General features: G+C 38.2%; 4 protein-coding genes and 1 long non-coding RNA gene across 10 annotated transcripts; 1 reads left to right on the plus strand and 4 right to left on the minus strand.

The window, feature by feature from the left end:
* Positions 1-3395: 3395 nt before the first annotated feature.
* tmem245 (transmembrane protein 245) lies at positions 3396-34459 on the minus strand. 2 transcript variants are annotated; one of them, XM_036558048.1, is made up of 18 exons: positions 33812-34459; positions 27174-27291; positions 25658-25753; positions 25101-25223; positions 24744-24935; positions 23155-23324; positions 20375-20398; positions 16424-16528; positions 15981-16063; positions 14847-14937; positions 14318-14416; positions 12686-12817; positions 12444-12566; positions 11671-11816; positions 9594-9694; positions 7562-7736; positions 6184-6378; positions 3396-5018 (listed from the first exon to the last, which is right to left on the minus strand). In XM_036558048.1, exons 1-18 carry the CDS (start codon positions 34355-34357, stop codon positions 4973-4975), a joined length of 2565 nt encoding a protein of 854 aa, XP_036413941.1. In that variant the 5' UTR covers positions 34358-34459; the 3' UTR covers positions 3396-4972. The 2 variants fall into 2 exon arrangements, with proteins under 2 accessions (XP_036413941.1, XP_036413942.1); XM_036558049.1 differs by lacking the exon at positions 20375-20398.
* A 5616-nt stretch (positions 34460-40075) lies between these two features.
* LOC118798623 (DOMON domain-containing protein FRRS1L) lies at positions 40076-52391 on the minus strand (the record flags this gene model as incomplete). Its single annotated transcript, XM_036558050.1, has 5 exons — positions 40076-41071; positions 43662-43908; positions 47063-47201; positions 47766-47850; positions 52202-52391. Coding segments are annotated over 5 exons (834 nt in total), but the record flags the coding sequence as incomplete, so codon positions are not given.
* Positions 52392-74303: 21912 nt separating this feature from the next.
* Positions 74304-75894, minus strand: LOC118798729. The gene is made up of 3 exons (XR_005006075.1): positions 75612-75894; positions 75284-75415; positions 74304-74782 (listed from the first exon to the last, which is right to left on the minus strand). It is a non-coding gene; the product is annotated as an uncharacterized LOC118798729 (long non-coding RNA).
* An 11812-nt stretch (positions 75895-87706) lies between these two features.
* alg2 (ALG2 alpha-1,3/1,6-mannosyltransferase) lies at positions 87707-97012 on the minus strand. 5 transcript variants are annotated; one of them, XR_005006074.1, is made up of 5 exons: positions 96916-97012; positions 95760-96072; positions 93116-94302; positions 91601-91680; positions 87707-91150 (listed from the first exon to the last, which is right to left on the minus strand). XR_005006074.1 is itself a non-coding variant. In XM_036558252.1 (3 exons), exons 2-3 carry the CDS (start codon positions 96066-96068, stop codon positions 93400-93402), a joined length of 1074 nt encoding a protein of 357 aa, XP_036414145.1. In that variant the 5' UTR covers positions 96069-96072; positions 96916-97012; the 3' UTR covers positions 92786-93399. The 5 variants fall into 5 exon arrangements, 3 of the variants coding, with proteins under 3 accessions (XP_036414145.1, XP_036414143.1, XP_036414144.1); XR_005006073.1 differs by lacking the exon at positions 91601-91680; XM_036558252.1 differs by lacking the exons at positions 87707-91150; positions 91601-91680 and having other exon boundaries at positions 92786-94302; positions 95898-96072.
* A 250-nt stretch (positions 97013-97262) lies between these two features.
* Positions 97263-103601, plus strand: sec61b (SEC61 translocon subunit beta). The gene is made up of 4 exons (XM_036558689.1): positions 97263-97411; positions 97967-98064; positions 98746-98850; positions 103202-103601. The coding sequence occupies exons 1-4, from the start codon at positions 97409-97411 to the stop codon at positions 103287-103289; spliced, it is 294 nt and encodes a 97-aa protein (XP_036414582.1). The 5' UTR covers positions 97263-97408; the 3' UTR covers positions 103290-103601.
* Positions 103602-144179: the final 40578 nt, after the last annotated feature.

Genomic DNA, 144179 nt, shown 5'->3' on the forward strand with positions numbered 1-144179 from the left:
GATTTTGAATAAGGTCTGATGTTTATTTAGTGAGCTTTTAGCCAAGATCTGGGCACGGGCTTCAGTGTTTCCCCATAGACCACTGTAGTCGTGTCCTCATTTTGTAATCGGCGCCACGCTCTTATGCCCATATTAGGAACTCCGGGTCTAAGCTCCATTTCTCTATGGCCAGAATGAATAGGGTTTTCGAAAAATTGCCTCTATCGCACCCTGTGTTAAATAAAAATGATCAGAACCCGATACGTTTTGTCCTATGAACATTCTTCTCTCGAATACCACTGGATCCTCTGAATTACGGGGTCGTTTAAGAGTTGAAATATGAATATCGCTACATGTAAGATACTGCGCAGAGTTCACGTCTTTAGATTGGCAGCCTCCTTAAGCAGGTTTTGGCAGCGTACATTTCCATTTCCATGTACAGACTGAGAGCAGATGAAAAGAAGTCAGAACAAAATCAGCAGGTTTTCCTGCAGTTCTCTGTTCATCTGATGTTCACTGAAACACGATAGATCTTTCCTTTTAGCTTGATTTGAAAAGAGCTACAAAAGTACCTGCGCTCAGGCTAATCCAGTACAGACTCAGTTTAATATCACTGCTCACCCCTGATAAACTGATTTAGGCTATCAGAATATCCTAATTATTATTTTAACGCTTTATGTTCGACTTTTCCCGTTTCACCTTAAATGGTGCAGCAGTCACGTTCTGAACTGAGGCGCCATTTAAGGTGAAACGGGAAAATTCGAACAAGCAGCCGGCGAAAAAGAAGCTGACTTCATGGAGGGTTGAAAGGCATGATATGGGGAGGTTTCACTATTTACGCTTAACAGCTGAGTAACATTAACTTATTTTTGCTGGTTCACCGAATTAACAGGTCAGTATTTTGTCTTGTTTGCTAACGTTTGTGATAGCTAGACACAGCTGCTGCACCATTTAAGGTGGAACGGGAACATTCAAACAAAAAGCTAAATTCAGCCTCGTAGTTTTAACACGGGTAGTATTTTTGATAAGGAGTTTTAGCCTATCAAAATATCCTACCCAAAGGTTTTATTTACGAGTATACCTGCAATTATGCGCTACGGTACCCTATTCCTTCTGACCATGGAGAAATGGAGCTTAGACCCGGACTTCCTAATATGGGCATGACGAGGACTACAGAATGACGCACGACTACAGTGGTCCATTACTGCAGTGCAAAGGCAGAGACCCTCCTCAGGTCTGATATGATTGGCTTACAACTTACAAAGTCTGTTATGATTGGCTTCGAACTTATGAGGTCTGATATGATTGGCCTACAACTCATGAGGTAAGATATGATTGGGAAGGGGTGGGGGCTAAGTAACATTTTGAGAGAGCTAAAGCCCCCCTGGCCTAGCGGCGCCAACGTTCAGGAATTCACCTTGCGCCTTTGGTCGTCTCGCGCAGAACTATAACATGTGGTGGTTCCGGTTACTCATAATGGCTGCCCTGCCTTTGCAGAGAAGTTTTATTTTTGTTTTCATAGACTTAAGTAATTCATAACATCTTCTAAACCATATCAGTGTGTGCATGAAACAAATTAATATCTGGATGCCTTTTGAGCAGGTTAAGAGACATTTATGGAGACGAGATTAATGACCACAGAGAATGTGTAGAGAATTGCCACTCAGGAATGTCTTCTGGGTTGTCAAACACTACAGGGAGCTCCCTACCGAGTCCAAAATGAACGGGTTAATATGGAGCATTTCAGCAAAAATGCTCCACATTAACCCATTCATAAAAAACAAATTAAATTATTTTACATTTTAAATTTAATGGTTACATATCATTATATTATAGATAAAATTAAATGTTTAAGCATCATAAATGCTTAAACATTTTACATAGAAAAATGCATTAATATCCTGAACACTGAACAGCGCAAAACATTTTAACATCGCTGTTATATTTTTGAGTACTTTTGAACTCATTACAGGACTTCACTCGCCAACCAATCAGCACTCAGTAGCAGTAATGCTAGTTGTTTTCTGTATAAAATAGTAAATATACATGTAAGTTTTTAAAAACATACTTTCCAATAATAAAAGAAGGTCCAGGACGAATAGAAACTATTTTAAATAGATCCCCTCACCCTGATTCATTTAGGACTCGTTTGCAGGCGCCTTCTGATGTTCTGCAATCATATTTTAGACATAATAGGAGAAATAGGAAATGGCCAGACACATAAACCGGCCCTGGTGACAGTCTAAGCCCAGTGTTTGCTAGCAGCATTAGCCTAGCATCTTCCTTTGTAAACGAAAGCACACAAGCTATCAAACATATCTTCGACCGCATCTGGGGTAAGTGATAAATCATGTTAATTTGATTTTTTGAAAAACTGTTTCTTTAACCCCAGTGTGCTGGGGTGATCTCTAGAAAATGTTATTCATATTTACCACTGAGGAAAAATGGCTTAGACCCAGATATCATATAAATGCTAATGGAAAACTACAAAATGACAAGATGTTCTATGCATACATTTATAGATATTTATAAGTGAACTCAGATGGTTACATAAGCCTTGACAGATTGTTGTGTCTGCCTGAGTAAATACACAAAGAAGAACAAAGTTTTATCTCAATGGTTTAATAGTTTTATTACTGAAGTAGAAAACACTTAACATACAGTTAGAGATAACTATACATTTCAAAATGAAAACCTATAAACTTACACAAAATGGTGATACTGTTCAGTAATTAATCACCAACTATCCTAGTCATGTTTGTTAAATACAAACTACTGTGTCTTTCATTCGGGGTAAACCGTGTCCTCAAAGTGCATCTATCACCTCCTGAGTGAGTGAAAAGAAGCATAAACAAAGTTACCTACAGTCAACATATTGCCCTGCAGTGCTACATGTCCAGTGCATTAAATTCAAGCTTCTTACACTAAAATTCCATCTTAGGTGTCAGCTAGCATAATGCTTTCTCTGCAATTTGGTCTTTCTCCATCCACAGTTTCCTTCATAATCCTCCAAAATAAATTAGTTAAAAAAAATAATAATAATAAAAATCACTGTCCAAGTCTCCTCAAACCAGATTTCAGGTTCATGTCTCAGGTTCAGTCAGAAATAAGCTCAGCTCAACACACCATCAGCAATGTTGGTTCCATATGAGTCATTAAAGTACTTCAGATGGCTAGGAGCATGGCCTTTGCTAAAGTAAAGCACTGCACATCAGTCAAAATGAGTGTTTGCTCAGCAGTGGCTTAAAGGGACACTCCGGCCAAATGAAAAGTGTAACAGTTGCTACATCTGTTTAACACCTTGACAGATCCTACAGTAGTCTCGAGAGGAACATTTTCCAGTTTAAAAACCAAGAATACCTTCTTCTGATGATGTATCCTGAAGGTGGGGGGCAGGGGGTGAACTGTTATTGAAATTTAGCTGTCAAATGCAGGGATGTTACAGCTAGGATGCTGAATATCTTCCAGTCAACATTACAGTGGACAGAACAGATTACTCAAATGCAGAAATAACTTGTCGGATGAGGAGGTGGACACTGAAGTTAGCAAGGTATCTGGCTATCTAGATATCTTACCTCAGTTTGGTTCCTTTTCTCTGGATGAAATAGTAAAAACTTGTCTTTGGTGTCCATTCTGTGCTGATTCTAGATAGAATCACTGAGATTTTGTTTGAGGACTGACGTAATGCTAGCTTAGTTGTATTTGTTAGATCAGCTTTGATCAGCTAGGCCAGCAATCAGGACTGGTTGACACCACAGGGATTGCCAATGTATAATGTATTTGTGTAATGCATGCTGGGTATTGTAGTGAGATAACATGGATGGATGAAAACATGAACATCTTGTCAAACCTATGAGGCTGAGGGATACAATGCTGTGCTACAGAATAACCCAAGAAATAACGTATTCAACTCTGGATAAAGGCCGGAATGCCCCTTTAAGTAATAAAGCACAACAAGCATGAGCTGAAAGAAAACAAAGTGCTGGTGAATGTGCTAGAAGTATCTTCCTGTATTCCACACACACACTAAACTCAGTGACAAACTCATCAGTGCTGGGGTGTTAAATGTAGTCTTATGAAGGATTGAGGTAAGATGAGAATAAGGCAAAATTGTGCGTTTTCACACAAACAAAAAAAAACCAAAATGTGCAAGTAAGCGTAAGTAATGCCTGTGTCGTCAGCCGTGTAGTTAGTTAGAACTGTTTTTTTAATAACAGCAGGAACAACAAACCATCCTAATATTTGCATGAAAATACAAAAAAAACGTTCTCTGACATTATGTTCAAATATTAGGTTTGTGAATAAAAATGATCTGAGCCTTAAAAAGGCAGGTATTTCATATATGGCAAACAATAGAATGTTTAACTTTTTAACTGGAAAATCTAGAAGTTTTGAACACGCGCACGCACACGCTCAAACACCTTTAGAGTCATTGGCGCTGTACATGTCCACACAGTAGGATAATTCTGTATTATCACGATATGTTAACTATTTTGTGAGCACTAACGGACGGAAACAACCGTACAAATAAACTAACCATCAAAACGGATTCTGAGCAAATGTTATTTGAGCTTTACAGTGCAGTCTTGTGTGTGATAATTTAGTAGAGTTAACATTAGTGTGCTACTTCACGTAGCATTGGAGTGCAAGCCAAAGCACCACAGTGCTAACTGAATTTGGCGTTTAGGTGCTAGCTGTCTAAATAATACCGCACTTATTCAGCCCTAGCTCTGAGCCTTAAGGGAGCTCAGTATAGCTCAAAAGGAGATGTAGCATCAGGGCACTGCACTCTCATCATCGCCGACAGGGGTAATTCGTTGTTTAAGGGTACTGCAGTATTTTGTTCTTGAGCTTGAACAGGCCTCCAGTGCAGTTTTATAGGCGGAGATTCTGTGCCCTTGCGAGGCTGTGCGGGAGACCCCAGAGGGGAGCTCGTCTGAGGAGTGAGGGCCGAACAGCAGCAGAGCACACATGAAAGAACTCAGGCTTTCTTTCACTCTGTCCCTCTTTTCAGCAGCAAAGGAGAATCAAAGAAGGGCCTGAAAGAGACAGGAAACCTCAGAAAACAATCTGTCAAAGCATCTAATCCTGCTACAACAGATGTTTGTGCTGAAGAAGAGCAAGACCAATAATAAATAAGCCTTCATTCAGAAACAGCTCAGTAAGCTTTACATTATATTCTTTAAGATTTTCTTTTGAAGCTGCAGATTTTGAACCATTTCTATTGGTTTTTCCTACAGCATAAGTCAGTCATATTTTAATACAGCATAACTGGCTGTCTTGTTCCAAGGCAGAGATGCCTTTTGGATGATATTTACAACAGATTGGCTGTTTCGTTTTAAGTAAATAACTGAAAGGACTATTTGGCTTTAGTTTATACTTTCCAGCTGGTACAGATTTGTGTGGGTTTTAGAGAGTAACTTAGAGTAATGGGATTACTTTTTTCCAGGAAGTAATAAGTAAAGTAATCCTATTGCAGTTACAACCCCAGTAGATTCATAGCATAGATTTTTTTTTATTTTATAAAATTACACTATATGTTTAATTGCAAAATTAACATTTTAAAAGAATAACTGAATTTTATTTTGAAGAAGCTCAAATGTTCAGTGTTGGCATTTCACTAAACAGTGTGTTCTGTTTATATTTTTTTTATGTAAGAATTGCATTCCTGTAAATGTTAACACTACAAACTTCGACCACTGAAAAAAATATATGTTCTCTCATTGGCTGAAGAAGTGGGGCGTTAGGCAGCTTTCTGTTGGGCCACATCAATTGTCCCTGTGGGCCAACTTTGGGCAGCTATTCTACATAAGCCTTGGTACAAGTTGCAACAATTACTTAGCTAGCTAATGTTAAAACAGTTGAAGATAGTAAACTTTCAGTTTAACCTGTCAATTAAATGTTTACTCCTAAAAACTTCAAGTATAACAAAAAAAACTTTTTCAGATGCATATAAAATAAATAATTGAAGGTAAAAACTCTAAATATATGTATTTTGACAAAACTGAGTTGCATCCTACCACTTCTCGACTGGCTAGATTTTGATTTTGACATTGATCAAATGCTGTGCAAAGCTTGTCCAACCTTGCAATCATAGCTACAAAAAATCATGTTTGTGGGCAGAGCATGGACAGATCAAAAGTAGGGTGCTTCGATTGATTGCAAGTGAGAATGCGTTTCTCTGTGTGCATGTGTGTACATTACCGGCCCAGGTGTTGAGGGAAGGTACTCTGTACTGGTGTGGGCTGGCTGCTGCTGGGGCTCATCAGCATGGCGCTGTAGATGTTAGATGCTACCACTAGAATGCAGAGCAGGATCGGGCCTATGATGGCCCCCTCCAAGCCAAGATAGTACGCTCCACCAGCCACAGCCAGGCCAGTCAGATAAGGGTGACCACCCCTGCACAGCCAAACAAATATATATTTACAAAAGTCATACTGGACTGTGCATGTAGGCTACATCCAACAGTCAGAGCTTAAACAGCACAACACAATTCATCATTTAGCCACAACTCTGTCATTAGAGCAGATGGATCGATCAAAGACAAAAACAAAAACAAACACCCACACAAACAGCTTGATTGTCTGAATATCTGTCCCTGCAGGGTAGGAGCGTCCTTGTGCTGTTTCTTCAAGCACAGAATGCATTACCTGCTCTCTCCTTAATTAATCTCATTAAACATTCTCACATTAGCCGGGACACAGACAGCCAATCAGTCAGAAAAGGACACAACATTCATTCTCATATGAAACGGCCAACATTAATAATGCTGTCTTGAGAAAACCTTGCATTTCCAGAAACAGTAAAGAAAAGAAAAAAAGTTCTTAACTTTAAGTAAAAATTTTGGTTAAGCTTAGAGATAATGGAAGCTTACAATCGTATGCAAAACTTTGGGTGCCCCTGGTCAAATTGCATTTGTTTTGAAGAATTACACATCCTCTACAGAGAATACACTTTAGAACATTTTAACACATAATTACTGTTTATTTGATGAACTTGTTTTCTTTACTTCAATTAGAGGGTGATGCAAATTTGTGGTTGCTTGAAGTTATTTGTTTATTTCTAACAATGGTTCCTGGTATTTCATTTTATTTTAACCATGATTAAGGCCTCTGTGCCAAAATACATTGGTTTGAAATAAAGTTTGGAGTTCTCTAGTTAACAAGTTACTTTTTCTATTGGCTTTCGTTGTATGAGGATCTTGCTTGGTTCTAATAAAAACATACAGCCACACCGGCCCTTTGTGGATAAGACTGATGACCCCTTCTACACAAGTGCAGTGAAAATGAATAAAATGCAGATATTATAGCGCAGTAACCCAGAGTTGCCTAAATATTCTGCTCTTCTAGAGTACCCATAGGGTGTTAAAAATTAATAAACAAGTATTTTAGATGAGAAACTAACAAAGCCAACAGCAAACTGCAAAGCTACAGTTTCCCTCAAAACAAGATGTAACATAGTAGTACGAGAGCTAGATGTTAGCGTCCTCATGGAGGACGTGAAATATCCAGCCACTGTCAAGGAAACTGTTTTTCTTACAGCAGTGACGACAGATGAAACCCACTCCTTCCCTCGCTCATACCCTGATATATCAGTGTAGATAGCAGTGTCGACAAAGTATGTTGGCAGTAGGTGGCAGAAGAGCAGCAATACAGCTTTGACCCCCTCGCCCTGCGCAAGCCACAGGTCCAGCACCGCCGGCAGCGCCGCCCAGTACGTCCCCAAGAACGGTACAGCGCCCAGAATTGCCGCCAATGCTGTACAAACACAGAGAGTTTGGGATTTCAGAGCATTTCAGTTTTATGTATATGCAAGCAAGTCAGGATTTATTCTGTTATATTATTATTACCTTTCTACTGTGCAGTGTTGCTTGCACAAATATGATCTGTAACATGTCTGAAGTATGCAAAACAACAACTAGAAATGGCTACTAAGGAAATTTTGGAAAATGGAAAATGGAACTCTTTGGCCACAACAAAAGTAGGTTGGGTAAATGAAAAGGAACAGCATTCGATGAAAAGAACACCATGCCAACTGTTAAGCAAGGAGGTGGATATATCAGCAAATTCTAGAAGCAAATGTGACACAGTCAGTCAAGAAACTGATGCTGAAAAGAAGCTGGATTCTAGAACATATCAATTAGAAAAAATTGGTGATTTTTATCGTGGACATTTTATTTACTTCAAGTAATGCTTATAATATGCATGGTCAGTCCGACAGACTGCAATACAAGAAGTATTTGGGGCTTATGGCATCCGTTGTTTTGTTGCACCAAACAATAAGAAATCGCTTGTCTCACAGATGGACAAGATCTGTGAAGTCATGGATAATTTTGCAGTTGGTGGCATACCCATATAAAGAGCTCTAAGCAGGTTTAAGCTGGTTATCTTTATGGGAAAAAGTAATGGTCTTGTGAAAATCGCCGCTATTGTGCCCTGTGATAAACAAAAATGCTTGCATAAATACCTACACTTTTCCACCATATGCCACTAGATCAGGGGTGTCCTATCCTGGTCCTGGAGATCTACCACCCTACACAGTTCAGATCCAACACCTGGCTGTTCAGGTGTCCTTGAAGAGCTTCATTACCTTATTAAGGTGCATTAGATTAGGGTTGCAGCTGAACTCTGCAGGGTGCTAGATCTCCAGGACCAGGACTGGGCACCACTGCCCTAGAGCCTTGGAATTCTGAGGTCTTTAAAGAGTCAAAATACAAAAGTTGCTACAAACATGCTACAAGCAAGCTAACACATCTGTGCATAGAGATGATGTTGAATGTAATTAAGTGTAATATTAAACTTCAGCACTCTTGTATAACAGCAGAAGTGTTTGGCGGTTTTTGGTTATGATCTTACATCAACCTGACTTTAATTGTGAGGGAAGGAAAACTGTCAATATTGAACTGGCTGAGCATTAAAAGTCTGCATGATATGTTCTGCAAATTTTAATGCATTTAATGTAAGTTCTTTTTGCTCACTTTAACATACAGGTAGAAAATAAAAAAAAAAAACTTAATAAAAATAAATAAAATATCAAATATTTTTATTTAGCAATGAAACAGTAAAATGTGGAGAAGTGGGTTTTTGTAGAGGAAGTGTTAACTTTTTTTCACTTAGAAAAGCAACAAATGTAATTTGATTTGGGTACCCAAACCTTTCTGTGATTACTGATTGCCATTTTTATTTAGTACTGTACTTGTATAATGAGCTGTATTGGCAATATCAAACCAAAAAACGTGTACGTAAATAAATATAACAAAAAGCCCTGAACTGAAATTTATGATAGATGAAGGGACTGTGTGTGTGTGTGTGTGTGTGTGTGTGTGAGAAACAGAGAGAGAAAAAAGAGATTTGCAGGGCTGAGGTGTGGGGGAGGAAAGACACAGAAAGAGAGATGAGAGAGCAAGATAGGGACAGGCAAGAGACTCACACACACATACACGAGTGAGAATGTGTGTGTGTGTGTGGGTGAGTTTGTGTGTGTGCGTGCTGGCAGATGGTTACCGTATGCCAGAATAAACCGAGGCTATGTGTCACTGATAAACAAACAAAAACATGCACATCTTTATGCATCTATAAATAGCCAGCTACTCCAAGTGTCTGTGTGTGTCTTACCTGAGGGGATGAAGACGATGTTGATGCCGAAGATGGTGTGTGTGAGCCAGGTGTAGAGGCCGTAAAAACCTGCCATCTTAAGAGATGCATCAAACACACCCCTGAGAGAGAAATGGAAAGAGATTATTTCAGCATCGTGCTCCGTCACTAAGGCGTACAATGAGAGTGGACATGCAAATAGATCCACTAGAATACCTGGGCCACTCCTGCTGACCTCTCTCACACACACTTCCTTAACCAAACACTGGAACAGAGTAAATCATGCTGAACTGCTCTCCCCATTTCCTTTCAGCAATGACAAAACTCCGTCACAGCTGCATCCTCCAACTCTTTCCTAATGGAAAAGTGTCTGTCTGTGTATGTGTGTGTGCGTAAGTTAGAATTTGGCAGGAAGAAGGGAAGTGGGAGTGCTGAGGGTGCTGCAACACCCCTTACTTTCAGGATTGTTTAATTACAACTGCTAAAAACTAAAAAAACTAATGGAACAACTTTGAAAGTCTCACACAGAAGAATGCTAACTTTTGTTACACCAGCTAACAAATGCTCACGTTGTCTAGCACTGCACAGTCAATGGGGCGAGTGAGCTCTGAAATCGTACATCATTATGTAGACGGCATCATGACTATATCAGGAACTCTGGGTCTAAGCATGTTTATGGGGAAAAGATGCTGTTTTTTAAAAATCACTGCTACAATGTCCTGTGGTAAACAAAAAAGTCCCAAATCAGATAGATACACATTTTCCCTCCCAGAGTGTCACTGGATCTTCTGAATTGCAAGGTTGTTTAGCTGTTGTAATATATAATGCTACATACATGCTAAACACAAGCTAACACTTCTGCACACTGAAATGACATCACATGAAGTCTACTATTAAAATGTATCACTATTGTATACCTACGCCAGCTACTCAAACTGTAGGCTACTGCAGCCTGAGCAGCTTAACAATGACACTGGGCAAAGCATGAGGTGTTTTGGAGAAGATACCAGTGTTACAATGTCAATTCAGAGCACACCAGTGTTAGCTTGCATGTGGCAATTCATATTTTAGCTCCTTAATGACAGAAAATCTGGTGACATTCTGAGAAAAAAATATCAGCCTAGACTCGGAGTTCCTAATATCCAAAATATTACAGGACCAGCAGTGCTTAACTGGTTTCTACCAATTAAGTCTCAACAACATTCCTTGCACCATCAGCCTCAGCACAGCGAGAGAGAGCAGAGTGAGCATTAGTGTTTGCTGTTTTGATGACTTGGGTAAAGAGGTGTTGTTGCCTCGCTCTGTATTACAACAATTGCATAATCAATATCAATTATCTACTATTCATGATTTTTCAACATGTTCTTTTTGTTATAAATTATACAATCAGTTAAACTGGGAATAGCATTTATTACTGTGTCATTCATAAATATGCTGCTTAAAATTGCTGCTTCAAACTGCTTCCAAGACCACAGCATTAATACTTTGTGCATTAGAAAAATGCATGAAAAAACTGAAGCTACTGTAACACTGTCTGGTCTTAAAGAGATCATAGTACTCTTCTGCCCTGTAGAGGTGACTTTAGTTACTGCACCTACAAGTACAGTAGAATTCCAAAACAGACAAAAATGTTTGTTTACAGCAAATGTTTCTACTCCAATGTTCACAAATAAACCAATTACAGCTTTTAAGGGTGGGTTCCAACAATTTTTTTAGAATTTATTTCTTTCAAAAAAAAAAGCCATTCATGGTAGAGAGGTACATGCAGGGTGTGGTAAGGCAAAATAGTACCCAAAGAAGATTTCCCACTATTTTGCTATTCTCTAAATTACATATAAAACTCACAAGATATGTGTAGGTTGGTAAGCTTCTCTACAATGCACCATTCCACTTTAAAAAAGGCCTGAATAAGCTTGTTTACACCTCTACAACTTAATTAAGCAGACATTTTGAAAAATGTGGAATTATCCTTTAAATCTGGGTGCTTATGTTGAAAAATGCTATTGTTAAAATTCAGTGGGCCAAGCACTTTGCGGCTATAACTGTGCCTTAGCTTGTGTGTGTGTGTGTTTGTGTTTGAGTGTATGCATATGAGAACCTGATGGCCTCCTCCACAGACTGGCCAATGATGTTGGATGAGGGTCCAGGCTGAGACAGCGGCGTGAGGCTAATCACCCATTTAACAGGCTTATAGTATTCCCCACTGGAGCTCAACAAGTAGAACAGGGTGGTCAAGAAAATCACCTATACACACATACACACATATATATTAATGTATATTCAATGTGAAAATCTGGATAAGAAGGGTTCCAAAACACATTATAGACCACTTTTAAGAAGTTTATTTTTTTTCATGATATACATTGTTTGGAGTGGGCTTACACAAACAAACATGATCAACGCTATATTATGATTAATAACACCTTTATTAAAGAAAGAAAAGTATTTATACATAAGTGTAGATGTGTGTATATATAGTTATTTAATATAGTCATGTAAATACCGCCGCTACATCCGTTCCAAAATGTCTTTATTAATTTACCTCTTAACTTTTAATGTATGACTTTATTTGACTTATTGATAAAGGCAAATGTATTTTTGTTTAAGAATCTAAAATGCCAATTTAGCACGATGCAGAGCGAATAATTATTAATAATGTGACTTCAGCTGATAGAAGGCACTGGAAATGTGCAGGTGTGTTTCATGTATTCATTTCATTCTAAACGAAGGCTTATAAAAATCACTTTGGCTGTGAATAATGAAAAACACGTTTCTGTAAATCAGAGGAACATTGTGAAAAAGTTAAACTAGATGCCAATAAATGTATAATATATATATGTGTGTGTGTGTGTGAATGTATGTGTTTGTTACCAGTGACAGAGCAAAGTTGAGCAGCGCTGTTCCGCTATGGAAGAGTACAGTGAGTAGTGTAGTTGTCGTGGAGATCAACAAACCCACGTTGCGGCTCATCACCACCCACAGAGACTCCACAATCTACACACACACACAGTGTCCTCATTATTTTGACACATTAACATGCATACACACATACCCACATGTGGCTGCATAAATAAATACACATAAATACATACACACCTTACTCTCTCACTCACCGAGAGCAGTGTTTCAATATTTTCCTGCACGAAGGAGGCGATGTCCTGCCAGTCCAGAATGTCACCCAGCCAGCTGTTGTGTCTATGCAGGTGGAGCTTCTGGCCACGGTGGCGTCCAGTGTATGTTACATTCTACAACACAGCAAAGCCAGAACTTTTGGGGGCTGAAGACACCAATAAATCCAGTCTTGAAAGTGAAATGTTTTGCAATTTTTTTGGTCTACAAGTCGTAAGCCGTGCAACCACACATGGCGTTGGATGTTGTTTTGTGCTCTATAATGCGCCACAGATTTGGGAGACGGGTCTGGACTGCATGCAGGCCAGTCTATTGTAACATGAGCATCTGTTCTAACATGAGCAGAATGTGGCATGCTGTTGAAATAAGCATGGACGTCTCTGAAAAAGATGTTGTGTAAAGTTGCCCATGCCATGGGCACAAATACAGCCCTATACCCTAGACAGATTCTGACATTTGAACACGCTGGTCCTTTTCTTCTATGGCCTGGAGAACACAAGGTTCATTATTCCCAAAAACAATCTGTAACGTAGACTCTTCTTATCACAACACCCACTTCCATTGTGCATCAGTCCATTTCAGATGAGCTCAAGCTCAAGTTGTTGGTGGCGTTTCTAGATGTAGTTGACATGGCTTCTACAGTGCAGACTGCAGTACAGTGTACGATGTGATGGACGGTGTTTATTGACAACGATCTGTCAAAATATTCTCGATTGTATGTAGCGATATCTATCACAGAAGTATGCTAGCGTTTAATGCAATGCCATCTTCTGTCACAGGCATTCAGTTTCGGGTTTCTGCCTTAAAAGATCACCGAAATCTGGGCTGAAAACGTTGCTATTTGAGCAGCCTTTCAGCTCAGTTTAAAACACTCTACTGCACTTCTATCCTGTAACAGCACTCTATTATCCTATGTTAATTTTTAATAAATTTTTTAATTTAACACTCATTTCTTCTCTTTTAAATCTATTGTTTACAATCATTTCGATCATGATTTCTATTTCTATTCAACAGCATGAATCCATGGAGCCAGGCTGTGTTGTGTCAACAGTCCAGGCTGGTGGAGGTGGTGTAATGGTGTGAGGAGTGTTTTATTGGCACACTTTGGGCCAATTAATACCAATTGATCATCGCTTGAATGCCACAGCCTATCTTGGTATTGCTGTTGACCATGTGCATCCCTTCATGGCCACAATTTACTCATTTTCTAGTGGCCCTACCCAATATTGTGTGTGTGTGTGTGTGTGTGTACTCATCATTGGTTAATATCTGACCACAGGACTGCTTTTCACCAGATATTATTTGAGTGATGGATCATTCTCAGCATGGCAGTAACACTGACATGGTAGTGTGTGTGGTGTTGGTGCAAGTGTGCAAAAATCCCAGCGACACATCAACTTCACTGCTAGTCTGGCAACAAAACTTGCCAGCCTACCCAAATAATATTTGGTCCGTGATAATCCTATGGTGTTTCTTGTCCTTTGAAGGATGGGATAGAGTAGGGGGTTAATTGTGCACCAGATGGGCTAGTCAGTAAACCTACAAAATGCACCTATGTAGTAGGTATACCTAATACAATGACCAATGAGTGTGGGTACAAGGTAAATGCACCTTACCTTGACAAACCAGGAGTGGTAAAGCCTGTCCCACAGTTCCAGAACCTGCTTCTCTATCACTGCAGTGTTGTTCACCTTATCACCAAGCATCTTGTGGAGCTACACACACAAACACACATTGCTCTGTTCATGTGCAGATTCAGAGATATACAGCTAACACTTAAATTACATAAATACTTTGCGTGTAATCAAACATCATCTACTTTCATCTCAACAACCTCTCATCGAACTACACACTTTCTTGATTTTTTGTTGAAAATAACTAAATAAAGAAAATAAAAAATAACACACCTCCTTAAACTTAAATAGGGCATTTTTATGGAAAGTATTTATGCACAAATTCTATTTTTTAAAATGTGGGGAAAAATAAAACAAAGTATAAAATGTGCCTTCACTTTTGCACACACTACTTCATGTTAAATTCAACAAATAACTCAGTGGGATAGGACCATCTGCTGACCTACAACCTGCCCAATCTGTCTTAAATCACTGATTCTGAACTACTACTCCTGAACCCATACTCTTGTACCTTTTGAGTTATCCATTCTCTCCCATGCTGGTAAACATTTGTGGCAGCAGAGTTGAGAGCCTTCTGAATTACACGAGCCTCTGGAAGCCAGCTGCAACACACACAGGAAAAGCGCTGGTAATACACATATTATAACACTGAAAAATTCTCATCTTTCATCAGAGATAAACAAATACTTTAGTAATTGCATTTTGTCACTATACCATGTACTTTATTCATGTATTATTGTATTTGTACACTTAAATAATAAGTGAAATGACAGCATATATATGCAAAAAGCACACAAGTGGTATGAGACAGTTTGGCCAGGCTTGGCTGTCGCTATACAAGCCTATGCCTGGTTGTTATGCTCAGAATGCAGCTTGCACTTGCATTGTGTTATAAATTCCGTTGTGACACATTTTAGAATGCAACAACATGCGAAAAAGTATCACCATAGCTCGACACATTTCATTCACATACTTCTGTGAAGTATGTTTCTTTATTGTTCACTTTATTGTTAACTTTGGCTCTAAAGTTTTGCTTCTTTTGCTTAAACATCCTTCTTATAAGACATAAATATTGCTGTTTTAATGTCCCTTGGCTAAAATATTCTCTGTTTTGATTGCTGAAAACATGGTTTACAAAACCATTTTTTGCTTTAAATTAGCATACATAATATTCATGTTCTCAAACATATATTTGTACTGAACATCTTGTAAAGCTAGTTTACTTTTGAATAATGAAATGTTTTCAAATGTACTCCTCCATTTGCTTTTTCCTTTGTGCTAATGTTTAGTCTGTTAAGCCGAAAGTTTGACACACATGGCAAAAGTAACTAAGGGAGGCAGGGCTTTTGCAAACGGTCAACTGAGTTATATTTTGACAGTATAGTTTCTCTGCACTGTTTCCAGCCCTGTCTTTTAAACATTCCATACATTTTCAGGACAAAAATGTCTTGACTTTGTAGGAAAACTACAGAAAAGAGAGGTAAATGTACCAACAAAATGATCCTTACTTTGTAAAGTGCTTTTTACAAAAGCTTCATTTTTTTAAACTAAAAATTTTTTGGGTACTGAGACTAAGGCAGTTATATATACTGATATATAACAACAAATGTGGTTTTGTGTGTTTGTGCGTGTGCATATTTCTTACTTGGCCCACTCAGGGTGGTTGGCCACAGTCTCGTTGATCAGGTTGCTGGTGACCTCTATGATATGGGCACTCTCATGATGGACCTGAAAAATTACCACCAACACACGCTGCATAAAGAACAGAATGGGCCACAGGAACACACAGCCCCCCATGACAGTCCACTAGTTTACTGACGTTTCAAAACAAAATTGCAAAAGCAGTTCAATATATTACCAATAGGCTCTATGAACCATTTACAACCGGTTTTCCTTTTATAGAAAAGAATTTTATATACAGCCATGTAAATCAGAAACTGCTTGAATATGAACACTGAAATTTCCACATTTCCACCAAGACAAATGGTCTTTTAGTGCTCATTGTTCTATATATAACCATAGGCTTTACTAAAGAGCTCTTAAAGGGCCATTTTCAAGGTGTATTTGTAGGTTTGGAATACACTGTACCATAGCAGTGAGCAGGAGGGCCATGAGCAGAGTCCCTGTAACCAGTAAGAAAATGATAAAGATGCTGATGAGTTTATCCAGAGATTTCTCCAACCACACAATCAGCTGGGGAGAGAGAGAAGGAGACAGAGAGAGAAAGAGATTAGCTTCCAGCATGGATGCCACATCATCACGAGGGTACAAACACACAGAGAAACCTGCTGTCCTCTTAGTCGGCCCTGAGGAACAAATAAGCTAGCTGTCTTGGGTCCTGGATCTACAACAACCCTCCAAAAACAATAAAGTACTTTGTAAACCCCAAACTTTCAGTTGGAGATAAGCTTCCCTTACTCATGGTATTTTCCTGCACTTTAGCAATTCCTTTGCCAGCAAATTCCATTTTTACACTTGCCCCAAAAGTAGTGTAGGGTATTACTTCTTGCTGGAAAACCTCAAATGGGAGGGGCATAACTCCAAATGGGTGGGCCATAGCTCCAAATGGGAAGGCATAAATCAGATGGTTTTGCTATTGGTTGTTGAGATGTTCTGCGATGCTGGGTCCCATGTTCCTGCTGGCTGGTTGGAGAACAGAATTATGTTGCTGACAATTTTTTTTTGTTTTTTGATCTTGGATGCATTAAATACATGGACAGATCGCAATGTCCATTTTATTTTTTAAATAGCCTAAATAACAGATTAGTTAATTGGGCTGGATCCAGATCTGATTGATAGTGTAGTCTAATGTAATTTTTTCCTCTTAAGATTTCTTGTAAACTTCCTAAACGTCAAGTGAATACTGATTTGAGTGAATATTCAATTTACATCCTTATTCTACCAGCTGCCAGGTCTGCACAGATTCGTTTTTTTCATAAATATGAAAAAGTTAATTATTTATAGATCGTGGTCTGAGCTCCGTGAATGCAATGCCAATCAGTGTCAGTGATGCCAATATTTGCTTCTATTCTCATGCATTAATCAAAAACAAGTAACTGTTTGCATATTATTTAATTAATCATTTAGCCTCAATCAACAAAGGGCTCAAGAGAACAATTTTGGCTTCATTGTGCCACCTTACCTCTTACCACACATGCTTTCATTTTCTTGGTTGCAAGGTCACATTAAAAATAGAAAAGACTGAATAGAACCTGTTTTTACATCAAAAAAATACTGCAATTACAAGCATGAAGACATTTTATATTTGTTGTATATGAAATTATTTGTATTAAAAGGCCAACGTTTCATAGCAAGTCAAGCACAAAACGCTGTAAAGCTTACAAGACCTGCTAAAGTATGTTAAGCCTGTCTGCATACAATTCTCTTTTTACCAGTAACAAAGCACTGAACAGAATGGCAACCCCTCTGGAGTTAAGACAGACCCAATAATAGTTAAGTCCTTCCTATCTGAAGTTGGTCCAGCCTGCAGGGATACATACTTGCAAACACAGACGATCATTCAAGACATTTTTGGTGTCCCAAGTTTCCTTCTTGGAAAATGAACAAAATATACCCCATTGCTAAAAACATTATAAGCAGTCACCATAAAATCTGACTTTGGTCAATTTCTAATAACAGTATGTTGTACAAACCATATAAGTATATTTGAAATTACCTGAAAACATTACTCAGTTTGAGGAGAGTGTATGTGTTTTAGACATGCAGTTTGCACAGTCTTATTAGAAGTGTATAAGCATTACCTGTTAGCTACATTATCCGCTTAACTCCAGCGAAAAAAATGAAGAAGCAAACCTTGGACACCAAATGTGTTAAGCCTTTTTGGCCTTTATTGATCTACTGTAGAATACATCAGTTGGCATGAGTCTGCTAACCCTGTGGGTTTGTAATGCCTGTGTGTTGTAGCTTATTCGGCATCAGGACCAGGTTTCTCTGTGCACCCCGCAGCTCCAGGCCCGACGGACCAGTCTAATCCTGTTCCTGTGTTCCATTTGGCCACACGACTAGTTAGCACACAGTTAGCATCATGTGCTAAGGTGGTGTGGTCGAAGCTGGATTAGTAGACGTTAGTGTTTCATAGTGTGTTTCTGCTGATGAAACACATGCTAGAGCTCTGTCGCTTCCTGCTGAAGCACAAGAGTTTGTAAATATGCTTGCAAATAATGATGATTATGAGAAGCCATGGACATGCACTAAAAAGCTCAACATGACCTTGAGCACCATCTGTTCCCCTGACTGTGTTTCTATATCTGACACAACACTCTGGGGAATGTCATGCGTGACAGAAAGGCCATTCTTGTGACATTTATAAACAGATGATGTTTAGTTTAGGCAAGAACCTGTACATTTTAATCATTTTTTGGAACTGTGGACAAATATATGATCAAAGTGGTACCATCCTTTGGTGCTGAAATAAATAGCAATAAATAAATAAATAAATAAATAAATATAAATACTGGTGGGTTGCTTTGACCCTTATAAGTTATTTCTGGCATAAAGCAAGGTGTAATTTTACATTATTCTTTTCTCAATGAAGGAAGCAGGAAAATACATTAGTGTTTGTTTATTATGATCTGAATGAATAAATATTGTGTACAGTCCTGTTTTCTTTACATTCTTTACATTACATGTAATTATATTTAAATAATCATGTTATAGAAATTGAATATATAGCAACTCCAGACTTAAGGTTAAACCATTTCTTCTATGTACTAGGGCCTGGCTGACATGATTTATTTATTTTTTTTTTGTGGCCAATACTGATTATAGGGACAAAAATGACCAATACTATCATCTAATATCACACATAGTTAAATTATAGATTTAATATTACTCTCAAATAGTATTAGTTTAACAGTGCCTTACTGAGTGGTAGGATTGCCAGTTCTCAAAAAACAAAAACAACAGAAACTCTTTCATTTTTCAACTTTTCAACTTTTTCATTAGTCCTTGTCTTAAAAATGACATTATGACATGGTGTTCTTGATGATAAAGGTTAAGTTTCGATACATTGTATATGTTTGTTATTGTAACCAACATGTTTTGTGTTCAAAGTTAACAGGTTCAGCCTCCATTGCTGTCATATAATTCAACAGGGAGTGTCTCATATTGGGCTCTCCAGCAGCACAACTGGGAGGCTGCAAGTTCAAATCCCAGCAAAGCCACGACCAAAACAATCAGTAAATTTTTTAGTGTTATTTTTGCCGATATCAACCATGATATAGTGGCTTGTCAGTATAATGGCTGAGCGATGTATCTGCCAGGCTCTAACCATAGTGACAAATTTTAAAGGAACTTTGTCCCTGAGGTTGACTCTCACTGACTATAAAGATACTCTGGCATTAGCTAATAAAAATAGCTTGATGTTACTATCAGTATTACATGCATGTCTTTAGATACTGTTGGAATCATTTAATCTTGGTTACTGAGTTCTTCAAACAGTTGTATTACCTGCATCAGCACAGACCAGATCTATTCTTCAAAATCATATGACAGAACCAAGCTTCTCTTTTTTGAGTATCCCATCCAGAATTTTAGCAACTAACTCCCATAATCCCAGCTGTCACCCCTCCTCCCCTCACAATGACACACTCAAAACCTTAGAGACCCCTTCACCCCTCCCATCTCTGTCTACTTTGCTCTCCATGCATCATCTCACACACTCTGAAGCCAACCAGCCCCACGCATATCTACAGCTGTGGAAGAGTCCGGACCCTCACAGGTTTGCTTTGCGGTAGTTTTAATGCCCAATGGTTGCGCACTAACCTGACAGAGGAGGCATTCGCTCCCTTCCACAGCGCAAAAAGCACTACACACAAAAACAGAAGGGGCAGCCGTAAGCCTGCGAGCTCAGCTGAGAACAGAAAGATGGAAGGATGACAGTGGATGGCAGAAAAATAAAAATAAAACATCAGGTCAAGCTTCTATTAAGTGCGCACACTAACACGCTCACATTCGCTTCCTTTCTGTTAGCTTTCTTTCCTTGTCTCTCTCCCACACTTGCTAGCGCAGATCATTTACCTGCTTGTTAAGCCAATGCCAGAGCTTTGAGGAGGGAGACAGAGAGACAAACTGTTATTAGAAACAACCAATCAGAGTGCAGGAAAGCAGAAAATATCAACATGGATTCCAGGCAACAAGAAAACAGGACAGGATTGGACAGGGGAAATCATGAAAACAGTTTTCGTTGGACAACAAGGTAGGGTCAAGGTGTGATTGGATGGGGTCAGTGAAGTGCTCTTAGACTGTGCTGAAAGTACAAACCTCAGTTCCGAAAAAGTTAGGACTGTATGTGAAGCGCAAATCAAAACAGACAGAACTGATTTATAAATCTACTTTGACCTGTATTTGAATGAAAAACAGTACAAAGACAAGATATATAATGTTCTATCAACTTTATTGTTTTTTTTGTAAACATATGCTTATTCTGAAATTGATGTCTGCAACATGTTCCAAAAAAGTTGGAACAGGTGCAATTTATGACTAGGAACATTGTGAAATGTTCAGAAAACATCTTAAAATAGGTGATATATTCATGCTTGGATATAAAAGGAGCATCCAGGAAATGCCCAGTCCTTTATGAGCAAGGATGGGTCACGGCTTGCCACTTTACCAAAAATGCATCAGCAAAAATCAGACAGCGTAAAAAGGTGCACAATAACATCAAAGGTACAGAGAATCTGCAAAAATCTATGTGTGTAAAGGACAAGGCTGAAAAGTGCAATTAAATGCTTATGACCTTCAGTTCCTCAGACAGCACTGCATTAAAATCTAGCATGCTTCTGTAATGGATATTAACGCCCAACCGATAAATAGTCATGCCAGTATTAATGGCTGATATGAGCTAATTGCAGATAAATCAGTATCAGTGTTTACAGGGACCGATAAATGACAAATAAAAAAGAAACTTGGGAAGTGAAATCAGGACAGGGATGTGAAACTAGGCACCACACCAATGTTATAACAGTTTGTCCTATTCATCGAGTGGTCCTATGTATCATTACTATAGTGTAGTAACTTAATGTAACTTTTTATTGTGTTTTTAATTTTTATTCAGTACAGACTCAGCTTATTATTACTTACTTCCCGATAAGGAGATTTAGGCTATCAAATTATCCTACCTATAGATTTCAGTGCTGGTAGCATTTTCTGATCGGGTAACTTAGGCCATCAAAATTTCCTACCTACAGTTTTATATAGCGCACTACCTAAAAATATATGGTATGGTAGTACATTTCGATAAGGTAGCACAATTCGTCGGAACACCGGTAGTGTCAGGCAAACATCACAATTTGCCTATGTTTAACATTACGGGAGTTGAGTGGTGTAGGCCAAGATGTTCACAAACTTGCCTGTCCCAAATTTTTTGCAATTGAGTTTGAAGGTGAAACTTTCTCTAATTTACCTCCTTGCATTACCGTTTGTTTTAAGGAAAAAGAAACCAAAAAGGTATGGAGCAAAAACGTATTCTTTCGATTACCTACCTATAAAAATAATGTGCATGTACAGTACTGTGCAAGTCAGAGACCACCCTTCGTTTATTTACTTTCCAGTCAAAACTGCTATTAACTTATTCATTTTTCACCATTAGGAAAAATGGAAACGCATATTTAACATTAAATTACCTTTAATGTTGCGCCTAAATATTAAATATAATTTTCAGTATTTAATGTATCCACCCTTTCCCTTTGTTACAGCTTCCATTCTTTTCATGAGACTGTCACTTTTTAAAGAAATCTGCAGGGATATTTTTCCACACCTCCAAAGTTCAGTCTTAGATGGTGGTTGTTTTTGCTGCTTCTTAAGTAAATACATTCAATGATGGATCAGGAGATTCTACAGCACGAAATGTGCTCACTGCCACTTACCTTTATTCTAACAGTCAAACTAGAAGCAAACATTTGGCACCACAGAGCCCAACGTTTCTTCGAATTATCTTCACATTTTAACTGGAAATTAGATCTAACTAAAGGGTGGTCTTTGACTTCTGCACAGTACTGTAGGAATATACATGTTCATGGTGAAGGTCATGTCTGCCTTTGAAAGGTTACAATGTCCGTTCAGGACAAGGTAACTTAATGGTACAGGGTACACAGGGTTACATACTGGGCTACATAAATACAAGAAGATTGACTGTAACTGCTCTTTTTAACTCAATTTAAACAATACAAATCTTTGAATAAGTCCTCATATAGAGAAGATTTAAAAAGGGATTGCTGCCCTTTTTTTGACAATCATTTCCTCTTTTTGTAAGTCACAAAAAGTAGAAACAGAGCTCACAGCACGCACTGTAAGATCTTTTTAAAACATCAGGATCAGGAGATTCTACAGCACGTAATGTACTCACTGCCACTTACCTTTATTCTAACAGTCAAACTAGAAGCAAACATTTGGCATACAGACAAAAACAGACAAAACTGCAGTCATGCAACCGTAATCATGTCTGCAATCATGTCTGGATTTCGGCGACTACAGAATTAAACAGAACTAAATCCTCTTATCTGAACATCTTAAAATCCACCATACAAAGAGAAAATCTGTGCAATTAATTGATTGCATATGCCATCATGGTTCAATAAATTCCTCTAATCCTTGGATCGCCTTTTAGTCATTTATGGCTGGCTCGTGCTTTAGCTTTTACTTTCAAGGTTCAAGAGAACAAGCGGCAAAACTGATAAAATGCTGGGCTTGATAACCATCACCCCCGGAAACTTTGTGGTGAGAATTTGCATAGAGCAGCAAAGTTTCTTCAGCACATTCTGATGATAGTGCTCTGTGGGTGGATTGAGTAGAGACATTACCTTGGTATCGACCCTCAGCAGAAACTGTGCAAGCCCTTTGATTGGACCAGGCAGCAGAGCGTCCTGTCTGTCTCGAACAAACTTCTCCAACACCGCCCACCACGCCGCCAGGGTCCGCTCTGCAAAATCTTTCACTCCAAAACGCACCACCAGCTTCTTGATCACCCACACTTTAAAAACAAACCACATACATGTACACTGTTAAGACTTACTGAAAGTGACCACTACTTGCAAATTCACATTTACAGCCCAAATGATACAGCCAAGTAAATGAAAGTGGTGCAATGAAAACAAAGCCAAAATTTACTGGTATTTTATTATTTGTCTTTTTTGTACTATTGCATAGATTATATTAATTTATAGAGTTCTATAAATAACTAGAGTTTTTGTATGTTAATAACATATTATTGTAATAAATTATTAATTATTATTAACAATTTTTTTTACGCTGTTAACACATTTTTCTATTTTGATGCTTCTCATCTTCTGTAGTACTGAAGACTGAAGCCCAGCTGCCCGTGTGCTGTGGGTTGCTGTAATGCAGCCCTCTCATTTAAATACAGCTTTTAAAGCAATACCTTTAGCACCTCAGACAGACCAAGCTGGGCAGTGCTTACTGCAGTAAACTAACAAAAGCAAACAGTAAAGCTCCAGTTCCCCTTGGGAGTTTCCATTCTAGCAAGAGTCTATGAGCTGTAAGGACGAGAACGAGAGTGAGAGGCTCCAATCATGGAGCAGTTGGAGCCAATGACTGTATACATGATATGTATGAAATCTACATTCATTGGTTTGAACATGCAGCCACTGGTACTCTCACTAGATGATGTAAATTGATGATAAGGTTTGGAAACTAACTTCACTGTATGGAAATCATGTGATTTACATGTTCAGGTTCATGTGAATTCAGCATTCAAACAAGGAAAACAATAATAATAAATACATTCTGATAAAATAAGAAAAATGCATTACTTTTAGAACAGAAATCTTTACAGGCAGATTTAAGCAAACAAGGCAAATGCAATTAATTATGATTAACTACACACATTTTGTAATTATGATTATTTTCTTACTTCCACATTTTATTGTAGTTGTTTGACACGCTATTTGATTGTGTCAGTTGTGGCCAACGCAAGCCATCAGAAAATGTAAATAGCATTTTTTAAAACTACAATTTGTAATTTGCACCACAACTGGGCCTAATTTATCATAAAAATAAGGAAACAGTATAACATTTCAGTCATTTTGTTTAACATTTACTCTGTCATTGTCATATAACATATATCATCTTCCATATCCATTTTTTATCCGACTTTTTGCACAGGCCAATTTAATATTTTTACATTTAACACTTTTTCCAACATGTTACAGTAACTGTGCATTAAAACATGCAAAAGCATGTCCTTCGTATAAAATGCACTTATTTTCATTTCAAAATGAACGTCATGGCACCCAAACTTTTGCTTATGCCTGTGTTTGTGTACACACACACACGACATTTTTGTGAAAATTTTCCATGGTTGAAATTCTGCCATGTCCCTACATAAAATCCAAACAATTTTCTGCACCAAAACACACAGAACACACATTACCCGCAAAAGGGATGGGCAACAGCTGGAGGATCCAGAGGTTGAGCCAGACCTGCACCAGCACTATAGCCCAAACCAGCAGCACAAAGTAGATATCACTGGCCTTCTCTTTGTGTGGGAATCCCTGGAACTCTTGGCGCACGCGCAGAGGGGTAGCAGAAACTCCAATGACCCTTCTGGAAGAGTCCACTGGCTCTGTGCAGAGGGACGTATCAACAAACTTAGTACCATGACTCCATACACTGTCACAATGGTTTGTTTATGCAGGCTGGGGATTTCCAGACATGTTTTATTTGTGCACATGGTAGATTGTTTGTGTGTGTGTGTGTGTGTGTGTGTGTGTATGTGCTTCTCCTTTACCTTTAGATGGTGTTTTCCTACCACTCTCTTCTTCTGACTCAGCAGCAGTGGTGTAGTTGCTGCAGGAGATGGCCATGTAGATAGTATTAGCAGCAAAAGAAAGGACTTGTCCTGATAGTTCACCTACAAATGGACAGAGAGAATACAGAAGAGAAAAGAAGCACATTTAGAGGGGGTGGTCATCAGATACCAATAGCAGGACATGAACTGAACTAACTATTGGGTAGGGCTGGCAATACGTCCAAAAAATCTTTTATTATATTATATTATATAAAATCAATAATTATTGACAATTATGACATTTATTTCCTAACGATTGGCTTTAAGTCTGAGCAGTATTTTGAACCCTGAGAAACAAAATATTTATTATAATATGCAATATTTTATAAAGCTATACTGTTCTATGATTATACTGTTCTAATTCTGGTATTTCTGGCAGAGGCTTGAACTTTGAGCAGTATAATCATTTTGAAAGCAAATTGTTGAGTTTCGCCATCATAACTGTAATCTTTTTTTATCACCTAGGCCTATCGTAGGGGGATGCAGATTCTTCTCACCTTTCCCTGATACAGAGGCTTTCTCCTGAGAACCCACTATTAGCAGAGACACCACCACTACAAACACAGGCACTCGCCAGGCCCCCGTCAGAGACACTGCACAGAACAGGGGGAAAGCACAGCACTAATACATTAAACACAAAGCCACTTGTTACCATATTTGTATATACAAAACTCTGTTAGTGTACATGTAGTACTGTACACAACACTGATTTTTAAATCTACCACTCCTGTAAACTATCAGCCATTTTAGTTGTGTTCTGAGAGCAAGAGTGGGTGTCTGGATTTAGGAGGAAGAGGTTTATGGGTAGAATAAGTTGGCATCTGTGTGTATGAGACAGCTGGTTGGGGAGTGGGCAGATACGCTAGCCATGAGAGAGCAGCTGTGTTAAATTATCAGCTGTGGTGATGAACTAGGGTCTGTTGGTGGGACAAAGGTCAGCACTAAGACATTTTTGGCCAAAGTCTGTGCTGACACAAGATCCGCTGTTTCAAAAGCTCAGATCTCAAAACACCAGCAAAAGACCCTTAGGAACAGTAACTAAATATACTAAAGGCCAGTCAGAACTAATTATGGCTGCAACATGAGTAGTCTGGATAGGATAAAGTGACTTTTAACAACAGCTACAATTCTAATGCCCAATACAAGGCTTTAACCTGTCCATAGTTAGAATAAATAAACTGGAACAGTAGACATTTTGTTTTACAGCTCTAAAAGAAAATCTTAAAATCCCACATTCTAAAATTTTCTTGTATTTCATTTTTACACACCGAGTTCTGCTTATAACACTTGGGTGGCTTTATGTACCATAAACAGTTATGACTCATTTTCACATGACCATTTTCCAAACTCTCTTTATCCCTTAGAATCAAACAGGCAGCTTTTGTCACTGTGCTTTTAAGACTGATGGATGTAAATTATCTCTGTTCCGATTGGCTGCTCTATATGGTGCTATATTCAAAAAGCATTCTGGGCCGAAACACTTCAGCATGAATGGCCAGAGCTAAAGCTGATGACATCCCAAAAACAATGAATTCAAAGTGGGCTGTTTTTGCAGCTTAGTTTTTCATTCAAAAAATATCTTGCATTAATCCTAAATCTAGGCTTTTAACGTTACAAAGTCAAGACCATTTTGTTGGTCCAGAAACTGTTGGTTTCCACGGTTTTCTCTGGTTTTCCTACAAAGTCAAGACAAATGTAGGAATGTGGAAAGGCAATAATTAGTGAAGGGAAAACAGAGCTCTTAAAACCACAATAACGTTATAAGGTTAATCCATACTGTGTCCATAAGAGATCTGGGTCTTCCAAGCAAAAGACAAGCAAACAATTTCAGCTCAACAAAATAAGCACAAGAACAACAATTTTAACCAAAACATTCTGCACAGATTTTGAAATCTGAATCCATGACGCAGCATCTGAACACACTGCTGGAGTTAAGCCTAATGCTAAAGTGTATCTGTAGTTATCAAGACCACTGTTCATTTTCATACCGAAGTGCAACTGTGAATGTCTTACCCAGGTAGAATATGAGGACTGTCCAAACAGGCACTGACATGGCACGCAGGTAGCCCTCCATGCCGGGGGTCCACTTAAACGCCACAGCCAACACATAGCCCACAACTAACGTGCCAACCTGGTGGAGAGAAAAGGTCAGTGACTGTGAATGCTTGTTAATGATCAGATATTGCAGAGATTGCAAAGCTAATCTAATATATAGTAATCATGAACTGAGTCACTGACCATGTGACATCAAAGAAATATAAATAAATAGTAATATTATAAATATCTTAGCAAAATAACCCCAATGTAATCATGTAGCCAGGACATGTTTAGCAACAAGTTTGCTCCTTTACTTTTTAGTGGAGCTACAAGGCTAACGTAGCTAAAAAGTAAAATGGACAAACATATGTTGTATCATCAAAAACAGCAGCAGCCATACTGAAACCAGTTTTTGTCTTCACTGTTGTCCATAACAGCATATCACAGTGTCCGAAATTACATAAGCAAGGCTGTCTGAGAATACTTGTTAGCTACATCAGCTTTGTAGCTCCAGTTCACCTGTGGTACATATGGCCACTGGAACAGAGGCGAGTCGGCACGATCATTTACTGAAATTTATTAAATGTCAGTTGCAGTTTTTCTTACCGCTACCTATCTAAGCTAGGACTTGATCATCTTTACAGATTTTAGCTAGCAAAATTAGCTATCTGTGCTCAAGGCCAGAGAATCATGCATGGTCAAAACAAACAACACTGACACAGTTCGTCAAAAGAACGGACATATTATTTTGACATTATAGATAAGAGACAGAGACTCAGTTGTTGTTGTCAGTCATAGAAAGAGAAAATGACTTGATTGTCCACTAGCATGCTTTAGCTAAGTCAAGGTAAGCCTTTTTTGAAGAGCCTAAATCATGGAAAACTAACTTTTCTTCACTTTTTTGGAATAAAAGATTTTAATATAGAATATAAAGACTGTTAAAGTTTCCCTCATTCATTCATTTCATTCCCTCCCCAGTCTACACTGTAAAATCAGCCAATTTTGAATTCATTGTTTTTGTGACATCACAACAAAAACAAATGACCTATTCAGCCTACAGCAGTTCAGCTCCACCCTTTCATGCTTAAGTTATAACAAGTGTTTCAGCCCAGACTGCTTTTTGAATGAGCCAATCAGAACCGAGACCATCTACATATGTCAGTCTTAAAGGTACAGTAACAAAAACTGCCTGCTTATTTTGAAGGGATAAAGTGAGGTTGGAAAATGGTCATGCCAAACTGAACTGACTGTTTTGCTACATAAACCCACACAACTGTCAAAAGTGGACTTCAGGGGGAAAATAAATGAAAGAAAAATGTTGTCAATTGTGCTAAAATTGTGTAAATGTGATTTTTTGCCTAATTTTTTTTTTCATATGCTTTCTGTCAACTAACATAATAGTTTCACAACAAAATAACACCCTATTCTTTAAGAGTGTGTGTATATAAGGGGTTCTTGACTCATGGAGGGTCAGGATCCAGCACAGTTTGGTGTGTTACCTTATTTAATGACTGACAGGTTTATTGGGGTGTTTGAGTAGGGGGATTGCCAAACTGTGCTGGAAACATGCCCTCCATGACCAGAGTTGAATGCCCCATGTAGTTGAATACCCCATTTATATTCCCCACGTAAATACAGTGCAAGACATTACCATGTTATGGTTTTCAGCAGGGGAAATGATAAGGCAGGGTGTCAGGTTTCTATGAGATCATTCTGCTCAACCCTCAGCTGCATGTTATCACATGTTCATCTGTTGGTTAAGATGCTGTTCAAATGAACTTTCGAGCTTCTGAAAAATGTGACCTAGAATTTATTTCTCTTTCTCTTCTCGCAGACGGTCAGCCTGTTTGTCTGCTGCCTGGCCTTGGCCCTCGTTGGACAGTTAGTCACTGACAAACCAGGGCAGCAGACAAACAGGCTAAACCGACCGTCTGCGAGCTGCCTTGAGACGCCACATAGGTTCCACCCAATTGAAACTGTGTCTGTTCCCTGAATAAAACAAAGCATCAAAAATCCTCGAAAAGTTTGCTCTAGTAACTTGAGTAATATCAGACCAATTAAACCAGTTTGCAGTGACCACACCTTTGGTCTAAAACTAGGACTGCTTAACATAAGATCTCTTACATCTAAAGCCGTCGTTGTAAATGAAATTATTACAGATCGGGATTTTGATGCTTCTGCCTCACAGAAACGTGGATTAGACCCAATGAATACTTTAGTCTAAATGAAGCTACCCCCACAGGCTACAGTTATGCGCGTATTCCTCGTTTGAGCGGCCAGGGTGGAGGTATAGCAACCATCCATACTAAAGCTTTAGGCGTGAGCCAGAAAGTAGGATACAAATTCTCTTCTTTTGAAGTTCTTTTTCTTAATATAAGTGATAGAGGAACAAATAAGAATTCCTTTTCATTGATTACAATCTATAAACCGCCAGGGCCGTATTCTCAGTTCTTACAGGAATTCTCAGACTTTAATAACGTTTTCAAATAAAGTAATAATTGTCTGAGACTTTAATATCCACTTTGACAAACCTCAAGATGCACTAAGTAAGGCATTTATATCTACCTTAGACTCTGTAGGTTTCACTCAAAATATAAAGGGGCCGACTCATTATTCCAGCCACACTTTAGACTTAATTCTGACCTTTGGTCTAAACATAGATAACTTCATTACCTAATCTCATATGAAATTCACTTTAGTGGTAATGTACGTTCATTACCATGCCATCGTGTTAAGTGGACTATAACTTCCTCTACAGCTGGTAGCTTTATCAGAAACCTTCCACAATTATCAGCTTCTGTCAGCTGTCCATCTAATCCTACCAAATTCAATATTATGACCAAATGCTTAGAGGATACTTTTCAATCTACTCTAGATAATGTGGCTTCATTAAAAAGTAAAACAATAAAGCAGTAAAAGCTTGCCCCCTGGTATAATGATCATACTCAAGCTTTAAAAGAGACTGTCAGACAACCAGAGCGAAAATGGTGTCTGACTAAACTAGAAGTATTCCAGTCTGCCTGGAGGGAGAGATTTATAGACTGTAGAAGAGCACTTACTGCAGCACGCTCAACCTATCTCTTCTCTTTCATAGAAAACAATAAGAATAATCCTAGATTATTATTTAGCACAATTTCTAAAATAACTAAGAACCAGTTACCGAACCCCAAATGCCATTAGCCTATAGCAGCTATGGTTTTATGAATTTCTTTAGTGATAAAATTGAAAAAATTAGGCAGAAAATTCAGAATGCACAGTTAAACTCTACAAACTTGCTGCCTTATAATGCCAGTCTAGATCTTGAGAATATTGTAACAGAGAAGCTGAAATCGTTTACCTTACTTCAACAAAACAAACTAGTTAAAATTGTTTCCTCCGCAAAATCTTCTACTTGTATGTTAGATCCAATTCCTACAGGTTTTTCCTTAAAGAAATAACCAAGCCTATTCTGTCAATAATAAACTCCTCTCTTAGCCTTAGCTATATCCCAAAAACTCTTAAACTAGCAGTAATTAGACCTCTGATTAAGAAAGCTAACCTAGATCCCTGCGAACTATCAAATTATAGACCTATCTCAAATCTTCCCTTTATATCAAAGATCTTGGAAAAAGTTGTGGCAAAACAATTAAGTTCCTATTTGCATAGGAATCATATACATTAAAAAATTCAGTCTGGTTTTAGGCCACATCATAGTGCAGAGACAGCACTAGTGAAAATTGTAAACAATCTTTTATTATTCCCAGTAACTTCCTTCTACTTAACTCAGATAAAACAGAGGTTCTGCCTCTTGGTCCAAAAGCTGCTAGAAACAAACTATCTAATTTAACAGTTAAACTTAATAGTTTCTCAGTTGTGTCAGGTTCATCTGCAAAAAATCTTGGTGTCACAATGGATCCTGATCTGTCCTTCGACACACATATAACAAATATTACTAGAATAGTCTTCCTGCATCTCTGCAATATTGCTAAATTAAGAAATGCATTATCTCCACAGGATGCAGAAAAGCTAGTTCATGCATTTATTACCTCAAGGCTAGATTACTGTAATGCCCTGCTGTCTGGATGTTCCAGCAAAAGCCTTAAGAAGCTTCAGTTAGTCCAGAACACTGCAGCCAGAGTCCTCACAAGAACCAGAAAGTTTGACCTTATCAGCCCAGTTTTATCAAATCTACACTGGGAGCCAGTTAAATTGTGCATCGATTACAAAATTCTTTTACTGACATATAGAGCTCTAAACTGACTCGTCCCTCAGTACCTGAGTGAACTTCTCTCATACTATGAACCATCACACCTACTTAGATCACAAGGTGCTGGCTTACCATTAGTACCTAGAATTAATAAAGTTACATCAGGGGGGAGAGCCTTCTCATACAAAGCCCCCCAACTTTGGAACAATCTTCCATTCAGTGTTTGGGACTAGGCTAAAACGTACTTAGTCAAGCCTTTGGTAATTAGTTTACCCTGTTAGATAAAAGGTGCAGATCTGGGGGTTCATGGACATTATAGTAATTATGGTAAACTGAAAGTGTTGGTGGGCGGCACGGTGGCGCAGTGGGTAGCGCTGTCGCCTCACAGCAAGAAGGGCCTGGGTTTGATTCGGCCGGGCGACCAGGGTCCTTTCTGTGTGGAGTTTGCCTGTTCTCCCCGTGTCTGCGTGGGTTTCCTCCGGGTACTCCGGTTTCCTCCCACAGTCCAAAAACATGCAGTCAGGCTGATTGGACATGCTGAATTGCCCCTAGGTGTGAGTGTGTGTGTGAATGTGTATGTCTGTCTGTCTGCCCTGCGATGGACTGGCGACCTGTCCAGGGTGTATCCTGCCTTCCGCCCAATGACAGCTGGGATAGGCTCCAGCACCCCACCGCGACCCAGAAGGATAAGCGGTTTAGATGATGGATGGATGAAAGTGTTGGTGCTGTCATCCTGATGCCCTCACGCGTTCACTCAAGTTTGCTGACGGTGGAGCAGACGGGCACTGACATCTCAGGGAGCCTCATGTCTCTGTTACCTTTCTGGTTTCTCCCTTTTAGTTAGGCTGTAATAACTAGACCTGCCGGAGTCTGTGCTGCACTCTGTTAATACTGTAATCTGTGATCAGTCATTCTTTACAGAACTAACTCTCTGTGTGTTTTCCTTTCCTTTGCCGAGTTGAACAGCTGCCCATCCTGTGCGGTCTGATGCTGTTGCTTCTTCTGCCTTGATAGGGTGCCCACTGCTTGCCAGCCTTCTGGACTGGTTTGACCGACATTGAGCTTCATGCTGTACAACACTGTGCAAACCTCACCCTCATGAACTGACCCTCCTGACGATGCTGCTGCATAAACTAAAACTAATCTAATTAACCATTGCTCCGCCTGTTTTCCCCGTTTTGTATTATAATATTTTATACTAATGCTGTTTCTTCCTCTTGCTCTTACAGAGTTTTTCCTTGCCACTGTCGCCATTGTCTTGTTCATGGGGGCTTGGACCCGGATTTTTCTGTAAAGCTGCTTTGTGACAACATGTGTTGTAAAAAGCACTATATAAATAAACTTTGACTTGACTTCTGTTTTTATATATTGACAACAACAAAACGTGTTATCATTTATGCAGTATAGGAGTAGTACATTCATGACAACAACTGTGCCTTTTTGTTTACCAAGTGATGACATAAAAAGCCCTAAACAAATGGCTGATTTAGAGGCCACTGTGATATTCAAAAACTCATAATGTATGTAACTTGAAACTGCAGCATACAAAACATTCTTATCCAGCCCAGTGCTGCCCCCAAGACAACATGCCTTTAGTGGACACTTTGTATCCAATCAGATCTTCACCCTCTACACTTTCCTGCCATAATAAATAAAAAATACTGCTACATTCCTCTTATCAACAGTATGACACAACATTAATGTTAAAATACAAATGTATGGATATAAATATCTTATATCTATATATAATATTTATATAACTTGAGTTCAAAGGAGTCACATATATGTGCATCTGTACAAAGTGGAGTCTGTCCTGTATACACACACAAGCCTGTTTTTCAGTCTTTCTGTCTTGTATTTATACTGACATCTGTGTAAGCGCAAGGAAAGCACGGAACTGTGCAGCAGGCCTGTTACAGTTATTACATAATCACCTGACTGCAATTATTTGAGTTCATTGCAGTTATTTAAGCTAATGATATGTTTACGTCGTAACAAACGGAATGTGAATTGGGTGCTTTTTGCATTTGAGGCAAATACATATAAAATAGCACAGAAAACGTTTATGGACACACATCATGGGTCTTCCAAAAACGATAAACGTTCTAACGTCTGACTTGGTGCTATAACACCTTTAGAGGGCAGTGGTGAGTAATGTTTTTTTATTTGAGGTGGAGCTGTGTCTGTCCCTTGGGGTTACTAAGGATCGTGCTTAAAGTGAATGGATTTTGAGGAATGGGGTTTACTGCCAAAAGTACTCTCGTGAATTGTGCATTTTTCACGTGCGCTGTAGATAAACTTACTGGGCCTGCTCTTAAACCGAGGCTAAATTATACCATACAACACCAAACTTAAAATGTCTGCGTTTTCCCGGAGACCCTGGGTCCACCAAATATAAACACATCTCCACCCCGACACGCCCACTCACCCACAGTAAGTTGAAGTAGTCGAGCGCGCAGCATATGACTGCGCACATATGTCCGAGCACCACCTGCATGCCGATGACGCTCCAGAACAGGTAGAGCAGGTAGAGCAGCGGAGCTCCGGCTCCGATGGCCAGCAGCACGTGCAGCCGCTCGAGCACGAGCGCACCCAGAGCCTCCACGCCGTAGTTGACACAGCACGCGGGCACGAGTAGCGTGCCAAGCACGATCGGCGTGCCGCTCTCGCGCAGACCGCGCAGCCACGAGCGGCCCAGGCGCGCCAGCGAGTGCTTGAACGGGTGCAGGAAGGTACCGCAGAGCACGGCCCATAGCAGTGGCCTCAAGAAGGCCTCGAGGATGAAGTAGACGAGCACGGCGGCGCCGCAGCAGATCGCCACGAAGATCATGGCGCCCGTGTTGTAGAAGGCCTGCTTAATGTTGCGGTCGAACTTGAGCGAAGACGGCTGACTCACCGAGCCCACCGCGTGCTGTAGCGGCGGCGCGCGCCCAGCCAGATCCCCGTCCACTCCCGGGGTCTCCGCGTCTGCCATGTTCGCTGGTTACCGCTCCCCTCACTCACTCACTCACTCTCCACCTCTCTCCCTCTGTTTCACCCTCTCTCACTCTGCCGGACTGACCACTGTGTACGGAACAACCACCACATAAGATAGAAAATGACGTAGTTGGCGTCAAGCACGCTGGGAAGTGTAGTCCGTCGGGATATTAGCTGTTAGTGGAACAATACAAATAGCGCTCTAAATGTTAGCAGGAGAGTCGGACAGCTAATGGTAGAACATAAACGACTTAATGTTCGACATAAAATGCACTATTTGAGTGTAGAAGCCATTAACTTAGATGCACTACATAGTGAGTAGGGAGCCATTTGAGATTCAGCCTTACTTATATAGGTGTCCAATACCGCATACTACCACACTAGCAAGTAAAAACAGTTACACCACCAATGGTAGTACATTAATTAGTATAGTACATATGTATGTGTAGTATATTGGCCACTAGCTTTATTAGGTACACCTACTTTGTATTTACAGTTATTGTCAATTTTTCATATAGGTGCACTTTGGACGTCGTTCTTCAATTACAGATTGTAAGTCGTCTGTTTCTTTGCATAAATGTAGTGCAACCGTATATTGTAGAATATGTATGTCAGTGTCACTGCTGTGCTGAGAATGCTAAGACCCTAATCACTGATTAACGGGGTAAAAAAGCTAGCAAATTAAGCAGAGGAGCAGGTGGACTACAGTCTATAACTTTAGAACTACAAAATGCACCTATATGGTAAGTGGACCTGAAAATGGACAATGGGTGTACATACAAGGCAGGTGTTCAATACGTAAAGAATATGCCCCCTCGACCACCTTAGAAACCATTTACCTTAACCGCAAGAATTATGCGCCTGAATCGTGTAGTATGGCATCCTGGTACTTTTCATCTATTATTTATTACAGTCTCGTACACATAAGGGCTGAATTATACGACTGAATAGTGTCCAGTGGCACATTTTGGCTTTTAACCAAATAGGGCATCTGAATACTTTTTGGCCACTAGCTGATGCATATTATAGTTTTAGGCACACTTTCGGGAGTATTTTTGTCATACTATTTACTACATTTTTGTAGACTTTAATTTTTTCCAACCTCATTGCTTAGAGGAGTTCTTTGTTACTTTTCATTTAAGAGTTATATATGTTAATGAGTTCTGTCCTGAATGGCTTCTCAATATTGTTTAATTTGAAAAGCAGTCCAGGCTGAAACACTGTATAACTTAAGCATGGATGGGCAGTGTAATACTGCTGTAGGCTGAATGGCTAAATATAGGTAAATTTGTTGATTTTCGTGACATTTACAAAAACAATGAATTTTGGAATTTATGGAATTTATGGTGTGTGACCAGTACATATAGAAACTTTAACAATGTTTAAATACTATATCAAAGCCTATTCTATCAAACAAATGAGGAAAATTCTGGGTGCAATATGTTGAATGACTAGATGGCTGGTGATTACTGTGCAATTTTGGTATAACGTCAGATGCCACTGTGGTCACTTGCAGGGCCCACACCATGTTCTGCAGTGCTGGCATGGTAATGTGACCATAGTGTCAGACATTGTTGTGTCTAAAGGTTTTCATCATCACAATACCGATTTAATGATGTTCCTCTTAAGTGTGAGACAGCTATTATTTTAACCAGTTGGTGAAAGCTGACCCTGTATGATATCAGGTCTAACCATCAAACTTCACTACCAAATCTGCAGAAGTACTAAGCGGCGTATGATTCAGACCAACACTAATGACATTAACATAAACAAGATTTAAAATCTGCTGTATTTGTATGCTTAACCACACAATGTGAACAAGTAACAAGTTGGTATATGAGTATGCGCTTGTCTATGTTAAAGGGGAATTCCAGCAATTTTTCAAAACCACTGCATAACTCTGTCATTAACAAAGATATTCAGAGTAGCAGTAATGTTAATGTCCTACTGTAGAAAAAAGAAATATATAGGTAAGTTTTCTTTGCTTTTTTTAGTGAAATACATCCTTCTACTTTCTAAATTAAAGGAAAGTCCTGGGCAAGTGATTAGAAACTATTTTAACCTGTTTTTGATGTAACGGGGGAAACAGGAAGTGGCCAGACTCCTCAAAAACGGGCTCTAGTATGGCTAGCTGACAAGAAACAGTGTTCGTATAAACCATCTCATAACTCAAATGGCTTAGAGTCCCTAACTACACAGGACATTATTGCATGTTGCCCAGTACATGCAGTACAACCACTACCACCTTTAAAAACAAGAATGCATGTTAATATAGCCACATATTTGTTAATAATAAATCAGCCTGTGGGCCATAACCCCACAAACAAAGAGTCAGAGTGTGCTACATTGCTGAATAATGAGATCTCGGCCTTCAGGTACAGATCAAATTCAGGTACAGTCAGTCTTTAGAGTTCCACCCTTAATCACCTGGAGACATAATAACAATGTTATAAAGACAAAAACATTACTTTAGACATGCACTGCTCATGAAAATTTGGGAACACGTGGTCATCTTCTGAAATGTTCTGAGTAACAATGGTTTTAGGTATTCTTTTCCAATTAAGTAAGATTAAGTAAGATCAGAGATCATACTTCATTTATTTAATTTCCTCAGAAGTTATTCATTTTTCAGCATGCAGAAAACCTTTAACAGAAAATGACACAGAAGTATTTCAGTATCTACTGTGCCCACACTTTGCCTTTATTACAGCTTCCATTCTTTTCAGGAGACTTGCTTTCAGTTTTTCAAAGATATCTGCAGGATTACCGTTTCAGGGATGTTATTCACACCTCTAAAGTTCAGTCTTAGAAGTTGGTTGCAGTTTCTGCTTCTCACTATTGAAGTCATTATAATTACTCGTCAGTCCCCATAAAACCTTATTCCATGTCTCAGACGTACAGTTTTCGTGTTATAGTGCTTCTTTTTTGATTGTTTCCTTTTATGAGTAACTCTCAGGCTTCGGCTTTTGTGTGATGTTTTGTTAAATACAACTGCATGCAAAAGCTTGAACACCCTGGTCAAATTATGTTTTATTGATTTTCTACAGTAAAATAACTTGACACATCCTCTACAGTGCACAATCTCTATTTATTTGCTGAGTTTAACATATTTGAAAAAAAGCATAAAATATAAAATGCCTTCAGCAAATAAACAGTAATTTTGCATTAAAATGTGCAGAAGTGTGTTCTCTGTAGAGGATGTATACTTATTTTCACTTAGAAAATCAACAAAATGTAATTTTTCCACATGTAACAACTTTTGCACGTGTATTTCTTGCTTTTTCCTTACACTGAAAAATGAATAACCTGCACATAATGGTCATTTTGCCTGGAAATTCTATAAAAGAAAGTTTGGTCTGTGGCTTTTACACAGTACTGTACAGCACAGCTTTCTATCTAATATATTAATATATTGTAAACTGACAAAGAAAACACGCTTATTTGTATTAAAGACATTTTGAAAAGCTAGCTGTCCCCAAACTTTTTTTTAACAGGCAGTAAATATTCCCAAGTGGGGTTTGTGCTCTAAATATAAAACAATACTGTGAATGTCCATATGGCACTAAAGTAAAACGACAGGTGTCAGAGTCTTCTGGTGTGACGTCCAGAGCTTCTTCATCTGTTTCTGAATCGTTCCTGGTCGAGTGGTCAAAGTGCTGAGATGGACTGGCTCAGAAATTGCTGGTTTGCTGGCATGCTTTAGCTGGCTCACGTTTCTAATACTTATCTTGCAATATGTGGTTGCACAGATGAGTGTGTACAAGGGCCTGAAGTTATCTGCATGCTACGCTTCACTCACAAGCCTCACTTCACAGTCATGTAAAATTGTTTATAGCTGACCAAAGCTAACTGTATTCAGTTCAATACACTATTCAGGGCTTTCTCTTTTATGGAGCAGAACATAAACACTATGGGCCAGTTTTGTGGACAAGGATTAAGTCTAGTCTTGGACTAAGTGGCAAAGCCAATGATGTTTCGTCAAATCCCATGTAGTCTGGGCACAGGCTTAATCTAGGACTGAGAAACGGGCCCTATATGTCTAAAAGTATCCAGACACCTGACATTTCTTCCAAAATCAAGGGTACTAATAGGGAGTTCGCCCCTCCTCGCTTGCAGTAACAGCTTCTACTCTTCTAAGAAGGCTTTATACCAGACTGGAATGTTGCTTTAGCAATTTGATTCCATTCAGCCACAAGAGCATTAGTGAGGCCAGGCCAATTAGGTCTGGATCACAAACAGCTTTCCAGTTCAGTCTAAAGGTGTTCAATGGAGTTTCATAACCCCAAAGAACGTAATTCCATGGCTTCCACCAGTAACAGCTTAACAGCAGGAAGATTTATACCACTTTAGCTGACACTCAATATTGCACTTAGTGACCTCAGGTGGGTGCATTTTTAACCCTTGGAAGTTAGGAGATTACAATTACATTCAATTTGCTTTCAGCATCGACAGCTTTGAGTCTCGCTTCTGACATTTTTGCGGCAGGGGGCGGGGGGGGTTGTTAAGGCAAAAAAAAGGCAAAAAAAAAGGACTGTAAAAGTTACTTTTCCACAAAAGATGACTGTGTTAATTACAATAACTTTACATCAAACTGAAATAAAATATCTCCTCCTTTACATACAAACAAACGTAGTAACCAACAAGTTTAAAATCTGCACTTTCAACTGAATGAGGTATGAGTGAGAAATACTTAAAGGGGAATTACATTTTTTCCAAAGAACTTTGCATAATTCAGTGGTTGAGATGTAAACAAAGTCTTTGAGAGTAGTTTGATGGGAAATGGTGGCTTGTAGAGTAATTTTCTCTAGAACTGAGTATTTAACATCAAACCACTCAAAATTTTTTTGTTTGTTCTTAACGACTTACTTAAGCAGAATTTGGAAAAATCAAACTGCACCATGCTTTTATTATTGCAGGTAATAACTGTGACTTTTGTCAGCAATGGAAGGAATGATTTGGCAAAAAAAATCACAAATTTACACAACCTGCTCAAACTACATCCAGGTCTTCACTAGGGTCACAAAGACTTGTTGATATGGTTTAGGGCACAGCTTGACTTACTAAAAATGAACAAAACTTCACAGTGTAGTAGGGCCGATTTTAAATTTACATTTCCAATATCATGTCCAACCTAGAGCGAGTTAACGGCTGAACCTGAAGAACAAGCAATTCATTTAGTGTCATACCAATATAAGCAGATAGCAAAAGAAAAATAAAGTCTGAAAGTGAAAAAAGAAATCTGGATGAATGAAAAATGAAGGATAAAGTAGTCATACACAATACAAGACACATAAGTATAACTTTGCCTTCACCCACAAGAAAAGACATCATGCCATCTGCTCGTCCTGAAAACAAACTGGCATGTTAAAATGTTAAACCGGTTAAAAGATGCCGGTAAATTGCACCAATAGGTTTTAGCCACTGCTACAACATTTACAGGCCAGATTTAAGCTGATTAATCAATTATTAGTTAATTCACATTTTTGCAGCCTTACTGTGTAGTTAAACGTAGCTAGATCACAGGTGTTTGAATTTTGACTCCTCTTTGTGTGCACACAGGCATATAGATGCTATATGTTCACTATTTCTGTTTTTTTTAATAACTGTTATTTAATTTTCTCAATAATGTTTATAAACAGAAACAACAGAAACCACAAATTTAAAACTGCATACGCGACCCTAATAAAGAGCTTGAGAGAAGTTTTGGGGATGTATTTGTGAAGAAGATTCAAGTGACTAATGACTTCTAGAGTTTGTTAGCAACATTAGCCTTGTAGCCTCAGTGCTAAACCAAGCACAACTTAGACAATAAACAAGTCTTGGCTGATCGACTACATCTGGGCTAAGTGGAAAATTGTGAAAATGTGATTTTTAGCCAAACCATTCATTTAAAGGAGCCAAATCCACCAATTACACATGGTATCTGGACACTTTTGGACGTATAGTGTATGTTTGGTTCCTCTTCAACAGTTGTGGATTAAGATTATTACTGCAGCTCCCTCTAGTGGCAGAAAAAGTGCAGTACCACTTAGTATAGGATGCTAAACGTACAGCTATGAACACACCGACACCTTGCCTGGCTACATGCAATGGCACTTGATTTGACATGCCATATCAACAAGAATACATAACACAGAGACCATACAGGAGATGCACCTGACAAGAAAAGAAAAGCTGACAAGACCAGGGACATTGCGCGTACATCTCGCAAACAGATAAGGCTGATGTCACCTCTATGGCATCCTGAATTTGTCTTATAGTAATACACACTGGATTAATAAATATGGCTAATAGTAATGTAGCCCTCTTCCTAATCTGTACTTTCCTGCAGAAATCTAGCTTGCTGGAGATGGTTCTATGCTAATCATTTCTGTACATAGCTTGCTGTTGCTAGTTTTGTGATTTTTCTCAGATGCTGTTTTATTGCTGCCGGTCTGTAACACTTTTGGATGGCCATAACACCTGCTTGTTGCAGACTCCAGGGTGAGTTTAGCTGCTTGCCCTGGTGCCCATAGTGCCTCACTGGCAGGTTGTCATGGTTATGGGGTGCCCATGAGCAGGTAGAAGGTGAGGGCCACAATGAGGAGGAGGCAGAAAGGGGAGGAGAAAGTCTGGTAGGCGGCGGCAGGCATGAAAATGTCCTCGTATTTGTAAATGCTGATCATGTGATCAGACACTGGCGGAGTGTCAATGTCGTGCCTTGTGATGGAACCTGGGAAAAGAAAATAGAGTAAATAGAGCTGTGTTTATGCTATACACCAAAGCAGTAAACCAGGAAAATGTACTGCACAGAGCAGGTCGTATATAGGTTGCATATATTAACATGTCATTTGCTAGACACCCATCAGCTAGTCCATCTTGAATGCTGTGCTAATTGTTAGCTGAGCACCAATAACAATTTTCCCTTCCAATACCAATATCTCATCCCTTACCAAGCACCAGTACTGATACTAACTCCTGATTATATATACACAATTCCACATATCAAATATTTTGTGTTGTTCTGTGTCACAATTAAAACATAAATGAATAGCATTTTTAGATGCTTAAGAAAACTTATTTTGTTTATTAACTATGCATAATTAGTATTTACTATTACATAATTGGAAATAAAAGAACCATACTTAAGTAAATATGAAATATTTTTATTGTACAAATAGTTAAAAACTAAACAATATATAGATTACCCTGTGATGCATTCGTGTAAGCGTGCCGTGACATCTATTTGTCTCACTGTCCCCACCCAGTATACTTGCATCTATATCTATGAGCCTCAGACTCAGCTGAAGTTTCTTCAATATCACAGTCATTCAGGCTAACAGTACCAGCTGTTGCTTGATGGCAGGCCACGAGACCACTTCACTGTCTAACAGAGGCACGCCAGAGACGGGCTAGTGAACACACTAGCCTGGTTAGTGGGCTGCTATGTTAAAGTATTAACCAAAACTAAAGGCTATCATCACCCCAAGAGACAGGCCGCTTCTTCCATACTTCTTGCTAATGCCTGCCTTCTCGGTAACAACCTGGACTGACATTAACTCAGACTGTAACTACACAGCGGGAGATAAGTGAGCACTGAAAGAAGGGCTCCTCTTAGCAACTGGCTGAGGATCTGAAAATGCTAACTGATGCTTACAAAGCATGCAAAGGCTGTAAAAAAATTCAAGGTGCTTCCTGGTCACAATTCCCACTGTCTGAATTTCACTAAGTGCAATTACATTAAGGGCAATTGCTAAGGGCAAGTGCGACACAGTCAGTCATGAAACTGAAACTGGAAAGAGACTGGCTTCTACAACAGGACAATAATCCATAACATACCCCCAAATTAGGGCTGGGCGATAAAACGATAATGATAATTATCGCAATATAACTTTACCTCGATAGAACGATATGACATGTTCGATAAATGTTCAATATAATACACCATTCTCACACTTCCACGTTCTTGCGAAAGCCTTGTTGGCGTTTTCTACTGCAAGGAAAGTGACACTACTCTGCTGTCGCCAGGAGAGGACGCATTTCCGAGTTTTTCTACATGAGTAGAGAGGGAGGGGGCCACGAGTAAGATGAGTCTTTAGCAACGGCTGAAACACGGAGTTATACATGCCCTGTTTGAGTGGAGCGACCGGCAATCTGTTCTCCTGCGACCGAGTGTGACTGACGAGGTCAGTGGTGTAACTATACTGTCCTACAGCGAACTCACCTCTTTCCTAACATCCTAACCAGCTTTAGCAGCGTTAAATCAAAATCACAATCCTCACAACTAAAGTCCTGTTACAGAGCTCGGACAGTCATATTTAAGTATTAGTGCATTCCCAAGCAACGAAAGTGAAAGAAAGAAGTGGGTTCATGTAAATTACAGCCCTGATGTAAACGAAAGTAAACTGAGGAAGCTGTGAGGCATTGGAGAGCGGGAGAGCGCTAACTTTCCAGGGTAGCTGTTTTTTAGCAGCTGGCTAACTTGAAGCAGCGCTCCGTCACTCCACAACACGGAGAATTGATGATACTGTAGATCAAACACGACACAAAAGCACCGCTTTCAGTTTAAACGTACCTAAAAAGAGGACTCTGTTTGTCTGGTGTTAGATATTTTGCGGTTCACCACTTAAACTACTATGATAGTATAGAGAAATCCAGTCCTCACCAGCTGGTGTCTGAATACTGTGATGTCATTTGTAATGGGGTAGCCGAGCGCTCGTCACCAGCTAAAAATAATCTGTTTTCTTTCTTAAATTATGACTATTACAAAATAGCCATGCTTTTCCGGCTGGTGAAAACAGCTTACCAGACACTTTCTCCCACTCTCCCATGACAAATTTGTGAAATGTTCCACTGTTTGGCGAGCGTTTGTCGTGTTCCGACCATAAAGGATAGTTTAAAACAGCAATTAACCACCCAGGAGCAAAAATCAGCCTTCAAACTTGAAAGAAATAATGATTTGACATTTATCGCGGTATGTATCGATATCAAACGATATGAATTTTGTTTATCATGATGACATTTTTGGCCATATCGCCCAGCTCTACCCCAAATCTACCATGAACAACTTCAAGAAACTATCTGAAGATTTTGGACTGGCCCTGACATTCCACTGACTTGAACATCTTCAAAAATCTGTGGATCATGTTGTGCATGCAAGACAGTCTAAGCATACTGCAGAGCTAGCATTCTGTCACAAAAAGTATTATATTTTCAAAATATTTTGCTGCAGAGGTTTTCACTTCAAAAATCAACAATTATGTCATTTGGTCAGGGGTGCACACTTTTGCATATAACTGGATGTGTACAACACCTAGACATACCCTGTATGGCAGGTCCCCAGGCGAACAGGTAGTACCAGCTGAGATGCAGGTCCACCAGCGTTTCCTCTCGGGGGACATGCAGAGGGCGTTTGAAGCGGCAGGTGACCCGGCTGTTCTCAAAAATTCCTTCCTCGTCCCTTGCAGGGTTACGCTTTATCTCTTTAGCCCACTGACCCACGTTGTAGAAATGATGGATCCTCACCCGCCCATTATCGTCATGGACACAGCCCATGACATCATCACCTCCCTGGAACAATGAGGATCAGATCATGTGACATCTCTATAATGTGTGCCTGTATTTGTGTGCCCATATTTGAATGTGCAAATGTGCTCTCTTTTACTCTCCCTTAGGGCTGCAAATAATGGATATTTCTATAATCAGTTAATCCACTGACTATTATTTCTTTAACTATCTATTCAAACTATTATACCTACTGTGGTTTCCTCTCACAATGCCCCATCACAGCACCACTATTATTCAATGTTCTGCCGTAGGCTCTGTTTTAAGTAGCCTAATATATACTGCTCAATCAATCAATCATACCTAATAAGTACTGTATAGCCTAATACATACTCCTGTACTTATTGTGTCCAAAAGTAGTAAGTAGTATGTACTATGTGACCAGCATAAATTTCTCCCGTGCACCAAAGATACTCGGATGTTATACAGTTGTATGTATAGTCACAAGTATAAATACCCCAAATTACATTTTGTTGATTTTCTACAAATATGTAAACACATCCGTCCAATATGTTAACCTTTTTTTGTACCAGAACTGTCCCTGTCATTCTCATTCATATACTACCAGTGACTATGGCTGGGTGATATGGCCAAAACACGGTATCACAATAAAAAAATTCATATCAGTCTACAGCGATGCATATCGCAATAAATGTCAAATCATTATTTCGTTCAAGTTTGAAAGCCGATTTTTGCTCCTGATTGGTTAATTGCTGTTTTAAACTATCCTTTATTGTCAGAACATGACAAACACTTCCACAGTGGAACATTTCACTAATTTGTCATGGGATTAGGGGTGCAACAAACGACTAATTAGATAGTTGAATAATTTATCAATTACTGAAACGAATAATCGATTAATCAGATTATGAATCACTACATTACCAAATACCTTTTATGTAGCTATTAGGTTTTAAATTTAGCTTGAGGTTGTTTTACGCATTTACTAACAATGAAGACAGTATGGATGACTAATATTTAAGAATTGCTAATACAAAAGATAAAAAAATAAAACTCCAATGTATTTTTTCCGTCAAAAGTTATAACCAAGGATGTGCAAAGTAGCAGCAACAAAATATAACAAAACTATTATAATAAAAAAAATCAAAATCAGATAAAATCGATCTAAATTTAAATGTTAAATTTAGACAGTGCAGTCTGTGCTCTGTGCATTCTACTGTCTGTCTACACTTCGCTGCAACTAAATTCTACAGTCATAGGTCTTTACTGGAACGCAGGAGAGTCTCGCTCTCCTCTGAGAGCAGATACTCCCCGCTGCAGAGAAGACGCGCTCTGATGGAGCGGATGGGAAAGTGGCGAATGTCTGTGGCAAACTTCGCTATAACCAGTTAAATAAACGTTTTGTGAAAACATTTCATTTCAACGGTAACCCTTTGTCCAGCTACCTAAACTATTAGCAAGTGGTGGCCAGCGTTCGCGAAGAACAGAAAACTGTTTGCAAACGCTCTCCTATGTTGGTCGAATCTGAACGCACCGGTGGCCTCGGCGTTAAGAAGACGATGCTGTGTTTAAAAGTGTAAGCGTTATCTGGAAAGTGAACAGGGTCGCTGTGAATAATAATAATAGTTACTTGGTTCTCTGTTCCAACTAAATTAACCATTCCAGAAAAAATGCATTTCGAAAATGAAAATGTTACAGCTCGGTTCACAACATGAAGTAGGGCGGCTTTTAGCGTTAACATTAGCTAACTAGCTCGCTAGCACAACTATCGCCGCGTCCCAAATCACACAATTCTGTACTTCACATACGACACTAACGAGTGCACCTCTAATGGTATTTGCGCTATTTTTATACACTAATTAGGTTGCTAGTATGCGATTTGGGACGGGGCGTATCTTACCGAGATGAATCTTCTTCATCCAGTGAACCGACAAGTTTCCTCTTCAGATGCTCCTATATGGAGGATGTGCTCCCGTGCCAGCTAAGGTCGGCTTTACAAATAGCACAACTGACAATCTTTTTTTCTGAGTTTAGCTCCACACTTTTGAGGATTGTGTTCTTGAGGCTGCCATCGCGCTGTCGTTCAGTCTCCAGTGAGCGGTAATGTCAAAACGTTTCTAGTGAGCGTGAGAAAGACGCGTAATGACGTCACCAACTAATCGACTACTAAATTAGTTGCCAACTAATTTGGTCGTTGATTTTAGTCGACTAAGTCGAATAATCGTTGCACCCCTACATGGGATAGTGGGAGAAAGTTTCTTGTTAGCTGTTTTTACCAGCTGGGAAAGCACGGCCGGAATTTTTGTAATATTCATAATTTAAGAAAGAAAATAAATTATTTTTAGCTGTCTGATGATAAAAGTGCTAAACTGTTTAGTTTCTTAACAACATCAGCTTAGTACGAACAGCAAGCATTAGCTGGCTCGGTACATCAATAATGGATCACACTGCCTTACTGCCATCACTCCTACCACATCCATGTCAGAGCATATCACAGTATTCAAACACCAGCCAGCAGACATCTGGATTTTTCTATTCTATCATAGTGGTTTGCTAAACCACAACCTAGCTAATTAGTTAGTTATATTACTTGCTGTTGTTGTTTGCTCTAGCAGTATGTCATGATGTTTGTTCGTACAATGTTTGCAAAGGGTTTTATGGCCATGGAGATCTAAAAAAAACAAGTTTGCTAGCCCAGATTTGTTTGCCTTGGCAATACACATCCATGAATTTAGGGGAGAGCTTCTGATGAAGCACTGCACCGAAACCTTGGTAAAGTTTCAGTAGTTACATGATTGTTTGGGAGTGACAAAACGGAATGTTCAATCATTTGTTTCATTAAAATAAACATAGTTAAAGTAGAGTGTCATTCAAGGCAAAAGAATTTAGTCTAAAGTCAGTTAAAAGCATGAAATGTATATTCAATAAAATGATCCACGTTTTTGCTGTAGACATTGAGACCCTTGGAGTCAGTAAGTTTCTCTGTAATGCACCATATTACATTAAACCATTCTGAATGACTTTGTTTACATCACCATGGGTGAATTATGTGAACTAATTGAAAAATTAGTGGAATTCTCCTTTTATACTGATGTAATATTACTGATAACCACTCATGCTTGCATCAGTCAGCAAACCAAAAATACCTCATATGAATTCTTTCCTCTTACATTTTAATTTGCTCTTCTTATTTATTTACCATTTTCTTGTCGGAAGAAAAGCCCACAGCAACCCAGCCATCTGTGTCTGCGCTCATCTCAAACTCCACATCTGTGCCAATGCGCCTGTAACTCAGGAAGTAGTCACATGTTTCGGCATCACAGCCAGGCTTTCCATACCTACACACACAAACACATATAAACAGACAGGTAGACAGAGAAAAACAGATGAAGCATAAGCACAGGAGCTTCAACCGTACAAATGTATTAATAGTTTAAGTACAGTGTTCCATTGAATACTTTTCGCATAGGTGATCTGGCATCACACACACTTGATTAAACAGGAATACGCTCACCTACGGTGCGCCAAATTGGTAAACAGTGCATTACTGCAAGTCAAGCAGTACTGTAGCACCTGATATTATTTTTATTATTATAACATTATGCCATAAAGTGCAATTTCCCCCTTACCTCAAATGTTGAACAGCTAAAATATGTGTAGTAGTGGAAGCTTATGATCACCAATTAGCATTGAGTACACTACATGCATTAATCATGACACACAAACCTCAAACCATGTTAAGTTATGTAAACTCAGAGATACTTACTTATAAGCTTCTTGACTCTATATGACATACTTCAATAAAAACGGAAACTTCAGATGCCAAATACATCTTGGCTGATCAACATTTAGGGGAAATTTCATAAATCAGATTTTTTGCTGAACTCTTGCTTTCAGCTCACCTGATACAGCCTTTGGTTATTCCACAGTCACTGACTTTGATGCGAGCAAATGGGTCAACAGGAGGTGCAGTTGGAAAGGGATAACCTGAATGACACACATCAAACAACACACTTCATGTTAAAAGTGAATAAATTATTATAAGAAACCAGGAACAAACAAAGAATAGATTCTTATTCATTTTTAAAACTGGAATATATAGCAATATGTTGTTGACACAGTGCAAAAGTAGCATTGGCACACCTTTATCATAATTTGTTTCTTAATTATTTAATTTGTTAATGTATTCTGGAAATCAGTGTTCATAACCTGCCACACAAGCCTAGCTGACCATCAGTGTGCACAGAAGACTTCAAGCTGTCATCAAAAAGACAGGATATGAAACAAAAGACTGACCTAATTTAACACTGACATTTTCTTGTTTTACTTAGAAACCCAATTCCAAAAATGTGGGGAAAGTATGTGAAATGCTAATAATTAATTAATTGATAATTATATTCATTTTTCCTTACCTGTATTGAATTGAAAACACTATAAAATCACAATATTTGATATTTTACCTTATGAATGTTATTGTTTTTTGGTAAATATATGCTCATTTTAATTTTGATGCCTGCAACACATTCCAAAAAGTTAAGACAGGAGCATGTTTGCCACTGTGTTATATCACCGTTCCTTTTAACAATACCTAATTGTTTAGGGACTAAAGACACCAATTTATACTGCTCTGTTACACAATTCTTTAGTTGCACAAGCACTTGGGGCCTTCAGTGTCGTATTTTGTGCTTTACAATGCACCACATATTTTCAATTGGAGACAGGCAGACCAATCTAGCACCCACACTCTCTGATTACGCAGCCGTGCTGTTGTAAGACATGCAGAAGGTTTCTTGATGTTGTCATGCTAAAATAAGCATGGACATCCCTAAATGACCCTGGCTGTTGAACCTTACGCTGGTAACAATTTGGATGGTGCTTTCTTTCTTTGGCCCAGAGAACACAACATCCATTATTTCCATAAACAATCTGAGAGGTTAACTCATCAGGCTACAACACACATTTCCACTGTGCATGAGACCATTTCAGGAGAGCTTTAGCCCAAAGAAGTCAGCAGTGTTTCTGGATTCTGTTGACATATTGCTTTCACTGTGCAGAGTGCAGTCTTAAATTGCATTTGTGGATACAGCGACAGATGTTAATTGACGGTGGTGATCTCAAGTGTGATCTTCATCACAGAAGCATGCCTATTTCTAATGCAGTACCGTCTGAGAGACCGAATGTCATTGGCATTCAGTTGTGGTTTTTGGCCTTTTACTTTCTGCACAGAGGTTTCTCTGAACTCCCTGAATCTTTTGATGATTATTCAGTGATTATGCACTATAAAGTGTGAAATACATAAAATCTTTGCTGATAAATGTTATTTTTGAACTTAATTTATATTTTTATAATTTACATTTTTTGCTCATGCATTTTCACAAAGTGGTGAGCCTCAACCCACCCTTGTTCATAATGGTTTACGCCATTCCTGGATGCTCCTTTTATATCCAAGCATGACTGCATCATCTGTTTCAGGTGTTTTTTAAAATTCCTTTTTTGGAACGTGTTGCAGGCATCAATTTTAGAAGTAATGTTTATTTACAACAAACAATGAAGTTGATAGGATACAATTTGACACATCTTGTCTTTGCATTGTTTTCATTCAAATACGAGTCAGAGTGTACTTATAATTCACTGCTTTCTGTTTTTATTTGCATTTTGCCTAATGTCCCAACTTTTCTGGAACGGGGTTTGTAAAAGCAGAAAAAGTACATAAGCTTAATCTGTACCAAAGGAACTGAGGAAAATTAAACAGTCAAAGTATTACATTTTTTCAGGGCCAGAAAGTGAAACATTCTTGATGGGCCAAATAAATCACTCAAGATAAACCTCATTTAACATGCATCTCACTTGCAAGCTTGAAGGCAAAAACTTAATACAAGCCCAATTTCAATAATGTTGGGACACAAATACAAATAAAAACAGAAAGCAGTGATTTGTAAACTGTCTTTTACAGATATATAGCTGAAACAGCACAAAGAAGAGATATTTTACTATTTTACCTTTTCACCCCTATCATTTTCAACCCTATTTTACCTTATCAATGACTACATGGAATTTAGAGATTTTACCATCTATAGTCCATAACATTATTGAAAGATACAGAGAATACAGAGAAATCTCTGTGCATAAAGCACAAGGCCAAAAACCAATTCTGAATGCCTGTGATCTTCAATCGTTCAGAAGGCACTGCATTAAAAATCGCCATGCTTCTATAACAAATATGACCACATGGGTCAAGACTGTAAGGCAGAAGCCATACATCGACAACATCCAGACTACCGACTTCTGTGGGCTAAAGCTCATCTGACATGGACTGACACGAAGTGGAAATGTGTTCTGTGGTCTGACAAATTCACCTTTGAAATGTTGTTGTGTTCTCCTGGCTAAAGAGGAAAAACACCATCACAGTGAACATTGTAAAAAAGAAAGGTGACATGCTTGTAAATATCCCCCTGTCTCTACTTTTCTGGAACACGTCTGGAGCAGATCTAGAATAAGTGTACACATACAATACAGTTAAATGGTTGAAACATTGAATATCTTGTCTTTGTACTGTTTACAATTGAATAGAGGTCTAAAAAGATTTGCAAACTATTGCTGTCTGTTTTTACTTATATTTTTCCTACTGTCCCAACCTTTTTGGGATTTGGTTTGTAAAACAAATAAGGACTGTAAATTGTAGTGCCTTATTAACCTCTTAAGCCTTTATTTTTTACCAGTTGCTGGACATCTTTCTTAGGCCCAATGAAGGGGCTAAGAAAGATGTCCAGCAACTGGTAAAATATTTGGAGCAAATAAAAAAGACAGCTGCAAAGCATTAGCATTAGCAACCAAGACTCAAATTATGTACAAAAATTTGTCCAATAGTTTATTTTCCCTACGGGGACTGTATCAAACTGTGACTGCTATATAGTATGATACAGAATTTAAAAAGCTCAATTCAAATATTTACTTACAAACTGCTCTGTACACCTTAGGTGGAAAGCACCAGGAGTAGCACTAAACATTTGTTGTGTTTTTTAGTGTTAACTTGTGATAGAGTAGAAAACGTTTAAGAAAAGAATCAGAAATAAGTGTTTTTATTTTTTAGGAATATGTGTGTTTATTTGCTAAATGCTAATGGAGACAGAATACCTTTAAACACCATAAAGCAAGAGTTTACAGGTAGTCATTTAGGCCTGGGAAAAGACCCATGAGCAGATCTGGGCAGAATACTTTAAGAAAGCAGTGATGGTTGAGTACTGAATACACTGTCCTAAATGTATTCAATAATGTATCCCATTACAATACTTAGAAAGTATTGTATTACTATTTATCCTAAATACAATTAGAATACATTTAGAATACATATTGATAAGGCACTCTTGGGAAAAATCTGCTGTTGTCATTTTTATTTCTTCACAGAGTTCTTCTGTTAATATGTGTCATGAAACAAATCACTTATTTAACCCTTTAAATGGCCATGTCCATGTAGTTAATGAACAATAAGCCTTAGTATGTAATAAGCATGTGATTTTAAGGGGTTAAATGAGCAAAATTCTCAACATTATTTTGGCTCTCATTGCCTTCTTCAGTCCCCTGCTGCTCCCACAATCCCACTGCCATCTCATAGACTAAGCAAACAATTTGCCATATTCCAACAACAAAATCTTGCATAAATAACTCGTTTATCATACTGATATATTACTCTATTTCAGTGTTTGTAAAGAAGACATGTTTTGAGTTCTTTATCATTGACATTTAAAATAATTAATAAACAAACTTTGGAGGTGTTTCTTTTAAAGAAGGTATATATATATTTTCATTTAGTAAGTATTCAAAAAGTACTTACAAAATTAAAAGGTAACTGTATTCTGAATACTGTCTTTACAAAATGTAACTTGGACCGAATACAGATACTGAATTTCTGTACTCTGAATATGTATTCCCAATACTTGTATTGCATTACACCCCAACCGTGTCCACCAGAAGTCCACCGTAAAACAGAGAATGGCCTGTTCCACTGAGAGAGGGGAGGGGGCGGGGTTAGCCGCGGGGTGCTGACCAAGGTGCTGAATGAACGAGGCACTTCAAAAACGGGCCGATTGTCCTACTATAAACCTACCAGGATCTGTCTGTCCACAAAATACATAGAAAAATACTCTGAACATTAATTAGGTTAAGCTATCCATTAACAACAGACCTAATATAAGCACTCTGGCCTCATTCCTCCTCTTAAGATGATACGAATGTGAAAAGCAGCTTCAGCTGGAGCTTCAACAGTATCTAGCAGCTCAAAAGCTTTCGTTTCGTTCCTAGCATCAAGTTTGCTAAGTAGGCGGTGCCAGAACCCTCTTACCTTCATCCGAAAGGTATCTGGACTCGAGGAATTCCGAGGCGAAAGTGCTATATGAGTCTTTATGGTGGTCTTTGTGTCCCGGCTCTCCGTGCTCTCCATGGCCGCCTCTCAGAGCGTTATCGTCGGTAGGACTGGCTACGGCCGCAAGCCACAGAGTGGGCTCCAACAGCAGAGAGAGCTGCAGGAGAAAACATCACCACAGGCGTCTGAACAGATTTATCTCACCAACGAAGCGAAAGGGACGCGCGTTCTGGGTCGCATTGGGTCCAAAGACGTAGCATTAGACCACACAGCGCATAATAAGCCAAGTTTATGAAAAGCAATCGGATTAATAATGATGTTATTAGATGTACAGCTTCGATGAGATTGCGCCAATGAGGAGGATTTGAGGCGGGGGCTCCGTAACGAATAAGGCTAAACCAATCGAGGGATCAGAGAGGGATTTGTAACATAGCTGTTGTTGTTTAGGCAAAGCTAAATAATCTCCGTGAGAAATTTCACGACATATATCTTGGAACAAAGATTTAACGTCGGCTAATTATCCGATACTGCATTTCTATTTATTGTTACTTTGTTAATCCTTAATTTTTAATCTTGTCCACCCCCCTTTCGTTGCACCTTTTTCTCTCCTTCCCCCCATATCAACACCGAGACTGACACGTTGGGGCCCAATACGAGAGCACTACGTGAAAACGTAATGGAGTCAGTTTTTAACGTTGCCTTCAGAGGCTTGTTTACTAGCATCAGAACCGTATTGCAAATGGATAAACTGTACAATCTATGCACACCTAAAAATGTGGTTCTTCAAACGTTATTTAGTAACGGCAGTGGTTCTATTTAGAACCATGAATGCTATATAGAACCATTTCAGTTGTAAGACTTGATTAATATTCATTTTATTTTCATTTCACCATCAAAGCCCCATTTAAGTATGAAATGGTCCTATATAAAACTCCTGGTTCTAAATAGAACCAAGAAATCCTTGAACAACCATCTTTTTTAAGTGTGTAGTTAGATATAATCAAGTGTTACAAGAGAATCTTACCAAAGAAAAATAACAAACACTTAACTGCTTACTTTGTGTACTAAAATAAAGTACAAATAAATATTGCTTGAATTAGATGGTTAAGTCCATGTTGAATTGTTCAGTTTCCTCATTTGATATAACACATATCGCACATTAGATCAATGTTTCTCAATCCTGGTCCTGGCTGAGCTCTTTCTATTCGGGTCACAAGGTGACTTTCAAGGTCTTCATGATTGTGAACTAGGTGTCAGTGTGCATTGCAGGGATGTTCCACAGCTACGGAACCTCTGGGTTGTTAGCTCATTGTGACTAACATTTGATCACTGTCACACAATTATTATTCATATCAGAAAGCAATGAAATCAACATAAACCATTACATGTTGTTTGAAAGCAATGTTGAAAATCATGCATTATATTGTTGTACTCCCAGGCTTAGGGAATTCATCCTTCTCTGAGTGGCGCTAAATAATATAAAATTATCAGTGCAGATTGGATTTACATTGCTGGTTTTCTCACTTCTTGACTCAGAAGACACTCGTAGGTTTCCTTCTGGTGGTTTTGGATAGTAAATAGTTTGTGCTCCCTGGTTCTTATCACCACTACTGTAAAAAAATCCAAGTCTGTAAGCAGACATTTTAAAAAATCAGTGAATTTACCCTTTAATCATTGATAATTTTGCATACATCCAGTGTTTACTTCTGCATGAGAGTGAAGTTCTGTGGACAGATGTGTTCATTAATTAAGTCAAGACCAGATCAAGGAAGAGAAGAGAGCTGGTTATGGCTGTCTTAACTCTCCACTTTTCTCGTGCCTCTGATTATTCTAATTTTGATAATCTGGTTAGTCTTGACATCGGAGAGATCCAAAATAGAGATATTCTGTGACACCCCATAACTCTAGCCCTACAATATTAGAATAAATGACCACTGCACACTTCCCTATACTTGTTTAAATTTTTCTATTGCTATCGGTGGTACATTATGGTGATACATCTGTGGAATACAGTAAGTATATCATGAGGTTTATTCTTAGAATGTTTTATATAGTCATGGGTCTGTTGGCATGACAGAAAAGTGCAGAATTGCCACTAATTACTTTCCATTTGAAAAGAGATGGAAAGTAATTACAACTACTCTCTTTACCATACCTCAGTAGATTTTTCCCTGTAACAGTAATTTTAGAGAACAAATAAGTCAAAAATAGCTTTTACTGAAGATTATTTCTAATATAAAGAAAGTATTCAACTTTTAGTTTAATTTTGATAAGTGTTATAGTGTGAAAAATGTCTCTTCCACCACTCCAACCTGAGGAAGCAATTAGCGGGCTGTCTGGCTATTCTTAGCTAAATAGCTGCTTCTCTTTTAATTTTTCTTCTTTTTGCTCATTTTAGAATAACAAGAATGACTCAATAATGACTCAACCAAAATGTTCTTTATTTACTCTAAAGCCGCTTACTTTTTAGTTAGCTAATGTTGCTAATTTAAGCTGATGTTCAAGGTAAACTAATGGGTTAGCTTAGCCAATAAACATAGTAAAACTACGAGGAGAGTACCTATGTTCTCAGGGTTCTACATTCTCAGGCTTCTATGTTCCCAAAGTTCTGTGTTCCCTGGGCCCTATGTTCAGCTTTTTATATGATACATTTTACCTCAGAATTATACATTAAGGAAACCTATGAAAAGGTTTCCAAGCACATGGCTAACATCATGGGATCATCAAAAGTCATAAAGGGAACAAAAAGGAGCAGATTTGTCCAATTTTCCAATGAGGCACTTTGCCTCAGCTAGGCTAGCTTCAGTGTGCTAATTAGCTAGGTAAGCAAACTTTGTAATCCAGTCCATTTTTTCGAGAAATGAGTATAGAATACATAATTGTTTGATTAATTAATTGTATCTATATTCTTAGTTGTGCAGCCTTTAGCTTGCTAACAAGCAAGTTAGCAGAATAAAGTAACAAACTCGAGATGCTAAGGGATTCCCAAAGGGGTAAATGGTGTAAAGAAGTTGAGGAGGTTAAGTTAAAAACACTGCTGACATGGAGGGTAGATGCTGTTGAAGATGTGCTCAGGAGGTATAGTTACTCTTTTTTTTTTAATTGAGGAAATATTATTGAGGCACCAGCAGAACACAGCGAAATTGCCCATGAAAATTTAAATGAGGAAACCTTGGGCTCTGGGAACATAGGACCCTGTAAATATTGGGCTGTATAGGGAACAAAGAGCCAGGGAAATGTAGTGATGACCCCAAACGGCCACCTTACTGCAAGGTCAGTATTAACACAGGTAACATAATTTAACTGAATAATTCTTTAAGTAAACTTGTATTCTAGAAACCAGCTTATTTGCAGTGATTTTCTTGTACTGATTGAGTTACCCAGCCTAAAGCTATAGTTCAATAAGTAAACTATTGTAGCATTTTGTAGCACCACATTATACCCCTTAGCGGAAATCGGTTTGACAGAATTCTTGATTTAATATAATTTTCATGTTTTTGTTCATCAATATTTTCTTACAACAATACCCAGCACGCATTATGTAAATACAACCCCATTTCCAAAAAAGTTTGGACACTGTGTAAAATGTAAATAAAAACAAAATGCAATGATGTGCAAATCATTTAAACCCTATATTTCATTGAAAATAGTACAAAGACAACATATCACATGTTGAAGCTCCACACTGTGAAAGACTGCATGATCAAATTACTTAATTAATATATAAATTCAAGAATAACATTTCTCAATGTAAAATAGCAAAGAACTTTTGCCTTCATCATCTATGATACATAATAACATTTAAATATTCAGAAAATCTGGAGAAATCTCTGTATGCAAGGGACAAGGCCAAAAACCAGTATTTGCTGGCTGTGATCTTTGGGACCTCAGGCAGCACTGCACTGAAAACAGACATGATTCTGTAATGGAAATCACTGCATGAGCTCAGAAACACTTCTGAAAACCACTGTCTGTGAACACAGTTCGTCGCTGCATCCACAAATGCAAGTTAAAACTCTAAAACATATAACATAAAACTCTAAAACATATAACATATGTGACATATAACAATAATATGAAGTGCAGCACATTATAGGTTTTACAGCAAAATATAAATCTATTAATATGAAAGATATGGGAACACATCTGTGAGTAGCACCGCTTGATATTTCGGTGGTGACACAATGAAAAAGCACTGTAGTTCAGCTTGAACTTCAGTGGAAGTTCTTCACAGTTATATGGCGCATCAAATATTCTGCTGTTATATTACATTTGTAGTTACTGTGCTTACATGTTAGCAAAATGACAGTTTCACAAACGTTTTACTAATTTTTTATCAGTTATGAAAAATACCTAATGGCTAAATGAGTTGCAATTTAAAAAGTTTAAAATGTAACTATAAGATGGTTTGTCTGCAAATGCCCTCCTAATCTCTGTGGTCTGTAGTCTCTTTAGTCACAGACCTATGGGCTATCAAATAAACCAAACTAACATTTGGTCATACTTTGGTCATCAGGCAAAATTGTAAAGAAAACAACGATTCTGTCTTTATTCACCACAAAATGGACACCAGTGCAGAAGCATAGCCTAAACCTTTTCAATGGGGTGGCCAGGTTAGTTTCAGCGGTTTCAATGGGGTGGCAAACTGCATCAGTAATTCTATGAATAATAACAAAATAACAAAATTTTTTATTTGTTAGGTGAGACTGCATGATTAAAATGGTTTGCGGACATGATAAGAGGCAACATCTGTTGTACAACCTACATATTAAACATATTTAGAGTAGTTGTCATTTCACATAGTGACTTAAGGCCCAGTCATGATAATACAGAATTCTTAGGGGGATTTTAATTTTTTAGGATAATATGGAATTGTATATCTCAGACTGTAAGCTTGGTGTGCACTGCCTAGGAACTGTAAATTAGTCACTAGATGGCAGTGTTGATTCAGCAGCTGGAGTCATATTTGCGTTACCTTCTTTTGTCTTTAACATATATTTGAGAAAACTAACAGTAACTGTTCAGTACAGAAATATTCTCCACAGTTTTAGCACAAGGTGCTTTAAGGCTAAGACTGTCCCAAAGGGGCCCAAAGAGCATCAACATTCAATGTATGTAAGAAAAAAAAATATCAACAACTGAAGATATTTTAGAGATTTGGGGTTTGAACAGTGCCCCACAAATCTCAAAATATCATGACTTTTCTATCTATAATTGAACTTTAACTGCCAGCCTTTCTCTCATAGTATATCAATTTACATGATACCTGTCTGGCACTATCCAGCTTTTCACTCTTCTTTTCTGATCTCAAAATCAAATGCCAAATGCACAAATAATGCACATTTAATGCACTGTCATTTCGACAGGACAATATACATAAAAATAGTTGTTTTTTTTTTTGTCTTTTTGTTGTCCTACTTTTGGCTAGAACTGTATTAAGTAATGTGTTTTATTTGTATGAGTGCAGTGCAGTAAAATAGCATATGGAACTTTTAAATGGGGCAATGTGGTTATGGATAATTTCTTCTCCAAAAACTCCAAAAACTTCAAAACGCTCCACTGTTGTGCGAAGTTTAGCAGCTGAGATATCTGGCTATCTGGCATAAACACACATTCCCAAATATAGAAAGATTTTTCTCTATATAAATCAGACCTGTATACCTCTTTCTTTCCAGAATAGCATTTTGGCTACGTGTACTAAAATTTGATGTTATGCATTACAGTGGAGTACCTTTTTTTGTTTAAAACTTAAACTGATGAAAGTTAACTGAAATTAATTAAAATGAATTGCACTGAACAAAATTAACTAAACTAAACTGAATCTAAATAAAGTAAACTTAACTGAACTGAATTTGATTTAACTGAACTTAGCTAAACTGAACTGAATTGAACTGATTGTAACTAAACTGACCTGAACTGAATTGAACCTAAGTAATCTGAACTGAGTTGACCTGAAAACTCAAACTGAACTGAATCAAATAAAAAAAAATGCAGAACAGACAGTGCAGAATTGCGTAAGTGTTTGAAAACTAGAGCATATCTTTTTTACCTTGTGTCTGGCAGCATCCTGCTCTTTTCCATCATTCAGAGATAAGCTAACTATTTGTGTCAAAGAATCAAAGTGTTAGCGCTGTAGAAAAACACACATAACTACAAAAGTGTTGTTGTATTCTTTCAAAAACATATGAGGCAAAATTATTGCCACCCATAAATAATATTGACTCATTTGTTTATACCTGAAATATAGTTTATGGCATGTGTGGTTTATACAGTATCATGAATTTAGATCATTTTCTTGAACGGTCCCAATGATCCATGTTGTATATTGTTGACAGTCATTGTTACAAGTAACAAGTATCTCCATTTTTGTTTTTCATTTTTTGACACACTTTGGGAAAATCAGCTGCCCTTTATATTGTGTGAAAATTTTGTGATGAATAGAGCAATATATACTCCAACGTTGCTTGAAATAAAATCTCTTTAAATTATGTAACTTACATTAACAGCTATATATATATATATATATATATATATATATATATATATATATATACATGTCTAATATATAGTGATGGCATCAACCTTCTTAACTTTTAATGTAAACTTATGTTAATAAGAGTTAATTCCAAGTGATTTTGGATGTACAGGACCTTTGCCATATGCAATAAAAATTGACAAAAAATAGAGTCTTTAATTGGAAAGCGACGAGATATACACACACACACCTGGAGAGATGATCAAATTGTACTTTCAGTCAAGAGTTTTTTCCTCAATAGTCCTGATGGGAACATATCACTCATTTCCACATTGAAACTGCAGCAGACTCGAATGTCTCATGGCACTTAAAACAGCTGGAACGGAGTCTAGGAAGTAGAAATGATTAAAAAGGAATAAAATGCATTAAAAATGGTCTTAAAACCCACTTGCCACGCATGACCCTACAACCTCTGTTCTTCAACCTCTCCTACCCAAACCCAGACACTGCGGAATCAATCCCTCTCATTCTCACTGGACACGGCCAATTAACCATTGCTAAGCAGGGCTATTAAAGTCTACTTAAACTCTGACCATCTGTAATAGCCTCACCCTATCACCAGCCACACACACAGATCTAATAGCTTTACCCAATTACCACTGAAGCGCTGGGGGAGAGAGGACGATGAGATCCACTAACGTGGTAATGAAGAACCTACGGCATACCTGTCTTATCTTAATAACCTTATATACACACACACAGTCTCTCTCTCTCACACACACATACACAGCAATCTGCTAAATGTCAATTGTGTTTCTTCTGGGAGTGTGTGTGAGTGGCATAGAGACAATGGCCGGAGGTTCCATTCACAAACTTGTGAGAGTGAGAGAGAGAGAGAGAGAGAGAGAGAGAGACATTGCAGCATATTTATGGATAAAGTATTTTTATACACCTTGTTCCATTTACACAGATTATTTGCTTTAAAACCCCAATAAGGATTATTTTGAAGCTAAATAAAAAGTATATTGTATGTAAATCAATAGAAAATATTTAGTTCATATAACCAATAAAATCAGCATATATTCATATCAGCACAAAATGTTAATTAATTACAAAAAAACAGACGTGTTTTTAGATCTGAAAAAGACACAGTACAAAGAATACATATTTAATGTTTTACATTAAACATCAACTTTATTGTTCTTTGTAAATATACACTGAATTTGAAATATACATTCTGAACAATATTTGAAATTTTGAATTTGAAAAAACGTTTCGGGAGGAAAACATGCAGGAACTGGGCATCAAGAGCTTCATAAAATTGCCTTCCATGGCTGAGCAGCTGCACAGTCTAAGATCATTGTGCAATGCCAAGTGTTGGCTGGAGTGGTGTAAAGCAAGCTGCCACTGGAATCTGGAGCAGTGCAAACATGTACTCTGGAGTTATGAATCACACTTTACTGTCTGAAAAAACATCACCTACTGGAACGCATAGTGCCAAAAGTAAAGTTTAGTGAAGGAGGGATAATGGTCTGGGGCTGTTTTTTCAGGGTTTTTAGGGATTCACTTAGTTTCAATGAAGGGTAATTTTAATGCTACAGCATACAAAGACCATCTAGAAAGTTATACTGCACAAGGCAAGGCCTATAAAGATGAGTTTGGTGTACAGAACCCTCACCCCAACCTAGGTTCATAAGGTAAAACATAAAATATTGTGGTTTTGGTTTGTAAATAAATTGAATTAAATTGAATAAACCTTTTCATCTCTTTATTGTAACTGGTCATGTCAACTTTCAGTGACATAGACAATCATAGAAATCTCCCGAAAATATTATGGCCATGCTGGAATTAGAGGACGATACAGGCATGAAATCAAAAACCTGTACAGCCCATTTAGGTCCGACTGGTGCCAATACATTTGAAACCCCACCGTGACCCAAACTGCTTGCATACACTAACATACATTAATTATCACAGATGTGGTTTTACAGTGAGAGAAAGAATGCATGAGAGTGTGTAAAACTTGAGTAATTTTCTACAATCTTATGTAGTTTTCTACAAAAAAATCACTCCTTAGAAAACAAACCAAGCCTGATGTTTTACTTGTGAAAATTCTGCCCAAACCTGGCCAAGAACTGATATTATGTCAGGCCAGATTGGATAGCAGACCTCTAGCTAAAATATGCTAACAAATAATTTTGGCATCAATACAAATTTGGCATTTTAAAGGAATACCCCAGCGTTTTTCACTCTGATCTCTATCTGCTGCATCTGTAGTGTAAAGCTGATTACTATAGACAATAATGCCAGCCGTGTCCCTATATTTAGAAAAGAACCCAGCAGCAGCAGCACAAGGGAACATATCAAGATTATTTTCATGGTAATCAACCTTACAGCAGCAGACAAAAATGTCACTGAAACTCCTGGAATATTCCTTTTAAAAAACTGTTTTCCATGCATATTTCACTCAGATCCACATGTTCGCACCATGAAACACGTGAGTATAGGGGTAAATGTGAGGAGGCCCCGGTTCCCCTTTGGCATGTTAACTATGACAATTACAACAGTTAGATCTGTCATAATACACTGTATATAAGCACTACTAGCTTTGAAGTCAACATACACTTAAGTACACATGCAAGCACACTCAAACTGACATACACAGTTTCTGACAGTAAAGGGAGCCTATTGTTCAGTATAGTGAGTGTGTGAGGCTTCATCTTCACTTGTCAAAAGGCCTTATTGGCTGACAGCAAAGCAAGCACTGCTGACATACCCATCACTCTCACTGACACTTACTTTCTCTCATTCTCTCTCTCCCTCTTATACACACACATTTGTTTTTATACAATGTTAGAACTTTGTCATATGTATGCTCCATATGTATTATATTTCCAAGATATATAAAATATTCTGATATTAGATTCCTAAAAATAATATTGTCTTTATTTTCATTTTTTTCTGGAGACTTACTTTCAATTTTTTAAAGAGATATGTTTCCACATATCCAAAGTTCAGTCTTAGAAGTTGGTTGCATTTTCTGCTTCTCACGATCCAAATAATCCCAAACACATTCAAAGATGCTGACATCTGGCCTCTGCGGTGGTCAGTCCACTGTTCTGAGAACACCAGCAGCTTTTTTACTTGATTTGTAAATTCCTTTTCTCAGTAACGGCTTCTGGACAGCTGGACATCCTTTCAGTGGAGCGTGATTTTCTCCTGTTTCTCAAAGATGAAAGCTTTAATTACTCTTTATTTGACCTGGTAGACTGTTCTGGTGGTCTATCAGGTCTTGCACAGTTGTCCGTTTTCATTGTGTCTATCTTTTAATACATTTTTGAACAAGGATCTCCAAAATGGTAACTTTATAAGAGAGGCCAAACAGTGTCATTACTTTTCATGTAAGGTAAAGAGATTTTATTCCAATTTATTTTGGAGCATTTCTATTGGACCAATCATCATGAGTTTTTTACACAATATAAAGGACAGCAGCTGCGTTCAAATGTGTTCAAATACATTTTTTGGACAGTGATGATATGTACCATATGTGTTAAGTACCTGTAATAAGAACTGTCTAAACCTAACCTTAACCTCAGTAACCAAAAAGGTTTTGTTATTTTGGTTTCAAAAATGTGACACTTTACAAAGTGAGGACCATTCTCTTGGTCCTCATATTGTAGTTTTTTCTGTAGTTTTTGTCCCCAAAATGCATGAAAACGAATACACAAACACTTTCTTTTGCTAAGTATTGTCCCTCGCACATGCACTTACACAGAAACACACACACACACACACACACACACAGACACATCTAGGGATCGATTGACATCTGTGTTGCTCACCATGGACAGGCCTGTCTGCTAGGCCCTAATCTCCGCGAGTCCCCGTTCTCCCTGGGAGCCCATTATGGGCGTGCGCTGTGTGTTAGCCCATTAATCTGCTGATGGTGTGGCACGCTAGATTCCTTCCCCACTAGCTCCCAAGGGAAGGTGTTGTGGTGATAGATTGAGCCCTGTGTGTGTATGTGTGTATGTGTGTGTGTAAGCCATCTTCATCTCTTTGTGCGACCAGAATAAAGAGAAAAGACACCACAACAATATCCTACTTTGGTCTCTCTCTCTCTCTCTCTCTCTCTCATTTAGAGTCTGGTCACAGCTTTCTCTCTTCTATCTGACTGCTGCTTGATTGTTATTTGATCCTGCATTCTTCAATGAATGCAGACAGAACTAAAGTGTCATAAGGTTGCCTCTATGTGTGTCTGTACATCAGTCTATCTCTCTCCTTTTCAAATATCTCTAATATAAGCTATAATTCAAAAGTTTGAATTGCAATTTGAAAAACTGGATCCACTGTTCTCAATAATGTAAAACCAATTTTATTTAGATCCATGTATGAAATGATTGTAATATCTTGAAACTAAAGACGCCAGTAAAGGTTTCTTCACGCAGAACCATAGAAGGGTCTTTAATTCCATGAAGACCCTTTTAATTAATGGTTCTTTGGAGAACAATGTTTGTAAAGGGGATATGTGAATGTTTAAGTTCAAAGAACCTCCACATAAGGTTCGAGAACCCTTAAATTTGTAAAGAAACTTTGTTATATGAAGATTTTTAAAGTCTTTAAAAGGTTCTTCACACTTATAAATCTGGTTTTCAAATATGGTTCTTTATCATAATAGAAATATGGAGGTGGGTGATGGAAATCCTGTAGAATTTGGTAAAAAAAAAAAACCATGAGCATGTGTTTTGGTAGACATTTTAAATGTCAGAAAATCAGTACACTGGTCTTTTATTTGGTTGGGCCGTATTAGCCAATAATGCTGGAGGGGGAGGGGCAAACACACAAAAATGATTTGTTGTTTTTACTTTAAAGTAAGTAGCTGTCTTAAAATCGCTTATTTAATTGAACTTCACACTAAATTAACAGATCAATAATCTGGTTTAATGACTGTGAGATTGCAGCAAAGACAAAAAAATCCTGAGTCTCACAGATAAACCTTGAGATTGACAGCTAAGGTTTTTCAGGGAACCAAAAGTGGCACAAGTTCCCAACTCTCGTCCTGGAGTACCCCTTGTCCAGCACATTTTTGTGTTTTCCTGCACTAATGCACCCACTTCAACCCAGGAAAGGCTTGATAGTTGGTTGTTAAGTTGAATGAGGTTTGTGGGGAGCAGAAAAAACAGTAAAATGTGCAGGGCAGTGGGTACTGTAGGACCAGGTTTGGGAACCACTGCTCTATGGTGTCGCTCAAAGAACCTTTGTTTTTAAGATCGCACAACATCATAGTCTTCAAATATTTAGCAAAAAGCTCTAAAAAACTTCATAATAATGGTAGCTGATTCCACAATCATTGAATAAGCTGTATAACATCAAGAAAGATGTTGAGAATGCTTTAATGTATTGTATTTATTGTACCATAATTTTGTTACAATACATTTTTTTCAGGCCATATATGGAAACTAAGCCCGTTTTGAACTATCAGTGTGGCTAGAGATCATTTATATATGCATTAGTCTTAAAGGCACAGCAACAAAAACAGCCTGTTTAATTCTAAAGAATAAAGAAAGGTTGGAAAATGGTCACTTAAAATTTACTATGACTGGTACATTTAAAAATACTTGAGTCTAGTTTACTAGTTTATAATATTTCAATCTATACTGTATACATCAGTATTAAAGAAGTTTTTAAGCACCATTTTGTTATTGCACATTATCAATTTTTCATGAAAATAGGTTCAATTTACAAAAACCTGAAGTTCTAAGAACCACTGTAGTAAAGGAAATTTTAGAATTCCAGTATGAACATATATGGGTTCATATGGTATGCAACTTCAAACTTCAGCGTTAATATAAATCCATCCTGCCGTCAGCCTGTTTGCACTTTAGTGTTTTTTTTCTGTTCCTTGATAATACAGGTGTACTAAGCTGGCATGTTCGACTGTGGCTGTTGGAACACAAACACCAGCATGTTCCGATCAATAGCTTCATTAAACGTGAATTAGTGCTAACTTGATCAAACAGCACGCTTTAGCGCCAATCAATTACCATGGTAACCGTGAGGGGCCGTCTGGCTGACACAAGGGCCCACTCGATCCGCAGCAGGAGATGCCAATCACTCTCCACAGCCCACAGTGCGCTGAGAGAGGGAAGAGGGAGGAAAAGAGGAGACAGAGGAGGGGTGGGGTGTGTGTAGGTCTCCGTGGCTCACTCCTCCAGCACATCTCCAAACTCAAGATGAAGTTCTAGAATGGGAATAGAAGAGAAAAAAAGAATTTTTATTTCTTGAAGCGAGAAGAGTAGATGGAGGGAAGCTATCGGTGGATGTGGTGCTTGCATTCACTGCCATCATTATCCTGTCCACAGAGAGAGAGGGAGAGAGGGAGAGAGGGAGAGAGAGAGAGAGAGAGAGAGAGAGAGAGAGAAAGAGTGAAGGGGAGGAGGGCTAATTGATCTGCTCTCTCTCTCTCTCTACAAATCCACCACACGTCTAACAAACATTACATGGCAAACATGCAAAGGCCTAATTAAAGGAATACTCCAGCATTTATAACCTAATCTCTATGTGACTATTTGTTTTCCACAGTTGATCACCGTAAGCAGTAGCATTTCGGACAGTTTTTATATCAATTGCTTAAATATTTGTTAAGACTACTGCAATTAATAGGGAATTCCAATAGTTCTTTTTTTATTTCTGCATGAATGAAGCATTAAGATATAAACAAAGCCATACTTCATTCTAAAAAAACCTAATGAGTCAGAATTATTTTCAGTGGTGATGATGGTAATGCCCTTAAAATTTTCTTTGACAGAAAGTTACTTCATGAAATTGTTACAAACATTGTTAAATCATATTTTTGTGATAAAGTTTTGACCTAAAACATCATTTTTGAAAAGACATTTATGGTTGAGAGGTACATGCAGGGTGTTGTGAGGTAAAACAGTCCCCAAAGATAAGCCATTTTCATGGATTTACCACTGTTTTACCATTATCTACAGTACACTGAAAAACTCAGAAGACGTGTGGCTTCATTGGTGGTTTTGGGAAGTAAATGAATGGTTATATTTGTGTTACAGAGATTTTGACTCCTGGTCACCACCACTAGTAAGTTTTACTAGAGCACAGCACTTTGCATTTCACGTCAAACCACTCTGAATGACATTATTTACATCTCTACAATTCAATTCTGAAGACATTTTGAAAAATCAGTGCAATTACCCTTTAAAACCACAGCTTCCCCCTCTTCCATAAAACTGTTCAATGTCAAAATATAATACACATTGTACACACATGCCAATTTTGCCAATACAGACAAAAACTTGTCATCTTGTCATCTGCTGACAAGTATGAAGGCCAGACATAATATTACTCAAGAACAAAGCCACCTCCTTAGATTATAATTCTGATAGTGATACTTTGGAGGTGTGGTAAAATATCCTTGCAGATTTCTTTGAAAAACCGAAAGCAAGTTTCCTGAAAAGCATGGAACCTTTAATAATGGCAAAATGTGCACACACTAAACATCAAAACAATTTTCTGTTAAATACAGGCTAACTATAGAATGATCTCTTCCTCTAACATTTACTCATTTGAGTTATTGTTTCTGTTTCTAAAGCCAACAAAGCTGGTGAAAGGAGTAAATTTAGGCCTATGTGGCTGCATGTGGTCGGTATGTATTTGATAAATTGTGCCCGTGCACTGAACTCCCCCACTATGGAGACAGCTTATCTTAATGAAAGACCACAAAACCAATGTAGCAAGATCATTACTGTAATCACAGGCACTGATGAGGTATGTTATCTTTATCATTGCACACACACATGCATGCACACATATTGGTATAAAGGATGCCCTGTCCATATGTACATTCAGGTAATGGATGCAGATATGAAAATAACCTACGCTAAAAGTGATAGCACAGCAGATCCTGCTCTAATTGGCCTGTGTAAAAGTGATGAATACATAGCATCAGACATTATAACTCATGCAGTAAACAGTATGTATATAGTCAGTTCTACTTTAACAGCCTACAGAGGCAGCATTGCATAGCATTAAGTGTAGATTATGGATAATCTAAAGATATTATAATGGCATGAATACAAGAATGGCTTACAGTCAAATGCAAAAATTTAAACATACCTGGTCAAATTATGCATTTTGTTGTGAAAATGCATTAACAAATTCTCTTCATGGAACTTAAATATGTCATTGTTCTGCATAGTTTAGTGAGCAGTTCAGCAAGTAAACAGTACTTGCGCATTAAAACGCGCATGCTCTCTATAGAAGATGTGTTAACTTATTTTTAATTAGAACACCAAGAAAACATGTAATTTGACCACAGGCTTCCAAACGTTGGCATACAACCATACATCAGTGGAATGAAAGCTTAAAAAAAAAATGAAGAGAAAAAGAAAAGCAAAGGGAGGAGTAGAGAGAAGGAATGGAGAAGCAGTCACACACACACACATACAATGCAAAGTCTTAAGCCAGCTAAAAAGACTGTTAATGTCACAGTCCTTGCTGGTGATAACAAAAGCATGGTGTAGTTTTATAATAATCATTTCTTACTCAAAGTGCATTGAAACATGCAGAGAATGTGCCACATGTTTACAATGTGAGAAGGCCAGTCTAGCATCTGCACTCTTGGATTACACAGTCATGCTGGTGTAGGACGTGTAGAATGTGGCTTGGTGTGGCATGTGGACATCCCTGCAAAAGACGTCATCTAGAAGGCAGCCTATGTTGCTCCAGTGTATGTATCTTTCAGCGCTAATGGTGCTTTCACAAATGTGCAAGTTACTAACACATGGACACTGCTACACCCCATATCACAACAGACCCTGGTTTTTGAACGTTACGCTGGCAACAATCAGGATGGTCTTTTTCTTCTTTGGCCCAGAAAATACAATATCCATTATTTCTACAAACAATCTGAAAGGCTTACTTGTCAGACCACAATAAATGTTTCCACTGGGCATCAGTCCATTTCAGATTAGCTCAAGCCCAGAAAAGTCAGCAGTGCTTTCGGACATTGGTCAACTTCACCAATCAAAGGTTTTTTTTCTGTAATGATTACATGTTCTGAGTTGTACACATGAGACAGGACAGTAACATTACATACCGGCCTGATTTTAGCCACTGAGAACAATGTGGCTGAAGTTGGCTTCCAATTCAAACCTTAATGGTGCAGCAGTTACATTCTGACTCCTCAGCCGTTATAATAATAACTGCTGCACCATTAAAAGTGGAAAGGGAAAATTTGAACAAGAGGCTGGCGAATAAGAAGCCGACTTCAGCTTCGTCAGAGAAGACTAATAAACGGTCCTTTTCCACAGGATGTAATAGTGTTTTTACTGAGAAATAACCTGAGGTTATTTTTTATGGCTCTTTTTACAGAAGGCACCGGAGTCTTTACTGATGCGGGACCGTGCAGTCGGTAAAAAGGACTAACATGGTGCATTTGCATAGGACTAAAATCAATGAGAAACGCCGGTAATAATTACATTACCCCACCTCCTTATGTTAACTAATCCTCCAAATAGGGCTTAAGGGATCGAAAGTCATTCATTCAGTGGTCATTTTTGGCTTTGCCTTTTATGCACAGAGATTTCACTGGATTCCTGCATTATTTGTTGATGCTTTTTTGAGTATTTATTTGACTGCGTCACATTTTAAGACGTCTTCAGAACATTTCACAATATTCTTTGTTTTTAATTGCTCCTGTCCCAACTTTTTGGAATGCTTTGCAGGCAATTTATGAATGAGCATATATTTGTGCTATATTTAACATATACATAAATATATATATATATATATATATATATACACATATATATATATATATATATATATATATATATATATATATATATATATATATATATATATATATATACACATGCTATATTTACTTAAGAAAACAGTAAAGTTGATGAGGTAACACAAATATTTTGTCTTTTTGTCTTGGCATTGAGGTTTGTTGAAAGAAACACAAAAACAGTAATAATTTCTTGTTTTCAGTTCTGGATATTTTGTGTCTGGTTTCTCTTCTTCTTGATAAATAGATTTGTTCAGTCCCATCACCAGCACAACTGATTGAACCCCTTAAAATCCCAGGCATATTACATACTAAGGCTTGTTATTCAGTAACTACAGGGCCTTTAATGCAAACTGGCTGAACTATTACTGAAGTGCGTTACAAAACTTTGGGCCCGCTGATGGGCCCTGGCTATTTAAGTGGTTAATTAAATGAAGTAGAGGTTTGGAAATGGTTAAGCAAACAGTGACAAATATAAAATTACAATGTATTGTAATAACATTTACTTGTATCTATTGCAATGTTAGCATTTTTCCAAGCAAATAATAATATAATAATATAATGTTCTCAGGTGGCCTAAGACTAATGCACAGTGCTGTAACTTCAAAGAGAAGTGAATAGAATAGAAGAGAAATGGCAAGATGAAGCCAGCGACAAAAAGGAGAAGCAAATGAAAATAGAAGCCCTCTGTGCCTTTGTCCAGCCTGACCCGTCTACACTGACCTCCAGTATCCCATCATCCCCCAGCGGAGCACTGTACAGATGTCTGTGGTATTGCGCAGTGCGGTGATTTCCCATGTGTTGTACCCTCCCGTGAACCCTCCAATTCTCTCTCTTTCCTCTCCCTCATCTCCAAAAGCTTATAGATTCCTGGCTGGGATTCAGATGGTAATTGAATATGGTTTGCGTCTGTTCTGATGATAGCTGAGAAAGAGAACAGAGGCTTGGCTGAATTGGGCTTTAACACCTGTTGCTTTGCTGTAAATGTGAAGTTATCTCCAAAAGCTGTCAATTAAAAAATAATTTATGATAATGATCACCATCATTATAGGCCACACTCCATAGTATTGCAAAGGCTTTATGATGCATGGACCTGAAGGTGTTGATACAGGTATATTGACTCTGGAATGTTAAAATGAATCCTAGTAAACAGGAACAATATTCTTTCTTTTAGCCAAAATAAACTGTTTGAACTGTTTTCAAACATAAATATGAATAAAAAGGGAGGTATAAGCATGCTTTGCATGACATTTAAAGAAAAGGAACCCACACCAGCAGGAGCTTACAAAGGCTCATGTTTGCAGTCAAAACTTTCAAAATGAGAGGGAAAGAGTTCATAAACTGTTTTGTTACACAGTGTTGTCATCATTTCCACATTGAAATTTATATCTGGGGATACATGTAAAAAAAAAAAAATAAGCATTCAAAAACTATGCTATAGAATTTCAGTGTCCTCATAGCTAGTTAAGGCCATGCAAGAAGTATATAACACACAGGGGGTAGCTAGGATGGTAAAACAAGCCTCGTTAGATGAAGTACACTCATGAGTAAAAATCTATGAAGCTCTACTTGAAACATGCACAGACGGATGGGGGGGGGGTTACCCTTTGACAGAGCCCTAAGCTGTGATTATCTGTGCAGGCAGCAAAGGGAGCTCTCACGGGCATCCTAACCCCTGCCTGCCAATAATTAGCCCCAGTTAATTACAACCCTACTGCAGGTTAAGCTAGTGAAAACCACCCAAGAGATAACACACACACACACAGGCTCACACACACCTCCTGAGACTGGTTTTATGAGCTCAGTGCCCAGGTCCAGAGCTGAGTCTGACCAGTGTCAATATCAGAACTGACAGCTGACAACACACACACAAACACAGAAGAGGCTTCTGTGAGCAACTGTAGGAGGTAATACAGGAAGAACTGACTGAAAAATGGCTTGAGGTCCTACTGTTCTGGGGCAATTTACTCTTATAGTGTCATGTCATCCTTTTGGAGTTCAAACTGGATTTAGGCCCGCACACTAATCTAAAAAGGGTGGACAGTAGTCCAATCCAAATCTGAAATGAAGAGATATAATACTGAAAAGCAGTACAAATGGTCACACTTGACCTTCCTCAGAGCAAGAACTCTCAACACAATATGGTGTCACATATGTTTTAGATGGATATTTAGAGTAAATGCGTTCGGTATTGGGCTTGATCTTCTTTCAAGGCAATCAGAGGGATGTGAAAAAAATTACTAAAAGATACAAAAAAGGACTCCTGACAACCCTGCAAGACCTGGTAGAGCCCTAAAATGGTCAGCAACAGATAAACAGTACTTAAAGCTTTCATCTTCGAGAAAATCAAGCTCCACTTTCGCTTCATATCTGGAAAGAGTCCACAGATGTTTCTGTCCATTCTTAGTGTAAGTAGTGTATTGTTTTAGCAAAGATTTTACTTTCACTCAAAGCAGTTATACCATTTAAATGTGCAGGGTTATTATACTAGAATTCTACCGATTTTTCCATTAGCCTACTGTGTGTGCACACAGAGGAATTAGACCTCCGCATTTAACCCATCTGTGCAGTGAAACACCCACATACATGCACACTAGCGAACACACACACTAAGGGGCAGTGAGCACAATTGCCCAGGGCGGTGGGCAGCCCTGTCCACGGCGGGCAGCCCTGTCCACGGCACCCGGGGAGCAACTGGGGTTTAGGTGCCTGTACTGTACTGTACTGTCAGCTGAGGTAATCGAACCGGCAACCTTCCAGTCACAGGGCTGGTTCCCTAACCTAAACTTGGCTGCAAGTTTTCATTCAAATCAGGCAGGAGCAGACCTGATTCTACTTGATCAAATGGTTTCAAACTTTAATTGAGCTAAATGAACTAAATGAAATAAGAAACCTGCAACCACACTGTCCTTTGTGGTTAAAATTGAACATCCCATTAATCCCCTTAATGCCTCTAAAATCTACTTCACAGAAAACATACATGAATTGGTTATGAGTGCACAGGCTAATTCCTAAGATATCATTATGAGATTTGGATCTGGGCCTAAAATATGTTTTGTTTGTTTGTTTGTTTTTTTCAATCCATTCATGGCGGAGTGGTACATGACAATAAGAAAGTACCAAAAAGAAGGTATGTTCTTTCAGATTTACCACTATTTTTACCATTATCAACATACAAAAACTATATAATGGCTATATTTGCCTTATAGACATTGCCCCTGGTTCCTAGCACCACTGTAAGGAAATATAGTCAGTAAGTTTCTCTACAATGAACCACTTCATGTCAAACCACTCTGAATGACTTTGTTTATATCTCAATCACTAATTTATTAAGAAATTTTGAAACATTGGTGGAATTCCACTTTAACAGCCTTGCACCTATTGACATTCAGGGGTAAATGCACAGAAAATTATGCATTGGCTTTGGAATACATTTGTTTACCATAGGCTGACATCGGCTACTATAGGTCCCATTTTGGCCTAGCTACAAATTTGCACATGACCTCAGAGCTCTATTCTCAACCTCCATTGGTTTGTCTGTTCCTCTCTCTTTTCTTTCTTGTTCATTTTCTGTGTCCTTTCCATATTCCATAACAGTGAAAGTGAAGGAACAAACAACCACACTCTAACTCATCCCGTACTACCTGCAGTAATAATTATAATCTCATGGCATGTTAACTTTTCATGGTCTCTGAGGAATCGGAGCTCACATAACCATTTAGAACAATCCAATTAACTGCAGGAAATTAGCCAATTAGCAATTACACACTGAAGAGAGGACTCATCAGGGTGTATCTAATCCACACCTCTGGAACATGTTAAAGCTGAGCACCAGCTGACGGCTTACTCCACACACACACACACACACATTAGTGAAGGATATCATCCACTGACATTAACATAATCACAGTATCAGCTACAAATATTACAAACACTAATAGGAACGGATAGCTGACAACGAAGCTAAGATGTTAAAACATACTTGTTTTTATGCACTGTTATGATGTGGGGTGATATATACAGTCAGAGACCACCCCTCATTTAATTTCCAGAAAAACAGGCATTAGATACAAGTTGTTAATTTTTTTTAAAAGATGTTTCTGAGGAGATTAGATATAAAATAATCCACAGGTGTGAGAAGGAGGAAGTCAAAGGAAAATAAATGGAAAAAAAAAACAGGAGTTTCCAAAACTGGGGTTTAAAAAAGTATTAAAAGACACAGAGAAAATGAGACTCCTTACAACCATGCAAGACCTGGTAGACCACCAAAACTGTCCCCATCAGATAAACAGCACCTAAAGCTTTCATTTTTGAGAGAAAGGAGGAAATCAAGCTCCACGTTTGCTTCAGATCTGTAGCTGTGTAGCTGAAGAAGATATAACTAAGAAAAGAAAATAGACAAAAAGGGAGAAAATATCCAAATTACATAAAGAAGCTGTTACAAAGCCTTGGGTGGATTACCGAACAGGCCAGTGGGGGCAGTGTCGGCAGCAGCCTGTAGCAGGTACACTCAAAAAAATGACTTTGAATTTACTTAATTTTTTATTAATTTTTTTTCGTCAAAGTGTTGCACGAAATTAAATTTTCTACATTCAGATATATAATTCGAGTAACATTTACTCATTACCTATAAGCAATGCCAACTTAACTATATTTTGCAGGATTTACTTCAATAACTAAAATGAATCATGTTCTTTCTACTTAGGCAAATTATGTAGATTGTTAAAAATACAACTTTTTTAGTTTGATGCCTTTCTGATGACATTTACTCATTGCTTGTAAGTTTTGCCAGCTTAATTATATTTTGTAAAATTTCCTTGAAGTGTCATTTTAACTAAACTTAATCATGTTCATGCTATTTCATTAAATTATGTAGATTGTTAAATAACTTTAGTAAAACTACTAAATTCTAATGTATTTCCAAATAGTTACTCATTGTTTATGTACAACAGCTTAATTATATCACAGACCAATTTTAAATGTTAATTTTCACAAATTAAACTTCAGCTACACTTATTAATGTTCCATCTATTTAAACATATGGTCAAGACAATGATTATCATGACAATAAAAAAAATTAGTGACTTTATTAAGGTACATCAAATGCACATGCATGTTAGGATCAACTAAAGTACATATTTGCTTTACCACTATAGAAAAACACTGAATATAAAGTAATAAAACAAGACTGTAGACAAAATAAAGCAGACTAGTAAAAAATAGACTAAATACTTCTCTAAAAATGCACAGGTATCAATACATTATTGCTTGTCTTGCAGGCAACACAAGCTAAAATGCAACTTTACATACAACAATAAGCTTCAAATAGAACACCTCAATTATAAACAAATTCACCTAAATGTGTGTGCCTTTAATCACAATTAATTAAGTCTTAGGTAATGGCCCAGAATTTGTGAAACAATGAAGTAACATTCAGTAATTATGTAATGATAACACCAACCTTAAGTGTAACTTTACAACAGCAGATATTTAAAATAGAACAGCACAATTACACAGTATTAAATGTTATATGACTTTGATGACAATTGGATATTGTGTAATGATCAAAATAATGCCCCAGAAATAGTGCCTACAGAGTACAGCCTTCTTGTCAAAGCACTGCCTCTAGTTAGCAGAACCTTATTTTGCTTGTTAGACTTTGCAAATTTAGGGTGAAAATTTATAGAGCTCAAACTGTTCAAAAGACTACTTTGTACAGCTTTAGCAAAAAAAGACTCTAAAATTTAACTGCATGCTGTTTTATAACAAATTGTTCTTAAACATGACCAGGATCTTGACATGTTGTATAGAAAATTATTGAAATGTCATTGAATTTTAAAAGAGATGTTGACAAATACAGCCATACTTGTTTGTGACGTAAGCGTCGTTCAAAAGCCCATTGCTTTTCAATCAAAGCAGAAGCTAGTGTGAAAAGTTCCATATATTTCCATAACGGACAGCCTATTTTGACTATCCCAAGATTTTGTTCTCCAAACCAAGAATATTAGGGGAGAGCTTTGCACCATCCTTTGGCATGAGGAATGTACAAATTCATAGCATTATTTCCACCCATTGTGATGACCAATATTCAGTGTATAGATTACTCCAAGCATTACTGCAGTCTGGTGCAACTGATTTGATGTTTCCTACAATAACATTTCCATCAGCGTCAATGTCTTCATACTCTCCAAGGGTTCCACCCTCTTCTGATGACATAAATGCCCATTTCAGTGCTGTGCTGGTCTCTCAATATGTCTTCACCATGAATGTCCTAATAATTAAATCTTGTTATTAATACTAAACTCCATTGTAATCTTGCTCCATAAAGAGTAAGTTCAGTTTATTTCTCATTTGAGCTCTTCTAAATACTTCTAGGTACCTCCAACAGTTTATTTAATATCAAATACTTATTTTATGATTAATATAAATAAAATCAGCCTCTCATCTCCACAAAACTCCATTCAATGGTAAAATACACATTACAAAATGGATAGTTCTAGTTCACCCTTCTCACATTAGCACCTACAATCTATGGTTGGTCCTAACATACAAACACATCAACGCCTCTTTTCGATTTGGATTTACTACACAGATGGGAGGGGGCTGATTTTATTAAGCAAATGTTATAAGCAATTGATATAAGAACTGTGGTGCCTGGAAGACACACAGTATTTAAAAGAGCACAAATATGAAATAAGATGAATTTACCTTAGTTAGAAATTAGAATTGAATTAGAATGATGGTGACGTGCTTAGGTCACATACTGACTTACCCTGTACTCCTTGATAAGAAATCCATCATCATCATTCAGGGGCGGACAAAGAGCTTTTATGATGGCTTCTCTTTTAAGGTGGACATTCTTCGCCTGCACATATTGATTGCACTTGTTAGAATATACCTTAACCTGTTTAAAAGGGTACATTAACTTGACAAGAATACAAGGAACAGATAAAAGAAACATGTGAACATCAAAATCCCAATCATCTTAGAGACTTAAAAATGATTAATTTGAACAATAAAACAAAAAAATAAAGAGTAGCTTCACAAAACAAATAGCCTCATAGTTAAACATCAAATCTGGATCATAAAAATGCACTTACCAGAGACTTAGAACATGACAGAGAATCCTTTAAAACATGGCACTCAACAACCTTGTTAAGCCTTAACCTATAAACAAAGAGGACATTTAAATAAAACTAAATGAAAGACCAAGTTAACATTTTATCTTAAACATAAGCTTTCCTTTAATGTTTTATTGCTTTACCTTAAATGTTTTATCTCACCATGTGGAAGGACATAACAGTGCATTATTTTGGCTGAAATTTAATACTCTTACAATAATATATTATTTTACTCATATTTAGCTATTTATTTTAATCCTGTGAACATTATTTTAGTTTGAAACCAACTATGATATTTAAGCCACATCAAGGTTCTTTTAATCAATATGGCTAACAGGATTCCCTGTCTAGGGTTTGTGCATTATTGAGCATCAAAATCAATGTATAATAATTACTTCTACCACTTGGCACTTGAAGACCATAATGTTTAACATAAATGCAGGGTGACTAAACATAAGGTAAACCCCATTTTGGTAACAATGACAGGGGAGTTACATGAGCAAAATACATTTGTGAGTGTGTCTGCACCATCTTATATACAAAATAATGTTCTGATTATAATAATGAGCAATGACTGCTGTTATACGGGCAAACAAACCTCTTTTCCACTACAGAGCTAAACAGTTAGCATTAGCTTACTAATTAACAAGATAACGGATTCTATTATGCCGAACTAAATCTCCACTGACAATTCTTACAGAGCAAAGTCGAGCGATTGGTGTTGATGGAACAGAAAGCTGAAATTAATCTTAAACCTGCTTCGTGATGCTTGTAGCCTACTAGCTAACACTAACGTTTGCTTAGCTAACTAACGCTAGCTAGCTGCGCTAACGGTATCAGAGTCCATGTTGGAACACCACATTGCAAACTGGGTTAATCGAACAGAGCATAAAGTGTTAAATGGACAAACGTTGAAATTAAACCAGTTAACTGATGTCTGTAACCTACTAGCTGCCAACGCTATGTTTGCTAGCTAAGTTAACGCAAGCTACAATAGTTTGCAGGCTCCATATCCAAACCCCAGAGTCGGTGGAGCTAGCTAGCTAGCTAAATAAGGTTGAAATTACACAGGTTTGTGGACACCTAGTACCCAAATATCACATCCAAAATCACAGGCGAAGGGAGTACAGCCTCCTCCTTGGGAAAAGACTATTACAGGCCATGTAAAGGACACACAACTAGCTAACGCTAGCTAGGTCTATTTACTTCGAATATGTGTTGAACTGTGCCCCTCACAAACTTATGCTTTACTAGTCGTCCCTTCACTGTACGTTTAATCAAAGAAATATCCAACGCTGCGTTGTGCGCGTCTACAACCATCAAAACAATATTTTACCGTGTACTTGTACGATGACACAGCAGCTAAACGCACTCGTCTGCAGTGAACTTCAGAAAATGGCGCCGTTACTTAGCTAGCTAGGCTAGGTCAACAGTAACGTTAGCTAACGGTTGTGTTCATGAGCAAACTTAGTGAGGACCTCAAGTGACCTCAACGTAGACAGATAACTATGAAGGACACACTATATTAAAACACTGACCTTTACAATTAAAACACTGCGATCAGCTTTAGTAAGTTTAGTGATTATTTGACTGAGTAACGCTGTGTACTTTGAATATGCGTCGGTTTAAACTAACCTGGCTAGCTAGCTAAGTTAGCTAAGCTAGCGAATTTTAAGCCATGCTAAGTCCTCCCTTAACCTTACGTTTCTGCCAATATTTTTCTGCGTAAATGCCATGAATATGTTATATGTCCATAATGACAAACAATAGACAATATACAATCTCCTACCTTGTGAATGTAAGAGGACAGAATTTTCTCAGGTAATCCAAATCTTCCCAGAGACAAGGTGTAGAAAATGGCTGCCGTCAGCTCGGGAAAAGTTGTGCATGCGCACGCGCAGTTTCTACCCCTTGACACGACATAATTATTTCTAATTCACTTTAAGCGTGTCTCATATGTTTAGTTTACTGGTTTTCAACATTGCTTATTATTTAATTGAAGCAAAAACACATTTAAATAGAGAAAAACATGCACAATTTTATTATGTAAAATTTACTAAGGGCCGAGTGCATTTTTTTCAGTGTAGCTACAATACGATTTGTCAAATAGGAAAGTGAAATGGGAAAATTTCTTACATCTTTGAGATGTAAACAAAGTCACTCGGAGAGGTTTGATGTGAAACGGTTCATGCTAGAGAAACTTACAGACTCAAACTTTCTTGACAGTACCGGTGATAGGAACCAGGGGTCACAATGTCTACAACACAAATATAGACATTCACCATTCAAATCCACCAGTGAACCTACACCTGTCTTCTGAGCTTTATATGTAATGATGTTGACAGTAAAGTTTAGGTATGTTTTGGGACAAAACCTTTTCTCAAAATGAACATAGAACAGGTCTCAGACATCAGGCAAAGTGTTTGTAACGATTTCATGTAATTACTTACTGTGAGGGAACCTTTAGAGACATTAAAACAGAGTCGTTATAAAGAGGACGGCGGTCAATGGCTGTAACATGAATGGAAAGGCTCGTAAGGCTCAGCGTCAGGTTATGGAGAAATAAAAAGAGCAAATGATGTCACAACAATCACTCGCCGCAGAACCACAAGTCCAAAGGGGTGGAGCCAGACCTGATCCAACTCCGCCCACGTCTTCTTTTCGTTGATCTAAAATCATCACATTTCTACTGGTCTTTAAATTAGTATGTGTCGCTTACGTTTTCCGCCTACGATTTATTTCATTGGTCTACCCTGTCGCGTTTTTATCTGTGGGAAACCCGCAGGTGATGCTGGTGTTTTTGTTTTTTGTCTCGATGTTGCTCCGTCCTGAACGCCACAACACAGCCTTTATAATCGCTCGTGATTCACGACGTTCACACTCATTTGTCAAAACTCGAAAAGCTTTTTTCACATCCGGTACAAAGTCCGTTCTGTAGGCCTACATCTCAAGTGTACTTATGATGGACGAGTTCTAGTTGAAAACGCTAAACGTTTTTAAACACTAGAATGCACATATGACAGGTCAAAATAACCCACATAAAATGCAAACGATGTCTTGCTGGTTACGCCACAAGCGGGAAAGCCCTTCCCCTCCCCGTTGTGGAGATCAGCGCAAGCGCGGTAGCCAGACTAACCCTAAAACACATTTTGTGCATGGTTGTGTCAACGGCTACAGACAATTTATGAGGTTTTTGTTAGATTTTATCAGTGATTTCAAACATGCGTAGGTAATTTGACCTTCAGTTTCGAGTTTTTATGTCTCTCCGCATGCAAGCAGGTAGGAGTCTGGTCTTGTTTGACCGAAAAAAAAAAACTGATGTGTTGCCAAGATGGCTGCTGAGTGAACAGGCTTACCTATAAGGAAACTGATAAATAATTCTGTAAATATTTCTGACTCGGTAATTTATCAATTTTTTTATCAAATTTTTATTATGGAGCATTTCACATCAGCAATTACATTGTTTACATCTTAATTACCGAATTAGAGCGAATTTTGGAAAGGTGGAACTCCCCTTTAAGTATCATCAGTGGGTGAGGTCAGAGTCCAGACCTGAGCATCACTGAATGTGTTTGGGAATACTCAGAGTGTATGAAGCAGAAAATGCAACCAACTTCTAAGACTGAATCTTGGAGGTATGGAAAAAATATCCCTGCAGTTTTCATTGAAAAACTAAGAGCAAGTCTCCCAAAAAGAATGGAATGTGTAAAAAAGACAAAAAGTGGACATGCTGATTTTTTGATATTATATTTAATTGTTAATTTTCTAAAAAGAATACTTAATTACTAAGTTATAATATAATAACGCAGTTACTTAATAACTGGTTTGACTGAAAATTAAATAAAAGAAAGGTAGTCTCTGCTTTTCCACAGTACTGAATAAATGAGGTTTTTCTAAACTGAACCCTAAACTTAATCTCAGTTTTTTTAATGAACCATCGAACCTTGAGGACTGCAACTTTGCTGGTCTTTACATTGCAGGTCTATCTCGGGTTGTCTGAAAAATGTATGAAAACAAACATCATAAACACAACAACAAGAACGTCTAGGCATGCACAAGGTCAACGATCATTCATTAAAAGAGAGCAGCGTGTTAATAATCTCCCTCCACACACACACACACACACACACACACACACACACACCAGGTTATCAGTTTGCCAAGTTACGAGGCCAAAACAGATGCTCGATTACTAATAAAAATCAATGGTCCACATTATCTCAACAGCCGCCTCGCGCCCCTCTCAGCTCAACAGCTTCGCGCGCAGCCTCTTAATTAAATCACTGGCATGAACATTGCTTTCGCCTCTCCAATCTCACTAACACGCAAGGCAAACACACACGCGCGCACAATTAAGTGCTGTCTTACTCACGAGGTCGTAGGTGTGAGTGTGTGTGTGTCTGTGTGTGTGTGTGTGTGTGTGTGTGTGCGAGAGTGAGTGTGAGTTTGTTTGTGTAGGCTGGGTGTTTGAATGAGTGCTTGCCCCCTGCTGCCCTCTCTCTTGGCCGTCTCTGTAATTCGCGCGCTTCCATTAACCGCTGTATTGATAACGGTCATTAGCATATTTATGGTGACGGCGGGGCCGTTATTGTTTGCGCGGGTTATTAATCTTCCTTCCGAGCAACTGATCTGACAGCTCAATCTATTCTGCCATCGCACCGCGCGCCCGCTCGTGCCACGCACCGCTTTTGTCCCGGGGTAAATAGGCTGCGCGTGTGCCTGGTATGCGTACACGGGGGATTTTGATTGACGTGACCCCTCCTCAGGTGAGCGCTTCCTCCAGCTGGGCCGAGCCTTCTCGGGCATCACTGACACCCTGCCAACCGCTGCCAGGCGCGCGCGATTGTTCTTGCTGATTGCAGTCCCCCGGGAGAGCGCGCGCGCGCACGTTCTTATTCTACATACTCTACATACATAAAGATAAACCTGCAAAAGTTTGGAATCACTGTTTTCACTACACTCTTAAAAAAGATGCTTCTTTAGTAAAGAAAATGGTTTTATATAGAACCATAAAACCCAAAGAACCATTTGCGTGCTTACAGGGTTTTTTGCATGGTGAAGTGGTTCTTCAGATTGATGGAGAGTGTGTTATAGTTCTATAGAGAGCCTTTTTGAAAATGGTTTTGTAAAGCACCAAAAAAGGGGTTCTGTTATTGTTGTGATGTCAAGCTTGGAATAATAGAAGAACCCTTTTTAGTGTTAAACAAAACCATTTTTAAAAAGGTTCTACACACTTAAAGAAAATGGTTCTATTTAGAACCATTAACAATCAAAGAACCCTTTGCATGATTAAAGGTTCTTTGCATCACAAAAGAGTTATTCAGAATGATGGAGAATGTTTTATATGGTTCTGTATAGAACCTTTTAAGGTGGGGCCTATATAGCACCAAAAAGAGTTCTGCTATTGTTCGTTGTCAAGCTTGTAATAACAGCAGAACCCTTTGTGGTGCTATATAGAACCCTTTTCGGAAAGATTCTACATGCTGTTGATGGTTCTTCAAGGGTTCTTTACTAAAGAAAGTAGTTACATATAGAACCATGAACACTCAAAGAACCCTTTGCCTAATTAAAAGGTTGACAAAAAGGGTTCTGCTGTTGTTACGATACATGCTTGTAACAATAGCAGAACACTTTTGTGGCTATATAGAACCCTTTCCAAAAAGGTTCTATATAGAACCATATGAAACACATTCTCCATCAATCTGAAGAACCATTTTATGATGCAAAGAACCCTTCAATCATGCAATGGGTTTTTTGAGTGTTCATGGTTCCATATAGAACCACTTTCCTTACTAAAGAACTCTTGAAGAACCATGTTTTTTAAGAGTGTATAATAAAAAACAGTGATGTTACAGATACATATATAATATCTTCTCTCCAAAATGGAAACCTTACAAGAGAAGGAAAAATGTTCTTAACTTGTGATGAAAATGAATGGAACAAGATTTGGACACATTTCACATTTTTGACTAAATTTTTTTTTGTTTTGAGTGACTCTGTAACTTGTGTTTATTTTATTATGTGATTGAACATTCCATTTTGTCACTACCATAACAATTGTAAGACTAATGAAACTTTACTAAATGTTTCAGTAGTGGCTGTTTTGGGAGTGAAAATTTTGGCTAATTTTTGGCCAACACAGTTTTGAACAGCTGTACACACATAAAATCACAAAATGTTTTGCATTAAAACTCAAAAAGTTATTTGAAAACACTGGGATTTAACCTCTCACCATGTGGCCATGAGGGACAGTGATGCCAATATAGCTAGAATAAGGCCCCACCTATGGATTTGTGTTTTGGTAGTGACATGAGTGGAACTATCAAAAAATTAAATGTAAAAAAAATAAGTATTATTTTAATAAGTTTAAATTTAGAAGTTAGGTTAGGGATAGACACCTCCCAATAGAAAATACCCTATAAATTATAATTTTGTGTATGTTTAGCTTATTACTATCTCAATTAATGCCATGGGTTTAAGTTTAATCCTAAAACAATAATTCTAAATATCTAATGTCTGAATATGTAATTGTTTTTTTAAATAGCTTTTCTGACTGTGGGGTTACAGTTTGAACTAATTTAATAGAATAGTCCATATAAATACAAAACAAAATGTGTAGTTGATATATGTATAAATTATTTCTAATATGTATAGTAGGCCTACATTCTTTTACACACTACTGTTTAAAGGTCTGCATATTAACAATTGTTGTTATTTCATTCAGTAAAAACTCATACATCATGGACTACTGCGTTACAGACCTGACTCCAAATGGAATTGCTAATGTTTTAATGAGTATTGAAATTTTTCTACATTTTTGGGGGGGAACAGCAAGAAGCTATCAAATAACTAAAATAAAATACTCCAGATTTAACAGCTACTTTTAAAATATCACACATTCTTTATGGTAGTTTCTATTACTGCATGCTAAACAGCTATCTCAGTTCAACAATTTCTTAGTTCTTCTTACTAGTTATTGAATTGTATGTTCTACTAAAGTTAGAGACTATTTTTATTTATTTCATTTTCAGGACCATATTTCCATTACATACAAGTTGTTCATTTTTCAGTAGATATTTCTAAGGAGATTAAACAGAAGACAATTCACTTGAATATGAAAAGGGAAAATCAAAGGAAAATAACTTTGAAAAAAAAATTATTAAAAAGTACAGAGAAAATGGGACTCCTAACAACTGAGCAAGACCTGGTAGACCACCAAAACTGCAAGCATCAGATAAAGAGTACTTAAAGCTTTCATCTTTAATAGAAGAGGAGAAAATCAAGCTCCACTTTTGCTTCAGATCTCAAAAAGTCCCCAGGTGTTTCTGTTCATCCTTCCACTGTGAGAAGACAACTCAATACTAAGGGTCTGAAAGGATGTGTAGCTGTCAAGAAGTTGTTACTAAGAAAAGAAAATTTGCAAATTTGCTGTTGTTCTCAGAACAATGAACTAACTATTCCAGAGTGCAGACCTCAATATTATTGAATGTGTTTGGGATTATTCAGATCACAGGAAGCAGAAAATGCAACCAACGTCTAAGACTGAACTTTAGAGGTGTGGAAAAATATCCCTGCAGATTTCTTTGAAAAACTGAAAGCAAGTCTCCTGAAATGAATGGAAGCTTTAATACAATTACATTAAAATACACATTAAATACCAAATTCTAAATGCTGAATGCTAAATTAAACCATATAAAACCAATTTTGTGATAGGTCTTGAGCAACTTCACAGATTGACATGTATCCAGAAGGAGAAATGATGCTTTAGAATAACTTGACAAAAATACTGTAGGGAATTACAGTGTAGGTCAGGTAATTATTTGTTATGGTTCCCATTACCCTAAAAAATAAAAATATATATATAAAACAACATTGCAGTGTTTCAATGTGCATTGTACAAGTTAATATTGAATAAAATAATAAAAACTGTTGATATTTTTTCTTGGCTAAGTGTAGCACATAGACTCACAGTGTGACGGTTGTAGTGCACCTGCGGTGTGGTTGGTTTGTGTGTGTACTCGTTGGGTTTGGGGGACGATGAATTTCTGGATTGATGGGATGTGTGTGTGTCTCTGTGCCTGAGGGGAGAGGGTGATGGGGACTGGAGCATCTAATCGGGGGTCCCAGGCCAGCGGGGAATACTGTGGGTGTCACTCTCTCCAGATGATTGACAGCTTGTTGATTAGGGGTCGGCTGAGGGCTGGAAACCAGCCAGGACCACCAGGGGCAATCAGCAGCTCCACCATTCACACAGTCTCTCTCAAACACAGACACACACACATGCCTGCACTTAGCACGCTGGTGGGAAGTGACAAGATCAGATTATCCGCAAGCAAAATCAGCAGCACTGAAAGAACAAAAAAAAAAAAGAAAACTCACAGGAAAACGGATAATGGGGTCAGCTTTGGAGCTGTGGACAAAAGTACATGACATTACACCTGTTAGTTTACTTTGAACACACAGGCAAACACATGAGGGTTGTAAAAATGCATTCTGATGTATGAATGAAGGTGGTGATTCAACTGCACTGATTTTATAAACCGGAAAGTTTGTAAATTTTGCACTTGTATGCACATCTATGACCTCTTCACAACATTAAATTCTGTATTATATTATACTGCCTAAATGATACTAAACATATCCTACATGAGAACTTGGTTTGGTTAAACTTATTATCATAACTAAGCTGATCAACTGGCTAACAGGCGAGGATGTTCTTCTATTAAAGAAATAGTTCGGCAAAAAATCAAATTCACACAATTTACACTTACCCTAGATGTAGTTGATCAGCCAGGACATGCTTGATGTTCAAATTTTGCTTGTTTGTTTTAAACTGGAGACATGAGGCTAACAAACACTAGGAGTCAACAGTTCTCTTTCCAATCTCTTCCATAAATACATCTCCAAAACATCTCTCAAGCAGTTAAAAATGAATCCAGGCTTTGCATTAAGCTAGACTTGATGTGGTTTAGAACAGGGGTTTGCAACCTTTTCCATCTTAAGGCCCACCAATTTGTCACTAGAAGACATGTCTAAAAATGTTATTTTTGTGAATTTTTCAACACAGCTATGTTTAGGTTCTTCACCTGCATTATGTGATGCATATCAGTGAGCATATCAACAGCATGGTGGAAAATTGGACTGTTTCTACAGCACAGTTTTTTAGGAGTGTTGCGAGGGGGCAACTAAAACTTTTAGAATGTATCTTGTTTCCAGAGGCAAGGGGCAAAAAATTGGCAAAGCTGCTAAGCAGCTAAATGATGTGGGAAAATATCTAATAATTCTAGCAATTTTTTTGAACCAGTATTGTCACTGCGATTTTTTTGGTCAATAAGACCAGCAGATCCAGCTTTTCTGGCTCAAGCAGTTAGTTGTGGTTGGGTTGTTATGCGCACCATATAAGCATTTAGTTACTTCTGATTAGTGTAACTTATCTTACTGGTAGTTCACAAGCTTAGACTTAAGACTGTCATAATGTGACAGTCAATGTGCAACAAAATAATGCTCACCAAGTAAGTTATGGTCAGCATTTCTTATTGCCTGTCTGCTCTGGATATGTCCTCTTCCTCCTTAAGAAGCTTTGTTGTTCTTGTCTTATCTGTGCCATCTTTTTTTGCAGTTCTTGCTGCTTGATGTCCATCATCACATGATTTACACATGAGAATTGCTACATCGGTAATAAAAGTAAGGAACTCTTTAGAGCGCTACCTGTTTTATCAGCCAGTCCCTGTTGCACCGATCTAAATATGCTAATTTCTCAAGGCTGTTGTTAGATTCTTATTTGAATTTCTGTTCCACCTTAAATACAGCATTTCCATGCTAGTGCCCGTATAGGCGTCTGAATATAACAGCTACATCAATTAAGGTCAAAGACGTTAACTTCAGCATCATATAATAACTGCCCACAGCATAAGACTTTACAATTAACAAACTGGGAATATACTACTTGAGATGGGGGCTGTTGGTTTTACCCCTAAATTACTACAAATATACTCTTGGATGTAACATTTATAGTTTTGGTGTTTTTGTGCTTATATGCACGAGTTAATACATTAGCTCACAGAAACAGGCCTAAAACATTCCCAGCCCAGCAGGAATTCTTGCGACTCTCCCGATTACTCACTTCGGCATTCTGCCTTAAGTAGTATTAAGACCAGCATGGGAAAACATATGTGTAGCACTGTTAGCTAACATAATGCTAACATTATGATGCTAACATTCCATGTGGTAATTTGACAAGAATAGCTACTTATATTATGAAGGCTTCTGGATTAAATGCTGATATATTATGATATGATAATTCTATGGAATTTTTTTAAGGGCATGAAATTACTAGAACGCTCAATAATATGTGACAAAAGTATATTGTCCTTGTTCAGCAGTCCGTGCCTTCTTGACAATAACAGCCTACTCTAAATGACTTACATTTTCTATCAGAAGTTTTGTTTACTGAGATTATTACAAGTAATAAATTATTTAATGAACATATGTGTATTTTATCATACTGTTTGCACTGTTTTAAATCCCCCCATTAAATCCCCCCAAAATTAAACAAATAAACAAAGTTTGTTGTATTGATTATTTATATTGCCTGCAATCAACTACTATGTAAATATTCTTCCAGTTCTCTCTGTTTATTGTATTTTTTATACTGTACACTTAAAAATACATACTTTTTTTTTTTTTACAAATAATGAAATCATTCATCACAAAATCATGATGAAACTTGAATGCACTGAGTCATTTTTCTAAAGAATCATAATCAAATCAATTTGAACTCTAAATGCAAAATCATGAGCCACATCAGTATACAAATTATTCAAAGACTCTTCAACAACCAAAAATAGTCCTGAAGCCTTTGCACTGTGTCCCAGGATGAAGTCAATCACTGTACTCCCCTGGGTACGGGTCAGAAGCAGATTAAACCTTTTTCACTGCAAAGGAACATTGTTCGGAAACCATTTCTTTATACGTGGTGATAAATATCTGCTTTTATAGAGGCTATCATTCTGCTCGTAACGTTGCATAGTGATATATGACTGGCTGCTTTATTAAAACACCCAGGCGAGATTGTTTTATTCTACAAATGTAAATCAAAACTCACTCCTCACACTACACCAATTACCCAGGGCCCAAATATGCTAATGTAGCAGAATATTTTATAGAAGCAGTAAAATCTGAAATCCATAATTTGTTAGTGTATTTCATGTAAGAAAACACTAAAAGGTGGGCTATGAATACAAATTGTTGGAGGCTAATCTGTTATATGGAGCCGTGATGAGCGATAAGCGTATGAGAGATAAATAGTAAAGATATAAGAGAATGTTTCAACCCACTGCTAGGAGGTATACTGAGGGTTGCATTAAATGGGACTGTATTTAATTGAAAATGATGAAATCCTGCAAAGTTGTCACATTAGACTAGACTGAATATGTGTGCATGTGCATCTCGTACACAAAGGGCCCATATTCTCCTTGCTTTTTAATTTTTTTTTTTGCTGTTTTGCTGAGAAATGTGTGTGCATTCACTCTGTATGTTGCCTTTGTACTATTTTTAATAGTACAAAGGCAACATACACTATATGGACAAACATATTGGGACACCTACACATTGCACCTACAGGAGCTTTTATGACATCCTAAATCCATAGGATCCAATCCAATTGCTTCCACTCTTTTGGGAAGCGTTCTACAAGATTTTGTCTGTGGGATTTTGCCCATTCATCCATAAGAGCATTTGTGAGGTCAGACCTTGATGTTCGACGAGAGGGCCTGGCTCGTAATCTTCATTCTAGTTCTAGTTCTGGGGCAGTCGTGGGCTGGAGGTTATGGAACCAGCCCTGTGACAGGAAGGTTGCCCGTTCAATCCCCTCAGCTGACAGTCCATGACTGAAGTGCCCTTGAGCAAGGCACCTAACCCCCAGTTGCTCCCTGGGTGCCGTGGACAGGGCTGCCCACCACTCCGGGCAAGTGTGCTCACTGCCCCCTAGTGTGTGTGTTCACTAGTGTGCATGTATTTGGGTGTTTCACTGCACGGATGGGTTAAATGCGGAGGTCTAATTCCACAGTGTGCAAAACACAGTTGGCTGATGGTTCTGAATAGTTCATCCCAAAGGTGGTCGATGGGGTTGAAGTCAGGGCTCTGTGTGGGCCAGTCCAGGCCACACCACACTCACCCAACTATGCCTTTCTGGACCTTGCTTTGTGCACTGGGACTGTTTTTTGAAAAATATGTATGTCCATTTTGAATTTGATGTCACCAACATTTACACAGCAGGGTTGTATGTAAATAGACATTAAATGCCCCCCTGTATTGTGCCACTCACCAGCCACTTTATTAGAAATTGCTACCTTGTAGGTTCACATTGGTGAAAAGTTAATGTTTCTTAACCCTGGTTCTGGGAGCCCACTGCCCTTTCTGCACAATTCAACAGTTTGAGAAGTGAACAAAGTCATTCGGAGTGGACTGATGTGAAAAGCTTCATTGTAGAGATTCAGAGTCAGATTTATTTACAGTGGTGGTGATAGGAACCAGGGCTTGTGATATCTACAATCTGTTTTTGTCAATGATGGCATATTCTAAACCTAGGATGGGGAACTCCAGTTCTGAGTTGCCAGGTTTCCTGCACTGTTCAATACAATTTTCCTACTCAAGCACATCAGATTCAAGTTATTATCTGATTACCAGGTTTAGTTGGTAAATGAAACCAACAAAATGTGCTGCCCTCAGTTCCAAACCCCTGTCCTACACAATTCCATTTCACAATAATAGCACTTACAGTTGACTGGGGTAGATCTAGCAGGGCAGAAATTTCATGAACTGACTTGTGCAAAGGTGGCATCCTATGAAAGTGTCGCATTTAAAGTCCCTGAACTCTTCAGTACGACCCATTCTTCTACCAGTGTTTGTCTATGGAGATGGCACAGCTATGTGCTGTCATAAAATAATGTCTGTTTCCTGAAGAAATACAAAAAAAAATACTGTTCACTGTCTCAGTCATGAGTGATCATCTCTATGCCCCTGAAAAACTCTATGCCGAGCGCTGCTTCCACCTCCTCCAGACTCTGCAATAGCTTCTTCGCTGAGGCAGTCAGACTACTGAGCACTCTGAGGTTGTCTGATTGCATCACTGCCATCACTGCACACCTGCACTTTAAATTTTTAAAATCTCAATCTTTGAATGCTGCTATGGGCTATATAGTTTTGCTGTCCTGTCTAGTTGCATCATGTGTATTTGTCACATATATTTTTGTTCTGTTCATTTATTGTCGTTTAATTACTGTTCTGTGTATTCAGTCCAGTGTATATTTAGATGCGAAGCACCTCATTTCGTTTCAATGTATACAAGTTACATTGAGGAATAACATTAAAAGTCAATAAAGATCACCCAGTATTTGAGAAGCTTAATCTCCTGCCAAGTTTTGTTCCAAATCTACTATGGTAATATAATATATATTACCCAACTGGGCTAGCTTTTGATATTACTTAATAATTTATAATTATAACTATATTCTGCCCAGGTGGCATATAACACTGTTAAAATTCAGTAGATCTCCATGTTCATTTGGTTGGAAGCCAAAATATTTGTGCACTGGCACTCTTCTTCCAGAGAAGTGTGGCCATTTTACTTTTACTTTCTACAAGATTTTTATTTTTCATTTTATTATATTATCACCCCACCGCGACCCAGAAGGATAAGCGGTTTAGATGATGGATGGATGGATATTATCAACTGGAGCTCCTTTCTTTCATTTGCATATTCCTCAGCATTATTGTGCCATACAAAGTATGTATGTAGGTAATTAGTTGGTGATGTTTTGTTTGTATAGCTTATGATTAAGTGTAATCTTTATGATTGTCGAGCAAAACTAAAATTAGCCTTAACTATCTATTATAGGGACCAAGCACCATATGACATGACCCTAGGTTATAAAATTTCATGTCCAGTTCTCAAAGCTTCCTAACTACTCTGGATTTCCTAATGAAAGTAAATTTGGTATAGCTTTAATTATGTATGTAGACTGAAGAAGGCCTAACTGTAATAGCCACTGTTCACCACTGCATTTTACTATCCAATTACTTGTATGTTAAAGCTGCACTATGTAAGATTTTTTGTTAAAATTTAAATAAGTAGCATTACTGATTCAGAAAAAAAGAAAGCTAAAATGTGGTGTCTGTGCATCGCTGCAAGTCCGAATAATTTAAAAGTCAGAGGTGTCAGGTTAGGTTTCGCAGACATTTTTCAGTCCACATCAAACGCCTTTATGTATTAACGGCAAATGCAGGGGCTCAGAAAGAAGGCACAACTCTTTCAAAGTGCTCACAACTATCGGATTTATCTGCTTAGGGAAAGGGCCCGAAGACTTTACAAAATGTTCTTCCTCACTTTACATGCAATTACACATTTCCACAAGAGAGGTTACAAAACTTACACAGTCTAACTTTAAGCCTGATGGGCATGTGACAATGTAAAAAAAAAACAACAAAAAGATGCTTGATTTGCACAGCATCAAGTTGTCTGACTCCAAACTATTGTTTTGCAGACCAGCTGTCTGCATGTTAAATCACATGCTCAAAACACAAAGATAAACCGCTAAATCCACCAGGAACAGATCACATCTTGTGCTAGCTTCATGCAAAAAATAAATGTTAAACCTTCTAGGATTTCATTTTTCATTCAAAACAACCTAGTACATCGCAACCATTTCCTATATGGCTGGCTAACAGTGGCAAAAGAAAAAGTGCAGCAGTGCTCTGTAACCTCTGCTTGCTCTGAAGGTTATGCAGTCTGACCTGGTTAACGCTCCTGCTTGATTTACACCTTTGCAGGCCTCATAAGCCCTTTCTTATAATGCATGATTAAGACCCAATCAGTGCTCAGGTAAAAATAAGCTCTTCATATTTAATGTGCCTCGTGTTAATGAGCAAACGGTGCTCTGGAACTGCCAACAAAACAGATGCACTGGCCACTGCAACGATATATCTGACCGTCTCCATTATGGGATTAAAGATGAGGCTGTTTAAGTCGTATGTAATAAAGCCTATGTGTGTGATATTAACCCGTGGGTTGCACGTTATGGCCAGTCGCCTTCACAACAGTACTGCAAGCAGTATTTTCTTGAATAAGGAAGTGATTTGACAATAAACATGAAAACGGTTGAAAATGTATTCTTTTACAAATGACCTACACTACATGTCCAAAAGGATTTTACCTCTTTTAGTTAGTGAAATCAGCTACATTACGGTGCACCCACTGCTGACACAAGCGCTTAATTGTACACACAAAGCTTGTATAATTCCAAGAGAAAAGCTTTACCATTGGAGGTGGACACTCTGGAGCAGCCTCACATGAATTTAAGGTCACCATGCTCAATGCCAAGTGTCATCTAGAGGGGTATAAAGCTCACCAGCATTGGGCTGTGGAGCAGTGGAACTGTGTTCTTTGGAGTGATGGAGATACCTTTTGGATGATCTGAAGTGGCTTTTGTGATCCAGAACTAAACGTCCAACATCAGTACCTGTAAGTAAGTAAGCTTGGATGAAAAATGACTATTGTCTGCAGAATTATTGCAATAAACAATATCATTGTGATCTAAATTCAATTATGAAGTACCACAAAGGAGACTTGGTGATAGTTGGGGTTCTATAACCTATAATCAAGTGCAACCTTTTCGATCATATACATTTTTTAACTAACCATAGATTAACATGCTTGTACAAAGGGAACAGTTAAATGGGGCGAAGCAATAAAAAAAAACACATGAAGAAATGGCAATTTGCATAAGTATCACAACATTCAACAACATCAATTATCAGTCCAAGGCTAATGCTCTTGTGGCTAAATACAATCAAATCCTCAGTTTCAATATCTAGTGTAAAGCTTCCTCAAAAGAGTAGTGGCTGTTTATGCACTAAGGGTTACAAACTCCCTATTAATACCCTTTATTTGAGGAGCAAAATTGGATTACCCATTGTCTACGATGGTACCAGCAGTGAAGGACAAACAGGGCCTTCTATGCCTCAGGGAAGTCTTAATGATTTCTGCAAGCTAGAAAAAAATATGCCTGTAAATTTTAGTTTATTTTTATAGTGTTTCTCTTGTTAAGCTTTGGTTGGAAACATAAGGGTTCAATGGGTAATGGAAAAATGATCCAATCAGAATATTAGATACAGCCAAGCGAGCTCTCCAATTGGTTATGACTTCAGAAGCTGAACAGAAGGCCTAACGTGCCAACATAATTATAAAGTGATAGTGGAATCAACTAATCACATTTTAATTTAGAATGCAACCAAGTTTGTGAGGACAAATGTTTCTGATTGTCAGTGTGACTGTTAGTCTGACCAATGCGTTTCAGTCACGAGGAAAATAACGGCAGCTCTTTGTCAGGGCTCTGAAGGAGTCACTATAAAACATCTACAAAATAAGTTAAATATGTCAAACTACATGTACTACAATGTTCATGTGAATCACCATTAGCCTAGCACTAACATACTACTAGAATCCCATAAGGTTGTTAACAGAGATTAGCATTATCGTAGAGGTGTTTTTCCTCTTTTTTGACATGTATGGCCCAACTGAAGGCCTAGTTTTAATAGTCACAGTTTGCCACTTACCTAGATATTCCATTTAAATGGTTTTCTATGTAAGACAAACACCTGATTTAAAGCAATGAAACTACTGAATTTCTGTTCAGAGATTAACTGCTAACTTCAGCAGTTTAGACCTATTCTTCATTCATCATTCATATTTTAACTATTTATCACTTGTAGCTCTGAAACAAATCTAGACTGCAGATTCCATTATACCACGTTTGTATTTGCAAGTAGAAGAGGAAATTTTGAATAATGATTTAAATTTGACGAAAAGTTATTGTTGTGCATGTACTCCTGTTTCATCAAAGCTGTTTTTTTGGCATGTTTCTGTCATGGCTTGACAAACAGAAACAAGTTACAAGTGCAGACTTGAAGCTGATGAAACAGAATGTAACTCACATGTTAATATAATTCATTGCATAAATTAATGTCTTTATGTTATTAAATTTGAATAGTACAGAAAACTAGTAATAATTCCATAAGACAAGAAAATAGAGTGCCATAATACATTTTAAAAATAACTGAAAAATAAATGCTTTTTATATACTGACCACACAAAACAGTGTGCATCATTTTGTTTAATGAAGACCTCAGTTTCACATCAATAGCATCTATGAGAAAGCACAGAGAGTCACTAACAATCCAAAAACCAATACAGAATTGTGCCCCTTTGTCTCTAAGAGAACTTTCCTTCCAGTTAACTAACTTATGAGCGCCACTAGTTTCAGGCTGAAATAACATCCGCCATTGTTATTACTGAACAAAGGCTGAAATGCTTTAAGACGGAACAGGGCACAGAAATACTCCCCATCGATTTCTGCCCCGGAAACTCTCTAATGGTCCGCAGGCAAAAGACACACACACATGCACGCACACAAACTCTTACTCACACTCACACTCTTCAGGCCCCTGAGATGACACGCACGATCAATGTAGCCAGCAAACAGTAATTCATTAACCTCTCAGTCAGACGGGTGCTCCACATTCTGGCCCTATCCAAGCTGAGGTCCGCATTGTCCCACCAGCCGAGTCCTAGACAGGTTAAAACTACCCATTCGTTCGCTGCTCTTTTCTCTAATTAGCGAGCACATTCTTTCATTGGTCTCTCCATGGTGACCTGCACAGTGGAATGCTGAGGGTGCTGGAGTCATTGGGTCTGGATGATGTCATAGCATCAATCGGTCAGGCTGAGGATATGCCTGTGGAGCTGGTCAGTAAACGCTTGCAAAGAGAAGCGATCTATGACTCTGTCACGGCCGGCCTGGCCCATGCGCTGCTTCAGTCCCGCATCTGTCAAAAAGCGTCCCATTGCTTCTGAGAAACTTTCTGGTGTGGGGTCACACAAGAAGCCAGTTTCCTCATGTGCCACTGACTCTAGCGGCCCACCAGAGCTAACAGCAATGACGGGACAGCGGGTGTACATGGCCTCCACAGGCACAATCCCGAAGTGTTCATTGCTGGGCGTGTACAGCACGCAGGTGCTACTTTGAAGGAGGGCTACTTTCTGGCGGTCTGAGAAAGAGCGCAAGAAGGTGACATGCTCCTCCAGGCCTAAAGAGGCCGCTAGTGAGCGCAGTTCACCGTAGTGCTGCACATTCTCATCCACACGCTCATCATAGCCGCCCGCCATCACCAGGTGCACCTGGTCCCACTGCCTTGAGGAAATACTGTCCCTTAAGGCAGCTAATGCCTGCAATGCTAACAGCAGGTTCTTCTTTCTCTCGTAGCGGTTAATGGAAAGGAAAAGGACACGTCGGCCCTCAGGAACCAGGCCAGTAAGGTCTTCTTCCACCTCTACATCGAAAGAAGCAAAGTTCAGAGAAGGGTACAGGACGTCTGTGTGGATCTCAGCCAGGTTGGGGAAGGTCTGTTTGAACACGCCAGCAGTGAATTTGCTGTTAACCACAATGCGGTCGGCCATGCCTGTGGTCAGCTCCTCCAGATGGTCGATGGGCACACGGTAGAGGCGCTTCAGCAGCGAGCGACGCTGAGTCAGTAACTGGTCAGGGAAGTGACAGTAGAAAAGGACCTTCTTCCGGTGGCGCGCCAGACGCAAGACAGGAATACATGCTGAGACCTAAAAGAAGCATAGAGAGAAAGAGACAGATGGTTAATGAGCACAATGATACTGCTGCATGCACACACTCAAACGATTTAATCATAAATATTTTGTACTAAACATATTTAATTGTAAGTTAATCGTAAACGTTTAATTTGTACTTTTTTCTGTTTTTTTTTGTGGTAATATTTGAATATGCATTAAACCTGTGGCAGTAACAGAATCCTCTTATTTGAATGACTGTATGGAACTGGGTTGGGGTGGGGTATTTTTTTCTCTTTTGCTTTACCATTTCGTCCTGTAATTTGATGACATTCCTTTACACTGAAGTGGATGTGGGAGAAAACACAGTGATACCATGTGAGCTAAGTCTTAATCTTTGTCAAATAAAAGAACATAATAAAGCGCAGTACAGTTAAAGCTGTAGTCATGGTTGAAGTATACCATTATTTTTAATTTGACCATGAAATTGTAATTAATCTAGTAATACAGAACAGAGTTGCAAATGTAACACAAACTTTCCCATCTGAGAGTTTGCAGCCACTTAGCCTACCACCTTCTCTGAAGCCTGAGGCCATCTGAAACGACCAATTTCGCCTGGTGAATGAGAGCTGAGACACGTTTATACTTGTGGTTTTCCTGTAGAGACCGAAGTAGACATAACAACCTCAAAAATTATGTTTTTTTTAGCATTACTGAGCCAAATGGGTTTTTCTCAGATTTTACCAGTGACTTCGAATATGTTTTTTTTTAAATCGTAATTCAAACTTCAGTTTAAAGTATTTTAATCTCTATCCATTCAAAAAGATAGGACTCAGGTCTTGTATTGCTCGAAATACCTGCCTGTTGGCGTTGCAGAGATGGTTGCTGAGTGAACTGATTTTACTATAAGGACTCTGCTTATTCTTAATTGGGAAGTGAATAAGAAATGTGTGCTTTGGAATTCAAAAAAACAAGGTCATGTAAACAACTGTCAAAGTTAACACATTAAATTTTTAATGGCATTAATGTTTTGTGCTCTGTCAATGCATTTTCTTAGTTTGACCCTTTGAACAATCCATAGTAGTTAAGCAGGCTGAACTGCTGCTCTCGCACTGTTGCTTAGACTCTGCATTTGTCTTTTATACGGCATGTTCCGATGATGGATATCTTGATAAATGCTATTTCCAGCTACTTTAATGGTGAATTTATTTATCACCAAAGTACAACTAGTTTGAATTATTATTTACAAGCAAAACACCAGGTGCCAGCAATACCAGTAACTGACAGACTATGATGGACAATGCTTGCAGGAAACCTATGGATAAATCGACAGGCAGCAAACTAACCAAAGCAAAGCAAAGTGGACAACAAAGTGGAAATCATAGCGGTTAAAATATCATGTCTAATATGTTTAAGGGTGCCATATGAAACAATACAGTGGTAGAGAGAGAGAGAACTAATTGGGAGAAGAAGAAAAGACAGAGGCCGGTTACCTGATCACAGAAAACAACATCAAATTCCTCGCCACTCAGAAACACCAGATAAAATGCTACGTAAATCATGCGCAGGTAGGCGCAGAGAGCATGGAAATACCCAAATACACTGGTGGGTAACCAATCGCCTACACACACCACAGGTAGGTCCGGCGAGAGTGTCTCTGAGAAGCAGTGCTGTGGGTCATAGTGTGCTGTCCAGATCTGGACGCTGCAGCCACGAGACATCAACGCCACAGCAGCATCCACCACCAGCCGCTCCGCACCTCCTATACCCAGATCAGGGTGCAGGAACACCACCTGGACCATCCTGCTACAAACAGCACAGAACAAAAGACTTAAGGCATATATAGTCAATTTCAAAGTGAGAGTTTAATGAAAAATCGAATTTACATTATTATCCCATTTATCCCTATCCTGGCATAGGTATATATTTTGTTTAGTAGTAAACAGTGGGTCACAGACTTCCATTACTTGTTAGCTTCGCTATCCTTGTAGACTCATGTATCCACATCACTGAGATGTAAACACTCCGAGCAGTTTGATGTGAATTTTTTCATTGTAGAAAAACGAGTTTCTTTACAGTAGTAAAGGAACCAGGGGTCTCAATGCCTATGCAAATATAGCCATTTTATTCATTATCCAAAGTGACCAGTGAAGCTACACGTGTCAAGTTTCTCTAGAAGACGGGCCCATTTCACAGCAAAATGTGAATGAGTGATTACGTATTAACCATTTAATTATGCCAAAATTTTGAATATACGGTGGGGTTCCCCTTTAAGGATTATCATTTGATATAACAAATAGTCGAGGTTACTTTAAATGTCAGACCAAGCAAGCAAACTGTAGTGTGCTCATTTACAAGTAATAGAAAAAGCAAAATCATCATGTTTCTACCGAAACAAAAACTGTCCTAAGGTAGGTTAGCTACAGCTGCCTTGTAAATGGAAAGTTTTATTATTAATGTTAGCTCGGCAGCTGGAACTGTCACTATGACCGAAGGCCATGTCCAATTCAACCGTAAGCTTCTTTCGGCGGAAACAAGTTGGATAACTACATTTTTCTAGATTGAGTCAGCAGTATATTATAGTATGCCAAACTACCGTGTTATGAATAGGTCAAATATAATAATCTTAAACTGTAACTAGATACTTACGATCAGTTACTGTATAAGGCTGCTTGCAGTGACTCTATCGCGCTTCCATAATGGCTCAAATTTCGCACATGCTGGTTAATATCGTATTAAACTCAGGCTCAAGTGTGGAAACTGGAGCCTACCGGAGCCAAAATGTCCTCCTGTTCCTCGCGTGTATCAGACACGTCACTACATTCAACCCTACCCGATTATAAATTGTAAAATAAACCGCATGATATGAGTCATAAATAGTCGAATAAATAAAATGTATGTTTTTGCATTTTATCTGCCCAACAAATCCCCAAACTAAGCTCTAAATATCACGTATGTTATTTTCTTGCTTCCAAATTTAAGCCAGGCAGTGCTTAGGCTACTAAGAGGGACCTTCTTAGTGTTGTCGTGGCCTTTTCAGTCTTCTCGATTCTAAAGCGTCGTTGCGGTAGGAGTTCATTCACAGAGCCGTCCTCTCCGATCAAGTTTTATTCTACAAGGCTCCAGAAACCCTCAAGACAAAATGGTAAGGTGTTTTTTTTAGTATTGTATTCAGTTTATGTGCATTTTCGTATAATAAACAACGTTTATTGGAGAGCGCGTCTGCGTTTCCTTCGGTTTGACAGCCACAGCTAACGTTGGGCAGCACTGAAGTTAAGCAGTAACGGTAGCTCGTTAGTTAACCTAGCTTTGCTGCCTCTTTTTCTACTTGTTAATGTTTTCTTATGTGTTTCAGAATTGTCAAAAATTGCTGTATTATATGATGTATACCAGCTGTAATCATTTGAAACTAGTGATATCCACTGCATTCGTAATTCGTAATTTGGTCCACGTCTGCATACGTGGCTTTTCAGTAGTGGACCACCAAAATAGCTGTAGTGGTAGCTTGGCTCAACCTGAACTTTTAACTAATGGCGTAGTTTAACAGTTCTGTCTGTACAAAAGTGATGAAATAGATGAAATAGATGAAAACACGTAAGAGGAAAACGTTCTTTACCGTTGATTCAGCACTTCTATGTCTCCAACTGGCTTAACCTTTTGATCGTTCTGATTACTTATGTCTCTTTGTGATCCTCTTCAGCCTGGACCTGCAGCAAGTGCATCAAACGTGGGTGCCTCCGGCCGCTCCCCTAGTAAGTCAGTGGCCCCTCGTGCGGCTGGCTCAACGGTCAGACAGAGGTAAGAGGTCTGGCTGAACCTCAGCTCATCTGCTCCCTGATACACTGCATCGAAATCACTAACAATGATATCAAGAAGATTATGATCATCATTTGACCATTCTGATGTTGGGGGTACACATATATCATTCAGCAGCACCTGGACAACAGTTTGGCACTTAACTGACATTACAGATGCTCAGAGTATCTGAGAGTTGTCACACTAAACGTGTCTAACATTATGGTTTCCCAGACACAGATTAAACCTAGAAGGAAAAAGGGTTTCCAGTGGCGATTTGCCCTTGGCACTGCAGTTTAGTCCAAGAAACCAGTACAATATCTGAGTGAAATATTATGTTGACCAGGTTTTCTTACCAGTTGTGTGTGTGTGTGTGTGTGTGTGCACACTCACCGTCCTGATTAGATCACTCATTAGAAATGATAGTGACCGATCTTTCGTGGTCTTGGCCACAACACATTGTTTTAAACTAATAATGATTGCTGATAAAATTAATCACAATATTTGCTGGGTTAAGAGTAACATAGTGTTAGCACTGATGAACAGTATAAACTACACAGTCGTTTGAGGTAACAGGTTACTTGACCATTTTTGTGAAACTGATGACCGTTGCATGCAGGGATCTCAGATTAACTTAGATTTGTAATGTTTTTATTAGTTGTAAATAATCATTTAAACTTTCAGAAAAGCCACTGGCAGTGGCACGAGGTCTGCAGGCAGAGCTACAGCATCAGCAGGAACGGGTGGCATGTGGCGCTTCTACACTGAGGACTCGCCAGGACTTAAAGTGTGAGTGAACACATGCACAATCACTTTATTCATTTTCTAAAAAGCTTAATCAGGGTTTTCCACTTGTCCAGGTACAACAGCAAATGCTCTGATTGGCAGTAATTTGGTCTTTTGCATCAAGCACAAACTGTGGGCCACTTTGAAGCAATTGCTGTCTAGTAGTTCTAAAACTGATAAAAGTGTTATCACAACACATGGACTAGGGGAACTGACTAGGTATAAAAAGACTTCTAAATACCAAGTTTTCGAAAGTTCTGCATAATTCAGTAGTCGAGATGTAAACAAAGTCATTCAGAATGTTTTGATGTGAAATGGTTCATTGTAAAGAAACTGCCAACTGGGATGTCTTTACAGTGGTGTTGTTGGTAGAATTCGGGGGTGTCAATGTCTGTGTGAATATAGCCATATTTTACTATCCAAAACGACCAGTGAATGTACGTGTCTACATGAGTTTTATATGTAATGTTAATAATGGTAAAATGGTGGTAAATATATATTTTAGGCCAAGACCTTGTCAAAACAAATAAAAATGTATGATAATGTATGAGGTAGCATATTCCTGATCATTTAATGTAAAAACTTTGTGAGGTAGCTTTTAAAGGCTTTTAAAGAACAATTTTGATGTGGTAAATTTTCTCTAGATTGGAGCATTTCACACCAAGCCAGTCTGAATGACTGTTAGATTATTTTTAAGCATGCCTGAAATTTTGAATGTTTAACATTCTACCTGAGACTGACCTGACTTTTCATATAGCACCAAAGTTTGGATCTGAACCCAATTTAGATTGACAAAATTCTTATGAACCCAACCACCATCATCTGATGACTGGAAAAAAACACCATTTTCTTAATAATGTTGTATGTCAAGTTACTTTAGCGACAATAGCCACGTTTACATGCAGCCTAATTATCCATTAATAATCAGACTAATAGCTCAATCAGAATAGAATACGTCCGTGTATACACTTAAATCGGAATAGCCTCAATCTGACTAGACCATTCAGAATACAGTTTCTATCCGATTGAACAAGGTGGGTAGTCCTGTAAATAATCTGTTAAATAGAAGAATAATAGCCATGTAAACGCCTGTTTCCGATTACATTTCCAGTCGGAACGTGCAAGTACGTTGTGCGTATGTGCATTCGCGTCGTAGCAAAAGTTTATAACGTTCATGATGGTGGGAGCAGAATATGGTCTGCAGAGGAGACAAAGTTTGCGCTTTGAACTTTAAAAGATGGCGGTGAGACGGGCATCCAACTTATGTGTCTCAGAACATGACGTCTTCCTCTCACCCTTCTTTAATAAGTACGTGAGGTACATTTTTCTGAGTCTGACATTTTTAAAGCAATCAAAAAACACAAGTGCGCCAACTGAAAAGCGTGTTATTTTGGTTTGGATTACTTGTAGTGCACATGTAAATGAAGATTTTCCATCAGATTGTTGAATATAGTGTGCATATAAACACCTTAGTCTTAATCTGTAATCGGAATGTATTCAATCGGATTGGCAAAAATCTTTGTATGTGAACATAGCCAATGGCAGGAGTCATCAGATCTGTGGGTGGGCCATGTGCCTAAAATACCATATTATGACACTAAATTATTTTCATTTTTTGAATCACAGTGTTTTGACACATTGTTCTAGTAGTGCCACGTTCAGAAACTCCAAAAGGTTGGACACTAACTTCTATTCAGTGTTTCACATACTGTACTAAACCATTTTAAACTTGACTAATTATGTTCTCTTTTTAATGAAACATGCAGTTGTTCGGTGTTCTTTAAGTGCTGACAGTATCCATGATGTGCTCAGAAAAGTGTACTGATCATCACAACAGTAAAGTTATCCTGATGACAAATATTGTTATATTGCTCACTTTTAATCAAATCATTACTAAACAAAATGAATAATAGTGAGCTTCCAAAATAAAGCTAAAAATCCCCCATTAACAAATGTATTCATTGATTAGTGCTTTCAGGTAACAACCAAAAACCTTTCCATCTTGCTACACTTTACAAAATGCATTTTCATGCAGGCCTGCAACAACATGACAATTAAATGAAATCTAAAATCCAGTAAAGAGAGGAAAGAGCCTATGAGAAGCCCAAATGTGTAATTTGAACCTGACCTAAACCCAACAAATATTTGAGAAATGATGTTTGAATCCCAACCAATCTAATGCTAATGGACAGCTCTGTGGAATTTGGACAAATATATCAGGGTTTACTATTTATTAAGTAGAAGTTATTGACACACAGTTTTGCATTTCATGACACTGTTCCATTTACTCAGTGTAGCTATTTACTGCTTCATTTTTGTAGGATGAGGTGATGAATAAATGAATAGAGATGCTTAATCTGTTGAACACACACACACAGCCACTCATTTTTAATTCATCCCCTCAGCTCAACAGGAAGTGACACGGAAAGGAGGGGCAGGGGGATCTGTGAGGTTTAGCATTTATGAGGATAAACATGAAATTTTAACGACAGGAAATTGGCCTCTTGGGCTCAACCTCCGTCTTTATTTGATCTCTCTCCTGCTGATTTCCCTCCTACAGATGTTTGTGTGTGTATGTGTAGAATAACACTCACATTGTACACTCTTGCAATCCTATAGTCCTATTGTAGTCCTAAACTTAACATTAAAATTTTCTCTTCAAATTATATTTCCTGTGCATGAGATTTATCAGCATTTTGAATTTTCCCATTACAATACTGAATACTGAATCCCCTTTTGGGTATTCATTACGCTTCATCACAGATGGATCGCTGGTGAAGTAGCCATAGAAAAACTGTTTAGTTACAAATGCAGATCACAGCAATAAATAAGGCAATCAATTGTTTAATCTCTGGATTAATCAATAGATGCACGTTCTATTATTTAGAGCTTTAAGCAAGCCTAATATTTTGATCTGAACCCAATACATGTTGAACTTTCAGCCTAATTCTAACACGACCTGACCCATAGCTTGACAAAATTCTTACCCAACCACCAGCAACAGAAAACTGCATAGATAAGGCTATAAGTAGGTAATCAAGGTAATCAAATACTTGGTTTACCAATCCAGTGCATAGTATTCAACTAAAATAACTTTTACGTTTCACAATAAGTCAATGAAAATATACAGTCCAAACACTGATTTGAGCACATTGCCTGGGACACGTTGTTGAGGCACTTTTTTGTGGAAGACGAGTGCTAAAGATCATCTGTTACTCATCCAAGACGAACACCTACTTATTTCACCCACATTGGCCAAAAGATTTCTCATTTGAATAATAAAACAACCCTATAGCCTTACGTTAATATGGTCTAAAGTCCCCCCCCCCCCTTCAATCTGGATAACCAAATTTATATACCGAATATATACACTCTTTTACAGATACTCCAAATTAGTCAGAATGTATGTGCCTGAAATAAACGGCATCAAACACAACCTACCATCTGAGAAGGAAAACAACCATCTGAGCAGAATGTTTTGTTCGGTCAATGTTAACGTACAAACCATCTAAACATTATCAGTAACAGTCTGATGGTCTTATATGAGTGAATCTGGAGTTTCTTTCACTGGGCTGAAGTGTGTGTGTGTGTGTGTGTGTGTGTGTGTGTGTGTGTGTGTGTGTTTTGGAGCTTAATTAAAGTTCTGTCTGAAAAGGTCACATCAATTAAAGCCTCGGGGGTGGGCCTTCAGTCGGCATGGTTACATGGCTGCCTAGCGACCCAGGGGATGGTCAGTTCCTACTTTAATAAAGCCCCTCGTTAGCCGCCCTGCTTGTTAGCGCTGTGCCACTCACCAGCATTTATAATCCTAATTACCCCTCCTCTGCATCATGTGACCACGACGAGCAGTCCTGATTGGCCCATGGGAAAGACACTTGGATCGACCAAAGCTGTCAGTCATAAAAGTCGAGAACCTTTTATCTATACACCGTGTGCTTAAGTAATCCTCTGTGAGATTTATTCTTTTTTTATTTTCTTAGTTTATTTACATAAATAAATAATGACTTTAGCAGGCTAGTTAAAAGAGAATTGTTATGCATTATGCCACATCAGTTTGGGAGGTCTTAGGAATGGAATTACAAAGTAGCTAGAAACTGTTGTGAAGAAACCAAAAGTGAATAAGAAAATACTAAAAACAAAATGAGTAAAAAAAAAAAGTAATACTGCAAAATACTGTACAAAGCTGATTAACTTGCTCCACAGGTGGTGGGAGGGGTTGTCGTAGCCTGGGTGTTCACCACTAGGGGTCATTCTGTCAACATGAATTGTTGAGTTGAGGCTTGATCTGAAACATTACACTTAATTTCTCTCTCTCTTTCTCTTGTTCTCTCTTTCTGTTTTGCTCTCTCCTTAGTGGGCCAGTGCCAGTACTGGTAATGAGTCTGCTCTTCATCGCATCGGTCTTCATGCTGCACATATGGGGAAAGTACACCCGCTCCTAAATTTCATCGACCTTTGATCTTGGACCCCCAAACTCATCAGCGATTTTGACTTAAGCCATTGGACTCGGACCAAACTCTGATCATCCTCACACTGAACCATTTTCATTTATTTTAAAGCGCCCATTTCAGGGTTTCACTCCCACCCTCCATTGTCTGGCTCAACAAAGGATTCCTGCCCACTACAACTTTCATTTATTCTCTCAATTTTTTTTTTTGTTTCATCAGATCTGGAGCAGCACGTGTATGTATTATTTTTTGCTAACCTTTGTACAAACGATTATGTAAAATTGTACAATAAAACATCACAAAATATGTTGTCTGGCTGTTTTTTCCCCCACCCCTTCTGAAGAGAAAGAAAAACTGTTCTTGTGGGGAAATTTGCATAACCTCAGCTTGCAGTGCAAGAAAGTGCTATGCAAATTCACATTCCAGACGTGTGTTGGTGGGGCTCCACCTGTCTCGAAGCATTATGCAATAGCATACACCGTAGCCTGCAGCTCTGCACCGATGACTTCAGTCCGACCTGTCTGGTTGGCCCCAAGCAAAATACACATGTACTCATGCCTTGAAGACACAGTGAACAGAACTGAAAGGTGAACCAGCACTGCGCTGTCAATACTATTTTTAAATTAATATGACCGGAACACAGTAACAAGCATTTTTAAAATTGTGGAATTTAGAGACATTTCCTAAGAAAATAAAATACTGCAGAAAGCCTCCACTTCCATATGCTCCCTTGATAAACGTCCTTTACAAAAAAAAATACGTGACCATCAAATTAATTATGAGTAAAGTGGAATGTCAGCCAGAACTGAGGCATTAAAACCCTGAAACGTCAAGCAAGGGATGTGTTTTACATGAGGAAAAAAAAAGTACCCTAAGAAAATGCATACGAGTATACAGTGGAAATCTAAATCACTTTCCTCTGCAAAACTGCAGAATTACACTAATTATAAATTTTAAAAAGGCATCAATATCCTTATATTGTTACGGACAAAGCCATTAAGTAGCTATGTGTGTTAAACTGGTTGCAGGATGTAATGCAAGCTTTGATTTGATGCACTTGCATGTTGCATCAACAGACCTTTGTGATAAAGCAAGCTAGTGTTTTCTTTCAATTTGTAGCTATTTGCAGAGAACATGGAAAAAAAGATGTTTATAAAGTTATGATGCACTTGTGAACAGTAATTTATCTCATGAGTATTTTATTCACAATAACACTGCCAGATAAAAAGTCATTTTAAAGAATTCTCGAAGATGACAGCCTAAAACAAGGCTTTGAAGGGGCTTTCCATCCTAAAACTAGCATGTCACTTGTGACGTTGTGCAGTATTCCGTAGTGCAGCAATTCATCTCCCCACCTCTTTGGTTTGATAAATTCCAGGATTCAGGTGTCCTTTTTGTGTTTTCACCCATCAGTGTTCTCATAGCATGCGTTACACAAAAATGTCACTGGGATTCCCCCCACAGCAATGAAGAAATTCACTGATGTACCACAGAAGTAAAGGCTAATAATACAGAAGTGATATTCACCTTCTAAACCTTAATGTTATTTATCTTCCTTCTGCATTACCCAGAAGTCAAATAGTCTGACCTCATATGTCCACTCCAAACAGGTTGTAGTTTTACTAAATACATCAACAGAAGGTTATTATCTTCAGACCAGGAAATCTCACTCTAGGGACTTTTCTGGCACCTATAGGAGGCAAGTAGGCATGTTTACAAGAGACGTAGCCGGTTCCATTTTTTATTTTGGCTGGTGTGCCCTTTTAATCCTTGTCCACCCTGCTGAAAAAAAGTTCATTAGGATTAAAACCTGATAGTTTTGTTGACTTAATAGTTAACATTAGAGACCGCTAGTTTTGTGTAGGACTCCAGATCCATTCAAATGCATCTGGAATCAGTCTCAGGGACACCTGTTAAACCATTTACACTGTGATATCAACCCATCAGGAAAACACAAAATATCATTAGTGACTACTGTACACCACCAGCAAACAACAGAAACTTTTAATGGTGTCTACGACCTTTTTTCAGCAGGACAGAAAGCAAGTCCATAATTAAATTTTTAACGAAACTGATGTTAGGAGCAGGAGTGGTTGGCTTTTCAGCTATGCTAAAAGTATCAATAGTGTCAATTGCATATATGGTATTTAAGAATGGTGTAACTGCCAGCATTTGAAAACCTACAGAAACTATACATATCTTTCCTGCAGAGTTGTCTTGGTAAAACTTCAAGTTGTGTGGCTTTTCATCTCCTCAAGAAAAAACAGTAGTGTCCAGATTGAATATACAGTATTTAGTAATGGTAACTGGGAAACTATGAAAAAATGTCTTCTCTGCAACTGAGTAGGTGCTGTTCTAGAGGAACTTCACCAAGTAGTGAAGTTCTTCAAGAAATAGCACACGTCCAAGCTTCTCCAGGACCTTCGCTAAGCTGTATGGTTGTCCATTTCCTTAAGAAATCGTAATAGTGTTCAATACTGAATAAATGATATTGTAATAATAGTTTAACTGCAGAAGTTTGGGACTCTGTGAAAAAGATATTTCGTTTCTACAGATGAGTAGGTTCTGTCCTGGAAGAACTTCAAGTAGTGTGGTTTTCCAGTTCTTCAAGAAATAGCAAGAATGTCCAAGAATATGCAATATTTAACAACGGTTCAACTGGTGATATTTGAAAACGTATTAAAAAAGACATACAGCTATGTAGGTGCTATCCTGGAGGAACTGCAGTAGTGCAGTTTTCCAGTTCTTTAAGAAATAGCACATGTCCAACTTTAAACATATGATAACTGACAGTGGTGATGATAACTGACCTGCTGATATTTGGGAACTACAAAAACACCTACATTTTCTCTACAGCTATAAGTGCTATCCTGGAAGAAATTCACCAAGCTGTGCGGTTGTCCATCTCCTCAAGAGAGAATAACAGCATTCATACACAAATGTTTTGACCCATGTGAAAAAGACATACCTTCTCCACAGCTGAGTAGTGCTATCCTGTAAGAACTTAAACCAAGTAATGTGGTTTTTGAGTTTTTCAAGAAATAGCAAGTGTTCAACATTGAATACACAAAAATAAACACTGTATTAAATGCTTATATTTGGGAGCCTATGAAAAAGAAATGTAGAATGGTTTAACTGCAAGTGCTCGGACTTAAAAAAAAATGAAAAAGACATTAATTCTTTATAACTGAGTTGGAGCTCTACTTGAAGAACTTGACCAATTTCCTCCACAAACAAACGTCTGTAGGGGGAGCTCTACATCACTATACGTGCTCGAGCTCTTCATGAGACCGCCACACCGGTGTGTCTTCGCTCCACTGCTTGGCTGTGTGTATATGTGTGTGTTCTTCATTATTCATGCCCTGAGTAATGAGGGTTAGGTTTCCCACTGGTCCACTCTAATCCCAGCCATGACCCACACAGCCAGAATAATTCAGCTTCAGCTTAAAAATAAATCCATATCAGGAGAGAGAGTATGTGTGTACACTTTGTTGGGCTTTGTTGGATGCATACACTGGGGTGTGTGTGCCACTTCAAGTCAAGATCTTGGACTCACACACACTAAAGGAACTCAAAAGCTTTTAATTTCCTACACTATATGGACTAAAAATAAAAGTTTCTTGGCACCTGCTAATCTGTTTGGCTATTAATTGGGTGTTTGTTCTCTCTTTGCTGCAGTAACAGGCTCTACTCTTCTGAGAAGGTTTTACACTAGATGTTGGAACATTGCTGTAATGATTTGATTGCATCAAGAACATCCGTGAAGTCTGTTACTGATGTTCGATGATTGGTTTTGGACCACAAACAGCCCTCCAACTCATCCCAAAGACACTGAGAATGCAGTTCCACTAGTCCACACCCCATTGCTGCGGGGCTTTACACCCCTCAAACACTTGGAATGTGTAGAGCAAGAATTTTTGGTTTAAAGACTAGAAAGACACTCTCCTTATGATGTATCTTGTAAATGAAGGTAAATTTTGAAAAGTGTTTTGTGGTGGATACTTCAGGGTGGGCTGTTTTTCTTTTGACTTGCTGACTGAATTACTCTTAACAAACAAAAAAGTTTGTCAGCTAATTGAGATTAGTGCTATATCACTAATGCTAGCACCACAGATGTATTCTTTAGTCTCTAAATCAGTGGCTAACAGTCAGGATATTTGGCCTGCTGTAGGGATTCCCAATGACTGTGTGATGTAGTTGCATAATGCATGCTGGGTATTGTAGTGAGAGAACATGAACGAAACACAAAAATGATACAGAACTGTAAATTCTGTCAAATCAATGAGGCGCAATGCTGCTCCACAGAATACTGCATAACATGACAACTATTATATTAAATGCTAGGTTTTAGACCAGATTGCTCCTTTAAAATAGCTGAAATCACTGATTAAAGGATAAAAGTGGACATCCAGTACTGTGTAGTCAGACCACATTTCATTTTTTTAATTTCCAGAAAAATGGCCAATAAGTACAAGTTATTATTTCTTCAGGATATATTTCTGAGGAGATTAGATATTAGATATAAGGTAATCCACTGTCATAACACTGCTGTCGGAACAAAATCTTGTATCTCCATTTTTCAGTTTTTGACATAATTTGAAAATGCTTACTTTTTACATTGTGTGTAAATTTCTTGGTGAATGGACCAAATGAAAAGAAGTACTTACAGCTTCTAACTTCTAAAACTGAACTTTGTAAGTGTGGAAAAATATTAGTGCAGATTTCTTTGAGAAACTGAAAGTAAGTCCCCCAAAAAGAATGAAAGAGTAGGCAAACTCTTTTACTTGTTGAGGCTTCTGTGTAATTCTCTGTTAAATATGTTTTCTGCTGTTTTCCTGACGCTGAAAAATGAATAGCTTGTACTTAATGGCTGTTTTGACAGGAAAGTGAATAAAACTTGACAAATTGGCTTCAACAGAACTTGTTAGCTGCTCATCTGTCAAAGGGAAATGGAGCTGTAGTTTCTTGTTGATTCGTTTGTTCTTTTTTTCTTCGACTTAGCTTGAATCTGTACTTACCTGGAAGACTACATGTAAATGTGCAATACATAACAATGAAGTTAAACGTTTCTTGGAAATTGGCAATGTTTGCATGAGCAAAAGGGAGTTTGAGAGTTTTTTTTCTCTTTCATTTATTTTTCTTTATGTGCTTTTTTCTGGTAACCATTTCCTGAGTTCTTAACCACTGCCTGTGTGGAGGGACAGCCCCAGAAAGAACATACACACATACATACACAGTTACACCTCCAATAACACTGCCACGGCATGCAAGGATTTCATAAAGACTTTGAAAAGGTGAAAGCGTTCATCTGGACAAACCTTAAGAAACGCATTGACCAAAATCCTATAAACTAAACGAACACCCTCCCACATGTTCACATGTACACACTTATTTCCACGGAGGAAGAGTCACAGGAAAGAGTTTAAAATAGGTCAGTGTCTTCTCTCGCCCTGATATCATTCAGGGCACTCTCTGCCATCGGCCTTTTCTCTTTACTCATCCACTCTGTCCATGTGGAGGTGTGTGCGGGGGGATGCTAACGTTAAGGAAAGCAGCAGTGGAGTGGACCTGAGGTGGGGAAGGCCCCTGCTTTTGCGATGTTCAGTTGGTGTGGAAAACCAAGCTGGGCCCACCGTAAGAGGATGTGCACCAGGAAAAAAATTGTCCCACCAACCCACCCCCCAAAACGGAGAATGGACTCTTCCATTGGGGGGAAATGCTGTACATCACCCGAATCAAACAGGAAGGACGGGTGGGGGCTTGGGTGTGAATTGCAGCTTTAATATATTTGAATATTTCAATGATGCATAAACTTTTGCCATTGCCGACCACATAATACAGTACTTATTGAAATCATGACAAAATTTTTGTCCAATTTTTTTTTTTTTAATCAGTATGCAGAAATACTTACTGGTGTCAATATAGCAAGAAAAACTATCTCATGTTTTTTTGTGAGTTTGAACCACACCTTTAACACATGGATGTGGTATGACAAGAGACTGTCTGACTGAAGGAGGCAGGAAACAGAAGGCAGAGGAGATTATGTATTACCCCCCAGTCCTAAGAAAACTTTGCTTTTAATATGTATATTGTCACAGTTGTAAGAACCTTATATCTAGAAAATGCTAAATTTAAGCAGAAGGAAAAGAACTTTTAGTTTTAGTGTAGCTTCAACTAAACTAATTTTGGACCATTTCTATTAGTCCAGTCGTCAAACCTCATATTACAGAAGATTTTCAGTAGAAGAAAAAAAAACACTCTTAACTGCAAATGTAAGTCAGTGTATATTATATCAGTTTAATTTGGAGCATTTCTATTGGTCCATTTATCATTAAATGTTCATACAATGTAAAAGGCAGAAGCATAAAGACATTGAATTACAAAGTTTTTGTATAGCAGCGACAACAGATTTCTAAAATTAAGAAGAAGTATTTGATCACATATACTTTACACATGATCACCTAATACTGTGCTTTTAAAATCACTATAGTTGATTTTCCAGTTTTGTTTTTCATATCAACAGAAGTTAACCTGACAGAATAGATAGACGATTTATTATACTTTTTACTAGCCTTATCATAATATCCAAGGCAGTTCGTTTTTATTAGTAAAGGGCTTAGCCATTGCCAGTTCCATGTGGTAGCTAGGTCTCTGCTTATCACACAATGCTACGCTGGTAGGTGGAAGGCTAATGCATAGTTCTGTTGAGACGCGTGAAACGTCACTCCATCTTTTCGAACAAGCCACGAACATAACGTCACTGGACTGTTCAGTATGCTTAAAGGACAGTGCTACCTGCCAAAGCTGTTACGCCAGCTAACAGACTCCCACGATGGCTAGCACCGCACTGTGATGGGGGGTCTACTATCCAAAGAGAGCAATGCCTGCTATAATCTCTTGGACTCCCAGCCATGGATGGCTGTAGCATCGCCAAGGATCAAACTTGGGACTTTCCAATGATAATGCCAATGCTTAGGTGGTTTTGGCACAGCACATGCAAGCCCTACAGTGCTTTTTAGATATTGCTCCAAAGCGGTTTCCCAGAAATAAGGGTCAGACCCCCTAATAAGCATGCAGAGGACATCAGCGGTAGGAAAAACTCTCTGAAGGGCATGAGGAACACTAAGAGAAGAACCAAGACTCAAAAGGGGAACCTATCTTCCACTCAGCACCATAGTGGAGTTACGATAGTAATGTGAAATTAAACACACCAGATTAGATTAGATTGCATTACATTTATTGTCACATTACTATTTACAGTAATAAAGCTAAGTGAAATTCTTATGTGCAAAGTTCCTAGAGAAATATACTACTGACTAATACAATGTTCTAACATATTCATGCTTATAGCAGTTGCTATACTGTAGTGAAAGTCACACTTTTCACTTTTAGAGTAATACATGGTAGAAACCTAATGATTTTGACTCATGAGCTAATTCTATAGTCCATTTATAAGCTGAAATGGGTTTTAGAGCGGGGCAAGTGCTAAACTTTGCAGTGCTGTGGCCTTCTGTGACCGCAGTTTGACACCTGTGACCTAAATCTTGATGTAAACGTGCGTAGGTTGGCATAAACATGCACTTATGGACAACCTTATTAGTCACTGTGGAATGGGATGAAGGAGAGCAAGCACAAACTCAACAATATGAAACCTATTTTAATTGCAAAATACTATTTTACTTTCAGAGCAGGATTTCGTCCCTGTCGGAACAAAAATCTCCATTATTCGTTTTTTTTTGTATATCAAATATCAAATATCATTTTGCCGTTACATTGTGCTAGATAGAAATGTTATTAAATTACTTAAGAAAAAATCTGGTCCTATTAAGTTCCATTAAAAATTGAAAAAGTTTTTTCCTTCTCCTGTAAATTTGCCAATGTAGAGGTAGAAAAATGTCAGTGTTGTCCCAACAGCACTGATTTAGTGTGCTCAGCTATGTCCATGTCTCAGTTTATGTCATGTATTTGAATGTATTTTTGTCTGGCACAGTGGTGTTTGTGTTTTTTGTACATTTTCGGGTGAAAATGTTCTGACTTGCTCTGCAGGAAAACCAAAACAGGGAAACAAGGGGACCATCAAAAAGTTCCTCATTTTCACAAAACGTGCTTTTTACAAAAGCTTTATGTTACTAACTTTTTAAAAGTGAATGAGCAAAACCATTTCTTGTTGGTTTCTGAAATAATACATTTTTAGGAAAGGGAAAAAAAGCATTCTAAACTTTAATATAGGTTAGGCTGCAGAGTGGCACAATCATCTAATTTCTATTGCTATCATTCTGTTCATCAAGAAAAAATTGCACAGGGTAAAGGATAGCTGTTGTTTTCAAATAGTATAAAAACAAACAGTGGACCCAATCTTATATTTAGTTGTTCAGGCCTCATGACAAAACTTTGTAACACAGTTATTATGCCTGAATAACTAACTATAATATTGTGTCCACCATTTGCTTTTATTAGAGCTTTCATTCTTTTTGAGAGACTTGCTTTTAGTTTTTTTAAAGAAATCTACAGGTATTTTTTTCCATACTTCCATTCAGTCTTGGAAGTTGGTTGCATTTTCTGCTTCTTGCAATCCATGTACACCCAAACACATTCACTGATGTTGAGGTCTGCACTCCGGGGTGGCCAGTTCATTGTTCTGAGAACACCAGCAGCTTCTTTATTTAACTGGCAAATGTCCATGGCTATTTCCATTCTCAGTAAGGTCTTCTTGACAGCTACACATCCTTTCAGACTCATAGTGCTGAGTTGTCTTCTCACAGTGGAAGGATGGCCAGAAAGGTTTTACCAGATCTGAACAAGAGTGGAATTGATTTTGTCCTCTCTCACAAAGATGAAAGCTTTAAGAACTGTTGGTGACAGTTCTGGTGGGCTACCAGGTCTTGCATGGTCTTGCAGGTCTTGCATCTTTTGATAATTTTTTGAACTCCAGTTTTAGAAATTCCTTTCTGTTTTGACTTTCCCCTCATGCAAGCTGATTATCTTATATGAAGTACCTAATCTCGTCGGAAATATCCCCTGAAAAATCAACTGAGATCAAATCAAGTTGTTCTTAATGGGTGTTTTGACTGGAAATTAAATAATGATTTAGATTTTTGTGCAGCACTATATAGAGTATATTTATAACCTCACATTCTCCTGAAGAATTAAAATAAACCTGTGTGTATGTATTGTGGCTGGAATGTATGGCTCAGTGGGTTTGGAGCGGTATTGGAATCTCGTGCTCTCCTTAGGGATGCTTTGGGGCAACTGGTGTGGAATGGCAGTGTGTGTGTGTGTGTGTGTGTGTGTGTAGAGGAGCATGCCAGTGGAGAGTGCCTGGTTTTAATGGATCATATGGTTGATAAAGCATGGAATAGAGCGACAGCCGTTATCGATCCTACACTCAGGCCAATGCTTCTGTTCTCCTGTGGGACACACACACACATACCCACAGATGCACATTCTCCCTCTCTTTTTCTATCTCTCTCTCTCTTATTCCTTATTACTTACCCATCAGATATTCACAAATGTCAAGTCAATGGTCACAAAGCAGCAAACTACTAAAATAAGCTTACCTACTGAAATAAGAGTAATTAGATGTAGCTTTGGGCTTGACTAACATCCATCACCTGCCCTTACAACAATTTTTCAGCACTCGCAAACTGCAACAGTCACCACCACAAATATCCATTTAATACGTACACATAAATCACAACAGAACTCCACTGTTCAAAAGTGTGGAACTGCTTGTCATGTTAGTACATTTTTTGTTTTTTATATTTTGGTTTTACAATTCTTAATACTAAAAAACTTGGGACAGTATATGAGATACAAATAAAAACAGAACACATTATAAATCCACCCTGACCTGGATTTAAACTAAAGCAATATAAAGAGACAGCATTTCTTTTCCACTTTATTGTTTTGTTCATTTTTTTGTAAATATACACTCATTCTGCAATTGATGTCAGCAGAATGTTCCAAAAAAAGTTGATGCAATGATGCTTGAATAAAAGGAAAATTCAGGAGAGCCCTAGCCTCCTTAATGAATAAGGATGTGTTGAGGCTCCCCCTCTTTGCCAAGTGAATAATTCAACAGTTTATGAACAACATTCCTCAATGAGTGATCACAAGGTTTAGATAGTTCACCCTCTATGGTGCATAATATCATCAACAGATTCAGGGAATCTGGAGAAATCTCTGGCTCTGGGCCCTAAAGCCCATGACCTTCGATCCCTCAGATGGTACTGCATTAAAAACCAGCATGCTTCTCTGTTGGATACCACCGCATGAGCTTAGGAACACTTTGATGAACTGCTGTCAACAAACACTGTTCATTGCATATATCCACAAATGCAAGGTTAAGACTCTACTATGCACAGCAGAAGCCATTTGTCAACAACATTCAGAAACACCACCAACTTCTCTGGGTTTAAGCTCATCTGAAATGGACTGATGCACAGTGGGGTCTGATGAATCAATCTTTCTGATTGTTAATTAAAATAATGGATGTCTTATTGTCTGGATCAAAGAGAAGGATCATCACAATTGTTACCAGCATACAGTTAAAAACCCAGCATCTATCATAGAATGGGGGTGTACCAGTGCCAATAACATGGGTAACTTGCACATCTGTGAAGGCATCAGTAACACTGATTAACATACAACTGGCCTGACTGTAGTCCAGAATTGAAAACATATGATTGAAATGTTTTATCAGCAACTCACATACTGTCCAAGCATTTTTGGAATCAAGGTTTATATTTCATTCGATCATGACTTATACAGTATAGCTAGAAATATTATAAACTAGACTACTGAAGTTATTTTAGCTGTTTAATTCAATAATTCAAGTTTTATAGTAATCACAAGAAGTTATTAAATCATATACTGGAATCATTTATTCATAATAAATTCTTACCAAATTATCTTCTTTGAAATTTCATTATCACTCTCCAAAAGACATTCTTATGAAGCCCTGCTGGTGACACCATGTATAAATAATAATATATATTAACCATATTAACGCATGGGAACGAGATCCTAAAGCATGGCCATGAGTTAGTGAGGTGTGGGAACTAGATAATAAACTTGTGGCCACGACTTAGTAAGGCGTGGGAACAAGATCATGCCTTTATGAGCTGTGGTCAAGGTTTAATTATTTCATTCCTACGCCTTAGTTAAGTCGTGGCCATGCATTAGGATCTCGTCCCCATGCCTTACTACGATGTGGCCACAACTTAATTATCTTGTTCCCATGCCTTACTAAATCACGGACACAAATTATTTTTATGTATATGGGATGTCACCAGCAGGGCTCTGTACATTCTAAATATGAACTGTGTTATGACTTCCTGGTTATTACATAATCATCCACAGCTATGTTCATCCTGGACTATGTCTAATGTTTATTTTTTACAGCTTCCTATAAATTATTTGAAAGGTATGAAGTTTCACAGTGCTATTAGAATATTCATAGTGGATAACTGTATACGTGCATCTGCAACAAAACTGGTTTTATATAAATGAAAACAGTGATTCCAAACTTTTGAAGGCAGTGTAAATAAATGGCCCACAGTTTTAGGCCTGAGTTGAGCTGGAAAGGTAAGAATATGGTATCAGCAGCTTTTAATTTAAGCACTGGCATGTTGTCAAAGTGTTTTTGGCAAGGCGCAGGCTTTGCTGACTCGGGGTCCTGCTCTGGAGAGTCTATGCCTCTGGAGCTGCGACAGATAGTGAGCCAGCCATGTGTCAGCCTGGTTGGCACAGAAGGGAAAATAATCTCTTACAAGCCCTTCATTATCTCTTTTTCTCTCCCTCCTCTTCTCTCTCTTTCCTGTGTTCTCTCTTCAGTTTAATTCAGTTAAATTCAATGAAATTGTTATTATATCAGAATCATTTAACAAAAAATCTGCCCCTTGCCCCAAAATATTTTTGGTAAAAAAGTTTGCTTCTTTAGATTTGTGCTGGAGTTTACGAGGCTAATGTAGCTACTCAGTCAGGTTTATAACCACCAGTTCAGCATCATGTAAAATGCATGAATCATCACATACTTTCCTCAAACAATGGTGAGCTGTTCAGTGATATCAAACAGACTTGCTTGTATGGTTTCTGTCAATGTATGACATAGTGTTATCATAAAAATGGAGAATGTAGCATAGCTAACATAGTAGTAGCAGCCATACTGATAACAGTACGGTATTAGAAACCACATAAACAAGCCAATTTGAGATTACTTAACAACTTGACACGGTTTAAGAGATTTTTGTGATGAATTATATAGAAAGTTTGGCTAAAAGAATATGTCTGTGATACAGAAAAGCGAAAGAAGGAAAGATTTTGTCAATAAATGAAGTACTACAATATTTTGAGGTGCACTTCCCGTAGTTTCTGAAATGTGATTGATGTAGATGAGGCTAAGCATCAGTTAGCAGCCTAGCCTGTTAGCATCCACATTGCTCTCACTTTTCTTAAAGCAAAGGACTTCAGGAAAATAGAAGTCAGGTTATTGTTAAAATTAACCTCTGCACGAGTGTAACTACCTAATGTATACGAGGAAGAGATAGACAGCTTGAGTGTGTGTCTGTGTAAATCGCCTGTCATTAGCTGAACACAGCCTCGCAGCGTGGCAGAAAACTTTACAACTTTATTTGAACTGCCTCACTTGTATTAACATGAACATGGGTTGCCAGCGTAAATGAACTGAAATAATTTAAAAGTGAATATTTTAAAATATAAAAGCCAAAAGTGAGAATAATATGATGAGAAGATTATGGGTGCTCATGATAAGGCAGGGTGATTACATTATCTAAGTCGCTTAACCTTCTGGGTTGTGGGGGGTGCTAGATGCTATTCCAGCGGTTATTGGGCGGAAGGCAGGAAACACCCTGGACAGGTCAGCAGCCCAATGCTAACATAATTGGTTAGTATGTTTTTTTCCCTGCTACTGGAACACGGTGATGCAACCAAACGTCAGGCAGTGTTTAGAAGTGGGCAAAAGCCTCTACACCTTCATCAAAGATTATGGAGAAACAAGAATGATTAATGATTTAATGATATGACACAATGGATTGCTGAATATGACCAAGCACAGGAACGAACAAGGTAAAAAACGTTCATTTCATGTTGACTTTAACACCTCAGGATTCAGAGGATCTAGTGAGGTTCAGAGAAAAAATGTTCGCACAGGCAAAATGTATCAATAATTTTGTCATAGAAGAAAACAGTTTAAACCCAAAGTTTTAGTCTTAAAGGGATTCTCCAGCATTTTTCAAACTAATCTTCCTACTGAAAAACCCACTGACTCAAACCACACTATAATAGATGCCAATGGGAAGGTGCTGAAGAAATGCATCGAAATTCCGATATGCTACAGGCGCAGCAGATCAAGATTACGTTAAATATCCCTTTCCAAGTAACAGGCCAAGGAGTGAAATGTATAATGTATGTAAAAAGGCAGGGGTGATAGCATATAGCCGCTGGGAGATCGCAAAGGAGGGAGGAACATGGCTCTGATGATGCGGCGCGTGTGACTGCCCCTGGAATGTGGCACAGAGGGCAAGTGTGTAAGCGAGAGACGCTGTGGGTGTGTGACCAGTGGCGGTATGCGCTACGTTTGTGTGACGTGAGGGGCACGAGGAGACCCCGAGCTGCAGCTTAATCTGGCCCAGGACAGTTCGGGCACTGGCAGGGTTTGGTGGTTAGCAGCTGGCCTACCCCAAACTGCTATTAGTGTCTGTGCTTTCTAATATTAACCCCCCTCGCCTCCTCTTCTCTGGAATGGTCTGTCCTAGCCTGAGGTGAGAGCGAGTGTGCACGTTATTTTTAGGGTCTTTTTCCACTACTGCATCGGCACACTTGAGGAGCTCAGTCAGGAGGAGAGATGTGAGAGGGGCCTGCCTTATGAAACAGAGACGCAGGCCATGTTACGAACTCTTTGCCAAAAAACACACACAACATAACCCCAACACATGACTGTAATAGTATCACACCTTCCACCTAATTATTTACACACGTATAATTGATAAAACAGTCCTTCAGTCTTTGGCTTGGTTTAAATCAGGTCAAGTGTCTGGCCTGGAAAACACTGTCAAATAATTTTTAGTTTAAAAAACCTCTTTTTGTAATTGGGTTGACTTATTTACATATTTAAGCACATAATTAGTTAGTTGTGTAGTTAATCACACTTACTCACATCTGTCTTGTTTGCTTAAATTTCACCCTAAAGAAAGATTTTTTTGTCCATAAAAAAGGTGCATTTTGTTATAGCCACAACTCCAGCATTATTGGCACCATCCATAAAAATTAGCAGAAAATACAATAAAAAATATATGCAGTGAGTGATATTTTGGGCATATTTCTATCTTTTGAACAAAAGAAACACATAGTCTTTAGTAAAACTATTTTGTAACAGGTTATTGGTATATTGGAATTTTGGCACCCCCTATTACTTCCTTATTTAGTGTAGCCTCCCCTGACAAGAAAAACAGCTCCTCCATACATAACATTTTAAGTTCCTTGATATTTTTGGGTCTTTATGGACCACCCTCTTTGATACACACTGCAGGTTTTCAGTGGGGTTTAAATGTGGAGACTGACAGCCATTGCAGAACTTTGATTTTGTGTTCCTGCAACCATTTCTGGTGTGGATTTTGATGTGTATTTGGGGTCATTATCTTGCTGAAACGTCCACCAAGAGCCAAGTTTCAGCCTTCTGGGAGAGAGAGAGACAGATTTTGGGCTGAAATCTCTTGGTATGTAGTGGAGTTTATTATGCCGTTGATTTTCACAACAGGCCCTGGAGCAGCAAAACAGGCCCCTATATTCAGTAATGGTTATCAGGTGGTTTAATTTGTATGCAGTCCCTTTTTTTGCCAAATCTGACAATGATGTGCATGGAGTTGGCATCAGACAGCAGATTTCGAAATGTGAAAATTCCAAATAAACTGTGCAGTTCTGAAACTGTGATTTTTAGGTTTCTCTTTGCCTTACTTACCATTCTCCTCACTGTAGGTGGGGCAGTATGCTCATGTGTTCTGACTGTACATGGGGGCAGTATAGTCATGCATTCCATTCCTGGCAAATTTTCAACTTTTCCATGCTTTTCAAACGTTTTTCCATTATCGCCCTGATTGTGTTTCAATGGTAATTTCAACTACTATTTCCTAATCTGTGCTGGTCCACAACCTTCTGACTCATTTGAGTTGACAGCTCTTTGGTTTTACCCATGATGATGGATGACAAAGTGATTCCACATCTGTGTAACCTCATATTTACAAAATGGTTCTAGACAATATCAGTGTTCCTGGAGACTAGGAGCAATAAAAAGAAATATATTTTCCCCAAAGATGTATATTTCTTTGGTTTTATTTAAAATATTCATATGTGTGCCAATAATTTTGCCCCCTACGATTTAAAAGTGCACTATTTTTAACATAAAACACTACTGTAGATATGATTTCTATTAGATAAATGGTAAGCAATTTCTCAAAACAACCTTTGCAGAACACCCCCTTTCATCTTAAAACAATGTAGGTCACACTCATCTATTTAGAATTTGTCACGCAATTAAGCTAACATTAGTATGGTGGCTAATTCTTCATTGCTGATTAGAACATGCCTACGGTCCAGTATGAATAACTGTAATATTTTGATAATATATGCTTTGTAACTTCTGATTAGATTAAACAGAATTTTTACCAACATTCTGTCAAGCTTGTTCAACCTAGCAACAGTCACTACAAAAGAGCACAATTGTAGGATGAGCAAAAACCTGCAAAGAACCGCTTATGAGGGCCAGTACATGAAGTAAGCGTTTCAGTAGTGACAATTCTTAATGTCGCACACTGATTTTCAGACTTTGGGATGCATTTACTCCAATACAATGAGATCTGACTGCTCAGCATGTGGCCATGAGGGACAGGAATGCAGTCTTACTTCCTGCTCTAAAATGCTGGGGTGTGGCTAAAATAAGGCTCCAACTGTGGACTAAAACTCTTTGTGTTTCGTAAGTGACGTGAAAATGTGGGACAGAATCTTTCGAATATATATTTTTTTTATTTAAAATTAAACTCATTATAATTCCAAATTTGTCAACTTCTCTTTAAAAGAAATCCAAAAGATGTTAAAAAATAGTATTTCAAAATATTATTAAAGTATTATTTTGCCATGAGTTTAAATCATATAATAATTTAAGGTTTAAATAGTAAATAGTTTCTTCTGTAGTTTGAGCTAATTCAGTAGAATGGTTTATACAGTGGAACTAAAAAGTAGGTCTTTCTAATAATGTGTCCAGTGAGGGGACAAGGTAGGTACCACATTAAATATATTTTGATTAAAAATCTCCAACTAACTTCCTATCTCTCTCTCTCCCTCTCTCTCCCTGTCCCTGTCTCTCTCTCTCTCTCTCTCTCTCTCTCTCTCGTATTCTCTCTCACTCTCTCCAGGAGACGTGACAGTAGAAGTCCTCTAAGTGCTCTCAGGGGAAACAGGGCCACGAGGGTTAGAGTGTGCAAGAGTGTATTTGTGAGTGTGTGTGTCATGGACCTCCCATCCACCGTCATGATGTGAAAGGGGTGGACGTAAAAGGAATGGGGGTGGTGTGATAGAGGGTGTCCCTGTCACGTCCCCCACACACACATACACACGCTCTCATACACCATGTTCCAATATGTGCACTTCCTTTGTCCTCTGTTCCTCTACAGTACGGTACACTACATCCTCCCCCATCTATTTATTTTTCTCTTGCACTGTTTAACCCTTATAAGTCTAACATTACAGCCATACATGCTCCATAATTTTAGGCACCCTTGGTAAAAACAGGAAATAAAAACCTAATATAAATGTCTTTATGGTTAATTAGCTCAGCCTCACACTGAAAATGATAATTAGTTGTAGTAAAGTTAGCAAAAAGCCTTTACATTTTTAAAACAATTGTCATAATTATTGACACCCCTAGAAATTCTCATGAACATAATGTAACTAGAAGCATGTATTGTGGAGTGGTCTCAGATTCCAGATTGCATTCTCTAGTCTCATTAAGCATTATAGGTTTATGGACCATTTTACTGAAGTAGTTCAAACCACAGTCCCAAAAAATTAATAAATAAAAAGCCAAATAAGTATTCAGACCTTTGTTATTTATAAGGATTATTATTAAGGTCTATTTAAACCTAAGGCATTAATTGAGATTTCAGATAGTAATCCACCTGAGTGTTTCCTTATCCACTGTTAGGGCAATAATTAAGAAGTTCAAAACAACCAGAGCTGTAATGAAGCTGAATGAGGATGCAAGTGTATTTTGCCTTCACACACAGTGAGGAAGATGATTAGAGAAGCAATTACAATTAGATGCCATCTCCATACCAAGTAATCAGAAGCTTGCCAGAACAAAGCCTCTTCTTTCATCTGAAACACTGGAATTTGCTTTGTGCTACTGGAACTTTGACTGGAACCAGGTTCAGATGAGATACAAATTGAGCTTTTTGGCAACAAACACTCAAGGTGGGTTTTGTGTAAAATGAAGACCTCATCCCCCCACCTCATGTGAAGCATGGTGGAGGATCTATGAAGTTTCAGGGCTGTTTTTTCCTCCAAAGGCCCTGGGAATCTTCTTAGGATACATAGCATCATGAACTCCATTAAATACCAGGGGATTTCAAATGAAAATCTGACTGCCTCTGCCAAAAAATCTAAAACTGGGACATCTTCCTCAGAATCTATCTGACCACTCAATTAAGCTTTTGAAATCACCACGCCATCACCAGTGGGGTTTAAGTAAAGGACTGGCGTGGTTTGAAATCACCACGCCAGTCCTTTACTTAAACCCCACTGAACCCCCCAAAAATAAATAAAAAAACAAGTAGGTATTCAGACCTTAGATATTTACAAGGATTATGTTATGATCTATTTAAACCCAGGGCAATAATTGTTATTTCAGATAAACATATATATTATAGGGTACTTTCTTTTGAGAGGTGGCTTTCCCAAACCCTAATTCCTAAATTTCAACTTCTGTTAGTATTTTTTTTTCAATGTTTTTTCAAATTTACACTGAAGTTTAAAGATTTAGATTCATGATACGTTTAACTTGTAAACAAAAAAATTAATTTAAAAAATGCTGTCACAAGTTTTCATGTCATTTCCGAAACACAATTTTGGCCTTATTTTAGCCACACCCCTGCATTTTAGAGCAGGGAGTGAGACTGCATCCCTGTTCATCATGGCCACATTTACTTTAAAACAATGAGATCTCATTGTTTTGAAGTAAATGTGTCCAAAAGTCTGAAAATCAGTTTAAAAAAGATTTTATGATTTTATGTTTTGTATGTTGTATGTTCAAGGCTGCGTTTGCTGGTTATGTTGTAAAGTAGGGGTTGAGCCAGGCTGCATTTGCAGAGTCACTTCATTTGGGGCTTTTCAATACTCACAATCTATAGAACAAGTAGAGGTCAGAACAACATCAGAGGCAGATCCTTATAGCAAAAATCACTCTAAAATCAGCGCCTAAACACAGAAACATGCTGACAAAGACTACACGGTTCAGCTCTGAGAAAAACAGCAGAATGTGCAAGGCTAAACAAGGAGTATGTATATGTGGGCTAATGTCCATGAAATGAGCAGCAAGTGTGTAGTAGTGTTGAAGGGGTGGAGCAAGAGCTGGAATGAGCCAGTCCAAAAAGTCTCCCCGGGGAGCAGGCTCCCAGCTTTTGCCTTCCAAAGTCTGTCACAGGAAGTGAGCTGCTTAGGCATGAGGACTATGAGAGAAGCTCTCCATACACTTTCCTTCATTTCAGGCTGATTTCAGTCCAAAGCCACTCCTGAACTGTTACAGATCATCTTATGGCTCTGTCCTCTTCTAGAGAGACTGGACTGTCTTTTGTTTATTCCACAGGCCTGTCAATCACTTTATGGCTTCAAAATAAATGTTTATCCATGACAGCACAGAAAATGACTTAAAAATGGGACTTAAAGGACTGTGCTGTAATATTTGAAGCTGTTTAATAATACAAAGGGTAGAGTACTACTATAATAATGCTGCAACATTTTTCATTATTTAAAACTATTATTATTATTATTAGTAGTAGTAGTATTCCTTTATTCATTTGTTTATTTTATAATGATCAGTATTATAATACATGTTTAGCTGAGGCTGTTTTGTTGTTTGGTGAAAGTGTACAGTCGTTCTGAATTGTCTTTGTGATGATTTATGTTCTGTTCAACACATTCGTAAAATTTTCCTGGGCAGCTCCAACAAAATGTACCATTATTTGCACCGCACACTTTAGATTTGCATCATTAAGGCACCTCCACAGTCTCACGTGTTTTCCACTATTCACTGCAAGAGAAGCCAGAATCAGAAAGTGACATGACTGATCTCACCTGGTCCCCAACAGAAAACAGTGGGATGACTAGGTCCAGTTTATACATATATTGCCAATTGACAGGTACTGGCTAGCATTTTTGAGTTATGCTAAAAATATGCTAAGGTAGCTATTTTCACTTCCGAAGCAGTCACTACCATAACAGTCACTAATGAAACGTGCTAAAGTTAGGGTAGCGTTATGATTGTTTGACAAAAATGTATAATCAATAATCTGTTTTAATAAAATACACATAATTAAGATATAGAGTCACTCAAAGTAAAAGGGTTTTGTGTGTCTGACTTTGAACCAGTTCGGTAGAATGATCCATATATGGTCCAGGTATGTGAAGAGATAGAACAGAACAAAAACCTGGTCTGCACTGGACTGAGAACCTTTGGCCTCTATGTTCTGATGCATATATTTATTACTCACCTGCCCATTACCAGGTGATAATAAGAGAATGTTACTTTCACAAGAAAGGTTTATATCTAAAAGCAGAAAAAGAGAGGAAAATACATTTGAAGTTTAATATACTGGTTCACTTTTGTAGTATTAGATTGCATTAGATTTCCTTCAAAATATGATGTTTGAATTGAACTGATTTAGCTAAATCACTCAGCGTACACTAATCACAGGAATTATATTTTATTTTTTAGAAAAGCACTCTTACAGTTCTATGTAAAAGGCACCTTACCAATTGTTTAAAACCCTTTATCTGCACAGTAAGTGTGTTTTTGCTTGTAAAAACTTTATTTAACATTAGAATAAGTACAAACAGCCATTTATGCAGTAAAAGGTAAGAAGAATTCCTTGTTTTCAAAAAACTTGTTGAAATCTCTGGACTAACACAGGTTTGGTTCCAGATTTCGCCCCAAGTCATTGCATAGATGTGTTAAACTCCATCACTAGCACACCTGATTTAATTTAATGAAGCACTGATTAACAAATGAGGTATTGAATGAATGATAGCTACAAATAATACTGGGCCTCAGACGAGTGCTTTGGAAAGGGTCAAACAAACACATTCACATACATAATAAATACTTATTGTACTAATTGTATTTGTATTTGTATTAATTGTATTTTTGAGCAAATTAACACATATTGCAGAATTAAATAGTTTTTACTTGTACTTTTCTCAAGACTTTTGCACAGCACCCTACATTGTTTTTGAGGTGGTGGCACTCATTAGAGATGCTTCAGGAGCAGCAGAGAGAAAAGACGCTGTACTAAACAGCGATGTTGCCCCGACGGCACATGAATGATTGATGGCTCTGAAAAATACAAGCTTGCAGATTTTTCACACAGAAATTTGTTTATTTTAATGATTGATGACTTGGAGGTGGACAGAGAACTGGGTGAGCTGTGGTGTGTGTGTGTGTGTGTGTGCATGTGTTTATTTAATGTTTGTGTAAACAATTTAAAGAAATGTTTTTAATATTATATCTGGTTGCGTTCCTTCATTTCATCTTTCTCTCTAATTCCAGCACAAATGTTTTACACATTTCCTACAGATATTTCTAATATTTAATTCCTGGGTATAGTAACAACTAATAACAAGATATTTAAATGGTACACTGTTAGAAATAAAGGTACTGTGCAGGTACATTTTTCATTTATCAAGGTACAAGCAATGTAAATGTACCCTTAAAGGTACAACAGTGGTTTTAAAGTCCAATTGTGCAGTTTAAATAAGTTTTTCCAGGTGAAAAGTACATATTTGTATCTTCTCATAACCTCATGTTTAAAAACAGAACATTAAAAAGGCTGGAGACGAGACGGGGTGCGTGGAGCCAATACAACTTAAAAAATATAGTTTCAATGGATTATGGTACAATAATGTTTCCTGACTAAAGGTACTCAGATGTACCCTTGAGGATACTACCCCAGTGACAAAAGGGGGTACTGCCCCAGTGACAGTTTTGTACCTGTATTTCTGAGTGTATTTAGAGACAGACTACAAAACTCATTACTATGATATAAATTGCTGTATGCAATTTACACAATATATAATGAAATACGATAGGGTTTTATTCAGTACTGTGCAGACCATTCAGATATTCATATTGTATTTGTTGTATTTAATGTCTATATACATGGTATATAAACTTATATGATACAATATATACATGTACAGTATATAAATGTTTTATACATTCATACCTATTGTATAGTGCTTGGCCCCCTAAATTGTCGCTTGTGGCAATATCTTTTTTAGAATTTGCAAGCTGCCACATTGCTTAAGGGCTTTATGTGTGTGTGTCTCTGTGTGTGTATGTCTGTCTGTGTGCGTGTGTGTGTGTGAGTGTGTGTGTGTGTGTGTGTGCGTGTACACCCATGTATAATTGAGCTGCTGGGAGTACAAGGTACAGTGGAGATTATTACATATTAATAAATCCACAGTTTAGAGTCATTCCGTGATTTGTACCTCTGGGGAGAAAAAAAGATGTCTCAACTAAAGCAGAATAATGAGCTTCCTCCCACTGCCCCTTAAATAGTCTGATTTATTCGCACATTAAATAAATTAGGGTCACTTACTGACATTTTATTATTGTATCTCCCCGCGATGTTTGCTATATTTTGTAGATATTCAGGGCAGCCCTGATCTCATTCAGCAGCAGGTTGAGTATGTTTGTATACACTGGGACAAATGCAGTGTCTACACTGACCATGGACTAGACAGGAAAGAATGACTGAACTGGCAGTTACTCAAAAAATTTAACTGGTAGTATCAACAAGCAGCAGAAATTCATAAGGCCAGTGAGCACCTTTAACCTTAAAGGAGTAGTTCACCAAAAATCTATGTGGTATCTTTCTCACTTTCATTACAACTGAAGGTGCTAGGCTAATGTTGCTAACAAACACTCCAAGTCAATAGTCACACAAAACCATTTCTGTAAAATCGAATTCTCTCAACTCTCAACTCAAATCGCACCAGTTCAGGTTGCGGAAGCAAAGCATAAAGATATGCCTTATGAATATGCCTTTTTGTTATAAAAATAACAAAAACTTCCCCATATAGCTAAAATAAGGGACAGCTATTTTGAATAACTAGAATCTTTCCTGAGGCCAGTTTGGTATTGTTTTGCACAAAATGACCAAAGGTGGGGGCTAAGGTAACGTAGTTAGAGAAGCTAAGCAAGTGTATTGAGAAAACCATGTCAGATTACAAATTTGAGGACCACATTATTGCACAAATGAGCCTCAACTGTATGTTTGAACCTGAACATACTCATGAAGAAATGCATCAGTTGGATGCTGGACCCACAAGTGACTCCCTGCTAGAACCACCAGTGACTTTCTGAACCACATCTTAGCATACATATAGCAAAATAGTAAGTGAATACAACATGCCAGGGAAAGAGGCAACAGGACTGGCCTTGAATTAAATTTTTTGAGGGGTCATCCACGAAATTAACTTGGTACATCTGTAAATTTTAAAATATCCCACCACAGAGCTCACGTCACCACATACACAGAGATTTTGTAACTGAATGTTAGCAGGGGTGGTCCTTGCACTAGACAAAGTTAGGCAGCTACTTAGGGCCCCCATAAGCCAAAGGCCCAGTGAAATACAAATAAAGTATATTGGTCGTATTGATGTTCAAGGCCTAGTTGAGAGGGAAAATCTACAACCCAATTTCCAAAAAAGTTGGGACGCTGTGCCAAATGTAAATTCAAATTCAATGATGCAAATCAATTAAACCCTATATTTCATTGAAAATAGTACAAAGACAACAAATCAAATGTTGAAACTGAGAAATTTTATTGTTTTTTGAAAAATATATGCCCATTTTGAATTTGATGCCAACAACGTTCCAAAAAAGTTGGTATGGGGGCATGTTTACCACTGTGTTTCATCACCTCTTCTTTTAACAACACTCTGTAAGCGTAATGTAGGATTTCAGCTGCTCAACAGTTCGGGGGCCACTTAGTTGTATTTTTCATTTTATAATGTGCTAATTGTTTTCAGTGGTGGCAGGAGGTGGACTGCAGGAAATGTCTTTTGCTATAGCCATTGTTTGGTACATTAACTAGTGTATCTGGGGTCATTGTCTTTCTGCAAGACACCTTCACAAAAGGATGCCCTGACATTCTCCTGTAGAATTTCCAAAACTTATACTTCTGCCAATGATGGCAAGCTCTCTTGTCCAATGGCAGCAAAACTGCCCAAAAATGTGATACTGCCACCCCCATGTTTCACAGTTTAAGTTATTGTGCTACAATGCAGTGTCCAATATTTGCCAAATGTAAGCCATAAAGTTCTTTTTTTTGCCCTTTTATTCATTTACATAACATTCTTTCACCCAAATGGACTACAGGAAACTTTAAGCATTTAAACAGTAGTATATTACATTATTGCAAACTGCTCCATTTCCACTGAAAACAATTTGAATATGACTAATTGTAAACACACAAAAACAAACACTGCAAAGACAACTGCACTGACGGTTGTATTTGTAAATGTGTGTGTATGTGTGTGTGTGTCCCGGGACGTTTGAGGCTCCGTGCTGAAAGCTGGCCGTCATGCTGAGTTTATCTGTGCATGCGGCTGGAACGTGTAGCCTCACGCTGGGGTCTCCCCACTAATCAAATATGTATTACTTACAGAATAACATGGAAGCAGCGCAGCGGCGCAAGACACACACACACATACACCAGTGCAGATCTCCACACTTCATATCTGTCTATCTTGATTTGCAGTATCCATTACGTTAAAGAAGATAAAGGCAGGGACGTCTCACTGTGCCTGTAACATGATGCCTTTTCAAAAGCCTTTTAATTCGCACGATGTGTGCATCTGTGCATGTGTGTATTTGATCCAGTGGATGTGCACAGATAAATAAGAATGATGGGATATTCCATTAGACACCACATGGAGGTACCGCATAAAAAACTTAGCTTGCTAATAATGCATGACATCTACTTGGTGCCAATTAACCCATTAAAGTTGCAGATATGTTGTAATTTTATATCTATTAATTTGTACTTGTAGTTCATTGAAACAAGATGAGAAATTATGTGCAGAACTTTCAATCAATATCACATCTGTGTTTGTCATTCGGAGGAGTGGAAAATACTTCAATGGTTGTTCTTTTTACTGTTTTTACTTTTTAATGTTTTTTTACAGTTGCTGAGAAGCATTTTTAGAGTTTTGTATTTTTCAAACAGCTATCCCAATACTCTTTCTGGAACAAACCATAAACATTTATTGCTTAAACACAAAATGCATTTGTTTGTCACTGAGTCTCAGCCTTTGGCAAAACTTTGCATTTCTAGAGTTCAAACGGCAAAGTCTTGCATACACTATTACAAAACTGCTACACATAAATCCAAAAAACTAACATGAAAATAATCTTTATATGTTACTCTTAGTTATCAATACTTTATTGAACAACAATCAAAGCCCATCATAATTTAGTGGTTATAAAGATAAACTGCTGATTGAAAGTATGCAAACAGGCCAATCACAACTGAGTCTAATCTCAGCTGAAGTTCTACTCAGGTATTCACCATCTGTAAAAAGGGGGTCACTTCTGGAATTATTTTGTTCACGATGAATGGTCCATAATGAGCCCAGCAGAGTGTATAAGCAACAGAGGACATTAGACAAGGTGTGGAGGAGAGCATGTGGCCAAATGCTGAAGCCCAGTTAGACTACCTGTGACTTTTTTACTACTTCACTGATTTATATAAAACAGGGGATCTACCTTAATATCAACAGTCTCTTAACCCTTTTGTGGTATTTTTGGTGAAGATTTTCAATGTTTACCAAAAGAAAAAATTATGATAGGAACCAGGTGTCACAATGTCTACAACACAAATATAGCTATTTTATTTACTATCCAAAACCACAAGTGAACCTACAGGTAGCTTCTGAGTTTTTATGTATAATGGTGATCATGGTAAAATAGTGGCAAATCTGAAAAAAAAAATGTCATCTGACATCGAAATGAAACAAGAAAGTCAGTGCAGACTCCAACTTGTCAATATGGAATATAAATTGAATGTAGATAGAGTTGATTCAGTTACTATGTGCTTTGGCCAAGGCATGTTCCGTGTCTGAAGTTTGCTTGTTTAGGCTAATGTAGCTAAAAGTTAATGGAAGCTTATACATCTCCAATCAGCATTCTCTAAACTGAATGCCTAAATCATCACACACTCACCTGAAAGACTTCAAAGCATGAGTTAAGTCATCTGACTTAAAAATTACAGGTTTTGTTGAGTGAAAATCATGCTGTAGAAATGGCATGTCAAATCAACTTTAAAAATGTACTTCATGCGGTAACAAGTAAATTAGGTAGTTTTATTTAACCTAAATCAATACATTGACTGAATGATTCTTTCAATCAAAGTATTTTTTGAGTTGAGTAAAACTAATTCAGCAAATAAACCGTCATTCATGCAATAATTCACTTAATTGTCACTTAGAAAAGCAACATAACTGATACATTTACAGGAGAAGACAAAAACATTCTTAACTTTTAATGTACGTTAATGTAAGAAGATTTTATTCCAAGCTATTTTGAATTGTATGTGGAAAAATAAAAACAGAAAAAAATGGAGATACATGGTTTTATGTATGACAGCAGCAACTTGTAAACAGTCTTAGACCAGCTGACTGTAATTAGATAAGGTTAGATAAGGCTGATTTTACGAGAGTTACGTTGGTGCTGATCTTTGTCTAGCACTAGGCGGCCCAGACAGCAGTAATGAGAGTTTCCTGCTGTGGGAAATCTGTAAGAGTCCAAGTCCGTATTATGTAATCTGCAGGCTCACGGACCCTCCCACAATTCATCACATCTAAGAGGTGCAACTGCTTACATATGTGATGATCTCATCTGCATGGGACGTCCCAGTCTGGATGACCTCATCAGCGTCCTGCACGCACAGAGCAGCGTCGAACGCTGACCACATCCCTGCAGACGCGTGACCCCTGACCCAGACAAAGTCTGACTGTTGCGCATCAGGGATCAAAAGAATGCAAGGATTCTGCCAGAATTTCCTTTGTGTGTGTGAGTGTGTGTATCTGTGTGTGTGTGTGTTTGCCTCACTACCCCAAACTACGCGGGCCTGTGATGTCACAGCCATGCTGATCAGTAAGGTTCTTAGCCACAGACCCCCGAGACGAATGGGAAAAAGGCTGCTACTTCCCTCACACACGCACTTACACACAGGCACGCAGGCCTATAAGTACAGAGCCCCAGAAACACACTTAAACCACGCGAACAGCGGGAGAAGAGATGCTAACGTAATGGCCGCTCAGCTGACGTTGGCCTGCCCGCGCTTTCTCTCCTTCGTTTGTCTTTCGCTCCGTCATCAGGATCCACACATACACTCATACGCATGCACCACAGACAGCGAGCCACTGGGCTTACAGCCTGCAGACCACAATCTGGGCAGCGGTCCACCTGACTACAGGAAACTGGGAAGCAAAAAAGACAAAAAAGAAAAAAACCTTTCAAGGGTATTGTGGTGGACAACCACTGTGAGCAATCTGGACAGGAGGAAAAACATTTCAGCACCCACTAAAACTTTCTTCTTGTTCTACTCTTGTTTATTACACTACGTTAATTTGTGTTAACAATGTATAAAATAAAAGTTAAAAAAATAAAATAAAATAACACGACCACCACCAAGTTCAAGTGTATTGTTATGGATGACCACAGTGAGCAATCTGGATGGGATAAAACATGCTTCAGCACCCACTAAAACTTCCTTCTTGTTTTTTTTTTTTTTTCTATTATTATTCCATGTAAATTTGTATTAACACTGCATTACATAAAAGAATAAATAAAAAAAAAACTAAAAATAAAAATAAAATAAAATATAACCAATAAAATAAAAAACGTGTTTCCCATTACACATAATATGTTATTATTTTTTTCTCAAAAACTTGTTATATCCAAAATTCTTACAAAAGAAACATATATTTTGTGTTATTCTTTAATTAATTTATTTTTATTTATTATGTTTTAATATGAAAAAAGGGTACTGACTGGGTAATTTTACTTTCTCAAGGTACAAACAATGTAAATGTTCCCTTAAAGGTAAAACATGGTCCCTAAAGTCCAATGCTGTGCATTTTAAAGCTGCACTACTCTCAGGGGAAACGGGCATTTTTGTTCCTTTCCTTAACTTTTTTTATGTATAATATAAAAAGCCTTAAGTTAACATAGAGTGTATGGAGTCAATGCAGCCTATAATATACTACTGCAACACAATATAGTACAATTATATTCCTTAACTAAAGGTACTGAAAATACTTCTTGAGAATTTCACCCCAATGACAGCATTTGTACCCTGAAATGTATAGCGCAGATTATATTAATATAGTACTATGCCTTTAATTTGACCCATAAATGTCAAAACTCTGCAATAAAATGCAATAAATGCAATAAAACTAACTTCTGCTAGTGTCCTGGATACTAGCAGTTTGTTAGTGCTAAGCTAAAAGTGATTATTTCTTATCAGTTATAGATTAAACACAGACATCTATTGCGTCTTAAAGACATTCAATATTTTACTTAACTCATGACAAACATATTAGCATATACTTTACCTCGCAGCAGATTCACAGTGACTCTTTCAGTAGAGAGCTCTGGTATAGAGCTGCCAGCGCTGTTTTCCATTTCTAACAAGCCATTCATTAAGCTGCACTGTAGTCACAGTCAGTGACATATCCAGGACTTCCAGAAGTCTTAGAGTGACGTTTTTCTCACAAAATAAGTTCTACCCATTGGAAATCAAATCATGATTGGTTGATACTTCTGTCACTTTATAATTATGCTGTTAGAACGTCTCTTCAGCTCCTGAAGACCTACCCAATAAGAAAGCTTGCTTAATTTTATCTATCTATATACATGGAAATTTCTGATTGGCCAATTTTCTGCTGGCCGTTTTTCTTTTTCTTTCAGCCTTCTCTGAAGGCCTAGAGGGCCCTAAGGGTTCATTCTGAATTCATCAAAAGGTTTTAAGGTTTTGTGGATGCTGACATTGTTATTGTTTTTCATTAATAATATGTGTTTCATTATTATTATTATTATTATTATTATTATTATTATTACTATTTGGCCAAATATTCAACTCAACTGAATGAAAGTTTTCCATAAAATGTTGGCAAAAACTAAGTGGAGATTTATGTAATGTACTACCTTTAAAATGTGAAAATGTGAATTTGATATCTCAAATCAAATCAAATTTATTTGTATAGCGCTTTTTACAACTGATGTTGTCACAAAGCAGCTTCACAGAAATCCGTTTAGAACAAAGTTTCAACATGAACTGTAAATCCTCCAGGTGAGCAAGCCAGGGGCGACAGTGGCAAGGAAAAACTCCCTCAGAGCTGAGGAAGAAACCTTGGGAGGAACCAAGGCTCACATGGGGGGACCCATCCTCCTCTGGTCAAACTACGTACAAAATTATTATTCTACTAATATTAATAGTAGTAGTAGTAATAGTTAGGAGGTAGTAATAGTTAGGAGACTTCAGTGTAGAGTGGGCAGCCAGTCCAAGGCAGGTGGCGGTGACTGGGTTGTGGGTAACTGGTCTGAAGCGGGTAGCCGGAGAGCTCTACAAACAATCATCCAGCAGTGTCCGGCCGGACAGGTGGGCAGTCGTTTTCTCGGAAGAAAGGTAGGGAAATGGAGTTAGTTTAGTTCTGTATAGGTGTATGTATAGTAGTATGTAAAACATTTCCAGAGTGTGGCTAATGACTCCGGCAGATCTGACTATAACAGCTTAACTAAAAGGAGCGAACCAAAAGGGCACACAGACACGGGAGCACCCTGAAACAATTTGGCATCCCTCCGCTCCACCGTCCACAAACCTGAGTGTTCGCGTGTGAGCGGCGGGACGACAGCACCAGTCTCAGTTTACTATAATTCCCTGCGTCCATGGACCCCTGGATCTGCTGCCTTTATCCAAGGGGAAACATTAGCTACCAAAAGCTAAACTAAACAAGTGAGTTTTCAGCCTAGATTTGAATATTGCGACTGAGTCTGAGTCCCGAACATTTTCTGGAAGATCATTCCAGAGTTTGGGGGCTTTATAAGAAAAGGCTCTTCCCCCAGATGAAACCTTCTGAATTCTGGGAACTATTAAAAAGCCAGCACTCTGTGATCTGAGTAATCGTGGTGGCTTGTAATGGGAAATAAGGTCTTGCAGGTACTCAGGAGCGAGCCCATGTAGGGCTTTATACGTCAATAAAAGAATTTTGTAATCAATACGGAATTTAACAGGCAGCCAATGGAGTGATGATAGAACTGGACTGATATGATCAAATTTTCTAGTTTTAGTGAGGACCCTGGCTGCAGCATTTTGAACTAGTTGAAGTTTACTTAAATTCCTGCTGGTGCATCCTGACAGTAATGCGTTACAGTAATCTAGCCTTGAGGTAATAAAGGCATGTACTAATGTTTCTGCATCGTGCAGCGATAAGGCATTTCTTATTCTGGCGATATTGCGAAGATGTACAAAAGCTGTCCTAGTGATACTGCCTATGTGTTGATCGAATGATAAATCTGGATCGAGTATTACACCAAGATTTTTTGCTGCTGAACCTGGTATAACTGGAAAGTCAGCGAGATTTAAAGTTAAATCTGATAATTTATTTCTTGCCACTTTTGGACCCAGAAGGAGAACCTCTGTTTTGTTACTGTTTAGGAGGAGGAAGTTACGCGACATCCAACCTTTCACATCTTTTACACAGTCCTCTATTTTCTTTAACCTGTATTTGTCATCAGGCTTGGCTGATATGTACAATTGCGTATCGTCTGCGTAACAGTGAAAGTTAATGCCATGGCTACTTATAACTGTGCCTAACGGTAACATGTATAATGTAAATAATAATGGTCCTAAAATAGAGCCTTGCGGAATTCCAACTCTTACTTGTGAATAATTGGAAGATAAGTCATTTACCTTTACGAACTGATAACGTTCTGTTAAGTAAGATTTGAACCACGATAGGGCTGTCCCTGTGATTCCAACCATGTTTTCTAACCTTTCTAGGAGAATATTGTGGTCTATCGTATCGAAAGCTGCGCTGAGGTCAAGTAGCACTAACAGGGATATGTAGCCTTGATCAGAGGCAAGAAGAAGATCATTTGTTATCTTAACTAGAGCTGTCTCAGTGCTGTGATGTGGCCTGAATCCAGATTGGAATTTCTCAAATATGTAGTTCTTATGTAGATATGAACTAAGTTGTTGGGCTACGGCTTTTTCTAAGATCTTAGATATAAATGGTAGGTTAGAAATAGGCCTGTAATTAGACAATACGCTAGCATCAAGGTTTGGTTTCTTGATCAGAGGCTTAATAACTGCTAGTTTAAAAGCTCTGGGTACATGGCCCAGGCTAAGGGACGAGTTTACTATAGTTAAAAGAGGATTAATGATAACTGGTAGTACTTCTTTGAGTAATTTTGAGGGGATTGCATCAAGTGTGCAGGTTGTACAATTTGCAGAGGAAATCTAGGATCTTCTCTAGTTCTAGCTGTGGGAGTGGGTAGAAATTTTCAAGCCTTTCTTCTGCAGCTATGTTATGTTTTATATCAGCCATGTCAGATGACAGCCAAGTTGGATTTAATACTGTGGGTTGAATTTGTTGTCTAACTTCACCGGTGAGGGTCGCCGGAATTTGTGGTTCAGTACCTGCCTGATTTTTTGTAATTCTAGAGATCACACTAAACAGTACTCTAGGATTATTTTTATTGTTCTCGATCAGCGAGGCCAGATATGCTGAGCGAGCTTTAGTGAGAGCATTTCTATACTCTATAAGGCTGTCCTTCCAGGCCAAGTGGAACACTTCCAGCTTGGTTGATCGCCATTTCCGCTCTAGTTTCCGTACTGTTTGTTTTAAGGTACGGGCTTTATCATCGTACCATGGGGCGAGCTTTTTCTGTCTTATCCTTTTGATTTTTAGTGGCGCCACATTTTCTAAAGTAGATCAGAAGGTATTTTCTAAATAGTCGGTTAATACATCTAGCTCCATTGGGTCTGATGGAGTGGAGACTAGGGTTGTTAGTACTGGGAGGTTTTCTATGAATTGTAGGGCGGTAAATGGTTTTATTGCGCGCTTTGCACAATAGCGAGGGGACGTACATGTATTATAGCTAAGACGTAGCTCATAAGAGATTAGGTAATGGTCGGAGATTACTGAGGTTTGGGGTAGGATATTAAGCCTGTCTATGTTAAGTCCGAGTGTCAGAACTAGATCTAAAGTGTGACTACAGTAGTGCATAGGCCCTGTTACATTTTGGGTGATACCAACAGAGTCTAGGATTGAAGTAAACGCCTTTTTTAGTGGGTCATCTGCCTTCTCAAATGGACATTAAAATCTCCTACAATCATTACCTTATCATTGCACACAGCTAGGTTTGCAGCGAAATCACTAAATTCTTTTAGAAATTCTGAGTAGGGTCCTGGTGGTCTATAAATGTTAAATAATGAAAATGCCTTCTTTTTTGTGGCCGGATTAGTAACGTTGATGGAGAGAACCTCAAAAGAAGTGAAGGCGTCACATTGTTTCTGACTGATATCTAGGGTATTCTGGTAGATTACACATAATCCACCTCCTTTGCCTGATAATCGTGGGCTGTGTACATAATTATAGCCCATAGGGGTGGCTTCATTTAGTGCTGAATAGTCATCCTGTCTAACCCATGTTTCAGTAAGACAGAAAACGTCAAATTTATGATCACTTATAAATTCATTTATGATTACTGCTTTTGAGTTTAGTGATCTTATATTGAGTAACCCAAATTTTAGAGTTGAGGGGTTGCTGCTATCATCTGAATATGATTTAATATTGATCAGGTTGTCAAAACGGGCTGATTGAGTTATTCTACGTTTAGATTTAGATTTAATTCGGGGCAGAGACACAGTCTCAATATAGTGGAACGTAGGTGACGCAACTGGTCTGACGCAACTGGTGCTAATAATCGTCTTATTCTCAGTGCTAACACTAGCATTATGAGCTGTAGCGTTTCTATCTTTGCCGCTACTTACGTGGCCTTCGCTGTGTAGTCAGCGGATGGCCCTCTCGATGTTCCGTGAGAGAACAACAGATCCTACCTGACTAGGGTGGAGGCCGTCCCTCCGGAAGAGCGCTGGCTGTTCCCAAAACGAGGCCCAGTTGTCCACGTAGGTCAAGCCGTTGAGGGCGCACCATCCGCGGAGCCAGGACTGCAGCGCGAAGAGCCTGCTGAACCGATATATTATCATAGTAATAATTTGAGCATTTTAAACATTATTTGGAGGTTACCTTACATTATTTTACATATATGTATGCCTTTATGCATGGGTGTGTGTGTGGGTGTGTGTCTAAGCATGTGTGTGTGGGTGTGCGTGAGTGTGTGTGTTTGTGTGTGTGTGTGTGTGTGTGTGTATGTGTGTGTGTGTGTGTGTGTGTGTGTGTGTGTGTCGTTTGGTGCATGAGTAGTTGGCTACAGTAAATGTGAACTGACAGAAAGAGTCTGAAAACAAAAGTCAGTCTGGGGCATAAAGTGAGCAGTGCACACACACACACACACACACACACACACACACATATATATATATATATATATATATATATATATATATATATATATATAATATATATATATACCCATTTGATCATCCCCTAAAACATAACCCCAGGGAAACAAGCATAGGACATAACAGAACATGGCTAATGAATAAAAGAGAAGCAGGACCATCGTAAGCCATCAGCCCCCCTCAAACTTAAATTCCTTCTAAATACTTCACGTCCAAACACTACTACAAACACACACACTTGTACAAGCATACACACAAACACAAACACAGATCAGGTCATGGAGTTTCCTCTATATGGAGGACAGAGCAAAACAGCAAAATATCAATTTTGGCACAAATGCATACAAAGACAAGCACAAACCCATGCACAAAGCCTGCAGGATTATCCAAACTCCACCATTAACACTCAAAGCAGGCAGGCCCACAAATACTGAAATAGACAACAGTACACTGTTTCAGCAATATACTGTTGTTAAAACAGAGACAGATCTGAGACAAATGGGGATCAAAACTATGAAATATACTTCACTTACAGCTTTACTTACTGAAGAGCTTTTCTGGCCCACTTTTCTCTACTGCAACGCTACTTGATCCACAGTAACTATGGTATGGTATGGTATCGGAATTGGTATCGGCAAGTACCTAAAAATGTGTACTTGTACCCTGTCTGAAAAAAAAATGGAATTGATGCCTCACTAGTATTATGAGTTGAAAACACATTTTGGACTTTTACCTGACATTACACTAAACTCCTTTTGCTCTGAGTGACCCTATACCTTAATTATGTTTATTAGCCAAAGGTTTCGGTAGCAACTGTTTCAGTATTGATAATTTTAGCTAATTAAACTCATGAAAAATCTAAATCTTTGAACTTGACTTTTTTACTATGGGATGGCAGTCTGAAATCATTCGGGGTAATTGTCATTTCTGCGTAATGAAATCAATGTCATTCAGAGTAGTTTGATGTGAAATGCTCCATTATATAGAAATTTAGAATGTCAGAACCAGGGGCCGGGTTACAGAAACTTCCCATCTTTTATCCTAAGTTAAGATCTGACAAGGTCAAGATAAGATTTTTCAAAAATTCGTTTTACAGAAGCAAATTATATTTTAATTTCATTTCATTAATGTCTGCACCACCATTTTCCAATATAAATCAATGTAATGTCATTATGCTAGTCATATTGAACTTATGCTGCTATGTTAGGGCACTGTTGGGGTCAACCCAAAGTTAGGACAGTATTTGGGAAGTTTTGTCTAGTTAAAATGCTTCTATAATATTATTTTCTTATGTGGAGTTAGTATAAGATTATAAACATAGGAACTGTTATTCTGTAACAGCTTCTGTCCTAAATTCAGTCCTAACTATGCTGTCTTGTTAGAGTTAGGATGTTTCAGTAACATAGCTCCAGACATCTGAGAAGCTTAAATCCTCTAAAAGCGCCATCACACAATGTTGTCACCTGAAATAGTTGTGAATATGCTACCTGATGCTTGAGACCCTGTTTTATGATAGTTTTAAGACAGTTTTTTCCCACAATTTTTCGATTATCATTTATTTTCATTTTAAATTTCATTCAATCTCAACAGCTAGATTTCTTTATTTCGCTCCATACTTCCACTTTTAATTTCTACCTTAATTTAGTTACAGTTGCTCAGTACTTTCCAGCTCTGTTCATGGATTAGAGCAATCAAAGGGAGAGGCTGAGCTGTTTGGCATTGAACAATTTGGCCAAAAAAAATTAATTTACCATCATGCTAAGTTCATGTCTACATTTCCTTGATACATCATGTCAAGTTGTTAAGTAAGCTCACATAGACCTGCTTATGTGGCTGTATGGAATATTGTTATCTATAACAATGAACAAAGGTAAGAAAACAATTTTAAGATATATGGCCAAAAGTATGTGGACATCTGACCATTACTCGTAAATGAGCTTGTTGCACATCCCATTCCGTATCCATGGGAATTAATATGAAGTTGGCCTCCTTCTTCAGAGTTAATGACAGCTTTCACTTTTCTAGGAAAGCTTTCCATTAGATTTTGGAATGTGTGTGTGGGAATTTGTACCCATTCAGTCAAAAGAGCAAGAGAGTAAGGTCGGGCACTGATGTTGGACGAGAGGTCCTGGCTCACAATAGATGTTCCAATTTATCCTAAAGCTGTTCAGCGGGGTTGAGGTCAGGGCTCTGTGCAGGCCACTGGAGTTCCACACCAAACTCATCAAACCATGTCTTTATGGACCTCGTTTTGTGCACAGGGGCACAGTCATGATCCAACAGGAAAGGGCCTTCCCGAAGCTGTTGCCACAAAGTTGGAAACATATAATTGTTTAAGATGTCTTTGTATAGTGTGGCATTAACATTACCCTTTACTATGTTTACCCTTAACTTTGTGAGACCTAGCCCAAACCCTGAAAAACAGCTCGAACAGAGTCAATCAAACTGGCAGAAGTGAAGTTTGATTAATCACTCCAAAAAACACAATTCCACTGCTCCAGAGTCTAGTGGCGACATGCTTTACACTACTCTAGCTGATGCTTGGCATTGTGCACAGCGATATCAGGCTTGTATGCCGCTGCTTGGCCATGGAAACCCATTTCATGACGTTCTCGATGCACAGTTCTTGTGCTGATGATGCGTGGTCTACCGTCGTGACTAAGTGTCACTCCTAGATGCTCCCATTTCACAATAATGACACTTACAGTTGACCGGGGCAGATATAGCACTTATAAAGGTGGAATCCTATAGCAGTGCCACGTTTAAAGTCACTAAGCTCTTCATTACAACCCATTCTAGTACCAGTGTTTGTATATAGAGATTGCATGGCTATGTGTTTGATTTTATACACCAGTTAGCAATGGGAGTGGCTCAAACAACAATTAGGAGGGGTGTCCGTATACTTTTGTCCATGTAGTGTAGCTGCTACTACTGCTTTTAGCGACACAACTTGTCCATTCTTATTGATAACAGAATGTCAGACAGTGTCAGAAACCACATAAGCAAGTCGATTTGAGATTCCAAGCATGTGATTTAGCCTCACTGGTTGGGTATAGTTCTGCATTGATGACAACTGGGAACTGTTCTCAAGAGCTTCCTACTTCCCTACTTTCTACTTACCAAGTGTTGCATGCAACTTCACCTCTTTGATATCAGAAAAAAATGGATGCTCGAAGCAAACTAAGGCCTTTGTGGCTGCTGTGAGTGTACAAAAAAATGCAAAAATTCTTCTACTTTGGAATTAAATAGTTGTTTGGTTCCAAGAGAACTGTTTGCTTCCATGCAAATTTATTTTAAAAGTCGATCTAGGCTATAGCAATTCACCGCTGAAAATGAGCAATGCCATAAACAAATCTGCCTAAAAAGCTTAAAACACGCTATTACTTCATGGTCCGTGGTCCATGTTGAGAAGATGTCAGGAAATTGCAACTCAGAGAAGATGGAGCGCTTCAGAAACTCCTCTGAGTGGGAATTACGATTTGGATGGCCTTTGCACATTGATTTTTCCTACTTGGAAATCAGAAAATTCCCACTTGCTCATAAATGCAACACCTTCCATCACTTGTTAGCTACATTAGCCTCGTAGCGCACAGTGCAAAACTGAAGAAGCAAACTTCAGACACCAAATATGTCTTGGCTGACTGACTGCATTTGGGGTAAGGGGAAAATCTCTGTACATGTTTTCACCAAACTGTTCCTTTAAACGTCATTGACTGAGAGATGTAGCCGTGTTGCGTTGAGTATGTGCTTGTTGCTCTGCTAATGTTCTCATCTATAATGGATCTGAAGCGGAGACTCTGTGTCAAACAAATCCTCTCAAATGTGCTTTTCATGTTAAGCTGTCTGCTGAAGCTGTCTGCCATAAAATGTGACACCTGCATCCTGTTACCTGATACATACACACACACACACACACACACACATACACTAGGTGCTCTACACTGTGTCTTTTGTATGTAACATAAATTCCACATCAGGAGACAGTATTACACCACTGTCTCGCTGTCTTGGCTTTGGAATCACCCACTGTTGAGCTTCTTTCAGTTTTGGACTTTGTCTTACTTTTTGTCATTGATTTTTGTTTTGGAAATGAGGACAAAAGACCCCATTCACAATAATGTGTCACATACACTCACTTTTCACTTTATTAGAAACATCTGCCTTATAGGCCCACTATACACAGTCGTATGGAACAGTTTGGTCACCCCTGGTCAAATTACATGTTTTGTTGGTTTTCTAAGTGAAAATAAGTTAGCACATTCTCTAAGGAGAACACACTTCTACACACTTTAATGTACAATTACTATTTATTTACTGAATGTTATGTACTGGATATAATAACAGTGGTCCCTGCAAAGCTTATATATTTTATATTTTATGTTTAATTGTTTTCCAAAACTTTGCTAAATTAAGCAAATAAATTGAAACTGTGTACTAAAATTTGCAGGAAAATGCCATATTTATATTTGCTCTCTGTAGAGGATGTGTTCACTTATTTTCACATAAAAAACTAAACAAATGTAATTTGACCAGGAGAGGCCCTTTCCACAAGAAGCGGAAATACATAAATGCCAGGTAAAACAAATTCCACTATTGCCTTTGACAAATATTACTCTTAGAAATACTGGTGTTCCTATCACTTCAGCTCTTCATGGAAAGATGTGTCACTTCATCTTTGTTATAGTTGCCAGGATTGAAATTCAAGAATATGTCCAGAATAGCTGAAGATCAAACGCCTAACATCAAAGCACAACAGCATCAGCTAATGTCTACAGAGTGATGAAACAATGGATAGGTGAAAATGACTATAACCAAAAAGCTAGATTAGCCATGTTAGCTAAAACAGCTTGCTAACAAGAAACTAACTGGCAAAAAGGTAAACACCATGCCAGCACATCCATACGTATTTAAAAAATGTAGAAATTAGAACTATGTCTACTAGCAATGCAGAGATAAAACATTTATTTCTACAGGATTACAAATACAGTAATGCAGACATTTTAGCATAGTAAAGTGGTGGAGGCGTATAAACACATATACCCATATACCGACTCCTTTTTCCCCAGGCTGTTTCTGTACACTGACTTCTAAAGATGTGTTTTGACCATTCTACTGACTAGTTCAAACTGCAGTCCCACAAGTATTCAGACATTGGATATTTACAAGGATTATGTTTTGATCTGTTTACACTGAAGGCATTAAGTGAGATCACTCCGAAACACAAAGTTTTAGTCCCTAGGTGGAGACTTATTTTAACCACACCACTGCATTTTATAGCATGAAGTGAGAGTGCATCCCTGTCCGTCATGGCCAAATGGTGAGCAGTTGGATCCCGTTGTTTTAAAGTAAATGTATCCCAAAATCACTGTCACTACTTCATTAAATGTGAGTTTGAAACTCTTAAGAAGGTCTAATGGTCTAAATGTCTGATGCTGATCATTCACTTTTAAAGCAATTACCCACCAATACAATATAATTCCAATATGATCGAGCATCCCTATAAGGAAGGTTTGGTTTAACACGAACGCGAAGATAATATATGCCTTCTCTGAATCTTCAAGCGATAGTTCAGAGAAGAATTTACACATTTACAGAATTTCCACCTTACCCCAGTGTAGCTGATCAGCCAAGATATAAACAAAATACATATTACATTAAAAAACCTGAATGCTCCGTTACTTAACTACATTAACCCCATAGTTCTAGCACAAAACTAAAGAAGCAAACTTCAGACACCAGACATATCCACATCGAGGATTAAGGAACATTTCTGTTAAACTTTTTTTCTTCACCAAACTGTCTCTTTAAAAGCTCTTCACTGGACGTGCATGTGTAAATGTGTGTGAACATTTGTAAGAGCTCTCAGTGTGAAAACACGGGCCATATGATGGTCGAGCGCGTGGCATGGTGCAGATGACACAAGTAGCGCCTCCAAATAGAGACAGCGAGGCTAAAAATAGGCCCGGTCTAAAAAAGCAGCTTCTACACAGCCGCCCTATCACTTTACTCCCCTGAAAAAGAGAGAAAAAAACTGGAAAAGGGGGAAGGAGGGAGGGACGGAGGGAGGAGAGGGAAGGCATAGGGTACAGTCGGCCTGTCCTCTTGTTTAACAGTTTCATTATGTGCCGAGTGCGTCACTACTAGCTGGAAAAAAAAGAAGGGGGAAAAAAATGAGGACAAAAAGGAGGGAAAAAATAAAGAAAGGGAGGGAAAGAAAGAGAGGGAGGGCGTAGTTGGCAGGAGAACTGTTACCAGAGGGGATTACTTAGGTTCAGCATACAAGAGGCCTAAACCCTACTGTGTGTGTGTGTGTGGAGAGTGATTGTTATATATCAATGTGTTGGCTCTGAATTGATTACGTAAGAAGGTGTACAGTATGTAGCATACGCTTCTATTCCTCTTTTTCTCTCTCCTTCTGTCTTTCTTCGTCCCTCCTTTCTCTCTTTCCCTTTTTCTCTTTCCTATCTCTCTCTCTCTCTCACTCTCCATCCCTCCCTCCTCTCAATCACTCTCTCTGTCTCCCTTGTAAGACCTCTCAGTTGCAAAAGTGCCATTTGATTGTCTCTCTCTTTCTCTATCTCTCTGTCTTTCTCCCTCCTCTCTCTCATTCTCACTCTCTTTCTTCTCTCACTCTCTCCCTCCGCCTGTCTGGCTCTTTCTTTCTCTACTCTCTCTCTCTGTCTCTTAGTATGTCTCTCTTTCTCTCTCTCTCCATGTCTAACTCTCCTTCTGTTTCTCTTGCTCACCTTCTCCCTCTGTCTTTCTCTCTCTATATCTGTCTCTCTCCATCCTATCTCTCACTCAGTCTCTCCCCCTCTCTATCTCTCTCTCCTGCTTACTACAGTGGATTACTGGAGTAACAATGAGTGTGTCTGTGTGTGTGTATATGTGGCTTTGTATGGATTATGTAAGAAAGTATACTGCATGTAGCCTAAGTTTGTAGACCACGCTCTCTTACTCTCTCGCCCCCTCAAGGCATTCACATCTTGGGTGTTCTCCAAGTATGACTCCAGTTAACTCCTTTTAGTCTAGGCATGTTACTCAGTTATTAATCTTAGGCTTATTACTCATTACTGCTACAAATTACTCACTACTGTGAAACTCATATGCAAGTGATATTTGAAAAGAGTTTTAGGCCCCTTAAAATGGCTGGTATCCACCAGTGGGCCCAAACTTACACTTACTGTGAAAAAGTCAATGACCACCCTTTATTTATTTAATTTCCAGGCAAACGTCCCTGAAGTACAAGCTATTTATTTTTCAGCATCAGGAAAAAAGCAGAAATCATATTTAACAGAAAGGTACACAGAAACATCAACAATTAAATATAATTCAGTGCAATAAAATAAAAAAATACAATTTTTCCAGTATTTAGTGTCCACCCTTTATTTACAGCCTCCGTTCTTTTCAGGAGACTTGCTCTCCTTTGTAGAGATATTTTTCCACACCTCCAAAGTTCAGTCTTAGAAGTTGGTTGTATTTTGCTTCTCACAATCCAAGTAATACAAAACACATTCAGTTGTGTGTTGTCATGTTGAAGTCTGGACTCTGGGGTGGCCAGTTTGTTTGATTTGCAAAATTTTCTTTTCTTTTTTTCTCAGTAACGTCTTCTTTAAAGCTACACATCCTTTCAGATCCATACCGCTGAGTTGTCTTCTCACAGTGGAAGACAGAAACACCAGTGGATTTTTTTCAGACGTGAAGCAAGGTGGAGCTTGGTTTCCTCCTCTCTCTCAAAGCACTGTTTATCTGATGGTGACAGTGCTGATGGTCTCCAACACGTGTCAAGCTCCAGTCCTTGCGGGCCAAAACGCTGAAGACATCAGCATGATGCGTTATTAAACACACCTGATTAAGCTCATCAGCTAATTAGCAAGGGCTTCTTGAACTGAATTCAGAGCATTAAACGAAGGTAAATGCTAATATCCACAGCACTTTGGCCTGGAAGGTCCCCAGTTTGACATGCCTGGTCTACAAGACCTTAAATGGTTGTGAGGAATCA

Source organism: Colossoma macropomum, unplaced genomic scaffold (genome assembly GCF_904425465.1).
Source record: "Colossoma macropomum unplaced genomic scaffold, Colossoma_macropomum, whole genome shotgun sequence".
Lineage (NCBI taxonomy): Eukaryota > Metazoa > Chordata > Actinopteri > Characiformes > Serrasalmidae > Colossoma > Colossoma macropomum.

Excerpts from the sequence above, each read along its gene's own strand:
- tmem245 (XM_036558048.1), bottom strand. The coding sequence starts at position 34,357 with ATGGCAGACGCGGAGACCCCGGGAGTGGACGGGGATCTGGCTGGGCGC. Across the intron at positions 20,399-23,154 it reads TGCTGAGGGTCGATACCAAG|CTCTGGCATTGGCTTAACAA; the intron begins GTAATGTCTCTA and ends CCCTCCTCAAAG. Across the intron at positions 11,817-12,443 it reads TCAACTTTGCTCTGTCACTG|GTGATTTTCTTGACCACCCT; the intron begins GTAACAAACACA and ends ATGTGTGTATAG.
- sec61b (XM_036558689.1), top strand. Across the intron at positions 98,065-98,745 it reads GGCTCAACGGTCAGACAGAG|AAAAGCCACTGGCAGTGGCA; the intron begins GTAAGAGGTCTG and ends TTAAACTTTCAG. Across the intron at positions 98,851-103,201 it reads GACTCGCCAGGACTTAAAGT|TGGGCCAGTGCCAGTACTGG; the intron begins GTGAGTGAACAC and ends CTCTCTCCTTAG.
- alg2 (XM_036558250.1), bottom strand. The coding sequence starts at position 96,068 with ATGGTCCAGGTGGTGTTCCTGCACCCTGATCTGGGTATAGGAGGTGCG. Across the intron at positions 94,303-95,759 it reads ATGTTGTTTTCTGTGATCAG|GTCTCAGCATGTATTCCTGT; the intron begins GTAACCGGCCTC and ends TGCTTCTTTTAG.